The 122,254-nt window shown below is 57.9% G+C and overlaps 8 protein-coding genes across 21 annotated transcripts; 7 read left to right on the top strand and 1 right to left on the bottom strand.

Moving 5' to 3' along the window:
* Nucleotides 1–733: 733 nt before the first annotated feature.
* SCUBE3 (signal peptide, CUB domain and EGF like domain containing 3) lies at nucleotides 734–39,082 on the top strand. The gene is made up of 23 exons (XM_074564482.1): nucleotides 734–1,262; nucleotides 10,320–10,442; nucleotides 11,411–11,536; nucleotides 14,592–14,726; nucleotides 17,784–17,909; nucleotides 18,856–18,972; nucleotides 23,222–23,269; nucleotides 27,011–27,127; nucleotides 28,754–28,876; nucleotides 30,685–30,801; nucleotides 31,946–32,068; nucleotides 32,653–32,787; nucleotides 33,109–33,201; nucleotides 33,287–33,403; nucleotides 33,488–33,649; nucleotides 34,004–34,207; nucleotides 34,310–34,471; nucleotides 34,852–35,019; nucleotides 35,124–35,285; nucleotides 35,546–35,743; nucleotides 36,178–36,330; nucleotides 36,511–36,590; nucleotides 37,321–39,082. The coding sequence occupies exons 1-23, from the start codon at nucleotides 1,160–1,162 to the stop codon at nucleotides 37,468–37,470; spliced, it is 3,042 nt and encodes a 1,013-aa protein (XP_074420583.1). The 5' UTR covers nucleotides 734–1,159; the 3' UTR covers nucleotides 37,471–39,082.
* A 2,583-nt stretch (nucleotides 39,083–41,665) lies between these two features.
* Nucleotides 41,666–46,319, bottom strand: RPL10A (ribosomal protein L10a). The gene is made up of 6 exons (XM_074564099.1): nucleotides 45,707–46,319; nucleotides 45,420–45,494; nucleotides 45,222–45,302; nucleotides 44,720–44,868; nucleotides 43,596–43,768; nucleotides 41,666–41,867 (listed from the first exon to the last, which is right to left on the bottom strand). The coding sequence occupies exons 1-6, from the start codon at nucleotides 45,709–45,711 to the stop codon at nucleotides 41,697–41,699; spliced, it is 654 nt and encodes a 217-aa protein (XP_074420200.1). The 5' UTR covers nucleotides 45,712–46,319; the 3' UTR covers nucleotides 41,666–41,696.
* Nucleotides 45,924–57,298, top strand: ZNF76 (zinc finger protein 76). Of its 9 annotated transcripts, none has more exons than XM_074564092.1 (15): nucleotides 45,924–46,109; nucleotides 47,755–47,946; nucleotides 49,313–49,393; nucleotides 50,557–50,634; nucleotides 50,787–50,989; nucleotides 51,795–51,872; nucleotides 52,281–52,397; nucleotides 52,651–52,726; nucleotides 53,076–53,201; nucleotides 53,583–53,762; nucleotides 54,053–54,286; nucleotides 54,680–54,822; nucleotides 55,630–55,782; nucleotides 55,877–55,990; nucleotides 56,328–57,298. In XM_074564092.1, exons 2-15 carry the CDS (start codon nucleotides 47,874–47,876, stop codon nucleotides 56,430–56,432), a joined length of 1,761 nt encoding a protein of 586 aa, XP_074420193.1. In that variant the 5' UTR covers nucleotides 45,924–46,109; nucleotides 47,755–47,873; the 3' UTR covers nucleotides 56,433–57,298. The 9 variants fall into 9 exon arrangements, with proteins under 9 accessions (XP_074420193.1, XP_074420192.1, XP_074420191.1 ...); XM_074564091.1 differs by lacking the exon at nucleotides 45,924–46,109 and adding an exon at nucleotides 46,375–46,415; XM_074564090.1 differs by lacking the exon at nucleotides 45,924–46,109 and adding an exon at nucleotides 46,425–46,529.
* Nucleotides 57,299–58,026: 728 nt separating this feature from the next.
* On the top strand, nucleotides 58,027–71,857 carry DEF6 (DEF6 guanine nucleotide exchange factor). The gene is made up of 11 exons (XM_074564088.1): nucleotides 58,027–58,498; nucleotides 63,482–63,622; nucleotides 65,252–65,437; nucleotides 67,450–67,677; nucleotides 67,758–67,904; nucleotides 68,096–68,204; nucleotides 68,287–68,585; nucleotides 69,129–69,295; nucleotides 69,501–69,699; nucleotides 70,121–70,211; nucleotides 70,451–71,857. The coding sequence occupies exons 1-11, from the start codon at nucleotides 58,403–58,405 to the stop codon at nucleotides 70,660–70,662; spliced, it is 1,875 nt and encodes a 624-aa protein (XP_074420189.1). The 5' UTR covers nucleotides 58,027–58,402; the 3' UTR covers nucleotides 70,663–71,857.
* A 2,760-nt stretch (nucleotides 71,858–74,617) lies between these two features.
* PPARD (peroxisome proliferator activated receptor delta) lies at nucleotides 74,618–96,508 on the top strand. 2 transcript variants are annotated; one of them, XM_074564181.1, is made up of 8 exons: nucleotides 74,618–74,653; nucleotides 79,089–79,177; nucleotides 90,141–90,375; nucleotides 91,078–91,229; nucleotides 92,026–92,164; nucleotides 92,759–92,961; nucleotides 93,266–93,719; nucleotides 94,117–96,508. In XM_074564181.1, exons 3-8 carry the CDS (start codon nucleotides 90,240–90,242, stop codon nucleotides 94,362–94,364), a joined length of 1,332 nt encoding a protein of 443 aa, XP_074420282.1. In that variant the 5' UTR covers nucleotides 74,618–74,653; nucleotides 79,089–79,177; nucleotides 90,141–90,239; the 3' UTR covers nucleotides 94,365–96,508. The 2 variants fall into 2 exon arrangements, with proteins under 2 accessions (XP_074420282.1, XP_074420283.1); XM_074564182.1 differs by lacking the exon at nucleotides 74,618–74,653 and having other exon boundaries at nucleotides 79,028–79,177; nucleotides 93,269–93,719.
* A 654-nt stretch (nucleotides 96,509–97,162) lies between these two features.
* On the top strand, nucleotides 97,163–101,485 carry LOC141733706 (uncharacterized). Its single transcript, XM_074564462.1, has 8 exons — nucleotides 97,163–97,312; nucleotides 98,975–99,094; nucleotides 99,205–99,500; nucleotides 99,775–99,866; nucleotides 99,980–100,200; nucleotides 100,423–100,533; nucleotides 100,606–100,735; nucleotides 100,830–101,485. Exons 1-8 carry the CDS (start codon nucleotides 97,242–97,244, stop codon nucleotides 100,977–100,979), a joined length of 1,191 nt encoding a protein of 396 aa, XP_074420563.1. The 5' UTR covers nucleotides 97,163–97,241; the 3' UTR covers nucleotides 100,980–101,485.
* FANCE (FA complementation group E) lies at nucleotides 101,456–106,972 on the top strand. Of its 4 annotated transcripts, none has more exons than XR_012584373.1 (12): nucleotides 101,456–101,752; nucleotides 102,281–102,515; nucleotides 102,801–103,440; nucleotides 103,524–103,568; nucleotides 103,842–103,901; nucleotides 103,990–104,133; nucleotides 104,212–104,510; nucleotides 104,922–104,997; nucleotides 105,140–105,206; nucleotides 105,306–105,431; nucleotides 105,558–105,652; nucleotides 105,836–106,928. XR_012584373.1 is itself a non-coding variant. In XM_074564459.1 (12 exons), the coding sequence occupies exons 1-12, from the start codon at nucleotides 101,575–101,577 to the stop codon at nucleotides 105,837–105,839; spliced, it is 1,794 nt and encodes a 597-aa protein (XP_074420560.1). In that variant the 5' UTR covers nucleotides 101,456–101,574; the 3' UTR covers nucleotides 105,840–106,972. The 4 variants fall into 4 exon arrangements, 3 of the variants coding, with proteins under 3 accessions (XP_074420560.1, XP_074420559.1, XP_074420561.1); XM_074564459.1 differs by having other exon boundaries at nucleotides 104,212–104,335; nucleotides 105,836–106,972; XM_074564458.1 differs by having other exon boundaries at nucleotides 104,212–104,335; nucleotides 105,140–105,431; nucleotides 105,836–106,972.
* A 6,918-nt stretch (nucleotides 106,973–113,890) lies between these two features.
* LOC141733615 (uncharacterized) lies at nucleotides 113,891–120,387 on the top strand. 2 transcript variants are annotated; one of them, XM_074564202.1, is made up of 15 exons: nucleotides 113,891–114,073; nucleotides 114,153–114,307; nucleotides 115,222–115,268; nucleotides 115,696–115,772; nucleotides 115,915–115,978; nucleotides 116,277–116,352; nucleotides 116,604–116,631; nucleotides 117,276–117,416; nucleotides 117,528–117,659; nucleotides 117,965–118,112; nucleotides 118,600–118,652; nucleotides 119,310–119,360; nucleotides 119,480–119,562; nucleotides 119,652–119,765; nucleotides 120,099–120,387. In XM_074564202.1, the coding sequence occupies exons 2-15, from the start codon at nucleotides 114,186–114,188 to the stop codon at nucleotides 120,256–120,258; spliced, it is 1,296 nt and encodes a 431-aa protein (XP_074420303.1). In that variant the 5' UTR covers nucleotides 113,891–114,073; nucleotides 114,153–114,185; the 3' UTR covers nucleotides 120,259–120,387. The 2 variants fall into 2 exon arrangements, with proteins under 2 accessions (XP_074420303.1, XP_074420304.1); XM_074564203.1 differs by lacking the exons at nucleotides 113,891–114,073; nucleotides 117,528–117,659 and having other exon boundaries at nucleotides 114,114–114,307.
* Nucleotides 120,388–122,254: the final 1,867 nt, after the last annotated feature.

Genomic DNA, 122,254 nt, shown 5'->3' with positions numbered 1-122,254 from the left:
CCCCGGGATGCCGGCTGTGGGGGGCCAGGCTGTGAGAGGCTCCCACAAGCAAACAAAAAAAAACCCTGAATATTTCAAGAAGGTCTCTTTCTTCCCCCCTCCACCCTTATTTCCAGGCCCCCCCTCCCCACCTCTCCCTCGCGCACAGCAGAGCTGCTCTCCCATCCCTCTTTCCACCGGCCCAGCACCCCAAGTCACCCCTGCCAGGTCGTGCCATCCGCAAACTCTTTTTATTTTCTTTTTTCTTTTTTTTTTTTTTTGTTCCCCTTGTATACCTACTTTTCCTTCCCCTTTTTCTTTCCCCCCCCATTGCCTTTTCCCATGCCATATGCCTCCCCCTGCCCTCCCCTACACCCCCCCCTCTCCCCTTACCACCACCCCAAGCCCTGGGCTGGCCGAGGAGCTGCGAGGTGCGGGGTGGGTCTGGGGGTTGCGGGGGGCTTTGCATTGATGCATTGATCGCCCATGGTCTCCGCCTGACCTCCCTGCTCCCAGGGAAGCAGTCTCCATGGCTACTGGCCCTTCTCCTCCAGCGCAGACTGTAAATTCCTGCAGGCAAAGCCCAGCCTTGGGGGTGCGAGGGGGGGAGCCGGGAAGGAGTAACCAAAGCCAAATAGAAAAGAAAGAAAGGCTGGGAGAAAGGAGAAAAAAAAAAAAGGAGAAAAGAAAAAAAAAAAGAAAAAAAGGGCGTTGCTTGGATGGGGCTCTCCTTTCCACTCCCCTTTCTCAGGTCCCCAGCACCAGGGCAAGGCGCCTGCTTCCCCCCTCCAGCGCTGCTGCTGCTCCTGCTGCTCCCGCTCCCTTGCAAAACTGGAATTGGCTGGGATTATTTAAGGAGAAAAAAAAAAAAAAAAAAAAAAAAAAAAAAAGAAGGAGAAGAAGAAGAAGGGATCAGAGCAGCCGCCAGAGAGAGGGCGATAGAGTCCACTTTCCTCCAACTGCCCTGGGTCTCCTTCCCTCACTCTCTCCTCTTCAGCAACACCAAGAGCCCCAAACTGAACCCAGAGCAGCTTTTTCCATCAGCCCGGTTCCCTTCCCTCCCTCTGTCTCACACACGGCAAGAAGAGAGCCCCTTCCTCCTCTTGATTTCCCTTCGCATGCTCAGCCTCTTGTTTCCCTTCAAGCACTAGAAATCCCCCCTTCTTGCCCCCGCTCCTCCATGCAGACTGGGATTGCCATGGGAGCTTTGCAGATTGCTGGATTTTCCATCCTTTTCTTTCTCCACCACTCTGGAAACACGCTGGCGAATAAAGCCAGTCAAGGTAAGAGGAAAAAATCTTCCCAGCTCGAAGGTTTGCTGTTTGATGTGTGTGTTAGGGCAGCCGGACCTCCTCTTTAGATCTGGGATTTTATACGCAGGCTGGAGAAATTAGCAGCAATAACAACAAATAGTGGAGGGGATTTTAAATGTTGCTTGCAGATATTCTTGCCTGCTGCCTTTGATTGGGGTTGGTTGTTTTTTGTTTTGTGTTTGGTTTTGTTTTTTTTTTTGTAAACTCTTTAATGAGTTGCATTTCTTACACTTTTATTATTTTTTTATTTTTTTTTCTTGGTTCGGACTCTTTATCTCAAAGACAGGGGGTGCAGAGGCAGAAATCCAGGGTGGGCAAACAAGTCTGCGCCCATCAGGGAGGAAAAATGTTGCTGTTGGGAGGGGTTTGGACGGGGCTTTTGGGGGGTTTGGGGGTTTGGGTGCCTGGGAGCTGGGGCTGCCGGCCCCGGGGGAGCGGAGGGCTGGTTTCGGGCAGGGTTGGAGGGAAGGACGGCGGCGCGGGCGCCTGTAACGCTGGGAGCTTGCGGCTGCGGTCGTGCGTCCTCCCGTAGGCGCGGGCTGAAATCTCAAACGCGGTGCTCCGGGGGCGCGGGCTGCGGGAAACTTGGGGGAGCCGGACACGGCAAAGCCTGAAAAACACCGGAGCTCCTTCCCCATCTCTAGAAAAGAGGGGTACGTCCCGGCGTTACCAGCTTCAGGCTTTTCTGTTTCCCCGCTCCTGTGCGGAGCCAGAGTTTCTCCTTCGCGGACGTACACATGTGGCTTTATGTATGGGCTATCTATACCTTAGGTTTTTCTATAGCACCTCTATATTTAGCTCGGATTTTGCTCTATACACACGCGCGGGAGTGCGCGCGCACACACAAACACACACAGCCCTATGTGCATGATCCCGTTGGCTGTCTCGAAGGGGTTTTTTTTTTTCTCCTTAATTCACCACTATCTATACAATCTGTTGGGGTTTTTTTCTTTTCTTTTTTCTTTTTTTTTTTTTCCTTTTTCTTTTTCCATAGCACTTAACAGTACGTAAGGTTTATCAAAACCAGCTTTGGCTCTCGCTATTGTAAGTAGCTGCGTGTTTATGCGGACGGCGAGATTAAATAGAGTGTGAATGAAATATAGGAGCGCGGGATATAATTAAAGATCTCTTGCAGGCAGTAGTAATAGGCGTATTTCAGCCACGCGCATGGTCGCCCCGAGCCCTGTCACCGACAAAGTTAGAAGGAATTTCAAGGCTATTGTCTTATCTGGCTTAAAGTGTTTTTAAAACAATAGGCGACTTTTGCGGAGGGCAGTCTGGGCAAGCACGGGGGGGAGATTTTTCCAGGGCAAAGGTTTGGTACGAAGGCGTCCAGCTTCACGTAAAGCTTTATGATTTAAGCTTAGAAAGGAATGCTTAGGTTTTTATCCCCCCTCAAATTATCTTGAGTATATGCATTGCTTTCATTTCTTATCATAATATTTATTTATTAAGGCCTTTTGGTTTCCAGTTCCATTTAAGCCTGAGCCAGAATTGCATTAAAATAGCAAAGTAAAATTCCATCGTGCAGAGACTTGACAGATCCCTTCGGGGAAGGAGAGGGGTGGAGTGGGGGTGGAGAGAGGTGAGCTCAATCCTGCGCCGGGGCGAATCGCCCGCCGTATGCCCGGCACGGTGCTGGCTCCTCCCGGCCCCCGGCCACTGCACCGGGCAGACCTGGGGGGAATCCGTTTGGGATGGAGAGTTAATCCCCAAAGCCGCTGTCAGGGGGGGTCCCGTGGGGCGATGTGGGGGAGGTGGATGCGGAGGGGTGAAGGTTGGTGCCCGCGGGGATGCGAGGGCTCCGGGCAGGGGTGGACCCGCTCCTTTCTGGATGAGGCTGAACTCCTGGACCCGGCGTCACCGGCGGCAGATAGAAAACGTGCTTTTCCCGGGAACCCGCTATCGCCTGTTTTTCTCAAGCATCGTCGAGCTCTTCGAAGCCACCCCGTGCACCTGGGGCATGTTTTAGTAGGATGTTTCTGAACAGCATCGGGCGTCCCCCCTGCATCGGTGGGGTGATGCCCCAAGGATGGGGTACACGTCACCCCCCCACCCCCACCGAAGCCTTTGCCCTTTCGGGGGACGGCCACCCTCGCCAGGTGGCTGTCACCGGCCGGGGATGGCTCCTCTCCCGTCAGATGGGCTGGTTTTGCTGTGATAACATCGCGCCGCGGGTAGGGCTTGCTGGCTCATTTCTCGCACTGAATTACCCCGGAAAGTTTAGTCTGTAGGGAAGGAAGGATTTAGCAGAGCCGTGCGGCGGGCCTGGAGGGTGTCTGCCAGAGGACCTGGCTGTCTGCGGGCTTTATTGGGTCACTTGAGGGCTAGGAAAGCTTTCAAGAGAACTGACAATATAAATCCAAAGAGCCCTGGGGAGGCTCCCGACACGCACTCAGCTGGGATGAAGTCTCCCTGCGGTCCCCATGCCAAGCTGCTGCCGTATCCACCGCTCCCTGGTTTTTGGGTGGATAATGCCACCCCCAGTCCCATCCTGTCGTCCGTCAGTCTGTCTCACAGCCTGCCAGGGCAGAAGAGCTGGTCCTGAGTGAAACAGTGCCCTCGCCCATCATCTGCCGGCATCGGTCCCTCCCTGTGCCCGGGGGGTGATGGAGCCCAAGGGCTGGCAGATTTGCACCCTCCTCTTGTACCAGGGAGTGCCCGGATCCGGCCTTGCCGTGCTCCTCTGGCAGCAGCCCCATCGCCGGAGAGACATCGCAGCATTCGCTGCCTTTTCCTGCAGCCGAACTGTGCGTCCCCTCGGATGGTGCCGGGGGGACGGGGCTGGGAGGGAGCTGCAGCATCTCCCTGGGCGACCCCAGCACCCCAGTTTGCAGCCCCCGGGACCCCCGCAGCCCCAGCCGCGCCCCCAGCGCGGGGGCCTGAGTGGGACCAGCCCCAGCCCAGCTCCGTGGTCACCCAGGGGTAAAACCAGCCGGTGCCACGGAGCCACCATCCCGCGCGAGGGGCTGGGTTCGGTGGGGATGCACCTGCAGAGCCTACACCACCAGGGATGATTTTTTTTATATATATATATTTTTTTAGGAGTCTAAAATTTTCCAATGGCAGCGGGGAGATGCTGTTCGATTCCCCTCCCATCTCCGCCGAACCTCCTCCCCCTTGGCCTCCGCTTTCCTCCCTCTCCTGCATTCACAGTGTGCGACTGTTGTGCCTGTCCCCTCCACCCCTCTGAAATATGAAATGTAAAACTGTAAACATTTCAACATACAGCAGTTCAAAGGGGATCTTTGACTGAGGGCGTCTAACATGCCTGTACCGAGATTAAAAAGGGGAGGGGGGGCGGGGGGAGGTAGGAAGGAGGGAAGAAGAGTTTTTTTTATAACTGCCAACGGGAGTATAAATATTCAGACACCTCAAGTCTTCCAGTGCGGAGATGTATTGCTGTCTCCAAACTGCTCAGGAGTTTGTATTTTTATTTTATTTTATTTTATTTTTATATAGATTTTTTTCCTTTGCAGACGGTCGCACCGGAGTAATCCATTTAGGAAAAAAATATGCATGAATAACCTTAACCTTCACTTTCAGAATTATAAGTCCCGCGGGAGGCTTTAGGAGAAGCCTGGGATGGCAAATAAAGTTTGCTCTGTCTCACGGCGCTTGGAGGAAACGCGGCCGACCGCGTTTCGGCAAGGCCATCTTACCCTCTGGAGATCTTGCGATTGTTGCTTCCGAAGTCGAAAACAAACAAACAAACACATTTTTTTAAGGCTTGGTCAGACCCGATAAGCCAAAGGAACAAGAACAGCAAGGACGATTCCGCGGGGAGATGAACACGCTGTTGGCGTGGAGCATCAAACCCTCCCTGGAGAAATCGCGGCTGAATTGAGCTGAAGCCACCGGGGTTGGCACAAGGAGGTGGGATGGGGATGGAGGGAGCGTTTCCAACCCAGGGGATTCTGGATCCATCTCTGGGATCCCTCGGGATGACCCAGGCTGGTGCAGGGATGGGGAGCTCAACACACCTCTGCCCTGGTGGGAGTGAGAAGCGTCAAAGTGGGGAGAAAAAGCCCCTTTTGGGGGATTTGGGGAAGTGAAACCCAGGGTGAAAGGTGCAGAGCAGGGTCTGGGCATGGGGTGATGGGGTCGCCAGGCTGGGACCCCCCCCAGCTCCTCGCTGCGACTTGTGGTTCCTCATCCATCATCCCGCGCTCCGTCATTCCGCGGCGCCAAGCACCGTGGTTGCATCTGCCGCGTCCCACCTGCTTTGGGAGCGCTGGGTGATGTGTGGGGTGCTGGGCTCCTGCAGTGGGGCTGGTGCAGGGCTCTCCATCCCCTCTGACCCGAACCGAGCGTGGGTACCACTGGCAGGACAACCCGGCGCGGCATCCCCATCCCGGCAACAAGCCATCGCCGAGCACCTGAGTTAGGATCTTGAGTTTAGATGATGCATCTTTGGCCAGTTTACAAAAAGCCGCCCCACAGAGCGTCTTTCTCCCCTCTCGCCGGCCCCCCATCCCCATCCCACGGGATGCCATCGGCTGCACCAGAGCCACCCACGGCTGTGGCCTGTCCCCATGCCGCGGCGCAGCACGAGTCGCCCTCGCCAGCTCCCCGGGCAAACAAATGATTAATAAACTGCACCACAGTGTCTGAGGTGGTTATTAATACCCTGGTAAAAAGGAGCTACTGAAGTTATAAAGCTTTAATTTGGCATTAAGGCCGAGTGGAAACTCCGCGTGTCTGCCAACAGCTACACACACATCCCTATACAGACAGGCTGTTAATATATATGCCTATATAAAAATAAAGAATAAAATTGATTTGAAAGAAAAAGCTGAAGCACTTGCCGAAGAGAGAAAAAGGCGGGTGGGTTTGTTTGTTTAGGGGTTTTCTGGCCAGTTTTTGCTGCCCTATGTCAGCCCCCTCCTCGAATTTATTGGGACTTTCAGCCTATGGATAAAACCATCTTTTATTATTTATTATCTTTCTCAAAGCAAAATAAGGAAGCGAAGAAAGAGCCTCAATCCCGGCTCTAAAAATATACGAGGTGTTGCTTTATCTCCCTTCGCTGCCACATGTCGCGGGCGGTGGGGACGCCGCAGGGCAGGGAACGCGCGTGGGACCCGGGTGTCCCGTGGGCTCTGCCACCGCCTCCCCCGATGGCCCCGGTCACAGCCCTTCGCCTCCCCCGCTGGGTGCGCGCCGGTCCCGGGGGGAGTTTGGCGGTGTCCATGTCGTTCCCCCCCCCACCACCCCCCCGGCTTTTGGCACGCTCGAAATGGCAGTGGCGTTGAAACCGTCTGCCTCCGCTGCCTTTGAAATGGAGAATAAAGCTGCAGCTGGAGCGGAACGGGGCCCAACAGCCAGCGCTGGAAAATCCCACCCACAACGGAATAAAAAACATCGCCCGAGGCGCGGGGCGAGCGCCGCAGCCTCCTGCCCTTCGCCGCAAACCCCCCGGCACCCACCGCGGCGTGGCGGCGATGCCGAGGATGCTCTTGCCCTCTGACGAGCCCTAATTAGCCCCAAAGCGTGGTGGTGGGATGGGGAGGCGGAGCGGGGCCCGCCGGAGATGGGCGAGACCTCGGGTCCCCGACGGGACTCGGCATCTTCATCCAAATTAATCATCGGTCATCAAAAAAAACCACAAAATCCCCCGGTTTTGGGGATTGAGAGCACGACGCGCCCATCTGCACCGTCCGGTTTGGGCCTGTTTCAGGCAACTTTGGGTGAAAAGGGCATTTTTGATTATTCATGCAGGTCTGTGGGGGGTCCTGGCTGGCAAACCCCCCCCAGAAAACCCCACCTGGATTTGGGACTTGGACTTCAAAAGGTCCCCCCGAGCCTGGGGATGAGCAGGGCATACCCCAGCAGGGATTTTGCAAGAGCAAATAGGGATGGGAACATCAATAAGGATTCTTTTTTTATTTTTTTTTTTATTTTTTTTTTAAGTCTTGTCTTTGCTTGGCTTGAAAATGAAATCCCTCGCGCCTCGGTGGCGGCTGGGAGCACCTGCAGCGCGGCCAGGGGCAGGTTTTTTGGATGGAGAAAATTCTCCTGCGGGAAAAGCGGGCTGTCCCGGTGGCAAACCTTCCCTTTCGTGGGAAAACGCCGCTTGCATTGACAAAAATGCAAAAATTTAGTTTTTCAGAGGGTTTTTTGGGTTTTTTTTTTTTTTAATTCACTACATCATTTCTGAAGGATGCTTCTTAGGAGCCAAAATTTCAGCGTTCTGAAATTAGGATCTTTGCCAATCTTGGGATGGCTCCTGGGGTGCCGAGGAGGGTATTTATTCACACTTCCCACAGACACTTTTTTTTCCCCTTTTTTTCCCTTTTTTTTTTTTTTTTTTATAATCCTGTAACCTTTCAGAATGTCTCCAGCTTTGGAAAAATTACAGAGTGGCAAATTTATAATGTTTTCTTTTGTACTTTTGCTGCTGTGTAATCTTTCCAAAGTTAGAGAAGTTTTGAAGTTACAGAATGGAAAAAAAAAAAAAAAGATAGAAAAAAAAAATAATATACATGTGTGAGTGGGAAAGGCACGGCATTGTGTTCGGCGCCGCACAGGCATTGTTCATTGTCTTGAGTTTGAGGGCGCAGGGGGAAAAAGAAATAGAAAATACCGTCCACCCCCCCAAAAAAAAGTGAGATTTCTGGCAAAAGGCTGGGAAAGTTTCAATGATGTGACGTCTGATGGATGCTTTGCCTTTTGGGTGGTTTTAGGGGAAGGAGGCGGGGGCTGATGGATGGTCCGTGCTGTTTGGGTGCTGGTGGGTGCCCAGGGTGCCGGCACCCGGCGACTCTCACCTTGGGACTGTCACCTCAAAGCACTGAGATGTGATTTATGACTTGGGGGGGGGGGAAGAGCCGAGGGAGGGCTCCGACCCGCGCAGGGGTCAGGACCAGGATTTGCAAATCCAGTAGGTTTTTGGTTCAGCATCGGCTTCCTTGCTGTCGAGTCCCTGCGCCCGTTGCTGCCTGTAAAGTGGTGAGCGCTCCATGTCCCCCTCGTGTCCCGCCGGCTTTGGTGCCGCATCCCTCCCACCACCCACCCGAGATCCCAGACGAGGGATGCTGGAGCCGGAGGCGATGCCCGACGATGCCCAACGGCGCTCGCCGGTGATGGAGGCGCTTCCTCCTGTGCCGAAAGTCTCCTTAAGCCTGGAAAGGTGGTTGGGAAGGAGGGACCTCTGCGCTCCGGCGGCTTTTGCAGGTTTATTTTCCAGTGGTGATTATTTCCATGCACTTTTCGCTTTGCAGGTGGGTCAGGGGTGCGGTGGGGTGGCCGTGCCCCAGGGCGGGGATGGTGTTTGCAGCCAAAAATGAAGTTTGGCTGGGGAGGAACCAAACCTGAGCCCCGCTCAGCTCCCCGAAGGGATAACAGGCCCTCCCAAGCCCCCGCGGGACCCCCGGCGTGGGGTGGGCTGCCTGCCGCTCCCCGGGGATGCCGGGGGGGTCATAGCGCGGTGGCCCCATGGGCAGTGCCGTGGGTGCTGGAGGCGACGGTGCCTGCGGGGAGCAGGGTGCTGGTGGCCCGTGCAATCCCTCCGTCGTCTCCGCCGCGGTGGGTCAGCCCCCAGCCGGTGATTAATGGCCCAAGGGAGGCCGTGGTGGCCGCGGGCCATGGCTAATGTCAAATAACAAATATGAATGCGGGCTGTAAATATTTATACAATGCGCAGGCACGTGCCGCCTCCCGGGTGGAAAGGCACAGCTCTCCTCCCCCCCGACCGGGTGACGCACATCTCCCGGCAAAAATCTGCCCGGGTGGCCGGGAGAGGGCTCAGGCCAGTGCTCCCGTGGCCATGGCCGCCGTCCCGGCGGGGCTGGTGGGGCTCTCTGCCTGCCCGCGGCTCGCAGGGATGTTTCGTGTCTCCTGGGACGTCCCAGAGCACTTCTGTCCTTGAGGTTGCAGAAAAGCAGCTTTTTAAAGGCAGCCGAGAGCTTCGCAGCCTCAGGCTCCTCTTTGTGGGGTACCGGGAAGCTGGAGGGACCCTCCGATCCCCCTTCCCTGGTGGAACCCTCCCCATCCCCCTGGGAGGCGGTTGGGGGTGAACCCCCCTGGGAGCAGCCCACATGCCCGTGGGGTCGGAGCGGGGAGCTCGGGGTGCTCCCGGGGGCTGTAGGAGATGCTCAGCCCCCACCTCACCCCCCAGGGACACCCCGCTGCCTCACACCACTGCCAGGCATCCACAGCCAGCGAGGGGGACGTGCCCGCTCCGGGGCACCACGTCTCCCGTACTGCCCACGCAGGGAGGGCAGAGAGCAGCCAGGTGAGCAGCCTCTTGCCCAAAAACCTCCGCCCCACACGCTGGAGGCTTCTCTGTTTCCCAAATACCATTAAAACCTCCGCTCCTGTGGCCTGCTGCCATGGCAAAGCCTTGGGCGTCGCCGCTGGAGGCCGTCACTGGCGCGCGATGCTCCGGAGGTGATGTCCCGGGTACCACGGCGCTGCATCCCGGATGAGTGGGTTGATGGGCAAAGGGGGCTGGGGGGAGGATGCGGATTTTGGCTGTGTCCCCAAGGAAACCTTGACGTTTATCCCAGTTCTCTCTCCTGCTTCCCGCTCCCGGCTCCCAGGTTTATTTAGTGAGGACCCTGCTAATTCGTGCACATTCCTCCGCGCCTAAGAATAGAAAGCGATGACGATTATTTGGGTGACTGGTCGGCTCAGGAAACGGCTAATTGGAGACAGAGACTTTCACCTCTGCCTGGGCTGGCTCCAGCCTGGACTACGGGCGCCGGAGCGGCGTTTCCTATCATCAGACAGGCGAAAGGGTCGGGGAGTCTCAGGGTGGCTTGTATAAGAGCAGGGACACAGGTAGGGCTCTTTGGGAGTGGACCCAGCGTCTCACTGGGTCCCACAGTGAGCCCATCGCCCGTTGCGTCAGGGCTGGGCGCGGGGAAGCCACTAAGGAGCAAAGCAGCAGCATTCTGGTCCATGCGCGGGTTGAAAAGTCGGAGGGACGCTCGGTTTCCTCACCTCGGGCGATGGCTCCCATGGGGAGACAAGGAGAGCTTCCCCTGGCTGCCCCCATCGCTCCCCTCGTCTCTCCCCTTGCAGATGTCGACGAGTGCGTGGAGGGCACCGACAACTGCCACATCGACGCCATCTGCCAGAACACTCCCAAGTCCTACAAGTGCATCTGCAAGTCCGGCTACACCGGTGACGGGAAGCACTGCAAAGGTAGGGCCACGCCACCACCGCCGGGGCCGGAGCCCCTCCGACGAGTGACAGCCCCGGCAGCAACATCCCCTGCCCTGGCAAAAAGGCCACTTGTTCACCCCAGCCCATTGCAAACCCTTTATTCCCCTTTTCTACCCCAAACTCCCAGCCTGTTGATGCTGCGGTGCATGGGGACGGAGAGGAGTGTGACTGTCCTTGCTGGTGGCGGCGGCCACCATGGCCACCAAGGCTTTGCAAGGCTGGGGCTGCCCGGGCCCAGGAGGGGCACCTGGGGCTGGTTTGAAACGATCTGGGCTTTTTTTCCTGCAGGATTTTCAATGCAGAGGCTGCAGAACTGGGTTAGCAGCTGAAACATGAAAACCTTAAAAATAAGATCTAGAGATAGAGATGATGTAGATGTAGATGTAAATATCCATACCTGTGGATGTTTAGATATGGATATAGGTATAGATATAGGTATATATGCAGCTGAGTGGGGCATGGAAAGAAAACGGATTCCTCGGAGGAGCGGCAGCAGGAAAGCAGGAATGGGGCAGGGGAGAAATTCCCGGCTCTGCTTGGAGCGGGTCCGGGGTCGGGATGGGCTGAGTACAAATAGCAGCGGGATTAAAGCGCACTCCAGGCACAGCAAGGCTTCGCCATGGAGACGGGCACCTCTGCCCACCACTGACGGGAAATCCCGTGCGATTCCCAGCACACCGCGCTGTGTGTTCCATACAGCAGGTTAACGGGAAGTCCAGGGTCTAGACTGGGGAGGAGAGGGGTGTTTTTGCAGGGTGTGGAGGGATGCTGTAGGTGATAACGGAGCTGGGGACCTGCTGGAATAAGCAGAGACACCAGAGACCCCAGGCACAATATCAGCCGGGTTGCAAACACACTGGAGACGGGGCACTGCAGCACCCGTGCAGCGAGTTGGCCGTCCTCAGCCGGGGCAGCTCCACAGCTCTCCTGCCCTCCTCTCTCTGCAGATGTCGACGAGTGCGAGCGGGAGGACAACGCGGGCTGTGTCCACGAGTGCGTCAACATCCCCGGCAACTACCGCTGTACCTGCTACGATGGCTTCCGCCTGGCGCATGATGGCCACAACTGCTTAGGTGAGGCACAGGCTCCCGGCACGCACGGGGGTGGGATGCTGGTGTGTCACAGCCACTCGGCAGCTCTGGCACCTTGGGACCAGCCCACCAGCTTTCTTTGATGGCCATGCCCCAACCTCTGACCCCCCCAGAGCAGTCACAGTGCTGGGGGACCGTGGTGGCACTGTCATGGCTGCAAGCCGGCTGCAGACATGTCCCATGCCGCGATGGCTTGCTGGGGACAGGATTGCTCCCCATCACATGGGGGTGATGCTGGGGAAGGATGCTCTGTGCGGGGAGAAAAACTTGCTCTGTGGGTCCATCTGTAGCCTGGGGGATGCTGGGGACAGGGAGGGATGGGTTTGGGGATGCTGGGGACAGGGAGGGATGGGTTTGGGGACACCGTGTGCGAGTTGCAGCCTCCCCGTGGCCGCATCCTGCTGCGGCGAGCGGCCGGGCCAGCTTCTCTGCTCCGCTGCCGAAGGCAGGACCAACCGGCGGGGCTCAGCCGGGCCCTGCCGCTCGCTCCGCTCGTGCTTGAGATCAGCCCTGCACCTGCCAAAATAGATGAGTTAATAGCAAATACGGTGGGGATGGGAACCGGCGAAGGGACTGGGTAAATAATCCCTGGGCCAAGACAAACCCGGCATCTGCCTACGGAGCGGCCGTGCATCCTCCCCGCCACTTCCCGCTGCCCCAAACTCCATCCGGCCGCGGCGAAGCCAAAGCTGCCGGCAGAGCCCTGGGGCCGGCCAGGCTCCCCGCACCCCGGCACCCGCTTCCTCCCTCAGCACCCGCGGGTGGGATCGCCAGGGCATGGGGCCACCCCCCCTTCCCTCTGCCTGGAGCTCATGCTATTTTCTAATTAGTGTCTGCAGAGGGGTCATTAATGAGCTCATCACTGGGAGGAGGAGGAGGGGGAAGGGATTATGGACACATACGCTTTGCATTAACCACCATCACCGGGATCTTTGCAGCCTCCTCGGGGAGGGGGGAGATTTACACAGCTGGGAGGAGGCGCGGGCGGCTCTGCCTTCCTCTCCCGGGGGAGGATGAGCCCGAGGAGAAGAAAGGAAAGCCGGGCTCAGCGAGCCGCAGACGTCATGTGTTTACAGAGTTGGGTAGGAGGGGATGGAGGTGGCCGGGGAGCAGCCGGGTGAGGGGGCAGATGGGAGATGCTGGGGGGGGGCAGCCCCATCTCCCCCCTTGAGCCTTTCCTCGGCTCACCCCAGCGTCTCGGCCGCGTTGCTTTGCCGTAGGGATGGTGCAGGTTTATCCCCTGGAGCCCATTTTACAGATCAGGCTGTTGAGACCCTCCGTGCTCTGGGTGGGTTTGCTCAGCGGCCGCTGTCGGGGGGCAGCAGGGATGAACCCCAGTGGGTTTTTCCCATCCTCCTTTCCCCCTTCATCCTGACTGTGCTTTGCCCAGCCTGCAAACATCCCCTCTCAGCCAAGAGAAGGAGAAGCAGAGCAAAGCAGAGGGTCATGCCAGGCTTTGCTGGCACTGTGGGCAGTGGTGGAGCTGGAGGTGGGTGGGCGTACGCACCCACTGCCCCCCCCGTCATCCATCCCGGGCGACCTTTTGAACCAGGACAGGAATTCAAGCCCCCGTCCTGACACGGGCCCTGCTGGCTTCTGCCCATCTCCGTTGTATTTAATAAAACAGGTATTAGAGCGGGGGAGTCTCGTTTCAGCCATCGGGTTTGAACGGCTGCCGCCTCATTTTTGTGCGGAGCTTGAAGGAGAAGTCGCAAGACCTTAAGCCCTTGTTATAAGCGGGGGGGATTTGAGGAGAGTTATTGGCGTCTGCAGGACGTAGCTTGGCTGGGACGAGCCTCGGAGGATGCTGCAAGCCTCCTGCCATCGCAGAGGACGTCCCTTTTGTGCCTGGCTGCAGACCGGCTGTCAGCCCTAGCCTGCCCAGCGGGGGCCCGGGGGGTGAGATGATGTTTTCCACACCTCCTTTCCAAGGTAGCGGGTTTTTGGGGTGCTCCCGGGCTCCGCTCCCGCGGCAGTTTCCAGCTGGAGCTGCAGCCCCTACTTTGATTTCTGAGCATCCCCCGGGGGTGCAGCATCCCGGGGCTGGGGCACGGTGCAAGGCACCCGCGCTGCTCGGGCGTCCATCTGTCTCTTTGCCCAAAAGCAAGGGGTTTTGGTGCGTGCCGTGCCACTCGGGGAGGAGGGCGGTGCTGGGAGCCCCCCCGGCAGTGCCATCACTGAGCCGCTATTCCGGCGTTTCTGGCGTTTCCGATGCTGGCGGGGCTCAGCTTTCCCCGCCGCTGCCAGCTCGGCAACGCTTGAGCGCACGGGAAGCTTTCTTTGGCACCCAGCCCCTCGCTCCCCGGCGCGACTCCGTCACCCGGCCCCGCAGGCGGAGGGGACAGGGGTGGCCGTGGCGAAGGTTTGCTGCTCTGCTCAAGCCCGGCATCCCAGTTCGGGCACCGGTGGGTTGACCTTGGACCACTGTCCCCAAAAACCCTCTGGAGAGAGCAACGGGCTGTTGCTCTTCATTAAATTTGGGATTTGCAGGGATGCAGCAGTGAGGGCATCGCTGCTGCCATGGGTGTGCGCTTCCAGCCCCTTCCAGCCTTGGTTTGTTAAACCAAAACAGGCAGGAGGGCAGCGGCAGAGCTGCTGGGGATTTGAGTCTCCTTACAAGTAATTATCCCGCTCTGGGCTAAGGTTTCCCAGCTCCCTCTAATGAAGTGCAGGCGTCCCCAGCCGCTGACGGGCTTGGAGGGGCTGAGACCCGGGGGCAGCTGCAGCCGGCATCCCGGGTGCTTTGGGGGGGGTCCCAGGACAAGGAAAATCCCTTTCTCTGTGGTTTGGGCTGTAAAATGAGGCCGGACCTTCTTTGCCCATCAGCCGGGGAAGCTGTGTGGCCTCTGCGACCCACCCCTCAGTGTGCTTTGCCTTCATCCCCCGCAGCCCTAAAGCATCCCCCTTTCTTTTTGCTGGAGGAGCACGGGTGTAAAGCAGGAATAATTTGCTATCCGGTGAATCTCGCACACCCGCGTCCCCATCCCCTCAGCGTGCCACGGCGCCGCGCTCACCCCCTGCCACCTTCCCTTTGCAGACCTGGACGAGTGCTCGGAGGGCAACGGGGGCTGCCAGCAAACCTGCGTCAACATGATGGGCAGCTACGAGTGCTTCTGCCGGGAGGGCTTCTTCCTCAGCGACAACCAGCACACCTGCATCCAGCGCCCCGAAGGTGAGTGCACGGCATCTCTCCGCCCCGGGGCACCCTCCGTCCCCTGCGTTTATCGGGCAGGTCCGTCCCCCATCACCCGTGCACCCTGCCTGGCTTTGGGTGCCGGTGCTGGCTCATAACCCTTCTCGGTGCTGCAAATTTAAAAGCAAATTCATTATGAGCGCGTTGGGAGAGGATGTTGCGGGGCTAATGTACATCTCCGTAACGAAACCCTCGCAGGCCCCTTTATCAAGCACTATAATACCAAACGCAGGATGTTTAATCCTATATCCAGAGCGTTTTATTAAATAAAAGGTACCTGGAGATCCTCACGCCACCCTGCGAGACTCGTCTTCTCCTGCCAGGGCTTGCGCAGCACCAAGCCCTTCGTCTCAATATCAGCTCTAAATTGCTGCCGTCTGGAGCGATCTCTTAGCCAAAATAGGAGGAAATGAGAGATTTTTGCGTCTCTGCTGATTTTTATCTCCACTGCTTGGCAAAGCCAGCTAAGTGGTTTTGCTTTCCTCCTTCCCAGCTGTGTCGGTCCCTCCAGCTCCCTGGGGAATCCCACCCAGCCCAGGACGGCTCAGTGGCCATGGTGGCATCTCCCGTGTTCCCGTCCCCCCCCGCTGGTGACGCCGTGGGTGGCCCCTGCTGGGGACAGGGATGCAGGTGCTGGGTTTTGAGCTGATTTTTTGAGCTGAACGGCTGCAGAGCGTTGTCAGCCCAGGGATGTCTGCGTTGCTTCTGCACCCTGAGACTGGTCTCGTGACTGCCACGTGGTCCCCGAGCTCGGGGGCAGGGGCGGCTGCTGGGGGGACCCCAGGCTGCGAGCCTGGAAAAAGCGGAGAGCTGAGGACAGTTTGGGGTCTGATGTTAACGCCTGTTCTGACTTGACTCCTGGCTCCTCGGGCACTGCCAAGGCAGAGGCATCCGGTGTTAGAGAGCTAAACCTCAACGCTACGGCCGCTTCCTTCCTTCTGGGGTCCCTGCCAGCTCCTGCTCTCTCTTCTCCTACCCTGGCAGGAGGCTTTCCCCTTTCCTTCCCCTCTTTCTCTGTGTCTCAGTCTCCCTCTTGCTTTCTTCTCTCCCTCCTGACGCAGGGGAGATGAAACCCTGCTGGGTCGAGAGACCCAGGAGATGGATCCCAGGACCCCCCTCCTGCAGCACCAGGACCCTCTCCCTCGCACTGGCCAGTCCCTCCCAGTAAGGAGAGGCCAAGGGCTGGGTCTCGTTGGGGTATCGGTGCCTTTAAACCCTGTCGCACTCAGCCTGCTGATGACAGCGGAGCCACCAGAAGGAACGAGCAGGGTCCTTACGTGGTGCCGGTGCAAGAGCAGATGATGATGATGCAGGGAGAGGAAGGATTAAAGGGGGTGCATCCCTTCCCAGGTGGTGGCTGTAGGCACTGAAGGATTGCTGTGCAGCCGAGGAGGATGCTGTGCCCGGGTGGAATCGCCTGGGGAGTCTTAGGAAAACAGAGTGCGGCCGTCCTGGCCTGGAGGGGAGCCAGGGCGCACGGATGCCAGAGCTTGCATCTCCGCTGGGATGTGCCGGGGGATCTCTGCGGATCGCCGGCTGTCGGGATGTGGCTTCTCTGGAAGGTGCATCCCTGGGGAGCAGCAGGGCAGGGTCAGCCTCAGAGGTCTCAGTGTCCGCCGTGGTACCCGGGATGCAGCAGAGATGCTGCCAGGTGGGAAAGAGCAGCAGTAAAAAAGAAGGGGAGAGAAAAGCCACTGTTGGGAGGGGAGGCTGGGAGCGCTTGGCTGTCCCCAGCATCCCTGGGGCATCGCGTGCCCCAGGGGGTCTCAGGGCAGGGCTGAGTGGAACGTGGGGGGTTCACAGCAGCATCCTGGTCCTGGGGCAGGCTGGAGGGTGCCAGGGGGGGCTGGAGTGGGGCTCCCCGCAGGTTGGGGGTTCCCAGCCCCGGCACAGAGGGCAGGGAAGGGAGGGCTGGTGCGGTTGGAGGCAGGAGGCTCTAATTACAGAGGGCTCGCCTGCCACCGCAGTTACAGACGATCGCCCTGTCCTGGAGTGGAGCCAGGCGAGATCTGCTGGGCAGGTGATGGGGAGCAGCCTGGGACACCCACAGGCTCCAACCTGTGGTTTTTAACCCTTCCCGTGCCTGCTTAGTGCATCTCAGCATCCTCCTTCAAGGTGCCGTGTCCCCATAAGGACCTTCCCTCCTCACCCTCCTGCCCCAGGCTCTTGGCAGCCCATGGGCTTGCAGCTCTGCCCCGTCCCCCATCCTGATGCCGGCATCGCTCACCCTGCGGTGGGCTTGACACCGGGAGCCTGGAAAGGAGCCGACCCCCTCCCTCTGCCAGAAAAAGGCCCTGGGCAGGCGGTTGCCTCTCCTGGAGGGCCGTCCCCAGCTTGCTGTGGGTTTTGTTAAATGTCTCATAAACTCCTGTCAATGCCCCGTTTGGCATCCGCAGAACCGGGCTTTCTGCAACTGGGTGTCCCCTGTGCCCCCAGAGAAACTGGGGTGGGACGGGGCTGTGGATGGGCCAGCGAGGGTGAAACAGCAGCTCCAATAATGGGAACCAGCAGCTCCCCAAACCCTCGCTCCTCAGCGGCTGCAGCGTGTGAATCCTCCCCGAGCTGTCAGTGCATCCCGTGCCTTACGGGCACAGCCCCGGGGCTCATCCTGGTGGAGCAGCTCCAGGGCTGGACCCCCCAGTAGCTGGCTCTGCCCCCCCAAAACCCTTCCTTGCTCGGCTGAACAATGCCACAGCTGCCTGCCCAGGGTCTGTAATGACAACCACGTTCACCCCATCCTCCCTGTCTTCCGAAAAGGAGCTGCGTCGCTCCCACCCGTCGGTGCCGGGCAGGGATGGTGGGCAGCAGTGGCTTCTTTCCAAGGTCCATCTTCCCAAGCCGCTCTGTGCCAGGAGGTCCTGCCCTTCAAGGCACTGCACGGGGTTCTCCTGTCCCATTTAAGGTCCTTGCTTGTAAGGTTTTCCCCTTCGTTGCCCCCCTCTCCCCATCCCCATCCCACCCCAGACATCCTTCTGCCGCCGCGGACCGCTGCCAGCAAGCTTTTGGAGCTTTTCTTTGCTTCCTTCTCTCTTTTAGAAGGAATGAACTGCATGAACAAGAACCACGGCTGCGCCCACATCTGCCGGGAGACCCCCAAGGGGGGCATCGCCTGCGAGTGCCGCCCCGGCTTCGAGCTCACCAAGAACCAGCGCGACTGCAAACGTAAGGAGAGTGCTCCAGAGATGGGGATACGGCCTCGGGGACCCCTAACCTTGTCCCCATGGTACAGGCATCTCCTGCAGTGCACTGACACCCCCAGTAGCAATCGGTTTATGGAGCCTGAAACCCTCTGGCTTCATTTTCCTCCGTCTCTGCCTCTGCGGCCCTTAGAGATGATGCTCCTGGCATCCTCCTCTGCCATGAGACATCGTGCCCTTACACTGAGTGGGCTGAAGTGGTAGTTAAAGGGGGTCCCGGAGGCTCAGCATCCCCTGTCCTGGTCCCATCAGCTTCGCTTTCCCAAGGGGAGATGAGCAGGGAGAGTGCGATCGGCACGGGAGGAGCGCAGGAATCCTCTCCCCGGGGGTTGTGGTGCTCTCAGCCTGTCTGATCTCCTGCCAGCATCTCGCTGGCATTGCCAGGGTTATTATATAGATATGCATGTGTTTATGCAATTATTTTTATTTTGTTTCTCATTTGCTGTCTGCAGCAAATGAGCAAAATCGCTGATGGAATGGAGTTTTAATCCTATGAGCCTACTTTCCCTCCAAGCTAAATGAACAGTACGCCTTGCCCCCCGGGGAGGGCTGGCAGGGATTCCCAGGAGCACCTGAGTCATTCCAGAACTCGGGAAAGTCCCACCCATCCCCTGTAACACCAGATCCAGGGTCAGGGGCAACCAGCCCATGGGTCCCCTTTGCTTGGGCTCCACCGGTGGCATTTAGCTGATATGCAAAGGGAAGACGTGAGAAACCACATAACAGTTTGCATCTGCCAAGATCCCGCAGGGAAAGTCGAAGGGCTTTAGCAATTATCCAGGAGGGAGGGATCTCTCCGAGGGTATGGAGGAGGCTTTTCCAAGCCGGCTTTATGCTACTGCTGGGGGATGCCGGGTGGGGAAGAGAAGGGCTGGGGCCGTGGGTGACGGCCGGTGCTTTGCCTCCCGCAGTGACCTGCAACTACGGGAACGGGGGCTGCCAGCACACCTGCGACGACACCGACCAGGGGCCCAAGTGCGGCTGCCACGTCAAGTTCTTGCTGCACTCTGATGGGGTGACGTGCATCGGTAGGTGCGAGCCATCACCGGGCCGTGGGGACGTGGGTCGGGGTGCGGGATGGCTCGTCTTCCTCCCTGGGCAATTTGCTCTTGGCCTGATGAAGGGTTTGGAGTTGTTTTTTTTTTTTTTTCAAGCTTTGGGGATGCGGCGTTTTCTTTTGCTGAGATCGGAGAAACTCGGTGCATGTGTGAGGGATGCTGCGGGTACCCGCGGGGCGCAGGGATGCGTCGCTGCTCCACCACAGGGAGCAAAAGTGGCCGCGGGGGTGCTCGAGGGGATGTTTGGGGACAGGTCGGTTGTCGGGGTGCGGGCAGGGGTCCCTGCCTGCCTGCGTCCTGCTGGAGGGAGAGGGGGGAGGATGTCCCCGTGCTAGAAATGGTTACTGTCCCCGTCACCGGCAGCGTTCGGGGAGGGACGGAGGGCACGGATTTGGCTGTGGTGATCTGTTCTGAGTTGGCACCGTGGGGCCTCGGCTCAGGAACAATTGTCTTGCAAGAAAAAAAAACCCCGAAACCCCAACAACCTGACAACTCAACCGGCCCCCCCCGAATTGTCCTTTTCCTCTGTGTGTTTTCAAATTGTAAAACATCAAACAGAGATAGAAGTTTTACTGGTTTCATATGCTTGCGCTGTTTAACAGCTGATTTGATTTAAAAAAATGTTACATTCAGCGAGTGATTAAGTCCGCAAATTGCTCTAGACATTTCGGTTCTTATTGCAAAAATAAAAAAGAAAAAGGAATTGAAAGCAAGAGAGAGATTTTGGCTCCCCGTGGCCCCGCTGTGCCGGAACAGAAAACCCTCTGCGCTTTCCAAAGGCGGCTCCGTCCTTGGGGCGAACGGCAGATGAGCCCCCCGACCCCCCTGGTGGGGAGGGATGCTCGGGGCTGAGCCCCCAGCAGAGCCCTCCTGCCCGTCACCGCTGTCCCCCAGCCCGCTTCCAGGACTCATCCCAGTCCCTCCTGGCTGCTGGCAGGCGCTCGCAGCCCCTTGTCCCCGCCGTCCTCGTGTTTGCTCCCGCTGCATCCCATTCCAACCATTGAGGACCCTCCCGTGGGGTTATTGCCGTGCCTGGGGTGGGGAGCGCTCTTCCCACGGGGATTTTGGGACCCCGGGATGCGCCGGCGGGTGCGTTGCTCCCGGCTGGAGGTCCCCGTGCGTGGTGTGTGCGTGTCGGTGTGAGGACTCGGGGAGGTTTGGCACCGAAATGATGCTCCTGAGCTGCTGGGTGCAGGGGGTGGGACACCCGCCCTCCAAAGCATCTCGTGATTTGGGGCATCGGATCTACTTGAAGATGTCCCTGCTCACTGCCGGGGGGTTGGACTAGATGGCCTTTAAAGGTCCCTTCCAACCCAACACATTCTATGAGTCTATGGTTGGGGGATGCTCCGGAGCGGTGCGTTTGCCGGAGGGTCTCAGCGCTCAGACCCCGGGTACCACAGGTGGGAGGGTGGGATTTGGAGGGTTCCCAAATCGCTCCTCCTCATGGACTTGGCCAAAATCTCCCCCTTTGTCTCTGCGTCATGCACCGTGTCTGCTGGGGAGGCATCTCCCACCAGAGCCGATACATAGAATCATAGAATTATGGAATGGTTTGGGTTGGAAGGGACCTTAAAGATCATCCATTCCCACCCCCTGCCCTGGGCAGGGACACCTCCCACCAGCCCAGGTTGCTCCAAGCCCCGTCCAACCTGGCCTTGAACCCCTCCAGGGATGGGGCAGCCACAGCTTCTCTGGGCAACCTGGGCCAGGGGCTCACCACCCTCACAGCAAAGAATTTCTTCCTCAGATCTCATCTAAATCTCCCCTCTTTCAGCTTAAAACCGTTCCCCCTTGTCCCATGGCTCCCCTCCCTGATCCAGAGTCCCTCCCCATCCCTGGGATGCTCTTCCAAGGGCTCTCCCCTCCCTGGGGGAACCCAAGCACCAGCCCCAAAACCCACCGACGCCCCTTTCGCATCCCTTTTGGGTCTGCAACCCCTTCTCCGCTCAGCTCCCGCGTCCCCGGGGGGATTCCCGGCCCCCCAGCCCCGTCACGGGAACACTGCGGGATTGTGCTCCGGCCGCTGGGATCCGGCGGCCGCCCCGTGGGGATGCCCAGCCGGCAGATTTACAGCCGAGGTACCTGCTCGGATATTTATAACCACCCTTTCTTGTTTTACAGCCGGGGCTCAGCAAACAGCCCTCCCCCCCTGCCGCCCGGTGCTCCCTCTGCCGCCCCTTCCCCATTTCCTCTGAAATATTTCATCATTTCAAGGGGAATAAAGTTTCCAGCGAGGGGAAACGCAAACTCGCTCCCCGGGCCATGGGCTTTGAAATTGTACGCGGTGCGTTTGATGGGCTGCCGGGACAGGCCCCTGGTCCAGGTTCCCTTCAGATCACACCACGCGGCAGGAAGCACGATCAGCCCCTTTGAGTGACAGTTTCATTAGGCCACGGCCGGTGTTTTTCATTTTTCCGCTTTTTATTGCTGCTTTTAAAAATGCAGATAATGAATAACATGCCTCTGAGCAAAGCAGGGCCAGCCCTAATGGCTCCCAACATGTCTGCAGGCTCGAGGGGGAGGGGGAGCCGGGAGGGGAGGACGATGACCTTATATATTTATATTTATGCTCGAAAAGCAGCCTTTTTTTTTTTTTTTTTAAAAAAAAAAATCGCACATAAAATCACCTTCCAGCAGTCCAGGGTGCAGCGCCCGCGGGGAGATGCAAACCGGGCTGTCATAGTTGATGCGGATTTTGGCTTTCCGGTGATATTTGCCAGCCAGGGCACCATTGCCGGTATCTGGGGGGCAGGAGGGTCGTGGCTGTCCCCCGGCTCGCGGAGAGTAGCGGCGGAGCGGGAGGCGGTGGATGGGGAGGAAATATGATTAGATGGAGAAGGAAACTAAACCCAGCTCGAGTTTTATGGCCGATTTCCTGACCCGCGCCCAGGCGGTTTGCGGCGGCAGCGCCGACGCTCCCCAGCTTTGTGAAGCCGACGGTGCCGGGAGCGGGGGCTGCGCCGGACCCCGCTGCAGGGTGAATGTCGGGGACACCAGAGCCAAGGGACCGCGGCGTAGGAGGGCTCTGGGAAGGGGAAAAGCAGGGCACAGGGACGCGAGGCGGGTGGCCGTGGACATGCCATGCGTGCTCCCCCACCCACATGGACCTCCCCGAGGAGGACGTGATCCCTGCGGAGCCTCGGCACCCCGTGCCCCGGCTGCTGGATCCCTGCCCTCAGCCTGAGCCCCCCGGGACAGCCGGGGGCTGCCTGTCCCCTCTCTTCCCCTTCCACCGCCCTCCCCCTGGCACGGACCCGGTGTCGTTTCTCGTTAAGCGGGATGCGCTCGTCGCCGCTCGGTCCCATGGGTGACAGGCTCCACATGCCACCGCAGCCCCGCGCTCACCCTGGGGTTCTCCAGCTTCGGTCCAGCACTGCCACGGGGCTCTGTCCCCACAAAAAGAAGTGCTGAGGTGCCATGTCCCCTCCCGAAAATGACCGGGATGAGGTGGGGGACATCTCACCAGCCATGGACGGGTGGCGCCAGGCAGAATTTCCTTTACAGGGCAAAGCTCAAGCTAATTTTTTGAGGCAATCCCACAAAGTGATCCCTGGGTGGTTTCACACTGATGTGGGGGACCGTGCCTTTGCCCAGGCTGCTCTCGGCCCCTTCTTGACCATTTGTCCCCCCCAGGCTCCCTCGGGTGCTCACCCTGGGGCTGCACCGTGTCTCCCTGCACCGATGCAGGGTGAGGCTGAGCATCCCCAGCGCACCCAGAATTTGGGCTCACTGCTGGCTCGGCTGATAAATCCAAGCGGTGCAAGTGCCACCAGTGGGACACAGTCGCCTTCCCGAAGCCCACGGCCATGCAGTGCCTACGGCTCCCCTCAGGGATTGCAACCCACCCCGGCATGTGCTGGTTTTGTGCCAGCGAGGACCCGATTCCCCAGACTAACGGGCTGCACTAACGCTCTTCGTAACGCGCTTCCTCCCTCTCGCTTGGGGCTCCGGATGCACGATGCGGATTGTGAAACCGGTGGGGAGTCGGAGAGGTTGCGGGACACGGGATGCTGCAGACAGGGTGATGGAGGAGTCGATAGCACCGGACCCAAACCTCTGGGTTTGGTTCTTTTGGGAGGTGGAGGGGAGAAGAATCCCAAAGGGACGATGTCCACCAGGCTGGAAAGGCAGCGGAGTCGAACCCATTGACGTGTGACACCAACCGAGCTCCTTGCTGGACACTGTTTCTAAATCACTTTTTTATAATGTTAAACAGGGGAGAGACACTTCCAGCAACACGTTATCCTTGAGACGTTTTCTAATGGTAAATATTTTTGTTCTCTCTATCTCTGCGGAGGGGGTCTAACTGTAGACGGTCTCTCATCTCGAGATCCTAACGGGGTTCGGGGGGCCGAGCTGTCGCGCTAACCGCATGCCTCACTAACCCTGTCCCCCGCTGCTGCTTTTAAACCCCGCGCGGCAAGCCTGGCCTCGGGCTGCGGGCGGATTTTGCTTGGGGGGGACAGAGAAAGACCCTCCCCTGGCTGCGCTTGCATGAGGCGGGGGCTCTCGCGGTGCTTTGGTCGATCCAGCCCGGTGCAGGGGGTGATAATCCGCTTTCCAGTGGCTGTGGCAATGGTTATCCCCCCTCCTCGGCGGCCACCCACAAGGAGCTAGCAGTGTTCTGCCGGCGGCTGCGTGATGGGGAGGGGGATGCTCGTGCCCGTCTCTGTGCTGTGCACTCCCAAAGTTACCCCTTCGCGGAGCCCACCCCCTCGCAGACGGTCCCCTCTGCAGATGCGGGGACATTCAGGGTGTCCCCAGGGTTTGGTAAAGCTTCCAATTGTGCTTGGAGGCGGCACATTGCAGAGCTGCAGCAAATCGCGGAGCTGTGCATGACCTTTTGTTGGGCTGGGCACCGCGGCTGCTTCCCCAAGGATTTCTTTGCAACCCCCCCGCCGGGTCTCTAAACCCTTCTCAAAGGTAAGGTGATGCCTCTGCTCCGCCAAGAAGGACACGGAGGGGGTCTGAAGGTGCAGCCACTTGTCTGCGGTGGGGAATCTCGGTTGTGGGTGTGCTGGGTGCATGCAAAATCCAGAAGCTGTGAGTGCGCGGCTCACCGGTGGCAGGGAGCACCGACGGGTGCTCGCTGGTGGCAGGGAGCTTTCGGGGGGCTCTGCAGAGCCTTTCCCCGGGGGTGGGAGAAGGGGGGACCCCCAGCTCCATGCCATTACCCAGCTCCAGCCAACCTGGCTGTAATCCCTCTGATTACTGCGCAATTATCTCCTTTGATTTGTGGGATGGCAATCCCGTTGCGATTGCCGCTTCCCGGCAGGTGGAGGCGAAGCCGGAGCGTGTGGGGGCAGGACGCTGCGGGGACACGGGCAGGGGCTCCGACGGTCCCCAGTGACGGCCAGCACGGTGCAGGGCACCGAGCAGGATGAGGATTTCCACAGCACGGCGGTCTAGAAGCGAGACCGGAGCTGGGATGGAGGAGGGTGGGAAAGAGTGAGTGAGTGAGTGAGTGTGTGTGTGTGTGTGTGTGTGTGTGTGTGTGTGTGTGTGTGTAAGCTGCTTTGTCTTCTCCCTCCCCGAGCGATGGGGGCCCTCGCCAAAGCCCTGTGTGGTTGGGTGAGTCATGCCAGGCTGGGAGCAGCCCCGGGGCTGCCGGCAGCGCCGAACAATGCCGCTCTCCCACAGCCCTGCTCCGGCGCCTGGCCCCGCGCCGTCCCACCTCCGCTGCCTCACAGGTACCCCCCCAGCCCCTTCCCAGCCTTTTGCAAAGGCTATAGGACATGGTTCCCCCCCCTTCACAATGGGGTTTCCAGCAGTGCTCGCTCAGCTCCCACCCCATGGATGCCCCATCCTCATGGGATGGCGGGTAGGGTTTGCTTTGCTTTCCATCTCAGCCAAAATCCCTGTGGGTGCAAAGGGGAGGTGGGTGCTGCAGGATGCTGTGAGCACAGGGAAGGGTGCCGGGGGAGATGGGTGCCCAGGGCACCGCGCTCCCCAAAGACCCCCGTCCTCCCCAGTGCAGCCGCTCCTCCGGCTCCTCGATCCCGCCGTCTCATCCCGGCGGCGACCCTGTTAAATCAATCCTCCCTGGGCTGCTTCTGCAGCAGCTGCTGGAACAAAGGCCGGCGTTCCATAATTCATCGGGCTTCCAGAAAAGTTTCCCTTCCCTTCGGCGCGGTGTCGCCCGCACCGCGCTCTTCGTCCCAGCGCCGCAGGAGGGGGGACGGTCCCGGCACGGCCGGCGCAAGGACCTGGCTGGAGGAATAATATCTGCAGAAATCCCTCCCTCGCCGTTAAGTTTTGTAATTGTGCTGGCTATTAATTTCATAAAATGGTCCCTTTTGTTCCCTTATTATGGGACATCATAAAAATAGCAGCGGCAAGACGAGCACAGAGCGATCCCAGCTCCCTCACCCTGCGGCGAATGGTTGGATGGTTCAGTCATTCCCATCCCATGCGGCGCTCGCAAAGAGCGGGAGAACCTGGGATTTGCTCTTTCCAAGGAATTTCTTCAAGGCATTTTCATCTTGGGTTCCTTGAAGCCCAAATGCCTCATTTATCCAAGCGACCAGCCCTCTGAAAGGAGTATTTTATTATCCTTTGTGAACAACTTAATGCACTTCAAACCATTGTTCTGGTGGTTGGGACCGAAATTGAGGATTGATCTCACAGGGAAGCTGTCAAGCTGAAAATGCTTCATTTAAATTAGTGTCCCTTCTAGTCCTACCAGCAACAGCTGACTTTGATAATACTGAAATAATTAGCTTTTTTTTTTTTTTTAAATTGGATTTTTTTTTTTCCACTGGTGCTGCCTGCCTCTGTGTGTGTGTTCTAATTATATGAAGCGTCTCCCAAATTAGCTCGCGACACTGGACCGGACGGCGTGCCCGAGCGGCGGGTGATGGCTAGGGACTGGTGACACGGGGTCACCGGTGGCGCGGTGGCTTTGTGGCAGGAGGGGGGCCGGGACCCTTTCCCCATCCCACCAGGGATGTGCACCTGCATCCCTGGGGAGCCGCAGCCTGGGCACCCCCGGTGATACCCAGCCCTGGCTGCATTTTGGACACCAGGGGCTGCGACACTTTGTCACTTGGAAAATTGATTCCTCTTTGTTGGAGCTGCCAAAGCCAGACTCCAGCAGACCCCGTTTTTGGGGGACAGGCAGCGCCGGTGCCGGTGTGGTGGCTGAGCGTGGCGGAATTAATCCCACGGAGTCGCTTTTCCCCTCCGTCAGCTGAAAATCCGACGCGTTTCGGGAATGAAGAGCCTCCGTCGAACCACCTCCGCTTTTCCCAGCACCCCGAGTCCCGGCTGTTTCGCAACAGGCAGCGGCTCTGCCTGCGTGTCCCTGCCCGTGTCCCCGACCCCGTCCTCCCCGGGACGGCCAGCTGCCGCTCCACTTAATTAATGCTGCCTGCGATTAATGAAGCCTCTAACGAGGGGACAGGGCTGTCCCCACTCCCCTCTCTGCCTTAAATGTAGATACCTGGTCTGTAAGAGCAGGTTGGTGGGAGGGTTGCACAGGGGTTTGGATGGTGAAATGGGAAACCTGGGTGCTTTTTCCTGCCGTAGCACTGGCTGCAAAACCTCGGGTGAATCACACGTGCCCTTATTTCACCTCCGAAATCCCCGGGGAGCAGCGCCCGGGCGCGTGGCGGGGGCGATGGGGAAGGCAATGAGCGTCGGGTCGTCTGCGGAGGCGGAAGATGCTGCGGGATCACCTTAATTCCCCCCGCCCGGCCCTCGTATGCAGGGTCCTCAGAGCACCTTGGTGTTGGGTCCCCAGAGCAATCCGGTGTTGGATCCACAGAGCCTCTTGGCCCTCGTTGTTAATTAGGGGGCTCCGTGACCTCGTTACGGCGACATGAAAAGCCGTAACGCCGGGCTCTGCAGGGAGATTTGCGCCCGCTGCCTCTCCCAGGGGAGATGTCTGGGTGATGCAGGGACTTCTTGGTGGCATGGGGACATCTGGGTGGGGTGACACCCCCCCCCAAAGCCTTTTAGACCCCTGTCCCTCAGCCCGGCCCCTCTCTCTCCCTTCTCCGTGCAGAGACATGTGCTGTGAACAACGGGGGCTGCGACAGCAAGTGTCACGACGCGGCCACGGGTGTGCACTGCAGCTGCCCCATGGGCTTCATGCTGCAGCCCGACAGGAAGACGTGCAAAGGTAGGTGGGTGCGAGCAGGGCTGGGGTGTTCCCAGCTCACCCGTGGGTGTCCCCAGACCCCCCCTTGTGTCCTTGATGACCTTAGAAAAAGCTCGGGTTTAGCTCAGCTCGATGCCACCCGCAGCGTTTGCGTGCTTGGTGTTTGCATCCGTGGGGTAGGGACGGGGATCCCCCCTGCGTACGGGAGCTCAGCCCCCTTGCTGAAGGTGCCCTGGTCGCCCCTGCTCCCCCGGGAAGCCTATGGGAAGGAGGAAAGGGAGGTCAGGTCAAGTGGGAGGCGATGGCATGGCGGTTGTGGGGCTGGAGGGTCCCATCCCACCTCGCTCCGCCCCCCTGCCTCAGTTTCCCCATGGGCAGGGGCTGGGTGTGCAGGAAATTTCCACCCTGTCTGGGAATTTGGGATGCACGAGTCCCTTTGTTGTTCACCCTCTGGATGGGTCCGAGCACTGTGTCCCGCTTGGGGGAGGACACCACGGGATGCTACACCCTCCTACCAACACCCCCCTCCACCTGCCCCTGCAAGGGGGGACGGTCCAGACTGGTTACCCCAGTGCCCCTCATATCCCCCCACCCCGGGCAATGGGACCCCGCGACCCCAGGGCTGGCCGGTGCCTGCGTTGTGTCTTTCAGCAGCTCCGGGAACTTGACCCCGGTTGAAATGAAAGCCCGTCCCGCCGCCTGTCTACCTGCTGACTGCTTCCAGAAACCCCCTGCCCCCTTTTATTTTATCAGAGCATCCCCCTTCCCCGACCCTCCCCCCCCGCCCCCCACCTTCTCCAATTCTGCAGTTCCCAGGAACGTGCAATAACCCGGAGCCACGTCCCCTGTGTCTGGGGGTTTTATGATGGCTGCGGGCTGGTTTACAGCTCGCTCCCTCGCAGTCGTAAAAAGAAAACCCCAGCCCCAGAGAGGCAGAGCTGCCGCCCCGGCGGCTGGGGGATGGAGGGACGGGGAGGGCGACTGCCTCTTCCCGGTCTCCTTCCATTTTACAGGTCGTTTCCTAGCAGTAAATTTTGTGATTAGTGGGAAAAGGGCGGGGGGGGGGGAAACCCTGCACCAAACAACCACAACCCCAAGTCCCTGCCTCTTTCCAGGTTGTTGGGGCTCTTTGCAGTTATTGTGCATCATCTTTTTTAGTTCTGTTTATGGCAGGAAGCAGATGGCAAGCGGAGAGATGAGGGTTAAAAAGCATTTATTTTGTCGTGCGGCTGTTTTGGAAGGAGGGGTTTTCCCTTCCCGGCTTGGTCTTTCTTCCCGCTGCTCAGGGTCCCCAAAAGTACCCCCTAGCCCAGACCCGTGACTCTGCCGACTCCGGACTGGTGCTTTCCCCCAGGCTCTTTCAGAGACCCTGTCTCTGCTCCGGGGGGTGATGAGACTTGCCGAAAGTAAACACTTTGCACAACTTCCAAGGGGAGCTGAGCCTGGCAGCCCTGGCATCCCCCAGTGTCCCCAGTGTCATGCATCAGCTCCCCAGATAAAACCAGGAGCCACATTCCCCCGGTGACCATCAGAGCCCAAAGGGTTTCCTCCGTTTGCCGGCTCCGGCTGGGGATGGGGTCCGGAGGGGAGGACCCCGCTCTGCCGACCGAGCATCCCAGCGTGACACATGTCCCCTGTCCCCACCAGACATCGACGAGTGCCGGCTCAACAACGGCGGCTGCGACCACATCTGCAGGAACACGGTGGGCAGCTTCGAGTGCAGCTGCAAGAAGGGCTACAAGCTGCTCATCAACGAGAGGAACTGCCAAGGTAAGGGGGGCAGCAGGGACCCCGGCACCCCTCCCTGCCCCCCGGCATTTCTCAGCCCTCCCACGGCAGCTGCTGGAGGAGTGCTGGCCCCGTTCCTCGTTCCTCTTTGCTTTCCTCTGGACCACATACATCCTTCGGGGGATTAGCGTTGGATTTGGGTTCTGGTCTGGGACTTGGCCCTTTGATCTTGCTGGGCTGCCGTCCCAGCCCTGCTCCCAAGTTGGGGATTTCTGGGCTCTTCTCGCGGCGGAGTCAAAGCCAGCAATTAGGCAGATGCCAGGTGAAATCCTCCGGCCTCACTCAGCGCTGGGATGACGGTCATGACGTTCCCTGCAGCTCCGTGGGCTGGGACACAGCTCTGCCCGGGCGCGGGGAGCATCCCGGCCAGCAGCCCTGGCAGCGAGCATGCCCCGAGCCCAGCACCTTAGCTCTGCTCCGGAGCATCCACGCTGGAGGACCCCAGCAGCATCCCCACGTGTCCTGGGAGGGCACCCTGAGCTCAGCACCCACCCTGTCACCTCGGGGCTTCTCCCAGGCTGCTCCGCTTTATTGCACAAAGTTTTTGCTGGCGATCCCGCAGCAGCACGACCCATAGCTCCCCGCTAAAGCACGCTGGTGCCTCCTTCCCTCTGGAGAGGCCGTGATTCTCCTGTGCTGGGAGATGGGAAGAGCAGCGAGACGTGTCCTGCCTTGCCTCTCCCCTTCCCCGTGGCAGGGGCTGGATCGTGCCCCGCTGGGGGACACGCTGTTTTTACAAGCCATCAAGGCAGAGCAAGAATTTCAGTGGCTTTTGCAAAGGGATTCCTCCTTCCCTCATCTGTCTGTTGGAGGGCAGGAGGGAGGGGGAAGATGCATCCCGCTCGCTCCGGAAGGAGCTGGCTGCTCCACGCTGCTTTTCCCACCTTTTTCTCCCTGTCCCAACATCCTCCTGTGCACCCCACCAGGTTTCAACGACCTGGCAGGGCTATGCCGGGGGGAGGACAGGGCTCTGCCCCTCCAGCCCGTGGCACGGCGGGTGTGTGTGAGCCCAAGCGTTGCCTCCCGAGAGCGTGCGGCCGGGGAAGGAGGGGGCTGCTGCGCTCCGGGGCTGCCACCGCTTTCATCTCCGTCCAGGTTCTGCGCTCTCAGGTGTTTGACGCGAGCGCGGCAATTAACTTAATGAAGCCAATGAAGTGATGCTCAAACCCGCCGGGATGGGTTCACCCGCCCAGCCAGGGCCCCCCTGCCCCGGTGAGGTGCCCCGCGGGGCTGAGCAGCTATCGCTGGCACCGTCCCCGGGGCAGGACCTGCCCGCGCAGCATCCCAGTGCCCTGGCTGGGCAACAGCCAGGGGCTCTCGCAGCCACCCCGTGCCAAGGGCATGGTGCTGGCCCTGTTTGTCCCATTTGGGGTGCAGAGGGGCTGCAGGAACTCAGGGCAGGGGGAGATGCTGGTGCAGTCGGCTCCTGCTTCCATTAGCAGCAGCTGGAGTGGGAGAGGGGGCAGCCTGGAGGCAGGCAGGATGGGAGCACAGGGTCCCGGAGCATCCCAGTGCAGGGTCCCCAGAGCATCCTAGTGCAAGGTCCCCTGAACATCCTGGTATTGCATCCCTGGAGCATCCCAGTGTTAGATCTCCAAAGCAATCTGGTGCTGGGTCCCAGAGCATCCCAGTGCAGGGTCCCCTGAACATCCTGGTGCAGGGTCCCTGGAGCATCCCCGTGCCGCCTCCAGCTTGCTGGAGCAGGCGGAGCAGGAAGGGGACACCCCTTGTGCCCGGGGCTGCCCCTCCGCCGGCGCCAGCCCTCACCTTCCTCCGTGCCTTTCCTCCAGACATCGACGAGTGCTCCTTCGACCGGACCTGTGACCACCTCTGCATCAACACCCCCGGCAGCTTCCAGTGCCTCTGCAACAAGGGCTACACGCTCTACGGGCTCACCCACTGCGGAGGTAAGGCCAGTTGGATGCCGGCAGGAGGAACCCATCACCCCGCTGGTTTGGGGTCCCGGGGAGGCACACGGGGCACCCAGGGATGGGGTAGCCCCACGGCGCGGTTGCTGTGGGACCCCTGGGGATACCGCTCATGCCGAAGACCTGTGGGGAGGGTCAGTTCCCCACGTACCCCGAGCTGGGGCCAGGCAGGGAGGGGGCTCGCAGCCAGACGCTGGTGTCTGCAACTTCAAACGGAGCGACAGGAACGATTTGTGACTTGTCTGCAGCGGGAGAGAGGGAGAAATCCCCGGCGTTTTTGGCAGGGAGCTGGGACGGGGTGGGAAGGGGAACATCAAAAGAGTTTGATTTAAGTTTCATAAGGCAGATAGCTCCCCAGGGCAGGGGTGTGTGGCGCCCCAGGAAGCGGAGAGGCAGCTGAAACAGGCTTTGGGGGGTTGCCAGAGCGTGTCGCGGCAGCGGTGCCGTCGGCTCGGGGAGACGGTGGCACGAGGCCGGGTGCTCCAGTGCTGCCTGGCCGGCGAGGGTGGGCGACCCTCCTCCTGCTCCCAAAATATGCAGTCAGCATGAGCCAGTGCATCCCCCGGGATGCTCTGGGTGAGACCCTGCGGTGGAGGGGTCGCTGGCTCCCACCGATGCTCCTGAGAAGCGGGAGCCGGGCAGAGAGGGATGTTTGGGGGGCAGCTCCATCCCTGGCTGCTCCCCACATTTGCTCTGTGCCAGACCTGGAGGATCGACCCCCCGTTTTGGGCTGGGGCGGAGGGTCCCCGCCATGGGGAGAGGGGCTGGGACTGCCGAGCAGCTGCCTTTTGAATTCGGCTAAGTGCTTCCATGTTGGCTCCGTCTGCTGCCCCCCGCCGCTCCCCAGCCCGCCGCGGGGCCGGGGCCGGGCTCAGCCTGGGTGGCCTGCACCCGTCACTGCCCGGCCCTTGGGGACACCAGCAGTCGGGGGTCCCCGCATCCCCGAGGGGCTGCAGGGTGGAGGCACGGCTGGGTGCGCGTCCCCCATCCCCAGCCGGGCACGGCTCCTGCAATTTATCCATCTGGAATCACAGCCCTGAGACCATGCAGTGTCAGAGCCGGGGAGGGCGGTGGGGGGTGTCCCACTGCCCCTCGCCCACCCCCTCTCCCTTCTTCCCCGCAGATGTCGACGAATGCAGCATCAACCGGGGGGGCTGCAAATTCGGCTGCATCAACACGCCCGGCAGCTACCAGTGTACCTGTCCCGCCGGCTGCAAGCTGCACTGGAACAAAAAGGACTGTATAGGTACGTCGGGGCAGGACGCACCACGGCCAGGGATGCTCCCGATGCCCCACGGCCCCCCCGTCACTGGGGGCTGTTGGGATTAAGGTCGGGGTCGGGGGGAGCTTGGTGGTTTTGGGGCATCCCAGTGGAGGGATGCTCTGGGCGGGGGGTGCTTTGGGCTGGGGCCTCGTGTCCATCCCACGTGGGTCTGGATGGGAAGTGCCGTAAGGTGTTGCCCTGCTCCCTCTGCCCTGGGTCGTCTCATTTCCACCTTTTCCACCGTGCTCAGGGCTGGCTGTGGGCTTTTGCACCAGTAAATTGCCCCTAAAGGAGCTGTTTTCATGGTCCTGGCCGTGCCCTGGTACCCCACTGTCCCCGCCCCCCTCCCCCCCCCCCCCCCCGCCCGAAAATTGAAATCCCATCAATCCCATCTGACATCTCCAAGGAGGAGGTGGAGGGGGTGGGATGCTGGTCTGGGGTCCCCATGCCGCACTCTGGCACCCTCTCCTCTCTGCTGAATCCCCTCATGACCTGGGAGGGTGCAGGGGTCCCTCGCGTGTCCCTGGGCTGCGCCAGCCACGGGCGTCCCCGCTTGTCGTCACCAGCCGGCGCATGTCCCTCAGAGCTGGTGAAATGCCTGCCAGGTTCGGTGCCACCGCGGGCCACCCTCACCTGCAACAAGACGGGCAAGAAGGACAGCTGTGCCCTCACCTGCGCCTCCAAGGCCCGCTTTCTGCCAGGTACTGACACCGATGCCACCGCCGGCATGGGTGGGGGGTCCCCATTTCCCTGCATGGCCCAAACTTTGCGGGGGGAAAGAGGAGCGTCTGCGCGGCCAGGGTGCAGAGCACCCAAGTAGCGGCCGAGGTGAGGGAGGGAGGTGGTTGCTGGGGGGGTGTAGATCCGTGGGACGGGTCCCTGGTGCAGAACCCCCACGGTGGGGTGCTGAGCATCATCCCCGCAACGGCGCGGCCGTGCCTCCCTGCATCACCCCGGCAGAGCATCACGGGGACCAGGCGGCTGCTCCGGCATCCCCCGACTCCTATTCCTCCATCCCGCAGAGTCCGACAGCAGCTACACGGTGAGCTGTGGGACCCCCGTCCTGCGGCAGGGTGGCCAGCAGAGACCCGCCAACAGCAGCCAGCAGTGTCTCGGTAAGGGGGCTCCTGGGTGCTCACGGCCACCGCCAGCCGGGCTGCCCCTGCGCCGGGGTTGTTGAGCACCCACCTTTTCTTTTAGAGACTGTCACTGCGCCAATCAAGCAAAAGGCTTCCTTCAAGATCAAGGATGCCAAGTGCCACCTGCACCCGCGGGCCAAGGGCAAGCAGGACGAGGGCGGGAAGGCTGGAGCGCAAGGTGAGGCATCGTGGCGGGGGGGTGCCAGGGGATGCCTGTGTCCCCCAGGAGGGACGGGGTCCTGACTTGTCCCCCCGCGTGCAGGCGGTTCGGCACCTTGCTCCGACTGCCAGGTTGCCTTTGTCAACCTCAAGTGTGACTCGTCCAAGAAGGGGAAGGGCCGCCGGGCTCGCAACTCCTCCAACAAGGAGGTGACGCGCATCACGCTGGAGTTTGAGGCGGAGATCAAGCCGGAGGAGATCACAGGTGGGCACGGCGCTGGCTTGACACGTCTTGGGTGCAGGCAGGGGTGGTGGAACCAGGGGGACGGTGGTGGGATGGTGGTGGGACCAGTGGGATGGTGGTGCTACCAGGGGGATGATGGTTGTACCAGGAGACAGTAGTTGGACCAGGGGGACGGTGGTGGGACCAGGGGGACAATGCCATCCCCATCATCCCCATGCAGCAAGGCGAGCTGAACCAGTCCCCCTCCCACACCATACTGGGATGTGCTGGGCAGCTGAGCATTTTGGAGGTGGTTTTAATCCTGCTGGGTTTCCCTCTCCATCCCTCCCTTCTTACTGCATCCCTGAACCCCGCCATTCCCCCCTGTCCCCCCAGCCAGCTGCAACCTGCACTGCCTGCGGCAGAGGGTGGAGAAAAAGCTGAAGTCGGCCATCAAAGCCCTGAAGAAATCCATCAACCAGGAGCGGTTCCTGCTCCGCTTTGCGGGGATGGAGTACGAGGTGGCGAGGAAGCTGAGCGTGGCCCCGGAGCGGCAGGAGAGCTGTGGGCCAGGCCAGCAGCGCCTGGGCGGCAAGTGTGGTAAGGAGCATCGCGGGGTGCCCGGGGTGGGGGACCGGCCGTGTCCCCCCCGGCGGTGACAGCATCCCCCGCTGCATCACTGACATCCCCCCTGGCTCTCAGTTAGCTGCTCGCAGGGAACGTATTACCACGGCCAAACGGAACAGTGCGTCCCCTGCCCGCCCGGCACCTACCAGGAGAAGGAAGGGCAGCTCTCCTGTGACCTGTGTCCCCGCGGTGACGCTTTCGGACCGGTGGGAGCCACCAACATCACCGGCTGCACGGGTAAGGGGGGCACGGAGGGGCGGCGGGGGGCCAGGAGGGACACCGGGGGCATGTTCCCATGGCAGAGGGTTGGAACTAGATGATCTTTAAGGTCCCTTCCAGCCTGAACCATTCTGTGATTCTATGTCCATGCGCCATACCCAGGGCTGCAACCTCCACCATCAGCCGTCAGCCCCCGTCCGGAAGAGGGGAAAGCCATGAGCATCCCCAGGACCAGCAAAAGTAGCGATTTTGGGGCATTTAGAGGGGACCCCAGGAAGGGCAGCGCTTGTTACGGATTTATTGGCGCTGCCAAGGCTGGGGGGGAGAGGAGCTGAGCATGGGGTGGGACAGCCCGGGGCACACCGGGTGCCGGGACTGAGCGATGCCTGTGCCCGCAGGTCAGTGTCCCCCCGGGCAGCACTCGTCCGATGGCTTCAAGCCCTGCCAGCCGTGTCCCCGCGGGACCTACCAGCCTGAGGTGGGGCGGGCGCTCTGCTTCCCCTGCGGCGGGGGGCTGACCACCCGCCACGAGGGAGCCCTCTCCTTCCAGGACTGCGACACCAAAGGTAGGTGGGAACTGGTGCCCGGGGAGGGGGACACCCAGCGGGGGGGCCGTGCCGGTGGCTGACACGGCCCCCTTTTGCTCTCTGACACCCCCCACCCCCCCCAGTCCAGTGCTCCCCCGGGCATTACTACAACACGAGCGTCCACCGCTGCATCCGCTGCACCGTGGGCACCTACCAGCCCGATTTTCGGCAGAATTACTGCATCGCCTGTCCCGGCAACACCACCACCGACTTCGATGGCTCCACCTCCGTGTCCCAGTGCAAAAGTAGGCGAGCTGGGGTGCGATGGAGAGGGGGTGGGGGGGGTCAGGCGTGGCGCGAACTGGGCTCCTTCCTCAAAAGTATTTAAAAAGCCCTTAAAATAGAGTTTTGGGTCATTTCCGTGCTTTATGGATGCAGGCGGGCATGGGGGGGATGCACGAAGCGGTGCTAATAGAGCACACCCTCCGCGCCCAGTAAACTCCCCGCCCCGTCCCAGTGCCCATGGCACTGGTTCCCAGTTGAACCAGCTCTCCTTGCCTTGCAGACCGCCAGTGTGGGGGGGAGCTGGGCGAGTACACGGGCTACATCGAGTCCCCCAACTACCCGGGGAATTACCCCGCCAACGTCGAGTGCACCTGGAACATCAACCCGCCGCCCAAGCGCAAGATCCTCATCGTGGTGCCGGAGATCTTCCTCCCCTCCGAGGATGAGTGCGGCGACGTCTTGGTCATGCGGAAAAACTGTAGGTAACCGAGCGCGCTGCGGTGCTGAGGGGAGGAGCCGGGGGAGGAAAAGGCTGGGGTTTGGCCGAGCTGCCTTCTGCAAAGGGAGGAAGGGAATTTGGGGGAATTGGGTGAGCGGGGGGATCGGCATCGCCCTGCCACGCCGGTGTCTTGCTGGATCAGGGCGTTGTGCGTGGGCTGGGTTGTGCACCCATGTGTCAGCACTTCTTTTCTTGGAGTAAAAAGCCCTTTTTGGAGCTCTCCAAGAGCAAGGAAGGAACGACATCCCCGGTGTGTAACCTGAGGGCTGGGGGGGGGCTCAGCCTCACCGAACACGGACAATCCCCATTGCTGGTGCCCCCCTTCCCCCTGTGCATATAAGCACAGTAAAGCTGGGGGTAGCTGCGCCGCTGGGCATCCAGCATCACGCGGCCCCTCGCCATTCCCCCCGCAGCCTCCCCGTCCTCCATCACCACCTACGAGACGTGCCAGACCTACGAGAGGCCCATCGCTTTCACCGCCCGCTCTCGGAAACTCTGGATCAACTTCAAAACCAGCGAAGCCAACAGCGCCCGGGGCTTCCAGATCCCCTACGTCACCTACGACGGTGAGCGCGGGGCACAGGGGGATGCGCTGGTGCTCCCCACCCCACTGCGGTACCGGGTCACCCCCAATTCCCACCTCCCATGTATTTGAGGGGGAGCGGAACTCAGGGATGGGAACCAGAGGTTTGGGGACAAGTGACAGCTCGTGCCCTAATCGTGTTTTTTTCGGCTGGGTGTTGCAGAGGACTACGAGCAGCTGGTGGAGGACATTGTGCGGGATGGCAGGCTCTACGCCTCCGAAAACCACCAGGAGATCCTCAAGGTGAGTGCATCCCCCTCTGCTGCCCCTCTGCTCCGCTCTGGGGAGACCCCACCTGGGATACTGCCTCCAGCTCTGGAGTCCTCTGCACAGGAAGGACACGGAACTGTTGGAGCGGGGCCGGAGGAGGCCCCGGAGATGCTGGGAGGGCTGGAGCCCCTCTGCTGTGGGGACAGGCTGAGAGAGCTGGGGGGGTTCAGCCTGGAGAAGAGAAGGCTCCGGGGAGACCTTCCAGCCCCTTCCAGTCCCTAAAGGGGCTCCAGGAAAGCTGGGGAGGGACTCGGGATCAGGGAGGGGAGCCATGGGACAAGGGGGAAGGGTTTTACACTGAAAGAGGGGAGATTTAGGTGAGATCTGGGGAAGAAATTGTTTGCTGTGAGGGTGGTGAGCCCCTGGCCCAGGTTGCCCAGAGAAGCTGTGGCTGCCCCATCCCTGGAGGGGTTCAAGGCCAGGTTGGATGGGGCTTGGAGCAACCTGGGCTGGTGGGAGGTGTCCCTGCCCAGGGCAGGGGTGAGAACTAGACGATCTTTGAGGTCCCTTCCAATCTGAACCATTCTGTGATCCTCTGCGGGTCCTCGCTGCCCAGGGCTGCGGGGGATGCTGGCGTGCAGAAACATCCTCCCCATCGCTGTGTCCCCATGTCCCCCCTGCCCTCCTGGCTTCGGTTCGGAGCCGCCGCAGGGGAGCACAATGGTGATTTCCCCCCCCCGCCTCCGTCTTGGCTTCCCCGCAGGACAAGAAGCTCATCAAAGCTTTCTTCGATGTGCTGGCGCACCCCCAGAACTACTTCAAGTACACGGAGAAACACAAGGAGATGCTGCCCCGCTCCTTCATCAAACTCCTCCGCTCCAAAGTCTCCAGCTTCCTCCGGCCTTACAAATAGCCCCCCTGTGCCCCCGCCGCCCCCGGGCCGCCCCGCCATCAAGGAAAACCTCTTCTCCCTTCCTTCTCCTTTCCGATTTTCTCCTTCCTCCGCTCAGCTCCGGCAGGACCGTCACTTCTCACCCCGCAGACGTTCCCCCACGATTTTTCCACCGTTCCCCACAGAGCCGTGTCCCCAGCCGGGGCTGGGGGGGGGATGCTCCGGTCCCATCCAGCCGCCGGCGAAGCCGCTCCTCTCTTCCAAAGCAGCAGCTTCTTGGGAAACCGAAGCGCCGGTCCTTTGGCCGGTCTCTGTCCTCCCTTCGGTTTCCTTTACGCCAGGTCTGTCCCCGGTTCCCCGGGACATCGCGGGGGGGGTCGTCATCCTTCCAGCCCACGGCTGCAGCCCCACCGAGCCCTTTCGCGGAGGGTGACAAGAAGGTAACGAAGTTATTTATGGCAGCGCCTGGGTCGTGGGTGCCGGCATCGCTTTGCAGAGATCGGGGTGGGGGCGGGGGTTGGGGGGGAAAGAATTTTTAAAAAGCGTACTTGATTAAAAAGAAAATTTAAAGGAGAGATCGGCGAAGCACGCCGGCAACCGTGGTGGCTCCGGTGGCCGTCCCGCCGGAGAGCCGCGCTGGCGCTGGGAGGAAAGCACAGCCAAGCCACGTTCCCGGAGAACAATGCCTGGCTGCACGGGAGAAAACAGGGAGCGAAGGAGAAGGACTTTCAGCCGGGTTCGGGTTTTTGTTTCCCACCCCCCCCCCAACCCCCCACCCCACCCCAGACACTTGTGCCAAGAAACCAGACTTTCTTACAAGCTCTGCCAAAGAGTAACTCGGAAAAAGCAAGCTTTGTGAAGAGCAGGAGTAAATGTTTGTGCACTAGGATATCCTCCTTTCTACCTTTTTCATATGTATTAAGTGCAATCATTTGAGTCTTCTTTATATTATTTAGAGGGAAGTTTGTTTGTTTGTTGTTTTTTTTTGTTTTTTTTTTGTTTTGTTTTTTTTTCTACTAGAAACGACAATATTTATACCTGCCTGAGAAATGAGAATGTGCGTTTGTAACAAAAAAACCCACCGCCCACCCAAAGCAAACCCAGCCCTGGGTTGCCGCTGACCGGCGGGATGGCGTTTTCAGGCCTTGCAACCCTTTTCTGCCACCTTTATCCCCGATAAAACCCCCTGTTTTGGGGTTGGGGCAGGAGGGGAGACGGTGCCTCTCCTACTCAGCACGCGATGGGGTGAGTTTTTGCAGGGGGTCGGGGGCGTCTCGGTCCGTCCACGGAGGCGATGGGGCGGCCGCGGTTGGTTTTGTGCTTTTGGGCTGATCCTCCGCAGTTTGAGGGTTTGTTCAAGTCCCGTTGCGAGGAAGATGCAGAACTTGGCCCCATCACCTGCTTCTCGCAAAGCATTTGGCTTCCCTGCGGGGGCTCGGGGACGAGCCGAGACCTGGGGGAGGCCCCGAGGCAGGGTCCGGGGGGCGGGGGGGGCACGCTGGCAGGAGAGGGGAGCGGCCCCTCTGCTCAGCCCCGAAATCTGTCCCCCCAGGTATGGAGCTCGGCGCCCTCCCCAGCTCTGGGGAAGCTCCCTGCTTCCAAATCCCTTCAGGTGCTTTTGGCTTTGTCCCTCTCCATCCTGCCGGGATGCGGTGGGAGCCCCTCCCCAGGGAGTAGATCCCGGGGGGGGTGACCCATCCTGCCACCCCCCACCCCTCCCCCCCCCCCCGTCACCACCACCTACCTTCCCCCAGCTTCGCAGACAGGCACGGCTGGGGACGATGGTGGACATCACCCAGGGGTTTGTCCCCCGGAATCTTCACACGGCTGGACAGGACCCCCAGGGACAAGCGACTGCTGCCACCCGTCACCCCTCTTCCTCCTCCCCCAGCCTTCCTCCCTTTCCAGCCTCGCAACCCCCTCTCAGCCGTCGCCTCCCCGCGCCTTCATCCCCATCTTCATCCTCTCAAAGAGCTGCCAGGACTAAATGTGGTCGACTTGCCTACAGCTTTCCTGTTGGCAGGTCCCATCCCCGCTTGTCTCTCGCTGTCCCTTCGACCACATCTAGGGCGAGCCCTGCTCTTAATGAACCAATTATTTATTGCTCTGCATGTCCCCCCCGCCCCGGCGTCAATCCTTGCCGAAACCAGGCGGCAGCTGCTCGCCCATGTTTTCCCTCCTCCATCTCCATCTCCCCGAGAGCTTGATCTGGGCTCCATTAGGGGCTGCGGACTGGGCGAGCGCTGGCAAAAAAGGGGCTGAGGTTTGTCCCCGAGATGCGTCGGTTGGAAAAGTCTCTCCTGATTGATCCCAGCTGTGGATTTACCCCTCCTGCCGCCCGGCTCCCAGCCTGTTTGGAAGCTCCACATCTGTGGGCTGAAGCTGTTTGTCGCTTGCTTGGTGTCTGAAAGCAGCTGCTTTGATGCACAAAAGCTGTTGTAGGGATTTGGAAGGGTGGGTTTTTTGGGTTTTGTTTTGTTTTTTGTTTTTTTTTTTATTGCTGTGGGGCAGTCGCAGTGGAGCAGTGACCGTTGAGAGGGTCTTTCGTATTTAGAAGGAAAAAAAAAAAGAAGATTAAAAAAAAAAAACGACGACAAAAATAAAAACACCCCGGGAACGACTAACCCCATGGCGGTGGCCCCGGTGTGATGCAGCCGCTCGTGCTCCCAGAGTTGATTAATTCTTTGTGATTTAACGGAGAGGGGGTTGCCGTCGCTCTGACCCTGCTGGGACTGGGGCTCCCGGAGCCTCGGGGTGTCCTGGGTGCCACCATTGTCACTGCAGCGACCACCTCCGCTCCCCACGAGCACTTTTAGAAGGGCAGCACGTCCTCCTGTGATGGCCAAAGACACCTGGTAACGTCTCCTCCCCCTCTTTTTCCCTAATATCTCAAATAAACTCCCCCCCCAAAAAAAGTCCCCGGGGCCACCAGAACCACCCCACTGCGGTTCCGTCCCTCTCTTCACCCTCATCCATGACCCAGAAAAGGTTTGAAAGGCTGAAAATGGCATCATCAGCCCCCTCGGATGTATTGAATGTTTCGACGCGGTGAACATAAATAAGGGTTGTTGGTTTTTTTGGTTTGTTGTTTTTGGTTTTTTTTTTTTTTTTCATGTTGGAATATTTATATCTGCCTTTTGCAGCGGGCCACGATTTACCATCTCCAGCAAAAAATGATTAAAGTAATGAGAAAGATGTAGTTCATGAAGTTATTTGCACTTGATTAAAAGAAAAAAAGAAACGTATCTGAACTTTGTAAAAAAGAAATGTTTGCATTTTGTATTGTCTTTTTTTAATTATTAAATGGAATTTCTTGGTGTTGTGTTGATCTTTCAGAAACTGGCTCTGACGCTTATTTAAAGGTTCCTAACAGCAGGATCCAAAGCTATTTTCATTGTTCTGTTCCCTCGGATGCTAAGACAAGCTCTTTTCAAGGGCATAGGGGTTTTTTTTCCCCCCAGAAGCTTAAATCCGCTACACTTCCATAAGCTCACCAGTCATTACACAATGTATTTATTTATATACGTTAATTAGATGCAATGTATCTCATTTTTAGCCCAGAACACGGAGTTGGACAGGGACTAGCTCAGAGGGAAGCAGAGGGGGATAGAAAACTCTTTACCTTGGCCCCAACTCCCCCTCTGAGCTCCACCTCAACCCCCCAGCACCCCGGCTCCTCCAGGTAACTGGGACCAGCTGGAAGACCCCCATCAACTCCTCATGAGCTGCTGCTGGGCAGGACCCTGTGGCACCAGTCATTGGTTGGTGTGGGGGCAGCAGAAACCTATAAATTAAGTTCCTCCCCCCAGCCCACTCCCCTAGAGCAAGGAGGCTGCTGGGACAGGCAGAGCTCTGCTTGTGGGATGGCTCTGGGGACCGCGGCACAAGGTAAGGGTCCCTTCTGTGGGTGAGCTGGGGGATCTCGGGGCTTCAGCGCAAGCGCTGAGCTGCACTGCACACCCTCACCTGAGGGAACCACCTTGGTCTTGCCTGTTGAGGATGTGAGTGGAGCTCTTCCCCCTCCTTCCCCTGCTCTTAACGCAGAATTGAGGCTCCTTCCCTCAAATTCTCTTCATAGAGTCTGACATTCTACTTGAATTCACATTACTATCAGCTCACTCCAGCATTCAAGGCCTTTCTTGCTGCTAAGAAGTGAGCAGCTCTTTAACAAACCCTTCCAAAGCAGCTCTGGAGGAACACAAAGCAAACACAGCTGTAGGTTGTCCTAAAAGTTTATTGCTGCCTGGTTAGTACAGGCGCTGGGGCTTCCCCATGGTGCTCTTGATATACAGAGCACGCACGTTCTGCCAGTTCTTCTTCAGCAAGGACACCAGGAAGTTGATGGCCAGGTGGATGTTGTAGACAAGTTCGTCCTCTGTCATCTTCACATGACCAACAGCCACAGCCAGACAGAGCACCTGGGGGACAGGGACACCAGGGTCACTCAGGCAGGCAGAGGTTTTGCAGGGAAATCAAAAGACTGCAGCTAAGCGACTGACAAACAGCCCACTCCTGATCTAAACTCATCATGGGATGGTTCGGGTTGGAAGGGACCTTAAAGATCACCTAGTTCCAACCTCCCTGCCCTGGGCAGGGACACCTCCCACCAGCCCAGGTTGCTCCAAGCCTCATCCAGCCTGGCCTTGAACCCCTCCAGGGATGGGGCAGCCACAGCTTCTCTGGGCAACCGGTTCCAGTGCGTCACCACCCCCACAGTGAAGAACTTCTTCCTAATACCCAATCTAAATCTACCCTCTTTCAGTATGAAACTGTTATCCCTCATCCTGTGGTTACACTTCCTGATCCAGAGTCCCTCCCCAGCTTTTCCCCTTTAGGGACTGGAAGGCTGCTATAAGGTCTCCTGGGAGCCTTCTCTTCTCCAGGCTGAACCCCCCCAACTCTCTCAGCCTGTCCTCATAGCGGAGGGGCTCCAGCTCTATCAAGGTATTTTCTCACGTTCTGGCAGCTGGATATGACTTCTCCAGCTTATCCATGGGTGCTTCCACAGAGCTTGTGGCAGCTGGCACCCATGAACATCTGGCATGACATCCAGATGCCACCTCTGAACCACAGCTTGGGTCAGTCTGGCTCCCTCAGAGTGCAGAGGTGACTTAGAGATGGGGAAGCAGGAGAGACTTGTAAGGAGCTGTGCTGAACCCGCGCTGGAGCAGGAGCACAGCTCTGCTTTAACCCCGCTCCCACACCCTGTTCATTAGGCAGCGTTGGCATCTGCCCTACAAACCGCTAACCCGGCGCAGTACAGATGATTCGCTCCAAACTTCACTTGCTAAGCATGGCGCCAGCTTCACTTTTTGTTTTGGGCACGAGCCACCAGCCCTTTCTTTCCGCACAGAAGACACAGCGAGGCCAAGCCTCTGCCTGCCAGCCCGGCTGAGAAGCTTGTAAGTCAATGCTCCCCACAGGCTGAAGACAAAAGGATTTACGAGCGAGCTGACAGGCAAAGTGTCAGGACATCATTAGCTCAGTTACTTAAAATGCTCCAGCATTTGCAAACTATCACATTTGCTGTGTCCTCCAAGTTGTTGTGCCCCCAGGCGCAGATCAGCTGGAGTCCAAGGATGCACCTCAGCTGGCAGTTAATTCTGAATAATACCCATGAGTCACATTTAGACCGCCAACATGAGATTAAAATGCCCAAACAGGGTTATTTTGGTTTCAGGGACTCAGCTTGCTTTGACAGCAAGAGCAGATATCTGCAGAGCTGCTCCAAAGTTCACTTGCAGAGTCAAGTCCCAAACTCGCCTCTGGCAAAGCTCTGGTGCATGCACAGACCCACGGGGGAACGCCTGGCCTGTGGGCCCCACCCTGCCAGTGTCACCCACTTACTGTAAGAAGCATTAATTATGGCTGATTGAGCTCAGCATTGAAACATCAAGATTAAATCCTAATCATTTGCTCTAAGATCTTTCAACCACAGATAAATTACTCCTCCTTTCCAGCTAGCAGCTGAATGCTCTGGGTACTGTCTCCCTTCGTTGCAGAGAAGATTGTCACCGGCTGCTGTTTTAGATGCGCGAGGGACACCTACAGCCCAGACTGGAGATGGCAGCCACATACAAGTGACCACTCGTCACAAATCACCCTCAGGTATGGAGATGCCTTGGTGAGGAAAAGCCCTGCTTTACCTTTTTCATCTGAAATTTGATGGTAGATTTGACCTCATCAACCTTGGCCACCAGGTTCTCATTGTGAGTGAGGAGAGAAGGGAATTTGCCGGCTTTGTTCAGACCTGGACCCAGGATTCGAGGAATCTGCTTGATCAAGGACTCGGAAGCCAGGAAGGCATCGTACTTCTTAGCTGTGAGGAGAGAACCAATGGAGGTAAGGATGGACTCTCACCTCCTGCACCCAACTTGAGACTTAACAGCTCAGCTGAGACTGCGCTGCTCCATTTCCCCTCAACACGTGTACTTCCACATGCCCAGAGTTCTGCCTAACTGAACCTAAGCTGTTTTTACTAATATTGTATTAGGAATTACTCCTGTCACAACAGCCAAACCCGCCAGAACCCAGCTTCACATCCTGACAGCACACTCTTAACTGTATGGTTTGTTTCCCTGAAGAAAACTGGCATTTGTCAAGCCGCAGGTGACTGACACTGAACTCTGAGCTCTACCAGGAGCCTCCTACCACAGCCTGTGTGCGTGTCGATGGATGGATGGATGTATCGCACATCTCAGACAGGCTTAGCTAGAAGCCCTGGTACCCTGTGTCATTTCCTATTTGCATATGCTTCTATGGCTAATTATGGACCGAGTGGGAAGTTTTTCTTGTCTGCCCAAGATATGTATCAAAATGACTTTGAAACGAGGGAAGGGTTTTATCTCTTACCAAGTGAAAATAAGCAAATTTTATTCTGTTCATTTAAGCACTGCTGGACTAAAGCAAACTTTCTCTTCCAGCTTTACTCAGATTTTGCTGTGCTCCAGCTCCCTGACTGGTAAAGCGAGCAACGCCACTAAGGGTGAAACCTTCAGGGAGACAGGAACAATCTTCCTATATCCCTTCCTTCCGGAGGGCACCCTTATGGAGTGTTGACCTGTCAGACCTTCTGCACTCCCAACAGGTTGGTTGTTCTTCTGGGTAGTTTCTAGGCAGATTTCTGTACTCCAGGCTGACTCTGGTCAGCTTTCTATTCCTGCCAGTTAACCATGAGATGAAAATCTAAGCACAGGGAAAACCATCCTGCTTACCCAGCCCTCCCGAGTTGGCCAGGGGACTCGGAGCCCAGTCCACAGCACTAACTCACCCAGCTTCTTCACCAGCTTCTTGTTCTTGTTGAGTTTCTTCAGAGCCTCTATGTCCATGTGAGGGATGTCAACCGCTTTGGCCTCATCGCAGTGCTGCTGGTCACCCAGCAGACAGACTGAGAACTTGGGCCGTGGAGTTGACTTCAGCCTGGGGACAGAAGGTCCAAATTACTATGAACTGCTAGCACCGCACACACTTCCATGGGAGCCATCACGGAGATACCTTACCACAGTGCCTGAGATCTTCCTCCACAGCTTCTAACCTGCCTTCTCCAGCAGGTCGGTGGGGACACCACAGGGGCCTCCCACACCTCCCCTCATGTTTTAAGACCCAGGGTAGGGGTCCGTCCAGCCATACCCGCTTAGCCGGGGTGGTCTGAACTACCCGAGCGGTTCAGCGCTGCGTCCTCCCGCTATGGCCCCCTTGCCCTGCGGCGGGGCCTGGCAGCAGCCGGGGGGGGCGCAGGCCGAAGGCTGGGTGGGAGCAAGAGGATGTCGAACCTGACGGTGCCGGAGAACCGCTTGTCTTTCTGCGGGTCGTAGTTCTTCAGGCTGATCTGCAGCTCCACTGTCTCCACAAACCTGCGGGAGGGGAGAGGGAAGCGGCGCCGGTGAGGGCCCAGCCGGGCTGGGGGAGAGCAAGACCCACCCCCGGGGGCCTGCACGGCGCCCGGGCCCGTCACGGCGCTGGGCTCTTACTTGCGCTTCTTGACCTTGCTGCCCTGCAGCACCTCCTTCACCGCCTCGTACAGGGTGTCGCGGGAGACCTTGCTGCTGCGAGGGGGGGAAGACAAGGCGGGCTCAGGGCCGACCCCGCCTGGGCCTGCTGCAGGCCGCGGAGCGGGGGACAAGACCCCTGAGCCCGCCCCGGCCCATCCGCGCTACCCCACGGCCGCTGCCCGTACCCCACCGACCGCCCAGGCCGCCCCGCCGGGCGCGGATGGCAGTGGATGGCGGCGGATGGGGCGGCAGGGGCCTGCGCTCACCTCATGGCGGCGGCTGGCCGGAACCGAAGGGGGTGGATGGGGCCCTGCGTGCTATAAAAAGGGGCGGAGATCTCGCGAGATGGGGTCACGCGGCGCTTCGCCTATCCGGAGTGGCGGAGGGTGGCACGGCGTGGCCGCCATATTGGGAGTGGCGGAGGGTGGCACGGCGTGGCCGCCATATTGGGAGTGGCGGAGGGTGGCACGGCGTGGCCGCCATACGGGGAGTGGCGGAGGGTGGCGGGGAAAACCGGCCCGGGCCCTCCCCGCCTCTCGGCTCCCCTCGGCGCGCGGTTCCCTGCCCGCATCTCCTTCGTCGCTAATCCAACGGCTGCGGTCTCTTTGCCTCCTGCCTCAGGCTACCACGCCAGGAGCTCCTCCACCGCTTGGCAGCGCGGTGATGAGGGTAGGCATCACAGGAGCCTCGGCCTCCCCTCAGCAGCCGCCGGGAAGGAAACAGCACAACGCCATGCTGCTGGGACAGGTTCCCCCTCTTGGATTTCAGTGCTATAAAACCTCCTTATTAAGTTTACGCGCGCAAGGACCCACTAAACCTCTCCGCTGGGGCAGGCCCCTGAGGGCAAGATGAGCCGCTCGGCATCAATGTGGGCAATGCGCATGCGCACTGACCGCACCGCCGCCTTGCCCGCCCTGTTCCGGGGGGCGGGGCCGGGGGCCCCGGAACCTGGATGTCACGGGGTGGGCGGCTGAGGTGAGCGGTAAGCCCTGCCGCTATGCAGGTTGCGGGGCGGGGCCAGGCCAGCAGGGGCCGGGCCCCGGTGCATGGCGGTCAGGCGGCGGACTCGGCTCCGTCGGGTTTCCTCAGGTCGGTGCCAGTGGTGGGGGGGAGGCCTGAGGGGATGGGGGGGAGATGGCGGCCGAGGAGCAACTGGGCCTCGGTGAGTTGCTGCCGCCACCTCTCCTCGGCCAACAACACGGGGGGAGCCCCGCCACGTCTCCCCGCCACCCCCAGGGCACCGAGGTCCGCCCACCCCTCCGCTCCCCTCAGGGCTCGCCATGGCGTCAGGCCCCGTCCTGCCCCTCAGGCCGCCAGGCTCGGCCCTGCCGTGCCCCGCCCTGCCCTGTCCCCAGCCCGCCCTGAGGCGGGAGGCACGGCCCTTGTCATGCCCTGGGTGGCTTCGTACCGCTGCCTACGCCTGGCTTTCCGCAGGCAGCGCCTGCCGCATCCCTTCCAGGCCCCTCCAGCAGCGCTGACATCGGTTTGCATGGCAGCCAGAGCAACTCAAAGGGGCTTTGATGCCCCAGCAATGCCCCAGCGACCCTGCTGGCATGGAGCCTTTGCTGGGAAATGAGCTGCAATGCCTCTCAGGACGTGTCAGCCCTCAAAGCAGGCAGAGGATGCTGCAGCTGGAGAGCAGCTGTATGTCAGGGGTAGGGAGCACTTGGCTTAGAGGGCTTTAAGTGTGGCACAAAGCCTGGCTGCACCCCTGGGTGCTGCAGTAACAAACAGAGCGGTCAGACTTGTTTCTGGAAATCAAAATGATAAAATATTAAGCTATCTCAGAAATTACTCATGTAGAATCCACTGCAGCTGCTTTAAAAGATAATCTATCAGCAGACTGCCTCTTTAGCAAAATGTTCGTGTCAGGCTGTGGATGTTTTAACATCATCTGCTTATAGCCCAAAATTCTCTTCCTCAGAAGGCTGTGAACTAGACAGGAAAGGGAGGAGAGAATGAGGATGCTTCCAGGGACAGAGTTCATCGTCCTGCCCCTGTCTTCCAGCACAGGACAGCCTCAGCCTGTAGGTTCAGACTTCAAAGATCCTTTGGAGGATGGGAAGGGCTTGAATGTGGCATTTACGCTATCTCTAAAAAGAGTCTGTCAGTTCACTGGCTTGATAAGCTTTATCTTGTATTTGTCTGTGGGACAGATTGTTAGTCCTGCCTGCTGTTGCTATGGGAAGAGTGCATCTTTTGTCCAGTTTAATCCTTTATCATCTCCAAAATAGTTCAATCCTTTCATAATGTGCAAAAGTGAGTATACATATGTTGGGAACAAATAAAATTTGAATTGTTCTTTTTATTTAAGGCTTGCAACAAAGAAGACAACTCGCTGTTCCACAAACCTCTTGCTCTGGGTCCCGGTGCTCTTTGCGAGCACACTGAGTAAAGTGAAATTCATGTCTGAGGACCAGACATTGGGGCAGGATGGAGAGCTTGGGCTTGCAAGCAGTGACCCTTAGTGACGGGACGACAGCCTACATTCAGCAGGCTGTCAAAGGTAACAGTTCCTTTGGGCTGTGAAGTCTAAAAGTCTCTCGATTGACCCTGTGAAATTAAAGTCAGACTTACTGAAGGTGCCCTCATGGCATGCGAACTCTCACAGATCTTGTATGGTTGCTTGGTACAGGAAGCTAGCAGCTATCTGTTAGATTTGCACAGAAGAGTGACGCAGCAGAACTAAAACATGCCTCTGGTTTGGAAATAAAACTTTGGAGATGGCAGAGCTGTTGCCATAGAAAATAAAGGTTCTGTTCAGACTAGAGTGAGCCCTGTTCTCTCTGGGGTAGCTGGGGAAGTGGAGTTCCCGCTATGGCCTGCCAGGACTGTATTCAACTTGAACTTCCCTTGAAGCTGAGCAGGATGTTTTACTTCACTGGGACGCATAGAATTTGGTTCACAGTAGTGCTTTTTTCACTTAAAGGAGTGCTGAGCTTGGCATTGGTTAACCAGAGCGATACCAGTGCGGAATTTAACACCTGCCCTTATTTTGGTGTGTGGAGGTGCTGCTTCTTTAACCGCCCACTGTTCCTGAGAAAAGGAACATGCTGTTTCCCAGCCTGCGGAACAGGACAGTTGAGTTGCAAGGCTTCATGTCCTGGGGATTGTTCTTTTGCTTTCTTTTCTGTGTGAACTCACTGCAAGTTTATTACACATGTGGAGTGGGATTATCTTGAAAACCACTAGATTTTGTGACACACACACACACACACACACACCCACACCCCAAACATTGTGCAACAGGTGAAAGCAACCTGGATTCCTCAGGTTCAAGTGGGGTAGAGCAGTGTCCTCTCTGCATCAAATAACTTGGTAACTGGAGTGTTATTATAAGGTTACTGAGAGTTACGCTATTTTAAGAGTCCAGTCTTCACAACCCAACATGGATAGAAACACTTTAGGTCCCTTTTGGTCCTGTAATTTTTTTCCAAGCATTGACCTTCCAGCAAAGTAGAAGAAAATAAATCTTCAGACCCCGCTGATGCCGTCAAAAGCTCCTAGTTGAATTTTTCTCCAGCACAAGTGCAATTGCTTTCTACTTCAGATCCAAAATGCTTAGCATACATCATTCTTTCTGCTTCTTGGCTTACAGGGCTGTGCAGGGCAGCTTGTAAACAAGTGATGACTGAGGCTCTTTGTCTTGTATCCTCCTGTCTAGGAAAGGGAGGCTCCAACATTTCTGGGAAGTTAAGTGTCTCTGTGGCTATTCAGGGGAAAGGTTGATAAATAACAGCTTATAAGTAACAGTTTTGCTGTCTTCTGTGGGACTGGGTTCCTTGAGAAGATGCGGCAAAGGGGACAGCTCGTGGAACCAGAAAGACTGGACTCTGCAGGCAGCACTGATGGCAATTTTTTAACTGTTTCAGGTGAAAAACTGATTGAAGGGCAAGTCATTGAACTTGAAGATGGGACCACAGCTTATATCCATCAGGTGACAGTTCAGAAAGGTGAGGACCATAAATTCACCTCTTTCTTTTTAGAAGGACGTTGTAGCTATAACTGCAGTTGTCTGTGTTCCAACAGTTGGGCTCCTCTCTTACCTTAAGAAGTCCATATAGGTGTAGGGTTTTTTTCTTTCCCATAGTTTTGAGGCTGGATGAGCAAGGATATAGAACATGTGGTTTCCTGCAAAGTTTTAGCAATCTGAAAAAAAGGCAAATTTGCTGGTGGTGTAAGCAAATGTTGAAGCGTTGTTTCACCTGTGGGCGCTCTCACAGTTGTCAGTCTGACAGATCACAAATCTACAAGCAAGGCCAGTAAGTTGCATGCTGTATTTGTGCCAACTACAGAGCCCAAACAAAGTTTGTTTCATGTGGGAGCAGTTGGACAGGAATTTCCTGTGAACAATGAGATAATATATTACTTCTGGAATAGGTGTTTGCGGGGGCGGAGATTGTTGGGAGCAATGCCACCTTGGTCGTTGACCCATCAGCCAATGTCACCTCTGAAATGAGGTGACATAAATTAATCTGAGAGGTGATGGGCATTCATTTTGTGTGGCAGGCACCAGCGTGGCACAGAGGAGTCCTGCCTGGCCACGATAAGATGTAAAAGGGCAGGTAGAAAGAGCTCTGTTGCTTTGGGCGGTCCTTCCTTCACCCTCCCAAGCTCCTTGTATGCCACCTCCCTTTTCTGTTCTTAAAAGGTTGCTTGAAATCCGTGTTGTATGCCTGGCTGTGCCCCTTTCCTCCCTTCATCGTCTTCCCCACCTCCAAACACATGCACAACAAGAGGGGTTTTCCTTCTCACCCCTGCTTCCCCTGCCATGGGATGTTTGTGTTCTCCTTGATACACCCCTGTGCCAGAGCCATCCTTCTTGTCCGGGACATAATCTGGCATTTTGAATTAGTGAGATATTGCATTGCCCCAGTGAGTAGAGAAGTGTGGTGAAGCTATGCATGGAGCATGAAAAAACCTTATAATTCATGTCAGAAGGGCTCAAGTGGTGTCTTAAAACCTATAGTTGTGGTTGACTTTCAGTGCAGGCAGGCAGCTCTGCTGTGTCCTTTCCTGTGGGTGTGAATACTGTAGCGTGCAGGAGCTGACGCAGGATCCCCTCCATCCCATCTGAGTCTTCCAGTAAGTTGGGTGGATTTTTTTTCTTTTTTAGAGTCTGTGGCTTTTGAAGACGGCCAGCCAGTAGTATTGGAAGATGGCAGCATGGCCTACATACACAACACAGCTAAAGGTAATGTGTGTTCCCTCTTCTTCCCTTGGCAGCTGGAATAGAAACTGCTAAAGCATCACAGATTTCCAAGGCTGTAGGTAGCCCAGGGAGATGAAGAGTGCCTCGCACTCAGCAGCTCTTTTGCATTTGATTTTACTGGGTTCCTCTTCCAGAAAGTTATGACCCCGGCACCTTCGAGGCTGTCCAACTGGAGGATGGCTCCACTGCCTACATACATCGTCCTGTCATCATGCCACCTGGCAGCACCATCCTGGAAGTGCAGGCAGAAACTGGGCTCGAGGAGTTGGCTGGAGAGGAGGAAGATGATGCCTTTGATGTCGAGACCATGAATGCGTTAAAGCAGTATGCCAGTAAGGTGAGGACGCAGCGCTTCTTTCATGGTCTGCCAGCAGCACTGAGGGGCTGGTGTAGTAGTCCACGTTTGGTCTGGGGATTAAATGTCTTCCCTGCATTAGTATATTTGTGTATTTGTTTTTCAGCAATGCCAGCTTTGAGAAGAGAAACTGGCCAGGGCTCCTGTGAGAGTGCCACCACTGAGAGGTGGCTGACAGTTAAGGACCTAGAATGGGGCAGTCTGGGTGCTGGGTGTACTACCCTTAACCTGCTGCAGGCACAGGTTTGGGAAGAGCAGAGAGCTGCTGTGATAGAGCTTGGATTTTTTTCCTTGCTTTAAATGACCCTCCTTGTAGGTGTTTTCTTTGTTTGCCTGGGTTTCTCGTAATGCCACCTGGGTATGATATTCTCTTCCACGGATGATTCAAGCAGCAGATCATGACTAGCCTTTTACCTATCAGGAGTGGATAAGTTATGGCCACTTTTCCCCATTTAGACAAAGGCCTCAAAAACCAAAATAGCTTCAGACACTAATGTGTTGTCACGGCAGTGCTCCATCTGAACGTTTTGGGTGCTGCTACTTTATCCCATCGTCATGGTGTTGTGTGAGAAGGGGCTAGCAGGAGTGTGCTGGTCCAGTACTCAGCTGGGGGCAGCACTACGATTTGCCAATGGAGACCTTTCTGCTGTGGTAGAACCAGCCTCTCCTAGTCTCTGGAGAAGAGTGGGGTGGCACTGCTGATGTGAATGCCTTCCTGCTTGGATTGCTCACCTGCTCCACGCTGTACAGGGAGGTATGAACAGTACCCGTGCCTCTTTGCTTGTAGGTGTCTGACGAGGAAGAGGAGGGAGTGACAAACACCTGCCATAAAAAGAGTGAGGATTCCAGCGATGTCCCTTCCCAGGTCTGAATTTTTCAGTGGTGCATTTCTGAAACTAGGCCAAACTCCTCTTGATGCAGAGCGCTTTGTCAGCTAGTAATTAAAAAAGCTTTGTGGTTTCTCTGCAAAGTTAGCAAATATATTAGCTGCAAGTTTTACAAATGAGCTAAGTGAAGTGTGGGGAGGTGAGTTATGTGTCTGAGAACACCCAGTAAGTTGGGAGGTGGGAATGGGAAATGCTGGTTCCTAGACCCCTGTCCTGTCACCTGGGTTGCACCATATGTGTGCACGAGCTGTGTTTGTAGGAACATGTTTTTGTGAGTGTAACTGAAGGAGTGCATATGTATAGCAAGCAGGGAAGTTATTTGTGTGGGCTTTGCAAAGCCTGCTGTAGTGGCTCACTGAATTAATTTCCATACGTTCTCTCAGCAGGATTTGCAGGAGGAGGAAGTGCACAGCAATGAGAAGGGGCAGCAGGTCGGCAGTAGAGCTTTCCGTTGTGGGTACAAAGGCTGTGGCCGCCTCTATACCACCGCCCACCACCTAAAGGTAAAGCAAGTAACATGCAGTCACACAGTGTGCAGATCAGACATATCCCTGTGTTATAGTGCCAGATCAGAATGCTGCTATACAAACGGCTGAGTTGTGTGCTTGGCTCCCCAAGAGACCCAGATGTGTTAATTGGCCAAGGTGAAATCCAACAGAGAACTTTGGATTCTCTCCACCAGCTAGATTTCTCCACACTGCTTGCCTTCCTCCTGGTATTTGACCTCATTTTAGGGACTGGTTCTTTCTTTTCCAGGTACATGAACGTGCTCACACAGGTGACCGGCCATATATGTGCGACTTCCCAAGCTGCGGGAAAGCATTTGCTACAGGTAACGATTTCTCTTTTGAGAAAATTTTGTCTTCTGTCCGGTCCAAACCACTCTCGAGTATCAGCCCTGGCTTTTTTCCAGCAAAGTACGATGAGCATAGCCTTTAAATCCTTCTGAGAAGGAATTGCAGCATGGCAGACTGTCCAGGACTTGATTGATTGTGGACAGATTAAAGGAGTTGCAGGAAGAAGCTGAATTGTCAGTGGTGTTGTGAAGCTGTTTGGCTATTTCTTCCCCTTCAGCTTTGCAGACCCAGGACAGACATTTAAAAAAACCTGAGAGGTGGTACACAGCTTGCCATATTTTTCCTTCTCGTTATTAATTTAGTTGTGGTTTCTCTTCTGGACAGGGTATGGGCTGAAGAGCCACGTGAGAACACATACTGGTGAGAAACCGTACAAGTGTCCAGAAGATGTGTGTAACAAAGCCTTCAAAACCTCTGGGGATCTACAGAAACACATTCGGACACACACAGGTGAGCAGTACAGGAGGAGAACTGAGCTGCCTAGTGAAAGGGTCTCCAAGATAAAGTACTGCTTCAGCCTTTGTCCAGGACATGCCTTTTTATATCTTGAGTGAAGCAAGGCAGAACTGAAGTTGCCTTCAGACAGAAGTAGATGGGTAGTAGAAGTAGTTCTAGGGATTCTCAGCTCAGTTATGAACAGCAGAGCAAAAGAGGTAGGGATGCCAACGTTGCTAGAGGAAATGTGCCCACAGTCGGTCAGATCTGAGGTCTCGTTGGTGTAATAGTGTGGAGGAGTAAAGGGATACAGGAGTGGAGGGATATGGGTGTCCAGGACATTCCAGGTAGCTGCGTTGTAGCAGGAGTCTCATCCACATTACTCTGTCAATGCAGGTGAGCGTCCCTTCAAGTGCCCCTTTGTGGGCTGTGGCCGCTCTTTTACCACATCCAACATCCGCAAGGTTCATATCCGAACACACACAGGCGAGCGGCCGTACATGTGTCCAGAGCCCAACTGCGGAAGGGGCTTCACCAGTGCCACGAATTACAAGAACCACATGAGAATCCACACAGGTAAGAGGGGAAGAGGGTGAAACGCAGACAGCTCCTCCCCAGGCAGCTGGCTGCGCTGACTGCATGTGGCAGCAGGGAAATCCGTGGGACTGAAATGGTCGTTTCCAGGCCAGGCATTGCAGGGGTAGATCTGGAGGTAGCCAGGGAGTTAAAGGAAATAGGAATTGCTTTATTGGACTGATTATTGTTCCATCAGTCTGTCTCCAGCTATTTGCTCTTGATGGGGAATCCCTTTCCAGAGCATGAGGAGGGTGAGTGGGTTAAGCCGTGCTCTGTGGCCTCTGCCCTAGGAGAGAAGCCGTACATGTGCACTGTGCCAGGCTGTGGAAAGCGCTTCACCGAGTACTCCAGCCTCTACAAGCACCACGTGGTCCACACGCACTGCAAGCCCTACACCTGCAACAGTTGTGGGAAGACCTACCGCCAGACCTCCACACTGGCCATGCACAAGCGCAGCAGCCACGGCGAGCTGGAGGCCACGGAAGAGAGCGAACAGGCCCTCTACGAACAGCAGCAGCTGGAGGGTGAGCAACCACTCTGCTATCGCCAGGCTTGGGTCAGGCCATGTGGCAATGGGGAGAGAGATGACAGTAAGAGCCTGCAGCCGCCCCCCTCTCTCAGGGGATGCTGTGGCCTCCTGCCTCCCCCGTCAAACCCAGATCGGTGTCACAGACAAGGGTAGAGCGTTACCCGTGGTCCTCACTGTGTGTCACGAGTTGGAAACAGACTCCTGCCTGTTCTCTAGTACAGGGAGAGGTAAAGATCCTTCTTCCCAGGCCAACACTGGGCTGTTGTCATCATGATCTTGTGCTCTTCTGTGCTGGCCTTTCAGGGAACAGGCACGTCCCAGGGTCAGGCGTGTTCTTTCACGCTCTGGTTAGCGCTTCTCTCTCCCCTTTTGCTCTTCCCCTTCTCAGACTCAGCTGCTGCTGCTGATAGTGGCTCCCCTGTGAAGACCCAGCATATTGCTTTCCTGTCAGAGATGGAGGAAGATGAAGAGGAAGATGAAGATGGTATGCCTACGCAGGTCTCACTTATCTCTCAGGATGGGACAGAGCAGGTATGGATGCTGACAGCCTCCAGCATGTGGGGGACAGCAGTTAACTGAATAAGATTCTGCCGCTACCCAGCCTGGGTGTTCTCTTTAAGGCTTTTATTGCAGTGTAAAACAGACCCTGGGGCTTCAAGGGCTCTGTCCATCATGAGGGCTCCCTCCTTCCAGCCTTACCTCACTGCTGCAGTCTTGATGTGGAGGGTAAAGAACGGGTCTCTGGTCCCCGACTCGCCTTCTTACTGGACGGGGTCTTGCAGGTGTTTGCCCCCGCTGGCGTGCAGTGCCTGGCAGCCCACGCCTCCCGACCAGCTGTGGAGAGGCAGCTCCCAATCTCTGCTGACACAGGCTGGATTTGGAGATTGTTTTTTTAATTGTTTGTGTACTTGTGCTTGTACATGTGCATTTCATGTACTTCCCTCCACCAGCTGCTCGTGTGCTGACTGGGAAAAACTCCCTTCTGTGGCATGGGGCAAAGGAAACAGCTGCCACGAGTAACGCTTGTTTCCTCTTAGCCTGAGAAGCTCCGTGCTGCAGCGATGCAGAGGCTGTTTTTTCAAAGCCTGAAGAGAAAATCCTAAAGGGGAAGGGGAGGTGTGATAGAAGGGGGAAGGCTGGAGACCTGTGAGTTCTCCATCGATTTTTTCCGTGACCTTGAGCAAAGTCCCTGCGGTTCTCTGTGCTCTAGGTCTTGCATGCAGGGGATGAGAGAATATCTCATCCTTACTGAGACCTTTGTGTTGCTGAACTTGGGAGTTGCGTAAGGCTTCCTGAGGAGCCGTCCTGGCTGAGAGCATCCGCTTTTATCCCACCCAGGTCAGTTTGTCGCAGGAAGACCTGCAGGCCCTGGGCAGTGCAGTCAGCATGGTGACGCAGAGCAGTGCCCTCGCCGTGGCTGAGGAAGAGCTGGCAGGTGGTGACACACACACCATGACTGTCGCCAATGCGGGTGGCACTGAGACGCAGCCGGTACAGACAAAACTGGGACCTTCCCTTTTCCCTGCTGGAAGGGAATTGCATTTCCATTTAAAACATGATTGTTTTTTATCTTAACTTTTCTTAGGTTACCGTAGTCACTTCTGGAACAGTCATGTCTGAAGAATCAGCCGTCGCATCCTTCTGTCATCAGCAGGTGGCATTGCTGGCTACCGCCAATGGCACCCACATCGCAGTGCAGGTACAGCACAGCTCCTGCCACCTTCCCCTTTGTTCCCCCTTCCACCCACTGGCTTCAGCACTCGCCTGCTTGCTCTGCTGCTTCTCCTCCTGCTCCCTAATTCCCAGATGCCCTGTGTATGGAGAAGAGCAGGGAAGTGCTCCTTGGATTGCAGAATGCTCCTTGTAAACAGCCTCTCCCCATCGTAGCTGTGTCTCTGCTTTGCCCTGCTGCTTTCTCCCATGTACCTCGTACCGCCAATCCCTTGTACCTCTGTCCTGCTGCCCTGAGCGATCTCGCACCTCCTGAGCCCACCTTTGGGGCAGACAGTGTTATCTCTCTCACTTTCCTTCACTAGTTAGAAGAGCAGCAGAGCCTGGAGGAAGCCATCAGTATGGCCGCAGCAGCAATCCAGCATGAACCTGCAACACTTGAGGCAGCTGTGGCTGAGAACGGGTGCTGAGACCCCGTGGAGCCTCGCAGGCGGGGAGAGCCGGCAGCCCAAGCCCATTCTCCGCGGGGGGCATCGGGAGCTGCAGGAACCGGGGCAGCCGCTGCACGGAAGAGGTGCGGTATGCGAGCGAGGGAAGGCGGCTGAGACCAGTGGCCAGTGTGTGCACCGTGCAGGTGGTGAGGGCTGATGCCGGCAGCGTTGGGCTACTGGAGTGACCCTGTTCCAAGGGCTCTTCTCTCCACGGAGGGATGTTGAAGATACCTGGCTGCTGCCTTCTCCTGGAGGCTCCGCTGTTTTCCTGGGCTCTGAGCAGCAACTTTCCTGCTCCTTGCCTTGGGCATCGACTCCCTCTGTCTGGAGGAGACGGGCAGATCGTGTCTTCTAGTATTTGTTTCTTCATGGCTAAGATTTCCAAGACCTGCCAGTCTTCTGCAGTAGAGGTGGAGCCACAGAGATTTCAGCAGCCTCTGGGAGTGCAAAATTGTTTTGGAGAGGCGCTTCTTGCCCTTTCCCTCTAGGAATGGTCCAACAGCTCCCCTTTCCTGCCCAACCCCTCCAGGAAAGGGGCAAGTGGGGCAGCATCTGCACAGAAGCAATAAAGCCTCATCAAAGCGAGCCCAGGCTGTCCTGGGCTCATGTCTGGAGTGGTGACCAGTTCCTGATGCTGGAGCGAGCGCCCGGGCTGGCTCCGACAGAGATTCTCCCATCTCTTTATCACTCTCTGCTCTCGAGCAAACTTCCTCGGCAGACTCAGCGCTGTGGAGCAGAGCAAAGCGCTCCCTCCGCCGAAGCCGACCAGCGCTTGTCGGGGGGCTGAGCTAGACTTGGACGTGAATACCGAGTTGAAATAAAAACAAATTTAAATTTTTCTTTTGAAAAAGACGCATCCTTCTCTCTTTCAGCCCCTAGGGCCAGTGGCTGGCAGAGGGTGGGATGGATGTTGCTGTTTTGCAGATGTAAGGATTAAGGAAGTTCAGGAGATCTGTTGAATTGGCCGAAAGTGTCCTGCCAAAGCAGTGATTGTCCAAAAACAGTGCTGAGGAGGGGTGTGAGCAAGAGAAGTTGTAGCTTCTGAGCTCTGAGTGTGTGTCTTAGAGGGGCTGAGAGCTGTCTCCTGAATCTCAGATCAGGCCTTGGCTCTTCCAAGGGCTCCTGCAAGCCTAGATTTAGGGAATTGTCACATAATTAAAAAAAATTTGTGAATGCATTCTACAGCCCTCTGAGCTGGGGGGAGAAACCTGGGCTGGCTTCTTCGACCCAGCAGGAGTAACCTCTGTCCCGGCTGGTCTGGGGACAAAGCCAGGGCAGGGAGCACCATAGAATCATTTAGGTTGGAAAAGACCTTTCAGATCATCAAGTCCAACCGTAAACCTAACACCAGCGCAGGCTCCCAGCAATCGGGTGGTTTATTTTTTTGGATATACCCAAGAAATTTGCGGAGGAAGAGGTTTCTGCAGGCAAGGAAGGGGCATAACCCGTGAGGGCTGCAGCGGGGTAGATCTCCGCTCGCCTTCCTGGGTGCGACTGATCCCAAAACAAGCAAGGCTGGAACCTTTCCCAGAGGCACGGTTCCCTCTGCCAGGGGAAGCTCTTCATTTAAATCACAGAAGAGGAAGCTGCTGTTTGAGTCAGGGAGGGGATTTCTCTCCACAAAACGCGAACGCCGAGAAAGCTTTTGATCTCTAGGCTGAGCGAGCAAAGGGTTACGAATCCCTGTGTGCTCCGTCAGCCCTGGCTGGTGCTTCCCTTGGGCTGCTGGAGAGTCTGTCCCTGGGGACCTGTCCGTGGAGTGTGTGTGGGGGGAAAGACCTGCGTCTAGGGGACCGTGGGGGCGAGATGTGGCCCGTGGGCTTCTCCGGGGCGCGCCCAAGCAGATGGCGCTCCAGCTTCACGCCCAAGGCTGTTGAGGCAGGCGGTTTCCTGGAACCGGATCCTCGGCCTCGACAGAGCCGCCTCTGCCATTGCCGCCGCCTGTAGCCATGGACCTGCGAGCGGAGCTGCTGAAGTCCATCTGGTACGCCTTCACCGCCCTGGACGTGGAGAAGAGCGGCAAGGTCTCCAAATCCCAGCTCAAAGTGAGTCCTCGGGGCAGTGGGGGGGGAGCTGGGACGGCCCCGGCGCAGGGCTGGTGGGTGGGCTGCGAGGGGCAGAGTGGGGCAAGGGATGCTCCGCGTCCCCCCTGGCTCTCCACGGAGGAATTGTTAAATATTCAGATTAACAGGACCTTGCTGTTGCCTCCATGGTTGTTTTGGTGAAGTTCTTCAGCTCTGCCTCGTCTCCCTTTAAAAAAAGAGGTGGGGGGAATTAATGCTCAAATGTATTTTCCAGGTGAAATGAGGAGAAGTCTAATTTTTAGTTGTTTTCAGTTTCTTATGCTTTTTATGGCCCACTAACAGCCCAAATTCGATTTATATTTTCTTGCTTGCCGGAGCACCCGCGTCTCTGCTTCCTGTTCAGCCAGCGGGGCGGTAGGTAGAGGCAGACCATTTTTGAACTAAAACTCCTCAGTGGTCTGGCCAGAAATAACACAGGGCTTTCCAAAAATCTCTGCTTTCCCCTTTCCCTCACCCCCTTTGCAGCTTTGCAGAGGGCTCCCGCATTCGGCCCTTCCTGAGAACCATCGTGGCTTTAAAACCCTTTTTGTCCGCCGCTGGGTCGGGGTCTGGTCGAATCCGTCAGGTTGCACCTTGGCTTTGACAATCATGAATTGATTTCTTTTTTTTTTTTTTTTTTTCCCTTTTGCAAACGATGGGACTCCCTTTTCTTTTTTTTCCTTGCCGTGTAAATGGCCCGTTGTGGTTTTTCAAGCTGGCGCAGGGGTTGGAAATGCCAGTTGGAGCAGGGGGCTGCGATGCAGGGGAAAGACCTGAGCTAGAAACATGCAAAACCCGGGGAGATGTTGCGTCAGGACTTGGCAGCCGCTGCCAGTGCACAAGATGAGTTGTGAAACGCTGCAAAGAAACCTCTTTTCCTCTGTTCCCTCTGCTTTACAGGGCTTCCCCCGGGACAGACTGCAGGGAAGGTGCTGGGCTTGGCAGGGGGAGGCGTATTTTGCCCCAAAATTAAGCGTTTTGTTTGCAGGGATCTGGAGGAGAAGCAGCGGGAGCTGGGCTCCTCCTCCAGCTGCTCCCCAGAAACTCGTGTGCCCTGAGAGCCACGCTCGCCTGCTTAAAACTGTAGAAATATCTGAAGGAATTAAGGAAAATCCTAAAGTAGGCTAGAGCCTAATTCCCCTTGCTAATCCCCGGGGGCAGCTGTGCCCCCTGACAGCATCCCCTGCACCCAGGCTCTGGGTGCTGAGCCCAGCCCCGGCCCCTAAACTGCCGGCGTGAACACGTGCAGCGCTTCGCTTGCAAGATCTTTATCGCCGGCGACGATGCTGGGGCCACAGAGACCCTAATTTTAACGGCAATTTCCTAGAGAGTTAGTGCAGGGGGGGCTGGGGGAGCTGCAAACCCTCGTACGGGGTCGGCAGGGACGTTGGGGATGGCGTCTCCGCAGTGGCTTTGCTCCATGGTGACACTTCAGAGGGGAAGGGAGATTCGCCCCTTGCTGTTTTTCCACCCGCCTTTAGCGGGATGGCGGCGGGTCAGGCTGCACCGTTGCATGACAAAGCTCAACTCTGGATAACTTTCCACCGTCCCCGAGGCCGGGGCGAGCTCGTTTCCATCCCCCCGTTGATGCCGAGCACTTTGCCCCAGCCTACGCGAGCCATCGGCGGCGTTTCTGCTCCTAGGTTCGGTGCAGAAGAAATCCGTGGCCTGGCAGGTTTGAGCAATAACGTGTTAAAGCCGTGGTGCCCGTGGCTTCTTCAAATTTCCTCCCGGGCTGGGCTCTGCTCCCTCTCCCAGGCGTGTTGCTGCAAGAAGGGTCTTGAACAAGGGTGGGAGAAATGTTGGCGTTCCCGGCATTTGCACCGACGGAAAGAAAAGCAGCCCCAGGAGCTGGGATGGGATTTTGCTGGCAAAGGAGCAGCTTAATGCCACCGACCTCTGGTCCCAGCAGTAAATTCAGGAGCGTTTCAAAGGGGGGGATGGCGAAGCTGTGGGGAGCCATGGGGTTCAGCAGTTGCGTTCTTTGCATGGACACTCCTATGCAAGCAAGCGCCTGCGTACGGACGGGTGAGTGTAGGTGTGTATCTGCACAGGAAGGAAAGACAGTCTTGTGGTTGCGTTGCTGCGCATCGAGAGATGTCGGGTAGTTCAGTTCCCAGCGCGGGCACCCCCCAGCCCCGCTCTTGGATAAGGGTTTATCCTCTCCCTGCCCTCGCATCCTCCCTGGCCGAGCTGGGGGAGCTTCTCCCCGTCTCCGCGGATGCTGGTGGGATGCGGGTTTCGGGTCCCGCAGGCACCCCTTGGTGTTTTTCGGCACCGCTGCTCCGCTCCTCTCCCTGTTAAAGAGGGACAGGAGCAGTTTGCCGAGCGGAGCTCCATCTCCAGAGGCTGCCCGCTACAGCAAACCCCTTGGGGAGCGGAGAGGAGGCGGCGGGGGCACAGGCGAGCCGTTTAAATGCGTGTCGGGGGGCTCAGGGATCCCCCACCCACTGCATGAGGTTGCAGGCTCAAGGTGCAAATGGCAGGCGAGGTGGCTCTTGCTCCTTTTGGAGACGGAGCCCGTAACTTGTGCGGGTCTCTGGGTATAACTGGTGCCTTGGGGGGGCTGTGTTAGCACAGCACAGGCAGTTTATGGACCCCCCCAGGGGCAGGAGGGAGGCGCCTGCCTTGGACTGGAAGCTCCTCTGCTTGTTTCGTGCACAAAAGGCTCTTGGCACAGGCCAGTTGTCCCAGTTTGGCCAGTAACTGGTATGAGAACAGCTCATCCGTTCAAGCAGGGGGGAAAGCCTTCCCCGAGGATGGGAGCTGATGGTCCCAGGGTTGGGCTTGGACCCAGGGGTCCTGGCTGATGGGACGTCCGTATCCTCCTCGCTGCAGAAAATGGGCAGCTAAAGGGACCCTCGCCACTGGCAAAGGCTCCTGGTGCTGGGGGTCCCCTGGGAGAGGACTCCCTGCACCCCCAGCTCCGGGGAGGCTTTGGTTTTCTCAGCAGGGCCGTTCTGCTTGCACATGGGGAAACTGAGGCAGCACCGATGCTCCCAGCAGGGTGCAGAAGCCCCAGTCCCCCTGCTCCCACCCACCAGAGGGGTTTGTGCTGAATGCAGGGAGCCAGGCTCCAGCCCAAAAGGTCACCCCCAGCCCTGGCATCGCCCCCGGCGTCTCCCACAGGGGAGAAGAAAAGGGGCTGCCATTCTCCAGCAGCGTTAAATATTCCACCCCCGGCTCCGGCTGCTGTCGGCAGTGGCTGCGGAGGGGTGGGAGCGGGGGGCAGGATTGCTGGGGAGAAGGTGGGGAACACCACCAGGGCTGGTGCTGGGAGGGATTTGGGGTGCCCGGGGGTGTTGGGCAGACCCCCCCCACACCCCGGCCATCCCCTGCACGCTGCAGGGGAAAGGTTGTGTCACCAAACCGCTCTCAGAGCATCCCTTCCCTTCTTCCCCCTGTTATTTTCCCCTCCTGTCCCTCCTTTCAGAGCCCGGGGAGGGGTTTCCCACCTCTCCCTGGGGTTGGGGCAGCCCCGGCCCCACACACCCCACACTGGCCTGGCCGGGGCTTTCCTCCCCACCCTGCCCCACTTTCATTTTGGAGGTGACCTCCCCAGCGAGCGCAGGGACCACAGTTCACAGCGTGCCAGGGTGGACGGAGGGGCTTGGGGTGCCGGCCACGGCCGGGGCCACACGCGAGACCTCCCAGGGCTTTTTGGGGCGCTGTGAGAGGAGATGTGAGCGATGGGGACGAGGGCCCACTTGGAAACGGGGAATGGGATGCGATTCCCAAACTTTCAATCCATCCTGATGGATTTTTAGCCATCCCAGAGGATGCCCAGGGTGTTTCCATCCCTCCCCACCCCTGTGCGGACCCTGGTGCTGCACCGAACCCCAAAAAAAGGCAAAAAGGTGCAGCCGCAGCAGCAGCGCTGGGGGCTACAGCACAGGGTGGAGCCCTGCCGATAACATCAGTCCAGAGGGTGAAAAAGAGAAGGAAAATCTGGTTGAGCAAGAACCGTCTCCAGCTGCAGCGTGGCCTCCGGCGGCTCCTCTCCTGCTGGGAGGAAATTTCCAGCCCTGCACAGAGAGGAGCCGGAGCAGGAGCGGGGACGCTGCACCCCATCTCCTCCAGCCCCTCTCATGAAACCTTGGCAAAGCTGCAGCTGCAAACCCTACAAACTGTCTTTGCAAACCCTGGTGTGATGGGACAGCAGCAGTTTGGGACGCTCGTTTAACCATCTCCTGCTTGCTGGGAGGTCAAGACAAGGAGACAAGCTCCTGCCCGGCATCGGGAGCCGGAGATGCTGGTGGTGCTCCTGGCCAGCCTTGCTCCAGGCTCTGGCCGCTGGCCCGGCATCGGCGTGGGCTTTCCAGCACGTGGGAAATTCAGGAGCTTCAAAACATGCTTTGTTTTGGGGGGGATTTGAACAAAAACTGGTTGGTGACATTCACAGACTGCTCCTGGAGATGGGGTGTCTCCAGATCCCCCTTGTCCGCTTCCATTCCAGACAAAACCTTTTCTTTGTTCCTCATAAATCTTTTCTTATTTTCATCTTGGCGGTTCTCTGTGCCCCACTGGCAGAAAGCAGCCGCTGCCAGGCTGGGCGCCGTCGTTAGTTAACGCTTTCAAGAAATCGCTGAGGGCAGCTGCCAAACAGGGTGGCTTGAGGTGGCTTATCGTCTTTTCTAGATCAAAGCATGTCCTGTTTGCCCTGTAATGTTTGAAACAGCCCTTTTTCTTAAAAAAAAAAATATATATTCCCCATATGCCAAGAAAGCAAAAGAAGCGAATGTGGAAAAACCCTCAATTTTTGCCTGTTTCTAAATGGTCCTCTAAGGTTTACGTTTGGGAATATTCCCCTGTCCCTCTGCCAAACCGAAATCACGCCTGGTCGCTGCGAGGGAGGGATGCTGGGCAGGACACGGTGGTCCCCGGCTTGGGGGGTGGCAGCGTGGGGACGGGCTGGGATGCGGTTGGAGGTGGTTCACCTTCTCCCTGTCCCTCGTGCTGGGCCAGGTGCTGTCTCACAACCTGTACACGGTGCTGTGCATCCCCCACGATCCCGTGGCGCTGGAAGAGCATTTCCGCGATGACGACGACGGGCCGGTGTCCAGCCAGGGCTACATGCCCTACCTCAACAAGTACATCCTGGATAAGGTGAGTCCCGGGGCCATCCCCGCGACCTGGTTGGGGACACCGCGGTCCCTGGGCTGCTCCCGCATCCCCTGGCAGCCCCACAGCTCCGCTCCCCTCTGCTCCTGGAGATCCCATGGGTGGAAAAAGGATACAGGGAGTTGGGGAGCTCTCAGGTAAACGCCAAAACGAGTGAGAAATGTTTAATACTCAACATCTCCGTGGCAAGGATGAAGTCAGCCCTTTCCATCAGGGCTCTGGATGGAGGTGTATCTCTGCCCGCGTTTCCTAAAGGGCCCAGAGGGAGAAAACAGCCCCTTTTTCCTCTCCACCCCTGTTCAAATTTGAGGTGTGACCTCATTTGGCAAAGAGGAGGAGAGGGAGGAGGTGCCGGGGCAGGGGCAGGGGCAGGAGCAGAGGTTGGGGTGGGCAGGGGCTTTCTCCTTTTTTTCCGTGGGGCTCAAAGGCACCTTTGTCTGGCGCAGCGAGACGTTGCGGCTGGGTACTCGGTACTCGCTTCCTCCAGGAGAGGAAAAATGACTGACAACTTTCTTCCACTCTGTGCTCAAAAGAAGGGGGAGGGCCTGGAGCTGGGTGCAGTAACCCTTCCCCTCCCCTGCCGCTTCCCCCTGCCCGTCCCCTTGCCGGTCCCAGTGCTGGTCCCTGCCATTCCCATCCTGATCCAGGGATGCTGATCTCGGCTGCAGGGATCTGGTCTGCAGGGAGCGAGGGCACAGCCTTCCCCAGCAACCTCTGCCCAGGTTTCTCCAGCTGCCCAAGGTCAGCCCAGCCCAATCTCCCCAAAACCCTTCCAGTTTCCCCTGTGGTTCTTTGGGAGATGGCCTTTAAACCCCCTTCTTCTGATTTCGCCATGGCTAATAAAATCCCAGGGCCTGAGAAGGGGAAGTGGGTTTTCCTAGTAAGAGGAGCTTTCAGCTTTCCACCACCCAAAGGTTTTTCTCCAGCTCTGCCACTGCGGGCTGCGGTTCGCCCTTGTGCCAGCAGCGCGGGGCTCTCGCAGCTGGGACGGAGCGGCCAGATGTGGCCAGGCTCCTTTGGTCCCGTGCCACCCCAAAATTGCCATGTGAAGCAGCTCACGATTCCGGGCAGGCGGTCGCAGAAGCTCATGGATGGGCAGCGTGCTGACGTCGATGGAGGCATCACTCCTGCCTCCACTGCCGCCTGCCTGTGGGCCATCACTTCCCTCTGCTGAGCCCCGGTTCCTCTTTGTGGTCAAATGGGATAACGAGAGCGACCCGAAGCCATGGGGGCATTGGGAAAGCACCACGCGGTGCTGCATGTGCTTCACCATGGGGTTCCTGATGGTGCTTCAAAGCCCGGCAGGACATGGCTGAGCCACCGTGGCCATGCCGCGGTGCCCAAGTGATGCAGTGGTCCCATAGCATCTTCTCTACCGGCCGGGACACCTCGCTGGCCTGCGTAAGGGACCTGTGCCGGGGACATGTAGTCTGGCATCACGGTCAGTGCCCGCTTACACTCTAGGTGTGGGTCTCACATATCAGTCACCCCGTGCTTCTCACCAGCAGGGACAGGGGAGTTCAGGTGTGACTGTGTCTCCCCTCCAGCACTTGCCCCCAGAAACCCCTCCGTAGCCCCGCAGACCCACGCTCACCCCCTGGCTCCTGCCTGTAGGTGGAGGAAGGTGCTTTTGTCAAAGAAAACTTTGACGAACTCTGCTGGACCCTGACAGCGAAGAAGAATTACAAGCCCGACCGGAACGGGAATAGCGTTGTATCCCATCAAGATGCCTTCAAGCTCTGGTGTCTCTTCAACTTTCTGTCTGAAGACAAATACCCTCTTGTCATGGTGCCAGATGAGGTAGGACCTGCTTCTCCCCCTGCCCTGTCCTCGTCCTCCCAGGGCTCTGCGCGCAGCCGGAGCCCTGTTTGGGGATGACACATCCCGCTATCGCTTCCTGGCATGTCCCACCACATCCTGCAAGATGTGGTGCTCCAGAGCATGAGAGAGAACAGGCCAGGGGTGGGAGGAGGGGGCTGTCTGCCCTGGGCACCCCCCGCATGGCCACCCCTGCTGCCCAGGGAGAAGGGGGTGACTTGGGAGCAGCTGGAAGGACCCCTCCAAAATGCCGAAGCTTCTCACATATAGATAGATGTCTTGGAGGATGAGGTGTGGGATGGTCCATATTGGTCTTCCGCGGTCCAAGCCTATGCCAAGGAGCCCTTTTGCCTGCTGTGAAATGAATGTGCCAGTTCTCAGAGCCCCAGCCAAGGAGCATCCGCAGCTCATCTCCTCCTGGGGCTGGTCCCTTGCCTACAGCCCTTGTGTCTCACCCAAGGGTTGAGTTGAGCATGGTGTTGGACTCCAGATTTTCACTGGGGAGAAAGAGAAGACGATGAGAAACCCTTAAAATCTGGTGCAATATGAGGTTGTTCTCCATGAAATCGCTGTCAGGGTGGATGCGGCTGTGTCTCCTGTGCTGTTTGACAGCCCGTGCCACCACGACGGCTGTGGCAGAGGAGACCCGGTTGTCCCTCTCCATGCCCACTGCCACCAGGCGCTCAGCCTCTGCCCAGCATCTGGAGAGTTAAGAGCAAGGTACCCGGGCACAGTAAAGCTTCTGGCGGTAATCTCCAAATCTCCAAATTCCACCCAGCATTTGGAGGGGGAGGTTCTCCCTTCTCCAGGGGTCAGATCAAACCCCCAGGAGAAGGTGGGCAGATCTGGGCAGGGAGGGACAAGCTCAGAAGCCGAGAGCGGCCTCACCAGGAGGAGCTCTGGCTGGGCGAGCAGCTGCCATCTGCTTCGACACCATCAACGTCCTGAGATCAGCAGAAAAGCCAAAAAAAAAAAAAAAAAAAAAAAAAAAAAGGGAGGGGGGGGCAAAAAAAAAAGACAAGAAGCGCAGTGCTGCGCAGACGTAGGAGGGCGACCGCACTTCCTGCTCCCCGCGAGAGGTGTTTCCTGTTCCCCAGACCATGACAAACTGAATCCTCTCGCTGCTTACAGGGCTGAGCTTGAAAGAAAGAAAGAAAGAAAGAAAGAAAAGACCTACATTTCTTAAGAAATAAACTACCAAAAATAATTTTAAAATATATTAATTATATAATATGTAAAACATAGGGTAATATAAACAAACTAATTATATAATATATAAAATTCTAATAAAATCATTTAAAAGTCTTAAAAAAATAAATGACGATTCTCGCCCTTCTCTTAGATGATGTAAAAACGGGGACTCTGCTGTGTCTCACCTTTCCGCGGGGCTCTCTGCAGTCACCCACCTTCCTTGGTCCCCACACCGTGGGTAGAGGAGAGCTGGCAGCAAAACCTGAGCTGAAATAACTCTTCCCAACATCATGTCAACCATTTTAGCTCTTTTTTTTTTCCTAAAAGCAATTTATTTACCTATTCAAAACGACGCTCACCTCCTCCATGGGGACCTCTTCCCCTGCTCTTCCCCAGGGTTTTTACGGTGTCAGTTGGAAACCAAGAGCGATGCCGAGGTCAGGGCCGTGGCCTGGGACACCCGCCCTGTGGGTTGGGCGTGGAGGACAGCAGCGTTGGGCTCTTCTCCCTCAGGCACTTGAGTTTTCTCACTCAACAAGCCAAAAACATCTCAGCCCTGTGGTAAAAAGGAAAAACCTCCCAGTAGTGGTCAAGCTCTAACCCAAAGTCAATCTGCTGAGCCCGCCTGCTGCCTGGAGCAGCTCGGCCATTGACCATCAACCATCGCAAAGGGTGATACCGCCGGGATAAGGGTCCTGCACCTCCAGGAAGGAAAAAGATGTGGTTTTGGGCTCTTCAAAATGGGTCAGTGGGGTGGGGATGGCTCTCACTTCTCCCCGTCGCTGAGTTCCCCGTCCCCACAGGTGGAGTACCTGCTGAAGAAGATCTGCACGGCCATGAACGTGGAGCTGAACTCCTGCGAGCTGGATGACTACCTCTCCCAGGAGCCGCAGGGCCAGGGAGGGCTGACGGTCTGGCAGTTCCTGGACATGGTGAACTCAGGGAGGTTCCTGCGAGGCATCGAGCAGGAGGCCGTCAGCATGGCCATAGAGGAGGTGTACCAGGAGGTCATCGAGGATGTGCTCAAACAGGCAAGGAGCCCACACATGCTGGGACACAAACTCAGTCCTTCCCCCACCCTGTTTTTGATCCCAGTGTCTCTCGGGCTCAGGGCTACCTCTGGAAGAAGGGCCAGCTGAGGAGGAACTGGTCGGAGCGGTGGTTCACGCTGAAGCCCAGTGTCCTGTCCTACTACATGAGTGAGGAACGGAAGGAGAAGAAGGGGAGCATCACGTTGGACAAACACTGCTGCGTGGAGGTACGGCCTGGGCCATGCTCAGCTCAGGGACAGGAGACCCAGGAGATCCCCTTCAGACCCCAGGAAGGGGAACCCAAGAACACACAATTTCACATCCATGAGCATGGCAGAGCCAAGTCCTATAGCTGAAGAAAGAGGGGATCAGGTGGGATACGGGGGGGGTAACACCATCCTGTGTCCTCTCCCTGCAGGTGCTGCCCGACCGGGATGGGAAGAGGTGCATGTTCTGCGTGAAGACCTCCTCCCGCACCTACGAGATGAGCGCCTCCGACACCCGGCAGCGCCAGGAGTGGACACTAGGTCCGTGCCCACCCTGTGCCCCCTCCCCAGCTTCCCCGTGCCCCCCACAATGTCCCCACTGACCGTCCCCTTCCCTCCCCAGCCATCCAGACGGCCATCCGCCTGCAGGCTGAGGGCAAGAAGTCCCTGCACAAAGACCTGAAGCAGAAGCGACGGGAGCAGCGGGAGCAACGGGAGCAGCGCAAGGCGGCCAAGGAGGAGGAGACGCAGCGGCTCAAGCAGCTCCAGGAGGAGAAGGAGAGGAAGCTGCAGGAGCTGGAGCTGCTCAAGGAGGCCCAGCGGCAGGCAGAGATACTCCTGCAGGAGGAGGAGCAGCGGCGGAGGCAGCAGCACGAGGAGATGCAGAGGACGCTGGAGATCCAGCTGCGGGAGGCTGAGCAGGTGGGTGCATCTTCATGGTGTGTCCTGCTGCAGCGCTGCGTCGCTCGTGGTGGGGGTGCTTCCCCCCCTTCCCTTGCCCGTGGCAGCCCGGGGGGTTTGGAGGAGCTTTTAAGAGCACGTCCCACTCTCTCAACAATGCTACTGCCACCCCTCACCTCTGGGCTGCTGGGGACTGTATGTGACCTGGGGATGAGGGATGGAGGAGTCAGCACCACTGTGCCTGAGATACCCAAGGAGCAGGAGATGAGGACAACCTGCCCCGGGGTGAATGAAGCTGGGGGGGAGGCAGGTGAGAGGCAAGTGCTAGTGCCGGGATGGCCAGTGAGCCCATTTCTGACCTTGCAGCCAGCGCTGGCTCCAAATGACGCGGTGTGTCTCCTGAGCAGGGAAACCGCCTTGCTTTGGAGCAACCTCCATGGGCTCTCCCTGGTGTGGGAGATGTCTGGCCCCATCTGCCCAGGGACGTGGGGGTGAGGGGGACCCGGGGAGGGCAGCGGTGGCTCTGCCAGCTGCTCATGGTGATGGCTTCTCTCCCCGCCACAGGCTCGCGCCTCCATGCAGGCAGAGATGGTCCTGAAGGAGGCAGAGGCAGAGCGTCAGCGCAAGCGCATCCTGGAGCTGGAGGACATGCAGGAGCGTCTCCAGGAGGCCCTGCAGCAGGAGGTGAAAGCACGGCAGGACGAGGAGGCCGTGAGATACGCACAGGCCAGGTAGGACCAGGGCATCCCTGCTCCTCCTCGACCAGCCCCTCTCCCAGGGCAGCAGCTGGGTGTGGGGACACGCTCCCCATGGCAATGCAATGCTCCCCGGGGTACTGGGGTGTGCTGGTGGCTTCCCAGTATGCCAGCAGAGGTGGGGGAAGCTGGTGGATGAAGTGGAAGGGGGATGTCCTCACCTCTTGCTCTTCATTGATAGGCTGCTGGCTGAGGAAGAGGAGAAGCTGAAGCAGCTGATGAAGCTGAAGGAGGAGCAAGAGGAATATATCATCAAAACTCAGCGGGAGAAGCAAGTCCTCAAGCAGGAGATGGAGAACAAGAACAAGTGTCTGGAAGAGGCGCAGAAGCAGCTGGAAGAAGTGAGAGTGAACAGGCAGCGTGTGGACCAAGACGTCATGGTGAGCATCGTATCGGTGCCACATCCCCTCACGGTGCAAGCCCCAGGGGACTTCCCAGCCCTCCCTGAGTCATCTCCACACTGGGGAGGACACGGCAGCTTTGGGAACCAAGCTGGTATTGCCTCGGGGGTTTTCTGAGCTGTGCCATGGGCAAACAGGGGGTGATTCAGTGGCTGAGATGGGACAAGCGTGTCCTGCCCCGGGGGGACAGCACTGGTGTCCAGAGCAAAGTCAACAATGGGAGTGTGTGGAGGGGGGAGGACTGGAGGAGGAGCAGAAGACCTAAAGGAGGGTGAGCTGGGTCTCCATCTCAGAGGGAGCCTCCAATCCAGGCCTACTCAGGGAAGGGAAACTCTTGCCCACAGTCCTGGGCCGGGGGTTGCCAGGCAGCCAGCTCAGCCCTCTCCTCCATCCCTCCCAGGCGGCCCAGCGGAAGCTGCGACAGGCCAGCACCAACGTCAAGCACTGGAACGTCCAGATGAACCGACTGATGCACCCCATCGGGCCAGGAGGTAGGAGACCGGCCATCACACCCTCCCCTGCCCCTCCTGAGCACGGCCACGCTGGGGCACGAGCACAGTCTCTCACCCATCTCCCCTCTTTGGGGGCATCTGGGGGCTGGAAGGACCCCCATCTTTCAGAGAAGATACCCCAACACCTCTGGCATGGAGAGACCCCGCAACCCTTTTCCTTAGCTGAAACATCGGTTTGGACCCCGGGTAAACAATCCTCTTTTTCTGTCTCTCCCCAGACAAACGTACGAACGTGAGTGGAGGAGGCTTCACTGGCTACCAAGCCCTCCTCTCCCAGAGAGATTCCTCCCTCAAACTCAAGCAGAAAGTGGAGGATAAAGGCAGCAACCCCACGAGGGTCAACAGCAAGGAAAACGTGAGCAACGGTGAGAACAGCAGCGTGCCGCCATCTCCGGATGCGGACACCATGGCCACAGAGCCCACCAACTAGCCCGGCAGGGTGGCAGAGCCCAGCAGGGAACTGCGGGACCCAGCACATCCCTCCAAGCGGACAGAGTTAATACGGCCGTCTCTGGATGGAGACAAGTGGGGACCAGCACAGAGCCTATAGCTGACTACATATAAGGCAGAGATGCTCCCATTTTCTTCAGGGAAGGCCTGCAGCCACCACGTGCCAGGAGGGTCAGATGTTGGGGAGAAGGCGGGTGTGGGACCTGGACTCAACTCCCCAGACTCTGGTTTCCACCCTGCTTGAAAAATGAACCACTGGTGGGTCTGGATCATGTTGCCCAAGGCTGCGGTTCCCTCTTGGTTTCTACCAGCACCCCTTCTGCATCGCCCGCTGCGTCCCTGGGTCCGTGGCCCTGCGACGGCGGCTGCCAGGGAAGCCTTGGCAGACAGAGCGGTGCCTTCTCGCCGCACCCGCAGAAAGGCCGGGGTGTCCTGAACTAACACGTGCGTTCCCTGAAGGTGTTTGTTCGTCACTGGAGTCACGTAGATGATAGCAGAAACCAACAAGCAGTGAAGCTTTTGGAGCTGCTGGCCCGCAGACCTCCTTCCCTGCGCATCTGTGGTCCTGCAGGCACCAGACCTCCCTCCTCAGCAGTGCGGGGGTTTGATTCCCGCTGTAGAAAAGAGCCCGCTAAAAGAAATCAGACACCACCTGCAGAAAGGGGCTCCACCGGTGGATTTGGGGTTGGTCTGTGGAGGGCAAAGAGGGACACAGATGCTGGTGAACTGGCCATAGGTGATGAACTCCCCTCTGGGTGGCAGGACTGGCACAGGGGTAATGTCTAGGAGGCCAACACCTCTATATGATAAATTAAGTGCCAGTATAGGAAGGTAACAGTGCTCTGGGCTTTGTTTAGGTCTTTGCCCTTGGACTGCAGGACTCCCCGTTCCAGGAGTCCTGGCTCAGGACCTGGTCCAAGGGACGCAGAAGGCGACAGCAAAGACTCCCAGGGGCCACCCAACCCGGGAGCGGGTGGACGTGGCAGCTCTCTTCAGTAACACTGGCCTGGCCTGTCTCCTCCAGCTAATTTGCTCCCCGAAAAAATGAGAACAAAAGCCAAGTCTGCTGGCAAACCTCCCTGCACAAAAAAAAAAACAACCCAACCCAACCCATGCCAACACTGGGGTTAGTTTTTCCAAGCACTTCAGTTTAAATACAGTCCCATTCACATGTGGCTTTGGGGTCTTTGTTGCACCGGGCACATAAGGGTCTCCTCTGGAAATAGGCACTGGTAGCAAGCCCTGCATCAAGCCCCAGTTCACAGTTGCTCACGCTGATTAACTGCAGTTCGTTAGGGAGATTACAATCTGTTTCCTACTCCTGTGGCTTTCAGCGTTTGCTCACACAGCTCTTACCCCCGCCCCCCAAATCGCCCAGTTTTTACAGTGTTCCTTTTTTACAATTATTTTTCATTGTGCCTGCCTGCGAGAGAGGCCGTTGCCGCGGGTGCCCTGGGACAAAGCGGCACTGTGTGCCCATGAGGGTGACTGGGTGGCCCCGTGCCCTGTCCCCCGCCGCCTCGCCGACACAGAGGGAGGGCACGGGTGGCTGCAGCCCTCGCGGTAATGGCTGTGGCGGCCCTGGCCCTGCAGGGGCTGCAGGTCAAATTCATCCCCTCTCCTCCTCCTTCCCACCAGGCCGGGACGCAGCAGGCTGGTCCCGAGCAGCCCCTACAGCCCCATGCAGATTTGGGGACCCTGCCTGGCCCTGCGCCATCCTGGCCGGTCCACCTGGATATGGGGTTTTTCCACTCCGCACAGGTTTTCTGGTGGAATAAGACCTTCCCAACATACTGCGCCGGAGGCTGGGGCTCTGTCCTTCATCGGGCGCATGGGGACCACGGCAAAAATCACCGCAGCCTCCTGGGGTGACCCTGGCAAAGCTGCTCGTTGCTCCACGTGATCCGGAGCGCAAGAATGGGGAGGGTGCCAAACACCCGTGTCTACTGTGAAGGAAATGGGCTGGGTGGAAATGCGCTGATGGGAGACGGCGTCCTCCCTCGTCAGCTTTGTTAGCTCAATCTCATCCCTGATCAGGTGTCAGGACAGTTACATGCCACGCCACATTTAGGCAGGGGGGAAAAGGGCCACCTCCACCCATCTCCGTGCCACAGCCTTGCCACAAGGGCTCTCATCCCGTGCACAGCCCCCGGGGGTCCCATGACAGCGCCATTGCTTTTCACCAGCTCCGGGGCTGCACCATCCTTACAGCAGCTCACCAGAGCCTTGCTTTTGCTCCTGAGAGCCGAGTTCCCATGCGGCAAAAAGCTATACATTAATTGCCACAGGCAAGGACAGGCATGGAGGGAACAGCCGGAACCAGTGTCAGCACCTGCCTTTGATCAGGTGCCAAGTCGGGATGCGCCCGGATCTGTCTCATCCTCCCAGAGCAGCCGACCGAGAGCCAGAGCTTGACTAAGTCAGCAGTTGGTGCGCATCGTCGGCGTGTGCCCCGGCACCTCCGACTAAGAATAAACTCCTGCAGATCACAAGGGGAGCTCATGGAGGCGCTGGGAAGAGCAGTTCTGCAGCTCCCACCATCCCGCCCTGCACCAGCCTGGGTGTGTGCGGGGTCTGCAGGCCCCGGGGGGGGGTCTCCTGGGGGAAACCTGCTGGAGCTCCCCATGGGGTAACATCTTGGGTGCCAGCAGAGTCAGAGACAAACCTTGCTGCTCTCTGCGTGAATCTTTTGCAGCCCCAAGCCCGCAGCTCTGCCCAGACTCCGCTGTCCTGGGGTTCCACGTTTTTGGGAAGAACAGGCCAAACCCTACTTGTGGCTACATCTGCATTAACGAGGGGCATCATCCGACCTCTGTACTGCTCCTTGAGAAACCATAGTGGGAACAGGGCCTGTTCTTCTTAAACATAATGTCACTGATCAGATTAGCCACCGCTGTGGTTTACCTAGGGTGTGAAGGTATAGAGTTAGCTCCATCCTAGACCTCAAGCAACGGCACCGCCAGCAGGCAGCTTGCAGCTCCCCCGGCGGGCAGCTGATCTGGCCCTGGGAGGGGCTGGAAGCAGTGGGGGGGAAGGGGAAAGAGACCCCCAGAGCTCCCACAGGCACCCTGAGCAGCGTCTGCGGGTCCCAGAGTTGCCACAGGCACCCTGAGCAGCGTCTGCGGGTCCCAGAGTTGCCACAGACACCCCAAGCGGTGTCTGAGGGTCCCACAGCTGGCGGCAGCAGCTCTTTGGAACCTCAAGTCCCAGTTTCATTGCCCGAGACAAATCCCTGTTCCCTCCCGGCTCCGGCACAGCAGGGGCTGGAGCATCCCGGTTCCTGCCCGGCCTCCTGCCCAGGGCTGCCGGGTGGCTTTTGCCCGGCTCCGTTTTGGCCTCCAGACGAGCCACCCTGCGTATGACACGGAGCTCACAGCCGCCGGGGCTTTCCTCTCCGAGACACGTCCCCAGTTACAGCCACGAAGTGGCCTGTCCCGGGAGGGTTTAATGCGGGGGCTCCCGGGGGGCTGCCGTCCCCTCTGCCCTCACGGCTGCAGGCAGGACACCAGCTCCCCTCAGCCCCCTCTCCCTCCATGGCGGTGAGGGCCCAGCGGCGGGGCCTGGTGAGGCGCTGGGACAGGGTGGCGGAGGGAGGACAGGGACCACTCGGGCTGCCCTGTGCGCTGTAGACCCGCCGCAGGAGAAGCTGCCGGCAGAGAGAGGCCGCCGCCATTTTGCGCCTTCCCCCCTCCCCCCCCCCCGCCCAGCGCCTACACTTCCCGTGAGCCCCCGCGCCCGCCGAGGCGGGGGGGACGGGACACGGTGCGGCCCGCGCCCGCCAGGGGGCGCCTCGCGGCAGGGCGGGGCGGGGCGGGCTTGGGCCGTTGCCGTGGTAACGGCTTCCCGGCGGCGGCGATTGGCTGCGGGGCGCCGGGTATGCGGTGGCGTCAGGGCGGGCGCGGTGACGTGAGGGGGTGGGGGGGGGCAGTGGGGCGCCGGCGGCGGCGGGGGGAGCGGGGCCGCCGCGGGAGGTGAGCGGGGCCGGGCCTGCGGGGAGGCGGGGGGGGACAGGGACACGGGGGGTGGGACACGGGCGCGGAGAGGTGGGGGGGCTTGGGGGGACAGCGGGCGGGGGGCAGGGGGCCTGGGGGGCACAGGGGGGATGGAGTATGTGGGGGACCGGGACCCAGGGGTGGGGCAGCGAGGACAGGGGGGTGTGAGGGACATATGGGGTGTGGGACGGGGGCTGTGGGGCGGCGGGGATGGGGTATGGGAGGACAGGGACATGGGGTATGGGGCAGGGGGCCTGTGAGGGACAGGGACGGGGGTGTAGGGCAGTGGGGATGGGGTCTCTGCGGAACAGGGGCACAGGGGGGTGGTGGCACAGGGGGCGTTGGGCAGTGGGGATGGGGCCTGAGCGGTGTGGGGTATGGGGCAGCGGGGATGGGGGATGTGGGATGTGGGGGAGCGGGGAGGGGGGTATGTGGGGGACAGGGGCACAGGGGGATGGGGCAGTGGGGGTGGGGGTGTGAGGGACACGGGGTGTGGGGCAGCAGGGAGAGAGGTATGTGAGGGGCAGAGGCATCGGGGAACGGTGCAGTGGGGATAGGGGGATGTGGGGGACAGGGACAGGGGTGTAGGGCAGTGGGGATGGGGTATGTGGGGGAGAGGGACACAGGGTTAAGGGGCAGTGGGGATAGAGGGACAGGGGTGTGGGGAAGCAGGGATAGGGGGATGTGGGGAACAGGGACATGGGGTGCGGGACATTGTGATCACAGTGGGGGACAGAAGGTGGGGGGTGTGGGGTGGAGGGGCAGGCTGTGCTGTGGGATAGGGGGATAATGAGGAGCAGGGGGATGAGGGGTCTCTCTGTGAGTGTGGGTTTGAGGAGATGGGGGCTTTCTGAGGGTGCGGGGTGGAAGGGGCAGGGTGCTGTGGTGTCATGGGTCTGAGCGTGGAGGCCCACACTTAGACTGCCTCCCACAGTCTCTCCCAGTGATTTGGACAGGGCTGGGAGGACAGGGACACATCGGTGGCTTTAGGGTGCAGGCTCTCATTCCTGCTTGGGAAATCAGGGAAGTTAGAAGATGGGACATGGCCCAAGTAGGGGAGGCTGGGGGGGACAGTCTGCCTTTTTTCTCTCCCAGGGGTGGGGTGGCACAGGGGGAACTGGCCTGTGGTTTTAGGGTACCAGTGGCGGGCACTGCTGGGGTGTGGGGCTGGGAGGAGGAGAAGCAAGAGGGTCAGGATGGTCCATCAGTGGTGCATCAGGTGAGGAGCTTCTCAAGAAAGGATCTGAGAATCCTTTCTTTTCTCATCCCTCCACATTCTGCTCCTGCTTTCCCCAAGATCCCAGATAAAAGATATTTACTTTTTGTGCCATGCTTTTTCCACCTATGAAGTAGGGTACTGCTGCCTTTATAATATAGTGGCTCTAAAGCACTTGAGAGTTCTGCACGAGGTCATTCGTCCTGCGCTGTGAACACTCGTAGCCGAATGCAGGAAGGTGGTACCTCCATGCTGGCTGGGTTGAGTGTAACTCTTAATTAGCTTTAAAAGCGCTTGTAAAAAATCCTAGGTGAAAGGTAAAGGAGAAGTAGGTGGCAGGACCTTGAAGCCAGAGACCTAATTTTCTTTCACCTCTTGCTTCCCTCCTTTGTTTTCTTCTACCGACCTGTTGCGTTTTTCCCTTCCTCCTCGGCTAGCTCCAAGCTCTGTTGTTATAACCAACAAGGAGCCTGTTGTTACATGGAACTGTTCCTCCCCAGATGAGTTTTGACCTCCCCTTTTGCCTGTGGTCAAAAAGCCTCCTGGCCTCACTATACTTTCAAAAGTTTGTGTGCACTGACTCCACCTCAAATGATTAACAGCCCTATTTGTTTATGATCAGAGCGCCTCCAACCTATTTACAGAAGCCAGTGAATTAAGGTTCAAAACCTGTTTATGAGGTAGGTGTGTTTTAGTGTCTCTGGATGGAAAAATCAAGGCACAGAGAGGAAAAGCAGCTGAAGATGCAGCTTGTCAGTGGAGCAGGAGAGAATACACACCCTCTGTGATGATCCCATCTATGCTTTTCCCAAAGCATCTGTCTGTCATCGACTGTATTGTATCTGCATGGCTTCAAACAGCGTCCTGGTGTAGTTCATCTCAGCCTTGGCCACCTTCCCCTTTGACAGCTGTGCTGGGAAGCCTCTTGCATGCAAGTGACGATCGTGCTTGCGGGAAGGAATCGGTCTGTTGAGCCCTCACGTGTTGGGAAAGCCCCTGGGAACAGGCTGTGGGTGGGCAGAGAGACAAGCAGGCTTTGGATGTGCTGTAGGGTCCGGGTAATGTCCATCATGGCGATGCAGAGGGATCTGAGCATCGAAAGAGGATGCAGTGGTGGCCACGCTGTAAATGGGAGTCCTGAGGCTGGTTGCAATGTTGACCTCTTGAACCAGTGACCTGCTGGTGGAAGCAGCCTGTATCCCGTTTCTCCTTTCTGCTCCATTTGGCCCTCCTCCTGCCACCTCTCTTCATGCGAATTCCCTTGCTGCCTTCAGTGGAGAATCCCTTTCCCCTTCGGGTACAAACGTGCTCCAGGCTGTGCTGAGGTGGGATTTTTCTCCGTGACTTACGGTGTGTCAGCCAGGGATACAAGAGGAAGCTTTCAGGAGAGATGTGCTGGGAGGTTCCCTCTCTGCCTGCTGAGCTGGTGCAAGTGTTGCCTTGTGTGCGGTGGTGACGGGGCATGCTCTGGCATTTACCTGTGAGCAGGATGAGGTGAGCCAGTAATTTAGTTTTAATTCTCAGATCTCTGGCAGCAGCAGCAAAGTGCTCTGATCTTGCGCCGGGAGAGGGCTCGGGGTGTGATTTGTGCACTCCCGGCGTGTGATTCATGCCCTCATTGACGGTGTCAACGTTACACTTCGTTACTGAATCAGGGACGGGCTTTATTGTTGGTGGAGATGAAGAAAGCCCGCTCCTGATGTGCCAGTGGTGTTGTAATGACTTTATTGTTGTTCCTCATCAGGAAGGTTAAAGAAAAACTTTGTGTTTAGAAAGGCTACCTTCTGTTTTGGAGGGAGGGGATGAGAAACTTGCTGTACCTCTAACGTCCTGCTGTGAAAGTGCAGTTACTGTCTGCGGTTTTATGGCCCCCACTAAAGCAGAGGGCTGGGCGCTGGATCCGCGCTCCTTCCCTCGCCGGCTGACCTTCGGGCAGGCTTCTTTCAGCCCCCCTGTCTGTAAACTGGGGGCAATCACTTTCTTCAAGGGGTGTATGTGTGATTTTTATATCACTGACCGCAAGAAAAGAGTGATTCTGATGCAAATGATGCTCTGATGCAAGGGACTGGGGTTATTTTTTTGGGATCTCACACTCGTGTCCCTCCCCTGGATGTACCTGGGCTGCTCGGCAGCGTAGGAAACACCCTCCACACTCATGCTGGTGTGCTGGGAGCCTCAGCTTTTTGGGGCAGGGGGTTTGCTTTCTTTTTTCATCCTCTTCTGAGCAGCTGCAGCTCCTGGTGCCGTGTCTGACCCGGGAGTTGCAGGAGGGATTCACTCTGCCCTGAACTTGCTGGCCGAGCTGCCCCTCTCGGCGGGGGGCTGGCGATGCCCGGTTCATTGCTGGCGTTTGCTGCTTTGCAAGTCATCCCGTGTTGGAAGGAGCAACATGAAACGGGGCTTTTCCATTGGGGTGGGAGGAGCAGCTAAGCCTGGGTAATGTCAGGGGGGGTACATGGGTTCAAGTAGCATCATGTTCACAACATCTTTGTTTAATATGTTAGTCCAGTTAGTCTGCATAACTGTGTCTAAAAATAGAACATATTTTCTCTAAGTCCTCTAGTTCAAAGCCTCATAAGCCATTTTTTTTTTCCAGCGTTGGTCTCTTACTGCTCTCCTGAGCCTGAAATACACACAGGGCTATTTGCAAATTTATCAGGAAAACCAAGAGTAAATGAACTCTGTCGAATCCTTAAGTTTCAACCACCTGAGAGGGAAGTTCATTAAAGTTGCAGGAACTTTCTGGCAGCCTCTTAAAGATGGATTAAGCAAGCTGAGTAAACAAACCACCTTATGGCCACCACAAACCTTTTCCTAGCATCGACTTTATGCATTGTCATGAAAGGTCAGGGTCATCAGCCTCTGACTGCGGGTGACATAAGGCAAAGGTGACATCCTGATGCTCAACGCCTGGTGAGGGGTCAGGGCTGTCTCTTTTGGGACACCGGGGGGGTTTGTTCTACCTCCTGGTTTGAAGAAGCCACCGGAGCCTGGGGAAAACGGCAGTGATCGCACGGGGCAGCTGCCCCCCCGCCTCCCTGGCAAGGGGAGTCAGCCCAGCCTATGGTTCCAGCGTGCGGTAGAGGGAGCGTGTGTTTAAATTTCAGAGCTATTGCTGGATCCAGCCCAGTTCTCCCAGCGGCATAAATATCTGGCCTTCAGCACAGCCGTGGAAATTCGCGTTGTGTTCTCTTGCAGATTACTTGGGGTTTCGGCTCTCCGTGCTGACATGGTAACGGAACGGTGGCTTTCGGCGACAGGCAGACGGGGACAGCTGCTCCGGAGAGGTAACCCTTCCCTTTCACACACGGGCAATCAACCAAAGCACTTATCCTATGTATGTTTTTAAAAACTTGGGATAGGGAAGAGCCTCGGAAGTGCGGCTTGCTTACAGCAGGTTTCGCTTTTGTCCGCAAGCTTAAACTTCTTAAATTTCTTTTTAAACTTAAACTCTGTGCCTTATTTTTGTTCAGTTTCTGAATGCGATCTTTATAAATTAGGCTTAGGAGCGTGCTGTGAGTATCATGGTCTGATCCTGTTCTTCTAAGCTGACTGTTACCGTCAAAGTATAGCGGCTTAATATTTGATTATTTCACTGATTATTATGACTTGGCTCTTGTAGACTGGGGAGAGCAGGTGAGATCTGGGACCGTACTTGGGTAACCAGTCACCTAACGATCCGGACACGGGATCCGGCAGCAGTGCTGGAACCGTCTGTCGCTGTGTAACTGCCTTACTCGGACAAAGATGAGCAGGTTACAGCCGAGCTGGGCCAGGGGTTTTGAGGAGGTGGTTGCCGTGGGCTCGGGTGGATATTGTCCTGCCCACAGACCTCTGAAGTGACGTCCAAAAGTCTTCACAGCAGCCCCCCTGCACCCAGAAGCTGCATGGAGTTTCTAACGGTGCCGTGGCTGGCTGCGCATAGGGGTGGATTTATTTTTGCCACAGCACGCGTCTGAGGTGTGTAGCTGGACGGACATGTGGTTTTCTCTGTCGAGTTTGTGCAGCTTGTGCTGTCTCTGTTCTGGCATTCGAGACATGGACTTCCAAGGATCTTCGCAGCGTGTGGAGAGGGTTTTGTAATGAGCCACATGAGGCTTTGCTGATCAGAAGAGCATTGTTGTACAGAATTGCTTACTGATGTTAATGGGCTCCGTCCCTCTAGCGTGTTGCCTGTTGACAAATATGTATTTTCGTACAGTACATCTTGTTGCCTTTCGGGGAATATTTCGTCTGTGGCTATTGAGTTATGAACTGGAAATCTGCAAATGTTTTTAGAGACTGAGGAATTAGCACGACAAGAGACTCTTGGGTTCCTTCGTGCAGTGGGGACCTGGCATGCAAATGATTTTTTAATTGGGTGAGATGATGTTACAGTGCTTATGCCTGAAAGACTATTTGCTGCCAGAACCCAGCCTGGCTTGTCCTGACTATGAAATTTTAGAGATGTTGGTTTATTTGGGGATTTGTATTGGCTCCCTTGTTTTATAGTAGGAAGAGCTGCCCTTGCTGATACCCACAGATTTGTCAGGCTGTGTAGCCGCCTTCGCATCAGGCGCCGCGGAGCAATCTCTGCTCTTCTGGAAGTGTCCCTGCCAGAGATATACTCCTTATCGCTGCTGCAATAATTTTGGAGACTTTGGGAAAGTCTAAGCAAGCAGAAATGATTTCTATCGTGAGTACAAATAAGATTTTTCTGTAGAACTAATTTTTTTTTATTTTATACTCTGAAATGCGCTTGCTTTGGCAGAATGCCTAGGAAATTACTTTCCCAAAAGCAGGGTTTAGAGTGGAATGATTAATGCCACTATGAAGCCTTTTGGTCAAGGAGATTATGAAATGCGTCTTCCCCAAAATAAATGTTTTGGGATGACGTGCACTGGAGCCCTGCTTGGTTGCAAGAAGGGTTCAGAGCAGAACTGTCTCGAGTTGTGTCTGAGTTTCAGGATGACTTCTTGAAATGCCTTAATGTTCTCTGCTATGATCATACCGTCTGGAACATGTCTGTGTCCTCCAAGGCTTAGCCAAGAGCTTGTGAACATCTGAGATCATTTGGGTCAGGTCTTTCAAACTGGCTTTGCAGAAGGTTCCAACGTACGTGTGTGTGTGTGTCAGGGTAGTTCCCTGGGGATCCCTCTGGACAGGTTCTGCTCAGAAGTGTGGGTTTGACGGAGGTTGTAGTTCGTAGGGGAATCCTGACCCTGGAGGAGGTGGCAGGATGAAAGCACAAGCTAGAAACTCAAACATTTTTTCATTTTCAAGCCAGAGCACGTCTCTGAGGCTTGTGGATCGCAACAGCCAGATAATGTCCGTGCTAACCAGAATCGTTGCCCTCATGCTGCATTTTCTGGTTTGCCCTGGTCTGGGAACTGGAACTCGGAATAGCAAAAACCAGAACGTGCACGTTCAATCCCATAATAGGGATGTGGGATGGAGACAGGGAACAGTCCTGGTGGTTTAAAAGGGCAGATGAGCTTTCCTACCTGAGCTGATAGGGAAGCATTTCTGTGATGGTCTGTTAAGACAAACTTTACTATGAACCACACTACTGCCTCATGACTGTCTTATTAGGAAAGGCTTTGTCAGGCCGAAGAGAGGATGGGTGAGATGGCTTCAAAATAAGCAGCGTTTCATGCAGCATTTCGTCTCATCACCTTGGTGATGAGAACCTAAGCTCAAATCCCTATCCTGCCTGACTTTTTAGAAACTTTTTTTTTTTTTTTATGCAACTCTTCATTTCATCTTAGTGCAAATCCGGAATATTTCTGAAAAGGCCCAGATCTGCTTTTCACCTCTAAGTTGCTTATATGGATTGTGCTAGAGCTGTTGGACCTTGAAAGCCATTAACCCCACAGGGGCTGATGGTCGGAGCCCCACATCTCTGAAAAAAATCTGTGCGTTCCCCTGTCCGTGGGGTAGGTGTTATGTTGTGGGACTTAGGGACACGGGGATCTCGGGAAAAGGGTTGTTGGTGAGCGTGAGCTGGTGGAGCCCACTGGCCTCCCAGTGGCTGGCTGTGTCGGGAAGCGGTAGTCGTTGGCTCGCTGCATACCTCTGTGCCCCCAAGCTGGTGCCAAAGACGTTAGGAAGTTACGAAAGGTGCTAATGCTTTACTCGAGTGTTTTGTTTTCCAGGGGCTGAGGCGGAATCCAAATGGTCAGAGCACACACTGCGATCCACTAATTGGCAGAGGAGTTTTGGCAGGGTTGCGCTGACATGATCGCTGCTCGTATCGCTGCTGAAAACACAGGGAAACCTCTGTTCCTCCAGCCCGCCCTTGCTGTGTGAATGTGGCCAAAAATAGTAAGGAAACATGGTTCCCCTCCAGTTCCCTAAGAGGGTGTTGAACTAGTTTGTGTAACAAAATTATTCTAATGCTCTCTGGAGTTTTCCGTACGGAGACGGACGCAGTCGTGCTCAGACTCCCTCATTTTTCCTGCTCTGTGGTTGAAATGGACATGCAGCGAACATGGGGATTTGTTCTAACTGTTTCGGTGCGTACATTCCCAGGCCCTGCTGAATCATCTGAACTTGTGCCTGGGCATAATCGCTCACTGTCAGCTGCATCCTGGGATCAGAACGGCATGGCTGGTGCCCAGGATATTTTGCGAAGGTCTACAAAACCGGTAGCGCTTTTCTGGGAGTCCAAGTGTAAGCAAAACAAAACTTCCAGGCTGGTGGATTTTATTTTTCTTTTTGTTTTCCCCAGTTAGCCTATGGAACCTAGAATCTTGGTAGCTGCAAAGAGGAGAAGGTTTCCTACTGGTTTTGTGGGCATTTTCCTGCATCTGGGAGCTCTGGCAGCCTAGCAATAAAACTTGCTGGCCTGCTGGGTGTTTGGCTCCAGACGGCAGGCTGCATGCACGTGTGTACGATCCAGAGCGATGCCTTGGTGTGCTGCTACTTTTCTACCCCTCGCCACTTTTCTGGGGAGCTGATTTCCCCATCCAAAGCAGGGGTGACTCTTTGCTGGTGTCCCAGTAAGATTGGAGCTTTGAGAAAAGCTAAGACAGGTCCTGGTGTGCGTAACGCTGCCAAAATTCGGCCTTACTCGCTGCCACTGCTGCTCCCACCAAGGCAGGGCTCCAACTCTGACGTTTGCCGTGACAGCTTGTTCCACTTACCGCTTTCCTGGTTTTCCGTTTAAATGCCGCTGTGAGTCTGTAACACCCTGTGCCCACTGTTTGCCTTGGGAAGTGGTGTTGCTGTTCCCGTGAGCTCCTCCCTCGTCAGCCCTGTTCTATAATTACTGATGTTCCTGAAACCGGATCCGTCCACGTGTCCTGCTCAGGTTTGGGAGGACAAGGGAAACAAGCAAACCAAGTGCCCTGGAGTAAAAGCACGAGAGGACTTCAGGAGTTTTGGAAAGCATCAGTTTACAGTGGTTTGGTGGGTTCTCTGAGCCACCTATTTCCTCACCTTTGGGATGGTAAGGAAAGGAGAATATACCCCAGATGACTTCTCTGGCACTTCCAGAGGAGCAGCAGGGATGTGACAGCTGGCACTTGCGGAGCAGTGGTGGAAACTGCTGGAGGAGTATAAACAGAAGAAGTCAGGTGGGGTGGCAGGTCCCTACCTGTGGGTTCAGGGTCCCCTGTGGACACTTACCCATCTCCGCAGCCCTGTGTAACTCTGTGCCTCTCACCCGCAGCTTGTGTGCTGGGATTGCAGCCGTGTTCCCAAAGCACTGCCACGGCTTCACCGCCACCTCTGCCGTGCCCTGGGCTGCGGCGGGGATGAGCATCTCTCCTTACCAGACTTAACGATCTTCTCAAATAGCAACACTTCTGTGCCGTTTCCAGCTCTGAGAGGCCCCGGTGGTGTCACCTTTCTGGTACCTGCTCGTTTCCTGGCTGCGGTCCTCATTCCAGCGGGTCAGACCCATGTGCCCCTCCTGCCCCCGGGTGCTCTGGGCTGTCCTGAGTTGACAGCAAAACACAAATGTCGGTCAGCAGTTGCCTGGATGAGACATGCCAGTTTATTTGCTGAAAATAATCCTGGAAATGCTTCGTATAGGAATGTACAACGGGAGAAGGTGGTCACGAGCAGCCTGGTGTGCTGACCTGGGGCCGGGGAGGCCAGGCTTGCGAGCGTGACTGCAAACAGGTGACAAAATCCATAATCCAGGAATAAACAATGACGCTTGGCACCGATGTATTCCTCTGCGTTTCCAAAACATGCCGTTTCTGTGAGCTAATGCAGCAAGGAAAGGATCAGGAAGGAAGCACTGTAAAAGTCCTGCCTGGGTTTGCTTTTTTAGGGTGTTTTTGGTTGTTTTTTTTTACGGATGATGAAGGAAATGGAGGTATGGGGGTTGACAGGATTTGCTGAAGGTTATGAAGCAGGACTTCAGATGAGAGCTAACATCTGCTCAGCTCTTCACTGTCCCCTACAACTGCTGTTGAACAACAACGTCGCTGTCTGTCCTGCTGTTCCCTCTTCGGCAAAAGGCAGCGGCAGAGCCGGGCTCACCAGAGGCTGGAGGGGGCAGGGAATCCTCCACCAAAAAGGTGTGTAGGGATCGTTCCTGTAGGAGCATTAACCATCTCCTAGTACCTGCCATCTCAAGATTTCGGAGCGCATCTGATGTGTGTTTGGAGCTGCTGGAGCCAGGGACAGCTGCAGTTCGTGGAGGATGAATTGAGAGAGAAGAGCAGCCTGGAGCCCCCCCTCTGCACGTGGTTGTGAGTTTGTTGCCCGAAGTCTGATTTGCTTCTGTTTCTGCGATACCCCTGGCTCTCTGAAGAAACGCCGCACAGGTGAGAAAGCAGGAAGTTTCTTCTGGAGCAAAATAGTGTTTTGAGGATGGCGTCAATTGTGGTATGAAAAGAGAAGAATCTGGCAAGTTTTGTAACCTTTTTATTTATTTTTTTTTCACCTTCCTCAGTGCCCAGGAAGTGGGTGAGTTAAAACATGCAGGAGATGGGTGATTCATTTTGGCAGGCCTGGCTGCTCGAGGCAAGCGAGGGAATCTCCTGCACCCTCTGTCGCGTCTTCCTGAGTAATTAGCGGCAACGCGGTGATAGCAGCTCCGGCAGCACCCTGCTGCTTTGTCGGCTGGGCTCGTACTTGGTGAAAGGCGGATAGCCTGCGCGGAGCAGCGCTGGGGAGAAGGTGACGGGACCAGACTGGGGCATGGTACAATGGCTGAGCAGATGCTTCAAGGGGAAGATCTGGCCCTAAGTGTCATCCCCGGCCAGGGCTGCGTGGACGGGCTCTTCCTCGCTACCTCGAGTAGTTTATTTCTGCGTGTAGCCTGCCTTGTGGCCAAGACTTTGAGGAAGGGAGGAAGCACTTGGGTAGTAAGCGCTGCTGAGATCTCTTTAGCTAATGAGGGGGTGTGTTGATCTTTCAGGAACAAAAACAAACATGTTTTCAATGTTTGCCTCTCCTGTTTTCCTGTTTTGTGCACTTAGTTACCTTTCCTGTATTGCAGCATCTGCTTAGCTCTTATTCAGCTTTTATTAGTAGTAGCTGTAGCTAACGCATAGGAGGAGGAACAGAAACTATCGGAAGCAGTGACACAACCCAAGGGATGTCTGCAAATGATGGCCAACAAGCAACAATCACTTTTTTTTTTTATGGGTTCAGTTCAATTTCTGTTTGTGGATGCAATATGTGCTGCACATCACAGAAAGCGCTGCCGTACGGAGGGCTAACTTCTCATCTCACTCCTTCCAAAAGGATTCACTTCTGTCGACTGTGAATTTGATTAACGTTTTTGTCCAGAGGAATAAAAATACAAGCCAGAAGTGCTCCCGTGGTAAACTGGTTTCCTTTTGCAATTCCTGCTGACCTCTTTTACGGTAACTTGAACAACTGCTTTGAGCGTTTCAACTCTGTGACTTGGGCCTGGGGAGGTTTGGACCTTTTTTTGGCCACTTTAGACTGTGATGGGGGCTTGGTCAATCCCATCTGTATAAATATATTATAAACAAATGTATGCTCTTTTGGAGAGGAATGGGGGCAGGCATCCTCTCTCCACCCCCGTGAACACACCGAAATTACCTCTTGTTTGAGCTCACCACCAGTGAACCTACACCTGCTCTAAAGATGAGGTTCTTCTAATTACGAGCACTTCCTTGCTCTGATTTTGCATCTGTCTAGCTGACACCACCCCGGTGTCTGTGTCGAAACGCACATCCCCTTCTTGTGATGCTTTGCTCCGCGAGCAGGACTGGAATACTGGTGAGAAACTGGAATTGTCCATCACATCGCCCCGCCACCCCTCCTGTGTGTGGACCACGGCAAAATGGGCACTTCCTCGCCAGTTTGTCGTCATCTCCTTCTCTGAAGTTGGCTCCAAGGTTTACGGGCTAACCAGTGTTGAAGAGCGGTCAGGCCAAAAGGGTACAAGCTGCAGGTTGATGAACCGAAGGTTTGGATCTTGGTCAGCTTTGGAGAAGTCCTGCCTTCTTGCAGCAGGTCCACGCTGAAGATTTCTCTCCTTTTAACTTTAATTACTGGGGGTTTTTTTCCTCCTCTCGTTGTGCCATGTCTCTCCCCTCCCCTCCCATTCCCTCCGTATGGTTTAGCTTGGCGTAGACACCAGCTCCTGCTTCTAGTAACGATAAACCTGTTGCCCGTGCTGTTTGCAGCGTGGGAGCGGGGCAGCCAGCAGGCGTCTGCCCAAGCCCGGAGCCAGCAACAAACCCCCGCTCCGCCGGCTGTGGGCTCCGGGGAGGGAGGCTGCTGCCTCAGCCAGGGCTGCTGAAGCTCCTGGGAACGGGGATTGAAGCAAGGGCAGAGCAATTCACGAGCTGCGTGCCTTCTTGCTCATTCCCGTCCTGTGGGAAGAGGAAGGGAAACAGCTTTGCCGGATTCTCCGGAGAAGCTTAGGAAGGAATTCACGGTCCCCGTCCTTATTTCCATCCTGTCTTTCCGTCGCTGCCCTGTGACAGCTGCCAAACGGAAAAAAGGGGGTGGCTACGCCAGGCAGGAATTTTTGCCCTTCTCCCTGCAGCTCGAAGCTTGTGCACCATGCTCCGGCGGCTGGCTTTTTAGCTAAGGGGAGGAAACTGAGTTATTCCTCCTCTCTGCCTGCTTGGCAGCTTCAATGTGGAGGCACCAAGCAGATGGGGAGGTCCTGGCGTTGAGAAAGGGCCTTTTGCCATCCACGTGCCCATCCCTGGTGCCATCCCACAAAGATGCAGGGCTGTGACAACTCTGCCCACGGCCGTGCTGGCAGGGCAGGTCCCTCCTTGCACTCAGAGGGACAAACCTCTGGGGAGCTCCAGCTTCCCGGGATGCCCCACTCTGAATTGCGGCGCTCGCCAGGGAATGGAGGAACGTGTGTGAGACCTCAGCAAATCTCCTCAGTCCCTGCGTGCGGTCGGGTCTGGCTGCCACGGGGCTGCCCCCGGCCCCGAGGGGAGGGCTGGGGGTCCGCTCGCTCCATGCCAGGGTGCGTATACACAGCCATGCCCTGCCTTTCATCCGGGCGGCTGCTGCCTTGGCCTTTTATCTGCCGAAGGCAGGGGGTGCAGCCTCCCGTGTGAAATCAATCCCTTTTTCCCCCTCCTCTCCCTCTCTCTCTGTTGTTTAGAAAACAGGGGAAAGGCTGAGGGAAAGGCAGGTGTGCAAACAGCTCTCACAGCTTCCCTCTGCCCAGGCCCCTGTACTCTTGGCCTGCAAGGAGATATGAAAACAATACATTCAAAGCTTTCTGGTAAAAGCTTTTCTCTCTCTGACTCTCCAGCCATTCTCGAAGGGTGGGATCCGAACCCTTATCCTTACCATAATGCCTGCAGCCACCCAGGGAGCCTTAGCTGGAGCCCGGCGTTGCATCTCGCCCTTGACTTTCCCCCGTCTCAGGGCTGCACATCCCTCTCTAGCCTGACCGACTCCAAGCGCAGTTTTGGGGTTGCTTTGGTGGCTTTCAGGGAGCAAACTGCAAGTCGCAAGCTTGCTGCCACCCTGGGATTACGTGGCCCTGCGCAGACCTGGCAGATGGAGGACAGGGGGGTGCAGTGGGAGGAATGTGCCCACGTTATTTCAACAGCAACCCGCCGTGAGGCCGAAGCCCAACTTTGCCGTGGGGCGAAGCAGAGGGCTACGTCTGCACTGGGTTTAAAGGAAGTGGCCTGTGCTGCGTGCCAGAGACAAAGGAGAGCTAATAAGAAGCTCATTAAGCTGCTGATGGATGTATTTTCCACCATAGACTAGTTTCTCCTGCCACGAGCTTCCCCTACTAACTGCTGTTCCAGGCAAAAGCGTTTTCCTGGTGTTTGTACGTTCATTTATATATAACCTTCAAAACGATGGAGCTCGTTACCCTCCATCTCCGATGAATAGGTTTTCCTGCCCGTGTGCCATGTCCCACCGCGCGGGATGTGTGAGAGGAGGCCAAGGATAACACAGCCCTTCAATGGTCCCTTAGTTCACTGGTGGAGGCACAGTAAGGGAATGCTCTGCCTTCGCCTAAGCACCCCCCTGCCTGCTCCTGCTGTAAGGGAGAGCAGAGCAGCCGGGCTCGCCTGATGGCTCTGACGTACCTCTCCTTGAAACAGAGCCATCTGTCCTGCAGTCTGAATTCCCAGCGTGGAGGGGAAAAGCAAAGCCTCCTCGCTCAGGGGATGCCCAGACTCTGGTGCAGCACCGGCTCCTGCGGGTGTGTGTCGTGGTTTGAGCTGGGCTGGCCACTAAAATGAATGACAGATGCTCTCTGACTCCTCCTGGAACGGTAGATGCTCTCTAACTTCTCCTGGGGTCCTGGCTTTGCGTTCAACCTCCCGCTTGCAGGTTTTGTCCTCTCCCATGGCCGCTTGCTCGATCTCGCAGGGAGCTCTGACCTCGCTCGGCGCTGACACGTTTCCAGCAGGTCCAAGGAGCCGGCTGCGGCTCAGGTTCAAAGTGCCAGGCGTGAGGGTCTGCTGCAGGAGGGAAAATGAGCCCAGGGAGTCCTGGGCCACTCTGCCCTCCCCCAGCAAGCCAGGTGCCCTAGTGTGGGCTTGGGCATGGGTCACAGACTGTGTAAGTCCCCTAAAAGTCACTCACTCCACTCTAACACGGGCTTGAAAACACTGCATGGGTTTAACTTGTGCCTGCAAATTGAGGCTTTCCTGCTGGAAGCTGGATTTCAGTGGCGTTTCCGATAGGTATTTTTCCACTTAAAAATAACCTCCTTTAAGGAAGTGGATGCAACTCTGCATAAACTGGGCTTGAGATACTAATTACTCAACAAGAGTCGGTTTAGGAATCAAGATCTGGAGGTAAATGAGCGCTGAGATGTTGCAGCATGAGCTGGACACTCCGGTGAGGGGGGGCATGGTTAGGAGGGAGGTGGGAACAACTCTGCGATGGTCATGGTATCGGTGATGCATCGCTTGCACAGCTTGAGTTTTTTGTGGGCTATTTGGGATGGACTAAGGCAAACAAGGAGCGGAAGCGCGCGGGGGGAGGATGGGGCTGTTCCTCCCACAGGAAACCCAGGATTAAGACACTGGCTGGATTGTGCGGCCGTCGCAATCGCGCTGCTGGACCCCGCGGCTGAGCACGGCCCGGCAGCTGCACGGAGCAACAGCAACACGTTCGACCCGGCGGCTCTTGGCAGAGGAGCCAGGGCCAGTTACAACATGACGAGTGAAAATAAACACAAACGCTGTAACTGGCAGCGCTGTAACGGGAAGGAGCGTGAGCGCGGGGGCCGGCAGGAAGCCATCGGTCTTGCAGATGGCTCACGCGGGCTGGGGGCTTTCAGCCACCGCCTGCTGCAGCACCGAGCCCTGCTCCCCCAGCATCTCCCACCCACGGGCACGGGGCCACTGCGCCCTGATCAGCTGCTGCCGCTGATCCAAGCTCTGCCTTGGCTGGGTGGGCAGGGAGGGCGAAGCCCGACCTACCTTAATCTTTCTAGTGGTGTTCCCTCTGCCAAACCCCAGCCTTGGCTACCACCATGACATCCCACGGTGCTAGAGGCTCTGGGGGACATTGTCTGGGGCAGTGTTTGTGCTATGGGACTTGCAAGCTGGGGAGACCAGGTCCCTGGGTAGCATCTGGGCTGGTTTGTGGTCTGGGCTCTGTCTGCTGGGCTTTAAATACAATTCCGCTGAGCTTTTACTTCCTTGAGTCCTACAGAGTGTTTATACCAGAGCGCAAAGTGACCTTTAAAAAGCCCCGGGTTCTGTTTGTCTCCCTGGATAAGGAGAGAAAGCAGAGCAGGACCAGGGTGGTTACACGCCATCCTGCTGCTGAGATGCTCCGTGTGGGCATTCAGAGCTGACACCGCACCTTTCTCCCTCTGTCCCGCAGGCTAGCAGGAACAGCCTGGTAGGGTCCATCTCGGATAGACGCGGATGATGCCAGAGCTATGACAGGGATTGCAGTCTTGGCACTGAGGGGTGATCAATTATGGAACAACTACAGGAGGAAGTACCTGAGGTCAGGGAAGAGGAGGAGGAAGAGGAAAAGGCAGTGACAGCGGCAAGCGGAGCCTCGGAACCAAGTGGAGGATCAGACGGCTCGCTGCCTTCGAGCAGCTACACAGGTGAGTCTGTCCCTGGAGCATCCAGGCATCCACGTCCTCCAGGCAGCGTGCTCAGCTGCAAGGGCAGAGGACCTGCCCGTGAACGGAGTTTGGCTAGTTTTAATCTCTTCCCTTTGAGAAATAATGCACAGAGCACCAAGTTATGGAGAGGCTTATTTCTTCCTCTGCGGTCACTGCACAGCCGTTGGCAGCGGGGTGGGAGATGGAAATTAAAAGGCCAGGCAGGTAACATTGTACCCCAGATGGGGAGGACTCTCAGGGCGCTTGAGAACGCTTCCCTGGCCACTTCTTGAAGTCCTCGGTGCAAACTGATTGTAGGAGCTGGAGGAGAAGGTTTGTTGCTGCTGAAGAGGCTCCTCCAGAGCCCCGGGCATTCCAGCTGGGCAGCCCTGTGCCAGCTGCCTGCCAACTGGGAATTATAAAATTTGCTGGTTGGGTTTCATTGCCTAGACATGAATACCAGAGGGAAGAAATCAGCGCTGATGTGGAGTCTCTCAGCTGCTGGGCGCACTCTTGGCTTTGTGCTTGGCATCTGCCTGCAGCCAGTGCCTGATCTCAGAGGTTAACTGCCCAGATGCAATACCAGCGGCAGACTGGGACGGTGCTGGAAATCCCTCGTCAACCCCACGGCTGGGGGAGTTGGACGCGACGCTGGGCTTGCAGCTACTACATGAAAGGACGTATCCCTTTGTGTGTTTGCAGACCTTTCGCAGAGCTCCTCTCCCTCCCTGTCGGACCAACTGCAGATGGGCTGCGAGGAGGCGGCCTTGGGAGTGCTGAACGTGGAGTGCAGGGTCTGCGGAGACAAAGCCTCGGGGTTTCACTATGGCGTGCACGCCTGCGAGGGCTGCAAGGTACGTATGCCCTGGGGAGGGCTGGGTTCAGCAATGCCAAGCAGAGATTAGACCCCAGGCGGTACGCCATCTCTTCAGACAAGCAGGTTTGCAGCAAAGCAGGGATGCAGGATTGAGTGATTGTAAAAAAAAAGCATTTGCAACTTATCCAGCGAGCGTGGAGTGTAGAGGCGGGCACACAAATAGCGTCCTGGGGGAGGCAGCTGAGATGCGTATGGCCCAAATCTTGCCCCGTCATGCTTTACTTTGTAAGGCAAATCCATCTATTCCCGTGGGGACCCCAGCATTGCTTTTAAAGATGCTTTGTGTGCTGCAGAGCAGCAGCGAGCTGCGTGTTTATCCCCCTGGGATCGCTGGCCGCAGCTTGGATGTGCCTCTGAAATTCTTTCCCCGACAGCGGATGCCAGCAGGGCTGCGTTAGTGGCCCAGGTCCTGCCAGACATTCCTGCAGGCTGGGGCCGGCCTGCAGCTTGTTCCTCCATCCCTCCCTGCTGGCTGCCTGCAGTATCACACACCCCGTGTCCGGCACCGGACCAGGGGCTGCCCTCCAGCGTTCCTCCTCTGCAGCCCCCTCCTCCCACCGCACCACCTCTCCCTGGGACAGGGGCTCTGCTTGTGTCAAAGGGACCCAGGGCTCCTCCAGGAGCTGAACCTCCTGGAGGAGGTTGATTGTTGTTATTATTACTACTACTACTACTACTACTACTATTCCTGGGGATAATAAACCAGCCTGGTCCCAAACAGCAGGAGCTAATGCTGCTGCTCCTTTGTCCCCCTCTGTGCCACCTGCCTGCAGGGTTTCTTCCGCCGGACCATCCGCATGAAGCTGGAGTATGAGAAGTGCGAGAGGAGCTGCAAGATTCAAAAGAAGAACCGGAACAAGTGCCAGTACTGCCGCTTCCAGAAATGCCTCTCGCTTGGCATGTCACATAACGGTGGGTGTCACCGCTGTCCACAGGCCTAGCCGGATGGGTGCCACGGGGCCATCAGCCCTTCTGGGTATGCACGGGGAGGCTGTATGGAGCTTGCTTTATCCCGTGTCTCTCTTCTTGCTAGGGGATTATCTTTCAAACCCAATGCTTTGAGCCTTGGACTCCTTGTCTCCTTCTTCTGTACAAGAAGGGTCTGTTCGCACCGTGCAGGCTGGCTGTTGGCACGTGGCTGTCCCTTACAGGTTGACCCAGCAGGAACTGAACACATGGGTTGCTCTTCTGTGCTGGGATTTTTAAACTTCAGGTGTAACCACCTTGCTCCTGGCCCAGCCAAGGCGCTTCTGTGGGAATTGGGGCTTGTGCGAGAGCCCAGAGGAGCGGGGATGGGAGCTTAGTGTGAGGGTGGGCTGGCAAGGGTGGCAGTAATGGCTGGTTCGTGAAGATGTTGAGATGCCGGAGGAGCTGCAGCCCTGGAAGAGCAGCATGTTGTGTAGCTGCAGGTGTTCTGTGGTGGCAGAGCAGGCCGCTGCCTCCCTGGACACATCCCCAGGTGTCATCCCCAGTGTCCTGACCCGCTGGCTTTCCCTCTCACCACAGCGATCCGCTTCGGCCGCATGCCGGAGGCAGAGAAGAGGAAGCTGGTGGCGGGGCTGACGGCGAGCGAGATCAGCTGCCAGAACCCGCAGGTGGCCGATCTGAAAGCTTTCTCCAAGCACATCTACAACGCCTACCTGAAAAACTTCAACATGACCAAAAAGAAGGCGAGAGGTATCTTGACCGGGAAGGCCAGCAGCACCCCAGTAAGTTCCCTCCCCGGGTCAGGCAGGGGTTGGCCATAAAATAACAGGGGAGGCTGATCTCTGGGAGATGCTGCACATCTCCCTCCCGCTGTAGCCGTTCCATGCGCAGCAGTTCCCAGCTGCAGCCAGGTGGGCTCTACACCTGCCCCTCGCTGGGAGCATCCCCGTTGCTCTGCAGACGTGTGGAGTTGTGGGTGGATGCAGATTGCCCGGGCAGACAGGCAGACAAATGCGTGTGTCCTTGGCAGCGCCGATATCTCGAGTCCCCGCGGCAGGTTCCTCACTGCTTGCTTCTTTTTTCAAGCAGCCTTTTGTGATCCACGACATGGACACCTTGTGGCAGGCAGAAAAGGGGCTGGTCTGGAAACAGCTGGTGAACGGCATTCCCCCCTACAAGGAGATCGGGGTGCACGTCTTCTACCGCTGCCAGTGCACCACGGTGGAGACTGTGCGGGAGCTCACGGAGTTCGCCAAGAGCATCCCCAGCTTCTTAGGCCTCTACTTGAATGACCAAGTGACTCTGCTGAAGTATGGGGTGCACGAGGCCATCTTCGCCATGCTGGCCTCTATCATGAACAAGGATGGGCTGTTGGTGGCCAACGGGAACGGTTTCGTGACCCGTGAGTTCCTGCGTAGCCTGCGCAAGCCCTTCAATGAGATCATGGAGCCCAAGTTTGAGTTTGCTGTGAAATTCAACGCGCTGGAGCTGGATGACAGCGACCTGTCTCTCTTTGTGGCTGCCATTATCCTGTGCGGAGGTGAGGAAGCGCTCTTGGCCGTGTGAGTGTCGGGAAGAGCCCTCCTGTACTTCGAGGTGGTTGGGGCCGGGCTGGGGGAGCCGAGCTGCAGCTGGCCTTGCGGTCAGCCAGGGGTGTCTCAGGGGGACAAGAGAAGAACTGAACTGTTCCAAAACCAAAGCTTCTATGTGGCGGTGACGCCTACCAAGCTTGGACCAAGAACAAGGAGCGTAGAAGTGGCATCTCCTTCTGGCATGCTGCTGTGGGATATGTTGTCCAAGGGCACGCTTCTGCCCATGTCTAGTTGTCCAGGGTGGTGGTGGGTGGGTTACAGACCCCATCTCCCTTTCCCCGGGAGGAGCATGTGCTTTGGAGGGCTACACCATAACACTACAGCTACCGTGCTTCCTCTCCACAGACCGCCCTGGCCTGATGAACGTGAAGCAGGTGGAGGAGATCCAAGACAACATCCTGCGAGCGCTGGAGTTTCACCTGCAGTCCAACCACCCTGATGCCCAGTACCTCTTCCCCAAGCTGCTGCAGAAGATGGCCGACCTGCGGCAGCTGGTGACGGAGCACGCCCAGCTGGTGCAGAAGATCAAGAAGACGGAGACGGAGACATCTCTGCACCCGCTTCTGCAGGAGATCTACAAGGACATGTACTAAGGACCTGTTATTTATGAGAATGAAGCCATGGAGTCCCAGCAAGACTCTTTGTACAGGAACACAGAAAACCTTTCCCCATGTCTTCCATTTCTTCTACTGGAAACTCTTTTTCTACGTGACCCCGACATACGGTACATAGGGCAAGATGCCGTAAGACTTTGCAGCCACCACCTGCTAGGCAAGGGCTTCCGTTAACACACACTAACAAATTTACAACGGCAAATCATAAGCTACTGTTTCCGTTACCACGGCCCGGCTCTTCAGAAGCTGCTCCCCGGCTCCTCTGGAGCGGCGGCCGGTTTACATGGCCCAGACGGTGGGGTTCCTTTGGCAGCTTGGGAATGGGGGGGGATGCTCCGGTCATTAGGAGACCCGAGCGCGGTGCAGGTATCGTCCAGCGGGGCCAGCACAGCACTTAGAGCGTGTCTTTATTTTCTTTTTTATATTGCACTCAGAAGACGTAGTCCTGAGCCGTGAAGTCTAGGGCAGTGAAATGAAAGGAAGTTGCTCTCTTTCCCAAAGAAAAGCCAGAGTATTTGAAGACGGGTAGGGCTGTCCCCCCTCGCTGTGCCGCGTGTTCCTGTCTCCCAGAGGGATCGTGTGACCTCTGCCTTCCCCTGAGTGCCGTGCGGGAGCCCTTGCTCCTGGTACCCCGGTTTCAGAGTGAGCCTGTGCCTCAACGCTCGGTATGGGAGAGGGAGGGATGGGGAGGCGTGAGGGAAAGGGTTTGATTCCTAAAAATTCACCTTCGGAGCAGAGGCCAGAATCTGTTTGCTTCCCCGGGCTTTTCTGCGCAGTCACAAGTCCCCAGAAGGTGTGTGCAGGGCCAGGGGCAGGCCTGGGACTGGGGTGGGGTTAGGTGGCAGGGCTTGCAGCCTGTCCTGCAGCTCCCTTCCCAAGCCCCGGGGGGGCTCTGGGGGCTTCACAGGGTGATGCAGGGAGTCCGGCAGCACGACTCTGGTGAGCACCGGAGCAAGCAAAGCCTTCCTCAACACCAGCAAGGGGAAAGGAAAGCCACGGCCAGCCCACAGGGCTCACGATGCTGAAAAAGCATTGCCCTGCCTCAGTTTCCCCTCTGGGAAAGGGAGCTGGATTGTCACCTGCGCTCTGCTCGGAGGGGGAGCACGAGGATTAATTAGTGCATTGGTTGCAAAGAGCTTTGCAGCTGTAAAACAGAACAAACGCCAAGTATTTTTACGAGGGGAGGGAGTTGGTGAGATGCTCACAATGAGCAGGAGCTTCCTAGCGAGCGTGGCCGGGCCAGGGAAGCTGCCCCGTCCTCTGCCACCGTCCCCAGTGCGGGGACAGCTCTAGGCTTCGGGGGCTGCCTAAACCCAGAGCCCTTCTGGGATTTTACCTCGCAATTTTTCGCAGTAGTGAAATGTCGTGGTGCTGCTTGTGCCCAGGACGGGACCCCTGTGTGAGGGGCTGCGTCACCCGGGCTCCGGGAGAGAGGATGGACCCGGGAAGGGCTCGGTCCCCTCGGGATGACGGTGTCTGACTGTGACTTAAGAAGCAGCACTTACCCGTCTGTGGCCCGTGGTCCCGTGTGTCCTGAGCAGCCTTATTAAAATACTGGTATTCCCAAGGAGGGGTTGTGGGAGCAAATTAGTCGGTTTTATTTTCTTTTCCTCCTCTTCAGGATAGCAGATTTCCCTAGTGCAATAATTCTTTTAAAACCCGAAGGGGAAGAGCGCTGGCCTTCCTCTCCACGTCACGGGACTGGCCGGTCCCAAACCTGCCCCTGCCGCCACACTCCGGCCCCTTGCCGTGCCTCAGTTTCCCTGCCCTCTGCCCGCCCGGCCCCTTCCCCTCCCTACCTCGCAGGGGTGTTATGAATTACAGTTTCTAAAGCACTTTGAAACCCTCTGGGGGAAGGCACCGGAGACGTGTGTGTGCTGCACGACGCCCGGGGGATTTGTCCTTCCTGAAGCCCCCGGTGGCATCCCCCCGCCGTGGCCAGCGTGCGGGACTCGTGTCCTCATCACCTGGGGAACTTTTTGCTCTTCCCTCCTCGACAGTGTAACAACCCTCAAACTGAAATGTATATTTTTGCTAGAAGTACAAAACTCCAAGTGTTTTTAATAATATAGTGTCCACAAACTGACTTGACTTTAAATAAATCTGAACTAAATATTTAAGAACCTTTTAGTGTTCAGCCTTTCTTTGTGGGGTTTCTCTCAGCCCCTGGTGGGAGAGTTTCCAGCAGAGGCAATGGTGGATTTGTTGTGATTTCCAGGGATTTGCCTCGGTTCCCGGATCTCCGTGATTCCCAGGTCTCGTAGCCGCTTTATTTTTCCTGCCTGCGCTTCCCATCAAACCTAAAGAACCGACTGCGAGCAGGGTCCCAGCCTCAGAGCTGAGCGCTCTCTGCCCCGAATCTTTGCCTTGCTGTGGGGTGAAGCTGGGCATGGACCTGAGCCCGCCCCAAGATGGGCGAGGATGGGCTTGGGGACAATGTGGCCATGTGCTGGAGTGGAGCCCACCCCAAGATGGGCGAGGATGGGCTTGGGGACAACCTGGGCGAGCACGGGCTCGGGGACCCGTGTGCTGGCACCGGGCTCTGCTCTTGGCCGGGTCCAAACACCCCAAAGTTTGCGGGGAGCAGCTGCAGACACCCCCCCCCGCCCCAGGCTTCCCTCTCCTCCGCCCCGTTCCACCCCGGGGGAAGCCGTACCATCGCCCCCAGCCTCCCCCCTGCGGCTGGGGGGCACAGGCAGCCCCGCTGGCCCGGGGGGGGCGGGCGGCAGGGCGGGGATTAAGCCGCTGTGGCCGCCGGGCAGGTGACGGACGGTTACCTGGCTGCGCCCACGGGCCCCTCCGAGGCCATAAATAGCCCTGGGAGGTCGCCCCGCCCTCTCGGCCGCTGGGGAGAAGATGGAGCCGGGCTCGCTGGTGGCATCTGGGGCGTTAAGGGCTCGGGGGGGCTGTCTGAGACCCCTGTGCAGGTAGGACTTGGGGGGGGGGGGCGGGCGGCTGGGAGCAGTTTTGGGGGAATTGGGGTGGAGATGGGGTGGGAGCCTCTGGCTGGGGGACGCAGAGGGGGGTCTGGGATGCCTTGGAACCCCTCCCCGCCCGCTTCCCCTGGACGGCGTGGGGCTGGGGGGGGACAGAGCCTGTCCGTCCGGCTGCCCCACCACCACCACCTCCGCGGCTGGGAGCCCCTAGCAGCACCCCTGCCGGGCACCCCCTTCCTGCCACCCCCGAGCCGGGGGACCCCTGTCCCTTTCCGTGTCCCCATGGGGAGCCGGGGGGGCTGCGCCAGCCCTCCGCACCCCCGGTTTGTCTCCACGCTCCCCCCAGCCCCGGGGGGGAGCCCCCAGCCTTGTGCAGTGGCCACTGGGCCCCCCCGGCCCAGCCCAGCCCAGCCCCGGGCTTCGTTAGCTTTGCAGTTAGCCGGGAGATAAGGCTGGGCGAGCGTCCCGGTTGGGGCTGGGATGGAGTTGGTTCGCTTCCCAGTAGCTGATAACGGTGCCGTGTTTGGGATTGGGGATGAGAATAAAGTGGATAAATCGGGGGTGTTTGGGTTGTTGCCGAGCGGAGCTTCCACCAAGTCAAGGACTTTTTCAGCTTCTCCTGCCCCGCCACCGACGGGCTGGGCATCCGTCAGCGGGTGGTGAGCAGCCGCATTGTGCATGGCTTGATTGGTAGTATAATAATAAAATATATTATTATATCATATTATTAATTTACATTATTATTTCCCCTTCCTTGTCTGTCCTCTCACACTGTCTTTTTCTCAGCCCACCAGTTTTACCTTCCCCCCACACGCACCCCGCCACCGCCTCCGATTCTCCCCCCGCCCCGGTCCCGCGGCGGGAGTGGGAGTGAGCGAGCGGCTGCGGGGTGTTCAGCTGCCGGGTGAAATCACAACAGCCCTTTCTGGTGCCCTGCGTGGGACGCGAAGGGTTGAGATAACGACAGATCTGACCAGAGCGTGTTAAATTTCTCTGGGAAACTATTACTAATCTTTTTTCCTTGGAGAGCCAATCTAGGAGGGAGGCAAGGGGGGGGGACGCTTTTCCCCACTCCTTCATCTTCCCTTCCTCCTCCAGGTTGGTTACAACAACTCTTGAGAATTCTGAATATCCGTGGGGTGTTAAAGGCAGCGTGCTCCTATCGCTATGTCTTGTTTAAGGTTAAACAACTATTTACGAATAACACCCAGAGATCTGCCCTGAGGCTTCGTAGCAGGGTGGGTGGAATAGCATGGGATACCTGGGACAGTAGGAACCTCCGATATTTTGGAACCTCACCCACTGAACAAGTGCATAAAGTAGCAAAGTATTTGGAAAAAGTATGCTGTCACCCTGGCAATTCCGGAGAGACACAAATCACTGCAACGGGATTTGTGTGCCGAGCCCTGTTCAACGCTATTTGGTGTCCTCAAGGGGAAGAGAAGCCTCTGGATCTGGTGACAAAATGACAGGCGCTGCGGCCACTCCAGCCCCGTGACAGGCACAATGGGGCAGGGAGAGGGCAAGGGCTCCTTAGCCCAGAAACCAGCCCGGGGGCTCTGAAAATATGGTCCCGTGCAGGCAAAGGTGGGGATGGGGGGGTGGCTGGGGGAGTGGGGCTGCCCCCTGCCACGCTGTTTCTCCATCTCTCAGGGATTTTGCCCGCGGATCCTGTCGCTGGGGCCAGAACTGCCGCTTCTCGCATGACAGAAAGTCAGCCCAGGTCTGCAGGTACTTCCAGAGTGGGTTTTGCAGCTACGGAGAGCGGTGCAGGTAAGGGGCAGCGGGGAGGGGGCCTGATGCCACGAGGATGGGCTGGGAGCCAGGAGGCACCATGCTGGGCTGATGGGACCCTCTGTCTCTCTGTCCCCGGGCTCCTCCAGCTACCAGCACATCCAAGATGAGCCGGTGCCAGTGGGGACCCGCTACGGCACCGTGCCCCCCGGCCGCTGGGGCTCAGAGCCCCGCAGTGGGCCTGTGGCATTGGCCCGGGGCTGGGGGGGAGCCCGACACAGCTCGTCCCACCCCGTCCCCTGCGTGACACACGTGGCCTTCAAGTTCCGAAGCATGGAGATTGAGGAGGAAGAGAAAGACAAGGAGAACATTCCAGCACCTGATAATGTCCCCCGTGGGGCCATCGGTGGAGAATTTGTCCCTGCACAAGCTCGGGGTGCCTCAGGTGGGTGCTAGAGCGCCAGGGGGGACCAGTGGGGCTGAGGGTACTGGGGTGGTCACGGTGGGGCACCCTGTGCATGTGTCTGCCATTGGCCCAAATCCTCCTCCCTCCATCTCTGGGCAGGGCCCAGCTGGGGCTGTGGAAAGCTCTGTAGCAGCTTTTTTAGGGTGCAGACCTTAACTGCGAAGCCTGTGCCCTCCGAGCAGCCGGTCTGCCTCTTTGATGATGGGCCGGGACGTGCTTTTCCCCTCTTAAGAAAGAGCTCTCCTGCCCGCAGGCTCCCAACCACGAAGGCGGGGACTGGATCCAAATTCCACTGACCCCAGAGGGGCGGCGGTGGAGACAACGACGTGGACTGACCCTGCAGAGGTGGGCTTGGGGGTCTCCGGTGGCTGGGCAGTCCCTGTCGTCCCACGTTGGTCCCCTAGGCTGGGCCAGTGAGGGAGCCGGGGGGTTGCAATGCCGTGGTGCTCTGCTTGCAGGTCCCCACGGAGCCGGGCGCTGCAGCAGCCCCGGTCCCCACCGCGGTGCTGAGGGCCCGCAGCGAGGCCGTGGTGTGCGGCATCTGCATGGACAGGGTGTACGAGAAGCCGCTGCCGGAGGAGCGGCTCTTTGGCATCCTCCCGAACTGCAGCCACGCGTACTGCGTGGGCTGTATCCGCAAGTGGCGTCGCAGCCGGGACTTCCAGAGCGTGGTCATCAAGTGAGTGGGGATGGGGGACGCGGCATGGGTCATCACCAGCAGCCTGAAATCCTTCCTTGGGTCTGGCGATGCAGCTTTGGGATTGGAGCCACTTTCCTTTGGCAACAGTTGCTTGGGAGTTGTGATAGGGATGGGGATGCTGGATGAGGCCGTGGTGGTGGGACCACCCAGCCTGGGTGCTGAGCTCCCTTTTTGGGAGACCCACCCATTGCCTTCACCCAGGGCCTGCCCGGAGTGCCGGGTCACTTCCAGTTACTACATCCCCCACAAATACTGGGTCTCGGACGTGGCTGAGAAGGAGAAGCTCATCAATACCTTCAAGGCGCGGACAGGGTGAGTGTGCGGCGCTGCAGGTTCTGTCCTGCTCCAGGGGCTGCACTCACAACTGGGCTTTGAATCCTACAGGAAAATCAGGTGCAAGTTCTTTGTGCGGAACCGCGGCCGCTGTCCGTTCAAGTCGGACTGCATCTACCTGCACGAGCTGCCCGCCGGCCGGCTGCCACGACGCAGACAGCAGCGGCGGAGGATGCCCGTTGTAAGTGGGGGGGCACATCCTGGGGGGTTGGGGCACTTGCATGGCTGTGCCACGTGGCTGGAGGCCAGGGCTCATCCTCCCTCCTGGGCCGCAGGAGTTTAGCCCTTCTCCCTCGGAGAGCGATGATGAGGAGGACGAGGAGCTCTGTGTGCTGGAATGGGCGTTCTCACTGATGGAGACGGGCTTTCGGTACACAAGATACGACCACGAGGTGCTCCTTGTGGACTTCAGCGACTCGGACTAAGCCATGGGGGATGCCCCGCTGGGCCTGGGTGCTGTTGGTGGCAAGGAAGTATCTTCTGGGAGGGAGAAGCATCTATTTTTGACGTGTTTAGCTGCTCCCAGCACTGGTTTGGGGTGGCTCCTGGGCATAGAGGGTGTTGCAGGGGTGGGGTGGGATGGGAAAATAGCCTGGCTGGTATTTATCAGCCACCCCCGTGTCGATGGCGGAACCCCCAGCAGGTCTGGCATTCCCGCTCCCCCCAGGAAGCTGGGGGGGGTGACGAAGCTGCAGGGGTCTCGGGGTGGTGGGGCACAGCTTCCCAGCTTCTTCTCTTGCCCCCTCCTCCTTGATGGTGTGGTGCTCTGCACCCGTGGGAGACCTCGCGGGAGGTGGGGCGGGGGGCTGGGATGGGTGCTGGGGGGCAGCGGGGGTTTTTAATGCGGGAGGAGCTGGGGTGGGGGGAGCCGGGAAGCTGTGGGGTACTCTTTTAAACTGCTTTTAGCCAAATAAAAAGTGCTGTGTAACGTAACGCTGCCTGGGAGCTCTCCTTCCCGGGGCTGGAGCTGGGGGGGGTGTGTGTGTTTAAGGTTTAATTTGCATAATTCATGAATTTTGCATGTGGGGTAATTTGCATACGCGGCGCGCTTTTCCAGGGGGGCGGGCGCGGAAGCGGCGCGCGCTGCCTGTGCCGGGGGTGGCGCGGGTGGGATCCGGGACACCGGGCGGTCCACGGAGGTTGGGGCGGGGGGATCCCGGGCACCCTGCCCTCCCCTGCCCTCCGCCTTCCCTCCCAGGTGAGCGTCTGCCCGGTGCGGGCCACCCCGGGGGCCAGCGGCTGCTCGCGGCGTGGTTTACCGGGGGACGGGAGCTGATAACCGGGGCAGTGGCACGGCCAGCCCCAGGGCCGGGTGGCTGCGGGTCCCGGGGGGGTCAGGGCCGGTCTGTTCCTGGAGGAAGGGGCGGCAGAGGGGCGGGGGGATCCACCGCCAGCAGCAGTCGGGGGGGGCTTCCTTCTCGGCCCCCCCGGGAAGGCAGCGGTGGGAGCGTTGAGCTGGTGATGGAGGAGCTGTGGGTGAAGCGGTTTTGGAGGGCTTAGAGGAGCCCCCGGTGCTCTGGCCCCGCTGTGGTCCCCGGTAAAGCTGCTGCATCCTCAGGTGATGAGGGTAACCCCCTGCGCACAGGTAAGGGCAGCCCCCAAAACTGCAGCTGGTGAGGGAAGACCCCAGGTTTGCTCCAGAGCCTGGCTGGGTCCTGGATGTGCCGGTCCTCTCTGCACCCTTCTCGGTGTGACCCACGTCAGGCTGTCCCTGATTTCCTTGCAGGCGGCTGTGAACCCCCCCCAGCAGCGATGGACCCCCCTTGGCTGCAGAGCTTTGACAAGCCGTGCCGCCTCCTGCTCCACACACTTGCCTCTGGCTCCTCCGGGACGCTGGCTGCCCTCCGAATGCTGCAGCGGGTCCCCAGGGGACCGGGGCAGGTGTTTCCCTGGCAGGCCTTCACCGCAGCCCTGTGCGCCGAGGAGCCCACGCTGGAGGGGCCGGAGGGAGCCCTGGCTGTGTGAGTCAGACCTGTTTCCAGAATTCGGTGTTTTGTGGGAGGTTTGGCACGTCGGGTGCCCAATTCGGCACCGTGCATCCTCTTCCCCCCAGTGCGGCGGTCCATACGTGAAGTTGGGATCGTAGCAGGGACCTTCCAGCTTGTGTCTGCAAAAGCTGGTGAAGGTGTTTGCTTCCTTCTCTCACTTCACAGCCCCGTTAGACCCTGCTCCGCGGGGCGGGTTGGCAATAAGGTCTCGGGGCTTTGCTCTGATGTGTCGCCTCTCCCTTTTCTCCCTTTCTCTAGCAAGCCACGCCTGCTGCTGCTCCCCGTCATGTGCCAGAGAAACCTCTTCTCCCTGCTCCTCGTGGTGCAAGACGTGGTGCCGGGGGGCTGCCTCGGCCGGCTGCTCCAGGCCGTGCAGCAGGATTCCCAGGTGGATCCCTGGGTGCGGACGCTGAGGGATCTGCTCCGGCAGGGACTGAGGGGAGAGGAGCGCTCCCCACCTCCCGCTCCCTTGTCTTCTGCGTGCCGGCAGCAGATTAGGTGCCTGTGCCAGAAAATTGCCCAGAACAAACCAGAGGGGCAAAGGAAACTAAACTGGTGCTTCAGCAAGCATCCCGGTGCGTCTGGGGATATGGCTGACTCTGTGCTTCAAGATGGGAAGCGCAAGAAAGCGTCGGAGGAGAGTCTGGAGTTGGATGAGGAGAGAGAAGGGAAGAGATCGCTGCTGGAGGAGGCGACGTTTGAGCCCCTGGGAACCCAGGAGGGTGGGAATGTGGATGCGGCAGAGGTGGAAGAGGAGACGCCTGGGGAGATTTCGGGGGACAAATCTGCTCAGAGCCCAGCCGGAGCTGCTCTGGAAAGCTCCCAGCAGGATGCGGCCAGAGATCCCAGGAAGATTTCCCAGGCAGAGCAGGCAACGGAGGTCCAGTCCTTTCTCCAGGTACGAGGCAGGATTTCCTGTCCCCTTCCAGCCAGTGAGTCTTTACAGCCTGATTTCTGTTTCCTTCGTCTCATTTTCCTCAGGTGCATGGACAGAGGCTGAAAGTGCTGCTGCAGAAGGAGTCCAACGTAAGCGGTTGCTTCCATCTCTCTCCTGGAAGGGACGGGGAGGAGATGGGTTTCACAGGGACAACTGGAGGGGGATAAAAAGCCCTGCTGCCACCTCTTCTGGGCTCAGGTACTAATACCTGCCTCCACCTCCAGGGATATGCTGTATGACGGGCAGGCTGCGGGGTCCGTGCTGGCCGAAGTGGGGTGCGGTAGGGAAGAGAACAGCCCTGGAGCTGTATTTTGTGCATTGGTTTATTTGGTGTGTTACTCAAGGACCGTGTTTCCCTGCAGCACTCAGAGCTGAGCATTCCGCCTGAGCTGCACGTCCTGAACAACTCCTCTCCCGGCCAGGTGAGCCTCAGCATCCTTGCTGCAACCACCGGTGCCGCGGAGGGCCTGCTGCTGTCCCTAATGTCCCTGTCCCCTCTGCTGTCCCCAGCTCGAGGGGCTGTGCTCCTTTCTCCAGCTTTCCACGTGCCCGGAGCACCTCCTGGTGCGTTTCTGTGGCTGGCTGCTGGCTCTCACCCCTGATCTCAGCTACACCAGCGCAACCGTCCTGGCAGAGCAGCTCTTTCTCAGGCGAGTAAGTGTGGGGGCAGAGCTTTCCTGCACCCCGTTTCCCCTCACTGCCATCCCTATCTCCTGCCTTTTCTGTCCGTAGGTCCTGTCCCTCACCCAGCCGCCCTCCCGTCACCTCATGGCTGCCCTCGCTTCATTTTGCTCCAAGTATTCCCAGCCCTTCTGTCGAGTCCTGGTGGCCGCGGTCCTGCGGGAGCCGGGGGAAGGTGTGATGGGATCGCAAGGAGGCATGGCTGCTTCTGGGAGCAGCTGAGGGAGATGGAGAGCGGCCGTGAGCTGCATCCAGCAGGAAGGGAAGCCCTAACAGCAGAGTGCTGTCTGCTGTCGCCCAAAACGTTTGTTAGGAACCACAGAGGGATGGTGCTGGTTTTTCCTGGGCAGGTGAACACTTGGGAGTCAGGATGGGAGATGGGTTTACAGATGCCTGAGAGGGAGGGGAGGCCAGGCTGGGGACAGTTGCCATCCTTCCATGGACTTGAGGATTCCTGCCAACTCCTAATGCTGGGGCCAAAGCTGCTGCGTGGTGGCTCTGCTGGCATGAGAAGCATCCTACGTGAATCCCTGCCACAGTAGGATCCCCTTTTCCTAGGGTTTGGTGCTAATTGAACCCTTGCTGCAGATGGGAAAAGGAAGCTGGATTATCCTGAACAGTAGAAGGGGGCACTACTTGGTTTCTGGGTGTCCCAACTGGGATGTATCCTTGGGTGAAGGGGTGGCCAGAAAAGGGTCAGGCACGTCGCCATGGATTTGGCAGCCTCTGGAGGCTCTCCCCCTTCTGCTTTTCCCTTGCAGGTTCTGAGCAGACCAAGCTGGTGTGTGAGCTCGTGGAGGAGTGCCTGGAGCCAGACTCTGTGAGGCTGGTTCTAAGGTAAATGATTAACGAGATTACAGGGGTGACAGCTCTACTTCTGCCCTCACACCTGCCTCGATGGGTCTGGCTGGCTCTGGCCACTTGGGAGCACCATCGAGGCCGTGTGAGCATCTCATCTCCTCTTCACCGCCCTTTGCAGCCAAGTCCTGGAGTTGCCTTTGTCAGAGAAGCTCCTGCCAGTAGTGCAGGCTGTGCTGGGGCGGCAGGTGAGGGGATCCCTCTTGTGTCCCCCAGGTTTCCTTGCCAGCTTCAGCCCCGCTGGAGCAAGGACTGGCTCTCCCTCCCTGCTTGTGGCTCTCTTCCAGGAGGTGCTGCCCCCCGAGCTCTTCGATCTCCTGGTCCTGACTCTGTGCCGGCAGGCCCCAGCCTTCGCCACGTCGCTGAATTATGCCAAGCTGGTGACGGCCGTGCTCACCATGTACCAAAGCCAGGTGAGTAGGACCAGGCTTGGGTGAGCTGGCAGCCGGGGCTGCAGCTGAGCCAGGAGCTGGCCCAGGGCTCTCGGGTGGGCTCCAGGCAGTGCAGCTCACTGAGCACCTTGCTCCTCTCCGTCCCAGGTCACCCCAGCCCACCGGAGCCGTCTGGCCGCCGCTCTGGATTGGAGCAACGCGGCTCTGAAGAAATCGCTGCAGGCTGTGCTGGAAGGAGCCAGGTGAGATGGGTGCTGTGCCCTCCAGGATGGGGCCTCTCTTGTGGGGGACGGCAGCCTCCGTGCTCCTGGTCTGTCCCGGGTGGTGGGAAAGCACCGAGTGCTGGCAGAAGCCGTGCCGCAGCACGGTTGGCGGTGAGTTTCCCTTTTCGTCATTTCTCTCCTCTTTCTCCATCCTCCTCCCAGGTGAACACCAAAGGGGACCGCAAGGCGATGGCTTCCTTGGCTGGAAGATGCACGTTAGTTGGTGGTAGCTGCAGCCCAGTTCCTTACTGGGGTTGGTTCACCGCCAGCGTGATGGAGACCCAGCGAGCGTGAGCTGCAGCACGCAGGGCACCAGTGCTTCACCCTACGCTCGGCTGGCCAGGTTTGAGGCACGCTGTCACTAGGTGATGCCATCCTGGCCCCACACACGCCCTGAGGCTTGAAGATGAGAGTTTTCTTGCTTAAACAATGAATACGCTTTCAGTCAGCTCCGTGTCTGGTGTCTCTCTGGGCTGTCCCAGGTCTGCAGCCATGGGCACCTCGCCACGCTCAAGATGGCGCCTCCTTTCCCCCTGCCACGCTCAAGATGGCGCCCGCCCCCGCCCCCCCCCCCCCCCCCTTCCGCCACGCTCAAGATGGCGCCTCCCTCCCCGCCTCTCCCAAGATGGCGGCAGAGGAGGAGCTGTGGAGGGGCTGGGCTGCAGGGCGTCCGAGGGCAGCGGGTCGCCTCCTCTCCTCTCCAGGTCTCCGGCCGTGTGGGCAGCTGGGTCGGGGCTGGCGCTGGGGGGTGACTGGGCTGTGCATCGCCTGGAGAGGGGTGACTGCATGAAGGTGACTCTTCTGGAGAGGGTTTGTGCCCAAAAGGTGTTTTTTAATCAGGAAAACAAAAGATCTTGTGATTTTTGCATTAATGGCGGAGTGCTGTTGGCACGCAAGCAGTTGAAGGATGCCTGAAGGTGGGCTGCAGTGATCGTGGGCCTGAGACCAGCTGCCGTTTCCCTTCAGAGAGGGAATGTTGCCCATTTCCCCTGTATTTTCCCTTATAAAAAAGGGTTTTCTGTCAAGCCGGTCCCCATATTACCCCACCAGCAATGAGAAGAAGCAGAAAGCCCTCTCTGCTTTCAGGTCCCCTTTGGCTTGATGAGTTGCTGGGTGACGTGGTGTCTCCTGCCCTGCACCAGCATCTCATAACTCTCCACATCTGAAGAGCTTGACTCAACATCCATGTGTCTCGTCAGCCTGGTTTGCAGGTGTCCCTACGTGTTTGAACCAACTTAGATCCACTTTCTGGTTTTAAAAAAAAAAAAAATAAAAAAAATGGAGTGGCACCGCTGCGATATTTCCTGTGTGTGCCCTTATTTTGTTTCTCACAGCTGAGCTGTACGATGCCTTCCCAGCACCAGCCCTCCGTGAAGCAGGTTGCTCCTTCATGGCTCCAGGTCTGTACGATGTCTTCCTGGCATCTGCCCTCCATGAAGCAGGTTGCTCCTTCGTGGCTCCAGGTCTGCCTAAAGCTGGCAAACCTCCCTCTCCTCGCTCCCAGTGGCAGCCTGGCGCCTACGGTGAAGAGTCATCTTCGCCAAAACCTCCATATTTCACGTGTTTTTCTAGCATTGTGGTGGCCCAGAGCAAGCAATACAACGTGGTGGAGTTCACAGGTCCTTAGTTCTTAATGCCCTTAACACATCAGTGCTTAATTGCCCATCAGGATTTTATCTTGGCTCGAACGAGCCAAGGCACAAGTGGGACGTTCTCTCTTAGCCTTTCTCTCCGACAGCTAGGCTGATTTTTGGGTGATGAGCAATGATCTGCTGGGGTTTTTGTCTGGTCTGCTGGGATTTGCAAATCTCAGGGTGCAGAAGAGTGGGGTTTGGCTGAAGAACTGGTAAACTTGAATTTTTGGCTTAAAAATCTGCCTCTTTTTCTGCCTTGCTGGGGCCCGCAAGCGGCCCTGCTCTGTGTCACGCTTCTGGTTTTCCACATGGATAATGGCGCTTCCTATTGCAAGGTATTTAGTGATACACTAACAAAAACCACGTCTGTTTCTAAATTTTTAACCTCTGTCCTTGAAAACACCCACTGGAAACCTGGTCTGGGCACCTTCTGGGTGGATGACTGGAAAGATAAAGAGGGGAGAGAGCGGATGGACTCCGAGGGAGGTAGTGCTGGAGTTCTAATGGAGGTTTTGAAGCATTGCATACTTCAGGAACTATTTAAAAATTCATAAACATTTACATCTACAAAGGGAGAAGGGGGGATAAAACATGTAGGTGTGTGACATGTTACCGCTTCAAGTTTGCTCATTAGTGTTTAGATCCAGCCCGAGGAATGAAACTCCGAAGCATTAAGTGATGCTCTTAGCGCTGAGAGCAGAGATTTCTTTAGAGTAAGAATCTCTTAAGCTATTTTAGGTGACAGTGGACGGATGAGGCTTCAAAGTCTACATTAGCTGGAGGAAAGAAACCTCCAGGGAGCCAAATTGTTGATGTATTTGCATACCAATGAGTTAGTGGCTGAGTATATTGAAGTTACTGTAGGGCTGCCCAAAACATGACATAAATAGAAATTGTGCCCTGATCATCAAGGTCTGAGCCTGCTCTTCTGGCTTTATTAGGTAGCAGGCTGCGGTCTTCGCAGTTTCCCTGCAAAGTGAACTCGGTGTCCTTGTCCCCGATGCTCCGTCTGGCTGTAGCTGTCGGTCACATGAAGATGACCGAGGACAAACTCGTCTCCAAAATTCACCTGCTCCTCAGCTCCCTGGTGTCCTTGCTGAAGAAGAGCTGGAAGAACGCGTGTGCCGTGTATATCCAGAGCGCCACGGGGGAAGCCCCAGCATCTCTAACGGACTGGGCAGCAATAAATGGTTTGAAATCTCCTGGCTGCAGTGCGCGTCTCCTCCCCGATGGATGTTTGGTTTTGTAACTCCTCACTGGTTTCTTTAGGCAACGGTCTCATTTTGACAGGCTGTTCTTGGCTGCTACTTGCCGTATGCAGCTTGCACTTCCAACTCATCTGGAAGTACTGGGAGCTGCGCTTTGGGCCAGCCTACGTGGTTTTTGCAAGAAACAGTAGTCAAGCTTTGCAAACTGCAAGGGGGGGGGTTTCCTGTTCTGCTGGGAAGCATTATGCTGGCTTGTGGAATGAGACTTCTTAGCCCTGGTTTTGCTCTCAGCGGCAGCTTATCGTGTACCATGGATTCCTCCGGGGTGTACGTGCGAGATAACAGTCATGTTAGGAGAATTGGAAGCGAAGCCTGGAGACACTAGACATGCTGGGGGGAGACTGCTTGTTTATGCGATGTTTGGTAGCATCCGCATGGAAAACTTTACTTTTGACTCCTCTTGACCCTCTCAAGAACTTTCAAATCCAGCCTGAACAGTGGAAAGAGGTGGACGTGGCATAAAACATCAGCAGGGTTTATAGTTCATCAGAACCTTATCCAGGAGCTGGCTCTGTCCTTGTCCTGATTTATTAATGAGTTGGTGAAGGGGAAGGTCTGAAGGCCTGTCTTGAAGGTTTCCTAGGCTCCATGTAGAAGGCAGTGTATAATTTTCAGCTGATTTACTGGCGATATTTGACAGTGGTTCCTCGTCTGCTTCCTCTTCTGTTTGTAGAGCTTTGTCTTCTTCATAGTTGGGAGGGGAATTCCCTCTTTGGCCTAATAGTGTGTTTGGGTTTTTTAAGGACATTAATTTTGTGCAGTTGCGTGGGTTATCTGTCCACTCTGCTGCCTCCCCATCCTCCCACCATGATTTTTGACCCAGTTTCATGAGAAGATGCTCTCTCCACTCCCCAGGTGGCATCTTGGTGCTGTTATTGGTCAGCAGAGAACCTGCTTTGGGTGGGCAGAGACGTACAAATGCTGCACCTATGGGCGTTAAACAACAGCCGTCAGAGCCATGTAGGAGGCAGCCCGCCTTGGTCCATGTCCCTGGGGAGCTCCAAACGGGAGCTGCAGGCATGGCCAAGTAGTTGTTGTGTCCCCTCCTGCAGCAATGCTGGGAGCTGGTAAAAGTCACCCTGCTTCTCCCTGGAGGTAACCGCGTTTCGATAACGACCTGTTAATCACACGCACATCATCCCTAATATGCTGATGCAATTTTGCGTTGAAATCTGGTGGCGGTGACACCCAGATGTGAGGCTGGGCTGCTCAGGGCATGGCTCAGCCGTCTTCTTTTTTCAACCTGGGATTAAAACTGAACCAAAAGAGGAAAACTCCTCTTTCTCATCAGTTTTTTTCCCCAATAGCCTTCTAATCATAAGAGAATCGTGTTCTCCCTTGGGTTCTCTGGTAGCTGCCAGGTCTCTGTCAGCTGGGGAGATTAGGGCCACATGAAGATGAATTTGCTGGAGGGCTGGGGTGTTGCTTTGTGGTTGGGTCCCCTGCGCAGATCTAATAAATCACGTTTGCCGCATCAGCAGTTGGTCTGAGCAGCTTTCCTCCCAGAAGTGGATTAATCCAGATGACCGCGGTCCCTGCGATCTGAGCTGCAAGTTCAGCTCCGCCTCAGGAGGAGCCCTGGGAAGATGCCGTCGCCGTAGACTGCTGCGTTGCTGGTGGGACCTTGCTGGAAGGAGATACGAGGGGCAAACCCAGAGCCCACAGCCTCTGGCTGCCGCTCACCTCTGTGGGCTGGAGATCGCCCCGCAGGGTCTTGTTCATCCCCGCTGAACAGGTCTGTGCATGGGGAGCTGGGCTGCTTTTGCTTGTTTGAGGCCCTACGATACCTAGACTGTAGTCGCGATGCTCCCAGGTTAAAGATAAGAATACGTAAAAATCCCTGGGTGCTTTTGGGAAATGCTTTTAGACGTTCTTTGAATGGGATAGTTTGCATAGAGGGGCAGTGCCTCTTATTGAACCCCTCAGCACCTGCGTGTGGGAGGGATTAGTGGAGTTTTTGAGCAGAAAAGCTCTATTCTGGTATGGGGAACTGACACGATGGTGTCCTTAGGTCTGTGTCACCCACAGAGCAACTTGCTGCTGCCGTGGACCTGCCAGGACACTAGAGCAGCGGCTGCGGAGCCTGATCTGCTGCCTGCCCAGTGCCAGGCTGCTGCCCTCAGGGAGGAATCGGGGTCTCTGTGGGGAGGGGGCCAGTGGGACCAGGCTGTGTTGGTGGCAAGGCACCGGTGTTTGCAAAGGTGTCCGTCCTCCATCCCCTGGGTTTGGACCCTCTGTCTGCTCGTGCCTTAAAGGTGCTTTTACTTCCATGCCCTGCTACAGGAGCCTTGGCTGCAGGGTCTGTTGAGAAGAGACCTTGTGCTTGGCTAGAAAAAGGACTCAACAATAAATTATATAGTTTAGACCCACGTGCCCAAGCAGATGCTCATGTAATGTGGGCAGGGGGAAGTCCTCGAGGAGGGGAGTGGTGATGGGCTCCATCTACTGAGTCTCAGCCCAGAGGAAGAGCCTTCTCCTCTGCTCGGATTTCCCCTCTCTGAAGCAGAGGGATGCCTGAAGGCGAGTTATCCCAGTGCCGGGACTGGCAGTGCTAATGCAAACCTGACTTCATGGAGAATTGACCTGCGTTTTGAGATACCAGACAGTTGGGAAACTGGGTGAGCAGCTGGGAAAGCACTGGGGGGAAGGGGGAAGCTCTGCTGCTTGGGGTTATCACTGCACCCAGGCTGCCTCCGGACGGATGTGCGTGGATGTACTCACCTGCGGGATGGATCCAGCCCTGCCGTCGCAAGCCCTGAGCATCCTTTTGGGCCAGGTGACCTGCTCGCTCCAGGAAGCGTGTCTCAGCAAACCCTTGTCTAAAAAGAAGCACAAGTGGTCAGCTCTTGCCCCTGGAAACTCTTGGAGGAAGACAGAAAACTTAGAGGGCTGGAAAGGAGCAGAAATCCCAGGGGAGATATTTGTAAGGAAAGGCAGAGGATATATAAGATTGTGCCGGTGCCAGTCTGCCTTTCAGCATGTCCAGTGTCTTCCTGGTGCTGTGACCTTAGGATGAGTTGTCATTAATTGGTGCTAATCATGCATACCACAGTGTGTGTTGTTACGTATGTGTATTACAGGGAAGACAGCACGGGAATTTGGGGTTATTCTTCCCCTAAGATGACTCGTGATTACTCAGCAGCTTTTGGGTCAGGTCCAAGCAGGAGATGTTCGCCCCAAGAGGGGAAAACCCACCCCTGAAGCTTCAAGGACGTTTGAAATCCTGACGTGGTGGGGACCGTTGTTGATGGCCTTTTCCAGAGCCTCATCCCACTGTGGCACAGCGCAGCTCCTGCTTCAAAGCTGCAAATGGGCTCTCTCAGCCCCGCCGTCCCCCGGCCCCGGCTGGTCCCTGGCCCTGGGGCCACATCCTGCACTCTCAGCAGATGGGCATGAGGCTGGACCAGTCCTGCCCTGGGGCTGGGAGATGCCATTTGCTGGCTGACCTCTCACGGCTTATGAGATTTGTAGACCCCAAGGACCTGCCTTGTTCCTCGTGGTACATCAGGGTCCCCGGGCATGAAGTTGGGGGGAGGAAACAGGCGGCTGCCAGCCTGCAGCCTGGTCCTCTGCAGTGCTGAGCATCGAGTCTGACTCCATGTAAGCTCATTAGGGGAAGAAAGCGGCTTTAGAGGATGTGACGGATTTGAGCAAAAGGGTTGGGCAGGGGAAGAGGCAGTGAGGGTGTTGGCTGGGGGGCAAGTGGGGCTGCCAAGACGGGCAGGAGGGATTGGGGTCCTGGGCAGAGCGGCTTCTTGGCATCATCACATACAATGCTACAGGGGCTCCTTGTCACTCATCCTGGTTCAGCCTGGTGCTGTGCCCCCCATGAAGGCATGGGGGGGATCCTCCTTCTTCGTGGAGGTCCTGAGTGCCACCGCCCTGCCCTGGGCCTTCTGCCAGGGAGATGCTGCTGCTCAGGTCTGCTCCGCTCTGCAGACACGGGGCACGGAGGGAGCAGCCGTGGTCTCTCGCAGCTCTGGGTAACTGCTCTCACCTCTGAAGAACGGGTGTGGGATCTGGCCCTGCACTGAAAGCAGAGGTCGCCTGGCCACCTGCAACCCATTCAGCCCGCCCCGGCCAGCGCAGGGAGCTCCCAGCCGCTCTTGGGCATGTCCTTTAAAGGCCTTCTTGCATCGAGCACTTCCCTGGCAGCTCTTTCTGCTGCAGATGCAATCACTCTCCCCTCTGGGGAGAATCTGCCACCGGCAGCTTGCACTGCGTGGGGTCCCGGCATCCCCCGACCCACCGGCTGCCAGCTGCACCGCGTCCCCTGACCCCCCTCCCGGGTTTGCTGGGGACCCGACAGCGCCGAGTGCCGGGTCCGAGCTGGGTGGCCCCAGCATCTACCTTCGGCTGCTTGAGACAAGTTCAGGCAGGTAACGACCCGGGGAGCGTTTGGCAAAGTCACCGAGCCGAGGGAAAGCACTCGGTCTGGCTTCATGGAGGGTTATTTATGCCACGCTGGGCAAATGAGCTGCGTGCCTCTGTATTTCCTTCCGTAAATCAAAGATAAGGCGCGAGCGTCTGTAAGGCTGGATGAGCTGGACTAAATCAGCAGGCTGCGGGGTCTGCCGTGGCTGTTACGGAGCGAGTGCTTTGCAGCAGGGACCAGCCCTTGGGAAAACTCTGGTGCTCGCTGATGTGATGAGTTTGCCTGATCCCTGGGGGCTGGGGGCTCCTGGACCCCTTGGCAGAGGTGCTGAGGACAATTTTCAGTGTATAGGCATGAAATGGGCTTGTTTTGATGGACGCCAAGTGCTGCTTGCTTTTACACCTCCATCGGGGCTGAGCAGGCTCTGGGAGATGGGTGATGGCCCCACTCGGCACGGGGGGGACTGAGCTTAGCCAAGGCTTTGCACAGGCACACGGGGCTGCCACCAGTCCCTGCCCTCTGTCCCCTTAAATCTCTGCTGCATTTCATTTCCTGGCCAAAAAAAAAAAAAAAATCTCTTTCTGTGCCATATCTGCATGTCTGTGGGCACAGCTCCTGAGGAGACCATCCTGCAGGAGAGTCCCTTCCGCGCAGTGACTTTATCGTGGGCTGGGAGAGGAACTTTGTGGACTTTCTGCTGGCTTTCTCCGATTTTTTAAATGTTGCAAAACAGCTTAAGTGCGATGTCCAGTCTCCCTTGGACTCGGGAACGTCTTATATTTGCCTATCTGGGAGCCAGCCTGGCAGGGGATACTCGGGGATGGGACTGTCCCCAACCTGGGGTACAGCAGCTCGCTCCCGCTCTGCACCGGTAGGTGGGTGCAAACTTATCTCCACCCACGGAGATGACCCACATCACAAGCGGGAGGATCACCCCGTGGGAGGGAAATGGGGGCAGCGAGAGGGAAAGTCCACCCTCAGAGGCTTGTAATAAATTCCTCGCTTGCCTTGCTCAGTGCCCGCCCGGATCCCAGCAGCATCCCCCTGAATCGCAGCGGGCCTCCCCACCTCTTTTCCCACAGATGCCTCCACGCTAAGCAGAGGAGCTTGGAGCTCCTGCTGGGTGAGAAAATGCTTTAAAAATATAACATTTAGAGGCGTTCTCCCATCTGCGCGCAGCTAATATGTGTCTCTCGTGATAGGTGTGCTGGTCCTGGAGCCTCCACGCTTCGCAAATGAAGGCGCTCGCAGGGACCTCGCTGGGAGAGGGGGAAGAGGAGGCGCAGGGACCTGCCCAGGGGCGCCGCCGGCGGCAGCGGCAGAGGACGAGCTGCCGACCCAGCCCCTCACCTCAGAGGTATGTGCACAAAAGGTTCATCCCACGGCTCTCTCGGGGTGCTAGCGAGGATGGGACGGGGATGGCGGTGCCAGGCAAGAGGGGGATGCTGGCTGGAGCGTCACCCTGCTCTGAGCACAGCAGCCCCTTCTGTGGCCATGGTTCCCAGGGAACAATCCCCATGCTTGTAGGGAGGAAAGGGAAAAGCCTGTTGTAGCCCTGGCCAGAGCCGAGATCAAAGTTTGGGGGTGCAAACCCCTTCCCAGGTGGGTGCTGAGCTCCAGCGTGAGGCCGCAGAGTGCTGTTCGCACGGCAGCCTCTGTATCTCCATGCACAGGTGACCTGCCATCCCTGGCGTGCTCCAGCATCCCCAGCCCCAGCGAGCAGGGATGCTACAGAGCTGCCAGAGTTCCTTGCACCCAGGACAGGGTTTTGGGGTGGCGAGGCCATCCCAGTGCACTTCTGGGGGGCAAGAGCGTGTGCCAAGGCCTGCCGTTCCCATGGCAGTGACGTGAGATGGCGCCCGGGCTCTGCCGGCAGCCGGGTTTGTTGTGGTGCCTGTGAAGAGGCCAGCTCGCAGCAAGGTCCACTTGGCAGCTAGGGGGAAAAAAAAAAAAAAAAAAAAAAAAATAATGTGCTGAGGAGAAGCACGGCTGTGGGCCGGTGACTCATTGCTGGCTGGAAACGGCTTCGGCGGGCTCCTCGGTGGTGGCTCTGCGGCGGCCGCAGGAGCAGAGAGGGCTGCTGCGCCTGTGCCAGGAGAGAGGGGACGGGGACAGGGACGGAGCAGGCTGCAGAGGATGCTCGGAAAGTACCCAGGTCCAGAGCAGCATCCCATCAAAGGGTGTTGTGGTGGCTGGGGAAGGGCAGAGGGGGTGGGATGCTGCCTCTGCTGCCGGAGTTTCTTTGGGGTTTACCCAGGCTTCTCTCTGCAGGGAGCAGCAGGCAGTGCTGGCCGGGCTCCCCACGTCTCCCGATGAAGGTAAGGGCAGCCCGGGCTGGGGATGGGGGGAAAGGGGTGGGTTTTGCACCCTCCCTCCCTGAGCAGTGTTGCACGGGTCCAGCAGGAGGGTGTCCCCCGGCCCGGCAGCACCTGCCTGCAACCCCACACCCCTCCCAGCCTGGGGACCCCGACCCCGTCCCCTGCGGCTCCTGAGAGTTGTGCCTCACCACCTGTAACCCACAGGCTGCACCGGACCCCTCACCCTCCTCCCCCTGCCCTGGCCCAGCCTGGCTGCAGCTCCCTTAACCCCACAGGGGTATTTGGGGGGCACCTGCCAGCCCGTGCCCCCTGGGAGCCCGCAGGCTGCAGAAATGCCAGCGGTGTTTTCGGGGAGTCTCCCTTAAAGTGGTGTCAGGCTGGGCAAGGGACGCTGCTGCCCAGCTCCCATCACCCTTTCTGTCCCCAGGCAGGATGAGCAGTCCCCAGGGGCACTCAGACGGGGTTTTGGCTGGGAACGAGCAGAGCGTGGAGTGCGTCGGTGAGGTGAGAGGGAGGGGAGGGTGTCAGGTTGGAGGTCCCTGGCCCCTTGGGCTTGGCCAGACCCCCAGCTGCCTGGTGCTGCTCTTTTTGGGATGTGTCCAGTGCCGGGGGGGGTTTGCACCGACAGTGCCCTTGTGCCCCCCAGGTGCCAGGCACGGGCAGGCAGGAGCTGGCTGTGCACACTGGGGACAGTGACTGGACCGAGGAAGGTGGGTGAGTCCCCATCCCACATCCCAGCTGGGTCCCCTTAGGGGAAGGCTTGAAGTAGTTGGGGACAAGTGTGGGAATGGCATGGCCTGATGGCATTTGCTTCCTTGGTGGGGGCATGGGGAAGGGGGCACTGACCCGTGGGGAGACAAAGCCCCACTGATGCTGGGGGAAGGATTGGGCCAGTCCCATTCCACAGGCACCTGCTCCCTGCTGGGGCAGGAGGGGAGAGGGAGGAGGAAAGGCCAAGCAAAAGCTTTCATGTGTGGTCTCTCCCGTGGTGTTACTGCCTCCCTGCAGATGCAGAAACCCCGGAGGATCCGCTAATGATTTTCCCCAGTGAGGTCTCGGTGCTGGAGAGACTAGGCTTGCACGGGTAAGACCAGTGAGCATCTGCATCCCTCTGGGGGCTACAGGACAGGGGGGGTCCCAGGGCACCGCGTTGTCCAGGGATTGGACTTTCCTCCTTTTCCACTTCACAAGAGCTGCTCTCCAGGCGAGGGGCACTTGGGTCCCCACTTCTGGTGGTGGCTGACACCCCTGGCACCCTTGGGAGCAGACCAAGGGCATTTTCAGCATGCGGTCCCCGTGGTGCCTCCATCCCTGACAGCACTTCTCTTTCTGCAGGGTGGCTTTGACGGAGCAGGATGTGGAGGTGAGGGCTGCTGGGGGCCACGGGTGGGCTGGGAAAGGGGGACAGAGGGATGGACGCCTTGCTGGCTCACAGTCCTGGGGCTGTGCCCTGCTCCTGGCCATCGTCCAGGCACCGCAGTCCCCTGGCAGCCGCCTTACAAATCCCTTTCCCGGCGATGCTGTTGGCATTCCGAGGCAGCTGCATTTCTAACGGCAAGATGAGCCCGTCCTCCGTGCGCCCGGCAATCCCACAAAGTGCTCTGCAGCTCACCGAGAGCGCCCTTAGCCGGGGAGGTGGTGGAAGCCGCGCTAATAAAAATAATTTTCCTGTGAGTGCCAGGGCTGAGTCAGGCTCCGCTGTCAGCCGGGACCTGCAGCGAGGGCTGGCGTCTGCCCGGCGCGTGCTCTTGCCAGGAGGTCTTGGGATTTCCGTGCGTTATCAGCTGCCTGGGGGACGTGGCTCGGTCAGGCTGGCATCTCACGGGGACTGTCCTCAGCATGCAGCAGCCTAACGGGTGCTAGGGCAAAGCAAGTGCTAATTATCCTTAGCACTGCCCTGCTTGGTGGCATGCTAGGGGGTCTGTCTGTGCCTTGGGGACAGCAGCACATGGCCCCGGTGGCTTCCCCTTCGCCCTGTGTCCCACCTCTTGCCCTCCCACCCCGCAGGCAGCCTTTGCCCACCTCGCCCTGGCTTTTCGCTGTGACGTGTTCACCCTGCAGCAACGGGTGCAGGTGGAGAAACGGGCACGGGACGCAGCAGAGGAAAACATCCAGGAGGAGCTGGGACAGTGCCGGGCTGCCCTGGAGGTAGGTGGGCACCAGGGCGGGGGGCTGGCAACTGCTGGGGACATCCAGCCCCAGAGGGGTTTGGACAACTCAAAGTCCTGGCTCCAGCAGCTCCATCCTCTCCCTCCACAGAGGCTGGGCCCATCCTGCGCTGATGCCGGCTGCAAGGAGACGCTGGAGCAGCTGCAGCGCAGCCTGGCTGTGCTGGCGGCTGCCATCGAGCGGGCAACCAGCGCCGCAGAGAAGCTGGGGGCTGTCCATCAGGTCCATGCATAGCCTGGGACCCCCTGACAGGGCTGGGAGCCACGGAGGGTGCTGTGGCTGGGCTTGGGGACCCATCCCTGGGCTTGCTGGGGTTTGTCACTCCTCCTCCTGGTGCCGGTGTTGACCTCGTGTTTGCACATACCAGGGTGCAAGGGATCTGCCTGCCCTTGGGAGCAGGAAAGGGGATGCATTTGCACCCCCTGGGTGGAGGCACAGTGGGATGCACAGTGGGGGACTGGTGGAGACCTGGGTCCTTAGGGAGGAGGAGATGGGGGGGCCTGATCCCCCATCCTGCCTGGCCGCAGGAGGCCCGGATGAGCCGAGCAGCGGAGGTGATGGTCCAGCACGTGGAGAACCTGAAGCGGCACCACATGCGGGAGCACGCAGAGCTGGAGGAGATGAAGCGCCTGATCCAGCAAAACTCCCGCAACCGGCAGCTGGCGGAGACCCAGGGTGAGGTGGGCTCCGCCGCCGGGGTCCGCGCGGGGTTTGCACGGGGCGACCCTGCGGAATTCAGTCCCAAACCCCTCCAGGGGGTCAGTGTGACCCTGCACCGCAGAGCCAGCGGGTGGTGTGAGCTGGGCAGCGGGGGCGGGTGACAGCTGGGAAGCGATGACAAATGCGAGGGGTCGGTGTAACAGCAGACGCAGCGTGGGAGCAGGTGCTGGTGGCCGGAGAGCCATCGTCCCGTGGCCCAGCTGGGAATGCGGGGCAGGGGGGCCCAGGGCACACAAAGGACGCTCTGTCCCTGGACGCCAAACCCCACGCACGCCATCGCTGTGCATGCAAAAAAGGTCCCCCTGGCTGGAGGCACTCCTGTGACTCGTGCCAAGCATGTGGCCGGGACAGCTTTCCATGGGAGGGAGCTTTGCAACCATCTGTGCACCAGCCCCGTCTTAATTTTTGGGGGTGATGTAAAGCTGCTTCTCTTTGCTCCCAGACGACGCGGAGCCACGGCTGAGGCCTCACCCCCTGATGCGAACTTTCCAGCAGGTAACTGGTCCCAATTCAGCAGCTCCAGAGCCACCGCCTCCCTGTGCCCTGCCGCTCTCCCTCGCCTGGCGGTCCCCACGCACCCACTAGTCCCCAGGCAATGCCACTCCTGCCAGGTGCTTGCGGTGGGCAAGGTCTGCTAGAAATGCTGGGGATGAGGAAAAATGTAGGAGCAGACTTGGAGGGCTGTGGCGAGACAGGGTGCCTGGGGCTGAGGAGACAGGGTGCCCGGGGCTAGGGACACAGGGTGCCCGGGGTTGGGGGCTGCTTGTCCAGGAGATCTCAGGCAGGTCCCTCTGCCTTGCAGGGTCATAGAACGAGAGCCGCAGGCTTGGCTGTTCTCTAGCACCAGCTCGAATTCGGCACTGATTCCCCTACAGCTCAAGAGGTAGGGGAGCGCTCGGGGAGGGGGGTAGGCAGCCCCGCCAGCACGGCTTGAAGCATTAAGGACAGGCGCAACCCTCTTGGCTTTGACCTTCCCTCATCTCACCAGCTCTCCGGCTTGCCCCCGTAGCACCAGGGTTGGTGGGAGGCTGGCAGTGTCCCTCCTCCTCCTCGGTGTCCCTTGTCTGTGCTGGGGAGGCGATGGGGAAGGAGGGGATGGGGAGCAGGGGGAGGCAGCCGGTGCAGTGCTCACCCCCAGCCCCTCCGTTGCAGGGGTCTGCCCGCCGCAGAGTCAGCATCGCCGTCATCCCCAAGCAGCTCTTGGTAAGGACATGCACGGGGGGGACGGACAGGAGCTGTGCCCCGCTGTCAGACGTGTGTCCCCAGGCTCGGTGCTACCGGGGGGCTGGCTCCCTGCTGATGCTCCCACCTTCGGTGCCCAGCCAGGTGCCAGCCCTGACAGCCGAGCAGCCCCGGCCAGCGAACCGGAGAGGGAGGGGGCCCAGCGCCGGCCCAGCACCCAGAGGTAACCACGCCGGGTGGCAGGGAGCTCATGGCACCAGCTGTCACTAGCCCACGGGGGACAGCACAGCACCCCGTCCTCTCCCTCCCCAGGAGCGAGCTGGAGCCACAGGGCCAGGGCAGCGCCGTGACCAGGGAACCGGTGGCTGAGGCAGATGGCAGAGGCTCAAGTGCAGGGGATGAGGAGCCGGAGCAGCTTGGGCTGACGTGAGCAGCACCCTGCGTGTGCCCAGCATCCCCCCCGCGGCTGCCGGACTCTCTGTGGTCCCACAGTGGCCAGCACGTGGGAAACGGGCTGGGGGATTTGGTGATGGAAGGCTGGGATGTTGCTTGGCTGCCCCAGCTGGACCCTCCTCTGCCTCAGTTTCCCCCCTGTGCTGCGGGTGACCCGTGCCCTCCCTGGGCTTGTTGCCGTTAGGTTTGCAAAAGGGCCAGTGAGGTTTGGGGGTTGAGGTAAATGCCCTCCTCATGCCCAGCCAGGGCAGAGGTGGGATTTGCTTGCCCTCCCTCCCTGGATGACAAGTGCCACCTTCTCACCAGGTCGAAGGGGTCCCCGGCGGAGCTGTGGCGGCCGTGGCTCTTCCTCCCGCAGCACTACTGGGTTTTCTTATGGCTGCTTCTCCTGAGCATCGCCTTCCTCCTCCTCGTCCGTGTCCTGGAGCTGCAGCGGCTGCAGCCTGCGGCATCACCCAAGGCCTAGCCGGAGCAGGGAGGGGGAGGCAGCCATCGCTGCTCCTTCCCTGCGCCGAAAACCACCAAAACCCTAGAATAATAAAATTGAAGGAAAAATGGGGGATTTTTAGTGCTGGAGCAAGGAAGGGACATCCTGTGCTGGATCTGAGGTTTGGTTGGAGCCGGCTTTCAGGAGTGAAGGGCTCAGGGAGCCGCAGCAGCCCTCATCGATGCTATGAGTTTGCCTGTTCTCTTGGCACACCGAGGGGTGCAGGGATGCCCCCCCACCACCAGCTGGGTACAGGGACTTGGCTGCCAGCGGGTTTGCATCAGAGCCATGTCCCACTGTGCTGGCCAGGCACCCTCCACCACGGCGCGTCCCCTGTCCCTGCTGCCTGGGGAGCTGTAATTAAGATCTAATGCTCATTTGCTGCTGCCCAGGGGACAAAGCTCCGTCTGGAAGGAGCGGGTCAGTGTTCAGACTTTCCCATCGCACCACAAAGAGCTCACAAACAGAGGGAGCTGTTTCCAACCGCTCCGGTGCCTGGGAAAATCGCCTGGTTTGACGCAGACGCCCCGTTTCCGCGTCCGCCCGGGCCTCTCGCCGCCCTGAAACGCGGGTGGGCTCCGCTGCTCCTGCACCCAGCAGCTTGGCAGGGGGCTGGTGGGCTCCGAACACCCCGGGTGAGACCGGGTGAGGGGGGGTGTGTTTCTACACCAGGACCCCCAGAGGAGGCCCGAGGGGGCTGCGGGAAGGAGGGATGGAGGTGCAGGGCTGGCCGTCCCTGCTTGCCACAGCCACCACCGGCAATGCCACGCGTGACTCACGGGCGGCCAACGTAACCCCAGCCCCGTATGCCAGCTTGCCCCGTGTCCTTGAGTCACCCTCCCCAGCCTCGTGGCAGGTTGTCCCTGTGCGTCACCGGCCCGTGAGCCCCTTGGCTGTGACACTCGCCCCGGCACGTGGCAAGTGGCCAGCAGCACCCCGAGGACGCCGCCACCAGGGAACCCCAAAAAGCACCCGGCCAAGAGCGATCTTCGGTGACCCCGGCGGCTCCATCCTCTGCCCCAAGGTACCTCCGCCCCACTGGGGCCATTCCCACCCGGGGGGGACGTAGGCGGAAACGTCAGCCCAAAAGTTTCTGCGTGGAACGTGGTGGTCTGGGACACTGGTGGGGGTCTGGGACACTGGTGGGGGTCCGGGACACTGGTGGGGGTCCGGGGCTGGCACTGAGCGGGTCCCCCCTGCCCACAGCTCCCTCCCGGCCGCTGTTTCTGGCTGCTGGGGGAAGTACGGCACAGCAGACGGACCCGGGGCGGAAAAGCAAAGCGGTTTCATTTCATCACCTGAATCTTTTAGTTCGCTTTGCGAAAAGACTGCTTTCTCACCCCAAAATTCAAAACAAAACAAACAAATAGCCGGGGTCGCCCTGAGCATCCCCCTGCTCCAAACCTCCCAAGGGCAGGGCTGGGGGGGGGTGGAGGGGTTCAGCCTCCAGCGCTGTAAAAACCCAATTACAGCAACATTTGCAGCGGCACAAAGCGGGAGCGCCCCGGGGGCCGCCACCCCCAACAAGCTGCTCCCAGTACCGCCCCCCCCCACCGCCCCAGCGGCTCCCAGTACCGCCCTCCAGCTTGGGTCGGGGGGAGGGGAAGGGGGGGGGAAGTGGGGGGGAAGGGAGGGGAGGGCCAGCCGGCGGCTGCTTACGGAGCCGTAGCCCGTTTCCTGCTCGTCCTCGCCCGGCTGCAAGCAGCCCCGAGCCCCTCCCCACCCCCCCCGGGCTGTGCCTCAGTTTCCCCCTCCGGAAGGCTCTGGAGGTGAGTTGGGGGGTGGGGATGGGCAGAGCATCCCTTGGGGTGTGTGTGTGTGTGTGTGTGTCCCCATCCCATGTCCGTGTCCCCCCCCTCGGATGCGGGCACGGAGGGGACAGCATCCCCCGCTCCGCCCGGTGCCCTCCGCCCGCCGCCCTGCCCTGCTGCCCAAGCTCGGGATGGATGGGGGGGATGTCCCAAAACCGAGGAGT

This window comes from Larus michahellis, chromosome 21 (assembly GCF_964199755.1).
Source record: "Larus michahellis chromosome 21, bLarMic1.1, whole genome shotgun sequence".
Lineage (NCBI taxonomy): Eukaryota > Metazoa > Chordata > Aves > Charadriiformes > Laridae > Larus > Larus michahellis.
Note: the sequence above shows the minus strand (reverse complement) of the source record. Positions and strands in the feature narration are given on the sequence as shown.

Bases quoted from the DNA above. Each gene is read 5' to 3' on its own strand.
- RPL10A (XM_074564099.1), bottom strand. The intron at 45,303-45,419 runs GTAAGAGCCCAG...CCCCTCCCGCAG, and splicing joins AGCAAGGTCAAGAAGCGCAA to GTTTGTGGAGACAGTGGAGC. The intron at 44,869-45,221 runs GTTCGACATCCT...TTCTGTCCCCAG, and splicing joins CGGTTCTCCGGCACCGTCAG to GCTGAAGTCAACTCCACGGC.
- PPARD (XM_074564181.1), top strand. From the start codon at position 90,240: ATGGAACAACTACAGGAGGAAGTACCTGAGGTCAGGGAAGAGGAGGAG. The intron at 92,962-93,265 runs GTAAGTTCCCTC...TCTTTTTTCAAG, and splicing joins GGAAGGCCAGCAGCACCCCA to CAGCCTTTTGTGATCCACGA. The intron at 93,720-94,116 runs GTGAGGAAGCGC...TCCTCTCCACAG, and splicing joins TGCCATTATCCTGTGCGGAG to ACCGCCCTGGCCTGATGAAC.
- DEF6 (XM_074564088.1), top strand. From the start codon at position 58,403: ATGGACCTGCGAGCGGAGCTGCTGAAGTCCATCTGGTACGCCTTCACC. The intron at 69,700-70,120 runs GTGAGCATCGTA...CATCCCTCCCAG, and splicing joins GTGTGGACCAAGACGTCATG to GCGGCCCAGCGGAAGCTGCG. The intron at 70,212-70,450 runs GTAGGAGACCGG...GTCTCTCCCCAG, and splicing joins GCACCCCATCGGGCCAGGAG to ACAAACGTACGAACGTGAGT.
- ZNF76 (XM_074564089.1), top strand. From the start codon at position 47,874: ATGGAGAGCTTGGGCTTGCAAGCAGTGACCCTTAGTGACGGGACGACA. The intron at 50,635-50,786 runs GTAATGTGTGTT...TTCCTCTTCCAG, and splicing joins CATACACAACACAGCTAAAG to AAAGTTATGACCCCGGCACC. The intron at 53,202-53,582 runs GTGAGCAGTACA...CTGTCAATGCAG, and splicing joins ACACATTCGGACACACACAG to GTGAGCGTCCCTTCAAGTGC.
- LOC141733615 (XM_074564202.1), top strand. From the start codon at position 114,186: ATGAAGGCGCTCGCAGGGACCTCGCTGGGAGAGGGGGAAGAGGAGGCG. The intron at 115,979-116,276 runs GTGGGTGAGTCC...GCCTCCCTGCAG, and splicing joins CAGTGACTGGACCGAGGAAG to ATGCAGAAACCCCGGAGGAT. The intron at 118,653-119,309 runs GTAACTGGTCCC...CCTCCGTTGCAG, and splicing joins TGATGCGAACTTTCCAGCAG to GGGTCTGCCCGCCGCAGAGT.
- FANCE (XM_074564458.1), top strand. From the start codon at position 101,575: ATGTGGGGTAATTTGCATACGCGGCGCGCTTTTCCAGGGGGGCGGGCG. The intron at 104,336-104,921 runs GTGTGATGGGAT...TTTCCCTTGCAG, and splicing joins CCTGCGGGAGCCGGGGGAAG to GTTCTGAGCAGACCAAGCTG. The intron at 104,998-105,139 runs GTAAATGATTAA...CGCCCTTTGCAG, and splicing joins TCTGTGAGGCTGGTTCTAAG to CCAAGTCCTGGAGTTGCCTT.
- LOC141733706 (XM_074564462.1), top strand. From the start codon at position 97,242: ATGGAGCCGGGCTCGCTGGTGGCATCTGGGGCGTTAAGGGCTCGGGGG. The intron at 99,501-99,774 runs GTGGGTGCTAGA...TCCTGCCCGCAG, and splicing joins ACAAGCTCGGGGTGCCTCAG to GCTCCCAACCACGAAGGCGG. The intron at 99,867-99,979 runs GTGGGCTTGGGG...CTCTGCTTGCAG, and splicing joins CGTGGACTGACCCTGCAGAG to GTCCCCACGGAGCCGGGCGC.
- SCUBE3 (XM_074564482.1), top strand. From the start codon at position 1,160: ATGCAGACTGGGATTGCCATGGGAGCTTTGCAGATTGCTGGATTTTCC. The intron at 1,263-10,319 runs GTAAGAGGAAAA...CTCCCCTTGCAG, and splicing joins GGCGAATAAAGCCAGTCAAG to ATGTCGACGAGTGCGTGGAG. The intron at 32,788-33,108 runs GTACTGACACCG...TCCATCCCGCAG, and splicing joins CAAGGCCCGCTTTCTGCCAG to AGTCCGACAGCAGCTACACG.